The sequence below is a fragment of the Lates calcarifer genome, linkage group LG19, assembly GCF_001640805.2.
Source record: "Lates calcarifer isolate ASB-BC8 linkage group LG19, TLL_Latcal_v3, whole genome shotgun sequence".
NCBI classification, from domain to species: Eukaryota; Metazoa; Chordata; class Actinopteri; family Centropomidae; genus Lates; species Lates calcarifer.
Genome location: NC_066851.1, coordinates 11,275,239 through 11,419,417, shown reverse-complemented (window position 1 = coordinate 11,419,417; position 144,179 = coordinate 11,275,239). Strand labels below are relative to the sequence as shown.

Sequence of the window (144,179 nt, the reverse complement as noted above, 5' to 3'; positions counted from 1 at the left end):
CATCACCTCCAGTAAAGGTCATGGGCGACCATGATGGATGGGCACTGCTGTGGATTTAATTTAAAATAAAGAGCAATAAACACAGGGCTCATGCTAGTGGCACAGGGGATGATGAAGGATCCATTAGTTAAGCAAAGGTCGCAGGCTCCTCCCCTGACTGTGGTTGTCACCATGGCATCACAAACAGTGACATGGGACAAGAGGCCAATGAGGGTCACAGGGCGACATTGGCTCCACAGAGGCTCCTCTCTGTCAGAGCTGTCCTGTTCATCAGCCATGTCAGAGAGGTTCAAGCACATACCTATTGGGTGACAATAAGGGGATGACCTCAAGGAATCTGCAAGGTTGTCATGAATGTCAGACATTGTTGTTAAGATTCAGATATGCGTTTTAAATGACAGTTCTTTGGGGATGCACTGGGGGTAACCTGTTAGCACTGTATTAAAAGTAGGGCAGCAATCCTCTCTGTTTCGAAATAACTGAGCAATTAATAGCAGCAGGTGTCCCATGTGATTTCAAGTATACTACTAGGCATAACTTAAATTAGTCTATGCCAAAAGCAAAAGTTAAACAGTGCTCATAGTTCACAATTCATGTCAAAGCAAACATTTTGAAAATACTAATGCAGAAACCTGAGAAGCACACGTCTAATCGGCTACCTTCAAATGCTCCTCACTAATGGTATTTAATAGCTTCCGTGGGCCAAAACTGTGACAGCATGATGTATTTGGCTGATGAGCCAAGCTAATGACTGCCATCAAATGTGATTTGAGTTTTCAGCCATGGTTATCTCAGTGGAGCCCAATTTACTTAGTGTCACCTTTTAACTACAGCATTTGGCATAGATACATGGCCAATGAAAACATGAGTGAAGGCTATCTCCTATTAGCAGTGCTGATTGGCTAGTGATGGAATCATCTCAGGTTTGTTTCCAGTTTACAATATGGAGCCTGATGGTGCCATTTGCCGAAGGAGGCGGTGATGAATAGAGGAGGTGAGAGAGTCTAGACACAATGTGACAGATGAGATGAAAATTGTGAAAAGTTTAGATGTGATCGAGGAGCTCTCTGATGTAGACTTTAAATGGTTAGTGGAGAATTATGAGGTCTCAGTATAGATATTTATTTTTCTGCATATTCACAGAACGTCAATAATCATACTGGTTAATTAAAAGTTTAAATGTCTTTAAAAAAGAAAGAAAGAAAGAAAATTTACTTGCAGTGCAACAACCTATTTGACATATTTCAAATGTCCAATGCAGACTGTTAATAGAATTTCATATTTGACATAAAGGAAAAACATAAAAATAACTTGCATAATTACAACAAAAAACCACTCCACACATTGTTCACTATCTCTGCGAATGCCTGATATACACACTGATGTTCCACCACTTTTCATTCTAAAATTCATATATTGGCTTTCATGAGATGTGACTAATACAACCCCTTCTCTTCTTTTTGTAAACATCTGAGCGAACACACACTATTTTATTGTTGTGACACATTCCCAAACCACAACACATTCACTTTGCTCTTTTCCATTTGACTTTCACTTATCAGATGGCTTTTTAAAAGCAGACCATTTCTTTTCAGCACTCACACACTCACAAGCCTTTATCAGCTTACCATTCATTTACATGTATAATTATTACAGGCGCTTCAGGAGCCGTTTGCTAAAAAGCTTTATGCAAATTGTAATTAACGGTAATTAAAACCCAGGCTGCCTTGAATGGGAGCCACGGTACCAGTGCATCATTTACAAAACCAAATTGAATCTAATGACTTTATTGTGTGAAATCAGCAGGGGGTCTGAGATGGGGCTAAGAATGTCCTGTCTGACATTAAGACCAAAGAACACAACAGTGGAGTCACATTGCTACATATCTGGACATAAGCCAACTGTTGATGCTAATCTTTAAATGCTGTAACTATTTATTCAAACAAACAATTAAAGATCTATATACACAATATGCGAAGATATGAAACTGAAATGCCCTGGAGTCCTGGTTTAGGATTTTCCCTGTCAAATAAGCCCTTTAACTTTTAATTGATTGGGGTAAAAAATTATCTAAAGAGAAACATGCGACCATGACTGTGTGTTCATCTGGTAAATCCATGTGCTCACTGTCCTCACAATAAAGTGTTTTCCTTCCGATTTCACAATAAATAGGACTGAAGGACAAAACTACTGATGGTTCATTATAAATCACCAGGTTCTTTCCACTAACTGATTCACTGATAACACTTAAGTTTTAACACTTACTGTTTCTGACACAGCAGCAGATGAACTGTTCATTAATAAGAACTACACAGACATAAAGAGAGCACATAGAGCACAATTGCTGCTGTGTTGTCTCAGTGGACCAATCCTGGATCCTCTCACTGCATCTCATCCTACACAAATGACACATTAGTGTCAGAATAGTGGGGGAAATATTAACAAATATATGCACAAAACAATGCAGTTGGCTTGCCTTGCCATTCTTTCAAGATTGCTGCAAAAAGGAAAATATAAATGTCTGACAGATCTTACAGAACTCAAAGGTAGACTTCTGCCATTAAATAAAAAGAAACAAAACAACACGAACAACAGCTATAGGGAAGGCAGCTATGGTAGTTTGCCATTACAATAAAACTTACTGTACTTTCCCCCATAAGCGAGTAAAGAAATAGAGCCAGTTAAAAAGCTAATAAACTTCAAAGGGAATTCTTTATGTAAACAATATGGGCCTCCAGTAGTGCTTGTTAAAGAGGACATGCTTTTAAATTAGGTACAGGATTTCTGTAGATCAATTCCCTCAAAGGCAAAAACACACACTACATCATGGCATAATGGTTTTGTTACTCTTCAGTGCTGCAAACTCACACAAACATGATCACATACTGTATACAGTAAAAGTAACACAATGGCCACACATCTACACAAGATGGGGTGATTGATCTAGACTGTAAACGCCAAATGTTTGACTGGCATCAACAAACCACAGTCATCATTTGTTGGAGTAAGCAGATCTTATCTTGCGGTTATGTGCACATGCGGTTAGACGTATATGTTAGCCCAAAACTTTCATTCAGTATATGTTGAGCCAAAGCAAGATGCTGAGTAAAAATCTTTAAAACCAAACTCTGTAAATCAGTTTTAAACCCTGATGTGTCTGAGTGGTAAAAATCATATGTGGATTTCCATGTTAGTGTTATTCATTGATAGTTTGTGGAATTGTGGGGTCTGAATTACTACTGGAAGAAATATCACATCTTCGTCCAGCTTTCTTCATTGGCAAAAAGTAACGTTTAAAGGGAAGAGTTTGACAGTGTGGAGAAATATGCTTACTTAGTGTCTTGTCAAAAGTTAGATGAGAAGATTGATACCACTCTTGTGTTAACGGTAAATATGGAGCAATCCTTTAGCAGGCAATTAGCTTAGCCTAGCATAAAGACTAGAAACAGGGAGAATCAGCTAGCCAGGCTCTGAACAATGGTAACAAAATCCACCTACCAGCACTTCTTCTAAAACTCACTGGCTGACACTTTATATCTCATTTGTTTATGTGAGATATGTGTTTCTTTACAAATATCAAAATGAAAAAACAACAATTAACAATTTCAACAACAACAACAATTTCCAGGAAGGGTATTTGCCAGACTATTTCTTGGCATTTACCTTTTGACATAGCCATGTATGCAAAGCTAAGCTACATTTTTATGAGTAATATCAATTTTCATATCTAACTCTTGGCAAGAAACCTTTAATAAAAGTGAACATTTCTAAATAATTTAGATAAATATGTTGAATAACCACTGACAAACTATGACAGCAAGCATCCCTGCCACATTTTGAGGAAGGGTATTACTCTTCCTTATTCTCTTCTCTATTTTCTTTGCTGTGTCCTGAATTGAACTTGGCTGCAGGCTTGTAGAGGAGAATGACACACCTCACACATTTCAGACACATCTCCCATCTTTGCAACCCTTTTCCATTCCTCCTCTGTTGGTCAGCTGGGTACAGACATCAGCCCTCTCTCTATACCCACATGTCTTGGGGCTGTAAAACTGTCAGCCAGGATTGACTCAAGATGGGAGTAGAGAAAAGCCAAGAAATGATCTCCACCTGCACATGTAAGGGGACAAAGAGCAAAGAAAGGAAGCGAGATGGAGGTACGAGTGTGAAGAAAAATGCTTGAGAGTAAATAATGTGTATAGCACACCATGTGGCAAGTGCCTCTTGATGGCTGAGATCACTGCAGGGGATGATGATTACACAATGAAATTCAGCTACAAGTAGAATGAGGATTTTAGAAAAAGAAAATGAAGAAAGAGAGACGATGGCTTGTTATTGCTCTTGCCATTAGCACACATATCAGTGTCTTTTGCATTATATAAAGCAATGGTGCATGGGGACAGAGCCATTCTCGGGATTTTATTTTTACACCACATTAACTTTGGATTTCCTTTTCATTAAGACATTTATTAACATTCAGTTATGTCTCTTAAAAATTCACAATTTTTCATTTAATTGTAAATTGTAAAAGACCAAGAAAAAGAAATCAGCTTCATAAAATGATAAAAGCCAATCGGCAAATGATTTTGCATGTGTGTAAGTGTTCACGATTTGAGGTACTAACATACGTGTGTTTGTTAGTGGGTATCACAAGTCTCTCCAGTCCCTCTTAATGGCCACAATAGTGTGGGATGATGATGATATTCTGATAAAGAGGAGATGGGGCTTTGTGGGGCAGGGAAGCGTGGGGGCTCTAATGCATTGTCATCCATTTCCAGCAAAAAATACTCAAAGATTGCACACTCTGTCGATTTATTCATGAACCTCCCTCTCACCAGTACACACACAAGTAGTGGAACAAGGTGTGACGGACTGAATGAGGCCAAGGATGTGGATATTGATGGCTCTATCAGAACACTACTACTCATAAGGCATCATCTGCTCACTTATGTGTGTAATACTGACAGCTAGAATAATAATGGCTGTCACACATCAGTGAAGGAACTGTTGGACCTTCACAGCCCAGAATGTATTGCACTTGTTTACCTTGCATATTTTCTTAAAAATGGTGGGTCAGTAGAGCTTAAGGGGACACTCATCAAACCTAAATCTGCTCAGAAGGTGATATGGACTTCTTCTGACATGACAGATCCTAATGATTCCACACATTAGCACTGACTTGGTGGTGGAAGCTATCATGAGGCCTGGCACTGTGATCCCAGAGTTAGGACTGCATTAGCTTTTAGTACAACCTTTCTATACACTGTTGAATTTTAGAATTGCAAACGGCCCATTCTGCTTTCTACCCAGTCTCTCCTGTCAACCCCCACTCTCTACTTCACTTACAGATACTAAATAACCTTGCAAAAATCCTACCCAGTTCTCCAGAGCTTGAAATAGGACAAACAGACACACCTTTAGGCTCCTGATGTATTATGTGTTACAGTGTATTGTCAGCTTATCATAGGGATAGGTAGGAATAGGCAGATTTAAGAAGATCAGTCACTGAGGTGGTACACTCTTGCATGAAAGGAATTATGAAAGTCTGTAATTGTTATTCATGAAAAATACAAGCTGACAAAGTAGGAATTTCCCACCTACAATAGGCTCACCAAGAGGTGAAGAGAAGGAACATGTGCTGCTTTATTGACAGCTCAGGGGAATATGATTCCCTTCAATGAATATCATTTGGCATATCCCAATCCCACGCCTTCAATAATTTACAGTATTGATTTGAAACAAAGTCATACACTGTGAAGTGGATAGAGGAGTACAGTGCTTTCATTTAATGCTTTAGTGATCTGTGGCCTCTGACATTGTACACAACAACCAACAACAGTGAAACATACATCTGAATTTGGCCTGTAGGGAGTGGTGACACAGGCATCTGTCAAGGTGAGATAGAGACTAGAAGAAGAAAGATGATATTCAACACTGATACTTCACATGTGACATCCTGATACCACCAAGCAGCATGATGAAATGCATTATGGGCCAAATAAAACACAATATAAAAAGAAATCACTTAATCCACATTTTTTTTAAACATCCTTCAAGTTATTAATGTTATTGCCCCTCCTCTTTGACATTTCCAATCAATTACAGATTGTATCCAGGTGATTTAATTCGATTTCGTGTAGCAGCGGAGCGATTTTGGGATGCACGGCATTAATCAAAGAATTATGCGGAGTGAAACACAGGGGAGGCCTGTTGTCACTGTTACAGCCAAATCAATCAGACTCTGCTGAGCCCCCCTCTGAACACACAGGCCATTTTTATTCTCCTGATACCTAAGTATCTCTATGATGCACAAGTAACAAAAGGCTTTTCTGTTGACACTGACTTTTTGTTGTTTTTTTTTTTTAAACAAAGAGGATATATTTAAAAAACATTAAATGTGTTTTCAAGTGTTTTTAATTCAAACTGAACAAGTCATTTTCAGAGGTAAAATGAATGCACAGGACATTATTTTAGACCTGACATTTATGACCTCTTTTTTGTGAATACCTCAGTCTTAACAAAGTAGTACAGAGGACTTCTTGTATCATGTATTATATGAGTTATAGACAGTGCTGCTTCCTCTATCCCCTCTGGCTCTTCAGAGTAAAAGGCTTGTAGCATTTTTTCTCTTATTATTGGGAATATCAAACATGTTATATCCTTTTCCACAAGCCCACCAGTGAATTAAACTCATCGCTCTCATCTTGATGGCTCTCATTCTTCTTTTTCCAGAGAGATTGATGCTGCTGCACGCCAGGTGAAAGTCATATTCTACCACCCACTTGATGTGTGTATAGGTCTTTATTTGTGCGTGTTCTGCATGCAGGAGGCAGGGATCTGTTTAGCCAAAAATATAAGACAGTTATTTCCCAGATCCGACCGCCATGTGTTCAAAGTTACATCAGTGTGTAGATAGTAAAATCTGAGTGTGCTCATAATTCACAGGTCTGCTTTTCCAAGATGCTTATCTAACCGCAGAGCAATTAGCACAGCGCTCCCACTGTTTTCACTGTAAAGCTTATCTGATCCCACTGCTAATATAACTTAACAAATTTAAATAAAAGCAAAACAAAAGGTCACCAATGGGCAATTTCTTTCAGCTACTGCAGGTGATTATCTAATATAAATGCCACAGACCTTCACTTAACTACCACACAGTTGTATCATATGATACAAATCAGTGGAAGCAGAAGATTTCTGTGCTGTCTGAATCTGCTTCATGGCAAATCATGCAGAAAGCCTTTTCTTTCTTCTGGTCTAACAGCAGAAATCCAACTGCAATCCCCCTGAGATGTGACTCAATTCGCACCTCTGAATGACACACACTTCACCCAGACAGGGATGAAGAATATAAATTATTAAATCCAAGTACTGTCTTATCCTCTCCACTTCATGAAATGCTGCACTTGGTTCATGAGAAAAACCCTAGTGACAACAAGACACAATTACTGTCACCAAATGATCTTTGAATAAGTATTGTGTTGAGAGCGATAAGAGCGATAATACTCCGACAAACAGTCAGCTAATAACCCAAAGTGATCCTTTTTTAATTTGGCTGAATCGTATGGAGTCTCTCTTATCAACTGTGTCATATGTTCTGTGTGATGCCCCTCCAACAACAGGCTCCCGGCAGGGGAGCACAGGATTAGAAAAGGATTCCTCTGACATCTCTGGAAAGCACACTACACAGCCAGCTGTCTCTAGTCCATGGAAAGAGGCTGCAGCCCATTCAGACCCAAAGCAAGTCTCTGACTAAGGCACAGGGAGGCCACCAAACCAGCTGCCCAGTAATTAGCCTATTAAAATGGAGATCCAGGTACAAGTAGAGCAGCAATATGAAGATCAACCACATTCATATTTTAAGCCCTTGGCAATGTCAGAATGGATTTGTGAGGCAAGTCTTTCTTCTTTTCACCTCTAGACTGCAGTCGCATTGTCCAATCAGATCACTGTTCAGCAAGTAGTAGTACTTTTACTTTTTGTATTACACAGCTATGCTTTCTGAGGCAGACTGAGGCAGTAAATGTGACTTAAATAAAAACGATCTCAACAGAAGTTTCTGATGTCAGCTTTGAAAATGGATTTCACTAATGTAATTTTTGCATTTACATTTAATTGTATTTTTCAAATTAATGATCAATCATTTGGTCCCAATGTAATCTCTTCAAAATGTTTTGTCAGACCAATGGTCAGAAACGCCATATTTCATGTCCAATATTCTAAAAACAAAGGAAAGCAGCATATCCTCACTTTTGAGTTAAGCGAAGATGCAAATAACAATTGACCAACAATTTAACAAAAAACACAGTTTGAGCACTAGTTTCCCTGTGTACAATCTGAACCAGTTTTACATAGAAAATATAACCAAGAAGAACACAAAACAAAAGACCACCAGCATGACATCATTAACTCCAGCAGGAGAGACCATCCCTCTCCTTGAGGAATTGCTGCCTGTCTGCACATCAGTTATAGAGGAGACATCAGTCTCTGGTATAACAATGTTGAATCACTGGCCGTATCAACTGCCTGGAACGACAAAATTAAGCTCCTAAATTTCCCTAACAGTGTCTGATGAGTGATGAATCTCTCTGGCTCCCGGGCACACTCATCCTTTACCAAAGACATGTTGATTGTCTTCAGATGGTTCACCGTCTGACACAGAGACAGATGGACACATCTAAATACATGTACATATAGGGAGAGACAGACTAAGACTGCTGAAAGTTATAAAACTGAAATATTTGTCACAAAGTGTAATATAAAATAATTTACAGCATATCTTTATGTATGTTTCTTTGACTGGTCAGGGGAACATACACAGTGTAGTGGTGTCTGATCTGAATAAATGGGATCACTTAATGCTGCAGCTGTTCACATTTCTGAGCAAAAATAAGCCAGGTAGCTCTCATTAATGAGGAGCGCATTAGACTGAATTGGGAGGTGCAAATGACCACAACACATATATTAAGTATTGATTTACACAGACATGCATACTAAAAAGCACAGGGGAAACATACACATCTCTCCGATTGGACTGAGAAAGGAATAAACCACCACTTCCACCAAAAATGATTCAACTTTTCTAAAATGGCAGGACAGAGCTGGAATACAGCTAATGAGCATCGCAGAAAATTGTGGTGATAGTTGTGGAACTAAATGATTAGAGACAAAAATGTTGAGGTTAATTTTCTTCTGCCCTAATCTCCCCACGCTTCGGCTGGCAGTTGAGTGAGGAGCTGAGAGTAGAGCACTAATGATGAACATTTAACACATGACCTGCACAGACAAGCCAGCTATTCTGTTTGACTTCAGAACACTGGATGAAAAAGTTACATTCCAGATCACCTCAATCAATACTCCCATTAAGCCCTAATCAATTGACCATTAACAAGCTGTTTCTCAGCAAATCGCCAGCCAAAGATTGTCTCTGACTGGTTATGCAGAGCAAAGCGTACACACACTGTGAAACCATGAAGTCAATTTTATGAGATCCAAAGCCAAGCGTAGCACATGACCATTATGGCAGGCCTATTCAATTTGATTGTGAAAGGTCATCACATCAATTTTCTCTCTCTCACAAACATGTCAATTTTAACATGAATATTTAATGATCCTAAGAAGAGGTCTGAAAATGGCTGACAGAATAGACATCTTGTTATTACCTCTCAAACTCTTTCAAAGTGATGTACTAAATGCATAGAGACTTTTCCCCATGCAGTCAAGTGGAGAAGTGCAGAACATGTACTATATGAAGTCAAACTAAGTAGCTCCCTGACAGTAGCCCCCACTTGCATAAACAGTTTAGGAGAATTGGGAGACAGAAAGTAGACAACAGGGTTTAAAATCACAACTTTATCCAGTTATTTTGACATTCACTGTCAATTTAAGAATTGGTAGTTTTACTTTTATCCTGTCATGTTCAGCAGAGACAAGCCTTTCTCTGCTTAAGCTTTATGCTAAAGAACTGTACAAAAATGGTTTGAGAGAGAGGAGTGGGGGTCAGAAAGGGGGAGGATTTTCTGCATTAGATTAATGGCACCCAGTTAGAAAATTAGCACCACTAGCTGTTTGATGAACCAACTACTAATATTCCCTTAACAGCAGCAAATAAAAACGTGCATTAATTAGCATCTTCTTTTACAGATTTGCTAAAAATTAGTGAAAATAGTGTGCTAAATTCAGATGGAAATCCAGCTACTGTCACATTATTCTGACATGTTGTGGGAGGGTCTTGCAGTGTCTAATTCATGCAGAGGATTTAAAGAAAACCAAGAATAGCCATGTGGACAGCCTTTTTAAAAGGTAAAGCCCATGATTCAGCCTCCCTCATCAGTCCAAAAACCTTCACAGTCCCTATCTAAAACATACAGTAACTGTGGCATCAAAGCAGAATCTAGTGACACACTCTGTATGGTATTTAAATCGGCAGAGTGCCATAGATACACACTGTGTCTCTAATCTCCAGACAGAACACAAGCACACAAAGTGAACAGAGAAATGGTTTTATCCACGGATGCACTCTTCCACTGTCTGGGCTCCAGAGGTGTGGGTGCAGAGATAAACGAGGTGGAAGGGGGATTAAAATGTCCCAAACATTCGGGCTGTTTAATTGAAACCTCCCCTGGGACACCTCAGAGGGGACGAAGGGGGCGGGAAGGCTGTCTGGGGAGCGACCGCTGGAGACCCTCGTAGGTGAATCCATTCCCTCATCGCCTCTCAATAGGAGATGATGAATAGTGTGACATCAGTATCCCACAGGGGACAGGGGTGTGCCACTGTCCACTGGAAAACTGAGTGCTATGTAGCCTTTATGACAGAGATGGATCATGGGGGGCGGGGTTCTACTGTAATCAATAATTAATCAAAACATTAAACATTTCTTCTTTTTTTTTCTTCTTTGACAGGCCAGCATCTGTCTTATATGGAGGAAGGACAACAGAGTTCACTTCTACAGGGAATGTGTATGTATGCATGTTCCATTAAATAACTAATTCTGTAAAGTATATGCAATATATTAACTTTTAAAATGTATTGATTTTGCAGTTACTACACAAGAAAGCAACATACCTGTTTCATACAAACAGGAAATTGTACAGTACTTGTGCTGTCAGATGTCGTCAAACTGTGACTTTAACATGCTACAGCCAGTTAAATAGAAAGCTATACGTTTTTCCAAAAATTCAATACAGATTTTTGTTTTCTGAGGCTCTCGCGCAGTGTCCCCCCCCCGGCCACCCCATGACCCTCAAAAGGATAAGTGCTATAGCTAATGGATAGATAGACAGATGTTTTCTGGGGTGTTCCTGGAGCTTTTTCTACTTCAATCTACAATTTATAATTTACAATTTAATTTTCCTCCATTTCATCTGAGCACTGCATTGTGGGGGAACAGTGTCCATTAGTCTGCATTCTAAAAGTATATTGCATAGATTTGGGACAAACCTATAAACATTCACACTGTCCTATACACTATACTAGTGTAGGATCCGTCATTTCTGGAGCTTCCGAGGACTCAACATCTGCTACATTATTTTTGAGCATTATTTTGTCATAATGTCTCTTGCAAGTCCTTCAACTTCATGGAAGTGACAAACAAAATTTCACCATCTTATGTTTATGTCTTTGATATGAACAATGGACTGGTGAATGATGCAGTCTGCTAAGCTCATGGTATGAACGTTTATAAATATATAATCAATTACTACACAAAATAATAGAACGCCTCACAATATAATGCAAACCAACAGGTATGCAATAAATAATAATGATCAGTTTTTGTTGACTGTGTCTGAGTGGTGTGGATTCAACACTGGTTATTTTTCAGGCCATGATTTGTGCTTCTTTGTATTGGACTGCATCATTTTGTAATAATTACTGACTGTGGATATTTTTCCAAATACTACATGGACTTAATTTACAAGGGTAAATAGAAATGGTATGTTTTGAATCCAATCACAGATCTTTCATGCTGACCCATCCGTCCTATATTAGAGCAATGAACCATGTGACTGACACTGCTGAGTGATGGCTTTTGTCAAATCAATGAGATGTGAACAAGTGCTGTGATAATGTTGTTAGCAGCATCATTTTCTCTTGTTCTTGGTTGAACTGGTGATTGATAGAGGTGGTGGTCATTTTGTCCAAGGTCAAGGAATAGGAGTGTTAAGACATAAACTTGCTGTGCAGTGTGTGTCCTTGAGGGTGCAGCAAAAGAAAACTGTGAAAAAGACTACAGAGTAGTTAGAATTGCTGACACATCAGTTTGAAGTACCCTTGAAACACATATCATGAGATCTTTTTATCTTAAAAAAATCTATGGCATGAGTGGGTACACTTAGATTTAAGCCAGTATACAAAAATGAGCAAATCAGCCAGTGAGTTATTCCTGTGAGTTTAACATCTTGCACTGACACGAGTGCTATTAAATGAATCTAACTTTGACCTGTGGAAAGCACGGAGATGGATAAAGAAAAGCCTTGAAACAAAAAGCATAATGGTTTCCCAGATCTATGCTCATTAAATGCAGAGAAAATGGTGCTTTGATTCACAGTGGACGCCGTGTCCATCAAGGGTGAGAATCACAAAGACTCAATCCATTTAACAAAAAGACATCTCTTGTAAAGGTTTAGTTATTATTACTTCTCTTTCATGGTGAGCTAATGTGGTTCTAATGATTCCAGGTACAGGTGTCAGATGTTGCCTTTGTCTGACACCTGTACCTGAAATCATTAATTAAATGGCTTAAATTCTTAAATCTTTATATAACCCTTGGCAGTGTATATTATGGCTCCTGCTAACATCTTTGTGAGAGATATTTCCCATGGAAGTCTGGAAATGACTTTTAAACACAACCTTCAAATGATTTAAGCCTAGAAAATACAGAGCAACCCAGCAGTTCTCATTGTTACTTTCCTCATCACTGCGGGTGCTGTGATTATGAGGGTGCTAAACTCCTGTCAGTCTTACTTCACACTAAACTCACTGGTGTATACACTTGTTTGTATTTTCACTTAGCTAAACTGAGAATATTAATTAGCTGAGAAAATACAATATTTTGTTAAAACAGATTAGAGATGCTTACTTGATTCTCAATTAGCTGCTTAAATAAAGCTGTATGTGCTTGTTTGTGTGAAGCCCAGTTTGTTCCAAAGCTAATACCCAGTATGCAAATTATGTTGAATGCAGTAGCACAGGGTAATTCAACAAGAGAGACAGAAAACAAATCAGTCTGGGTTTAGTTCCTTTGATCAACAGAGAAGCAAAGCATGGCGGTCATTTTCAAAGAGAAAGTTTGATAAATCGTTACTGTAGCATCACAAAATCAGGGACTTGTTTTCCATGGGGAAATCTCTAGCTAAGCTACTGTATTATAACAACAACTGATTTGAAGGACTTTGAGTGAGGTGTGATGGCTAACTCAAAATTCCCTTGTTAAAACAACCTTTGACAACACAATTTAGACTGAATTTAAACAGTTTGCACCTGCAATAGAAAGTGGTCTGTCTTCAGTCACATATAGCCCTGAAACAGTAGTTTTTAAATCTGACTCTTCATCAGTTTTCTTTTGCTTGAATAATGTGTATTTACTGTAAGAGAGGGTGTTGTTTATATTATTGGCAGAATGAGACACAGAATATTATAATGAATCATTTAAGAAGATGCAGAGTGGAAAATGACATCTTCACTTCTGCTCTTAACCATCTGGTGGCACTCTTCCAGCTTTTAAAGACCCACGAGTGTGCTACATGAACAGTCCCATAATGGGACCAAAAGCTGCTGCGCCCACTGAACAAAGGCTTTTGTGATGGAGATCACATTCACTTTATCCTTACAGTAGTGTCACAATCAGATAAACCATGTACTGCATGTACAGGTGCTGTTTATGCTGCTCATCTTTCTTGGTTATCTGTTGAATCCTAGTTTGTGTTGTGATTCTGAAACCTGTTTAATCAAATTCAAACAACTAAATCCAAAACTGCATGATTTGCGACAATGGACAGATAATGATAAATGAGACACATCATCTAATGATCATGTCATTGAGTTAGACCCACGCTGTAAACCTCACTTCTGCATTTTAAATCATTAAGTGTAATTGGTGAATGATTTCATTACTGTCATATTGACAAATATATTACAATCACTCTTAATTTCATTCAAATAATATCTTTTTCTTAGGGTAATCATTAGAAGTGTATCATTTTTTTCCTCATATGGTATGAGCTGATTCGCTGTAGGTTCACAGGTTTTATTTATAAGACACAGCTGTGGCCAGGAAATCAGTTCAATCATTTATCTAGTCACTGCCAGTACATGAGTGTGCAAGAAATGATAAAATATTTGTAGGATGTGAGATTCAACTGTGGACAAAATTCAGTAAAAGATGAAAACAACACGATTCACCACACTACAAAGAAGCCGAATTGATGAGGCAATATTTTGGCTCTAGAGTTAATGCAGCCCTTATGGCAGCTGTCCTTTGTGTGACACGATGATTTAGCAGCAGTGGCTCGCACCATGAGCTAATGTCTTCCGCAGAATCAGAATGGCCCTTGTTGTGAAAGGACTTTAGCCGAGCCCCTCTTCTCCCTGAGTGGCAGCGACCCCCTCTCTCCCCGCCCACTGTTTTGACTGTCAGCAGCCCCTCCTCTCCTACCCTCCTCAGTCCTAATGAGCCATCTCCTGGGGCAGGGCTTTACCCCCGCTAGGGGTAAAGAGGCCATCATGTTGCTCATCTAAAGACGACACATAGCCATGACTTCCCTCTAATTGTGTGCCTGTGTTGGCTCATTTGTTTTCATCGTTAAAAATTCACCCCCATATTTTCCCCTCCCCACTGATAGACCGGCTGTAAGCAATTTGGGGGAGCAGATCATTTCTACTGGCTTGGGAGGGCTTTAAGGCCCCTCTCTCTGATGTATGGAAACGCCCACAGACACACAAACAAAGAGAGACTTGCAGAAGTATAATAAAAATATTAAACACATAAACACTCCTCATTATTCATACACACAGAAGTACACACACCAGTAAAACCCCTTGGGACTGTTTGCGTCTGTGGCAAATTTCAAAGTAGTAAACATCAAACCCAGACTGACTGCGACCTGTAGGAGACTGAGACCTTTAGCGGGCACATTAAATATTGATGCAGTAAAGTTATGCAGATTGTTTATTGACTGGCCTCACAGAAGAAATGGGGGAGGGAAAAAAAATCACGCCTGCCTGGTCAACTCCATTCCTAGTGTAATTAGTCTGATTTCTGAATACAGTTTAAAATGTACTTCCTCTTCATGACAGTCGTGTTGTAATTCCAGAAACAAACAAGCAATTGTGAAAATAATTTAAAAATACTCTGCTTTGCTTAAGTGTTTCTCTAGAGTAGCGCTCGAGTTGGAGACAGAATGGATCCCACGGCTGTAGACACAATTAGTCTGTAATACCTCAATCACACACAATTACAGCTGATTTAATGTAAACAAGGTCCTCCCCTCTGTCACTTGACTTGGCTGTGACATTTGCCAGGTGGTGTTTGCTTTCACCATGCTTAGGCTATTATTAGACTAATGCCCTAGAAGCATCCTGTTTCTGACTGGAGGCAATTAGGACACAAGTATGCTGCACTTTTGAACAGAATCTATAGTTAGACCCACAGTTTCCACAGATCTTGATTTTATTATTATTATTAACTTACTCACTGACACCCCTTATTTAAAGGGGTGTGATATAAGTGTAGCTTTAGCTCTCTTTCTTCTACATTCAAATCTTAATGAGTTCAAACATGGCCTGAAGTTGCACAGATCCACTATGTACATTTAAAGGGAAAACGTTTTGGTGATGCTGTCTGTGAGGCTACTCATATTGACAATGATTTGAGTATTCATGGATCATTATCACCATCAGTTTTAGAGGGTTTTGAGTGCATCATTAACTTTATCCACTAAGGGCGTTAACTGATGTGGGGCAGAGCTACCCTATCTTTCTTTTGTCTGATTGTCAGGGCTTTATCTCCCCTAATAAAGCAGTAATTGATTACCAATTTGTAAATATTAGATTACCCAACATATGTCAAGCCATAGGAAAATTGTGGGCAGAGGGAAAAGAAAGACAGTGCTGAGATATAAAAATGAGAAGTTGGAGAAAATTGTAATGGATGTCTGGCCTGCTGTGCCTGCCACTGTGATCTCAAAACCCTGACCTGAAAAAGAAGGTGATGAATGGATGTATGTATCCAGATATGTTGTATGTTCAGATCTTCAGTGGGGTAAAAATGTATGGAAAGGCTAAAAGGAATGACCTCTTAGTCAGTCCTTTGTTTTCTGTTTATGCTAAGATACATAACACAGAAATATGAACACAGAAAAAGTGCTCACTGAAATTACATGAGCATGAGGCTCTAGGAGTCAGATTCATAATGTCAGCTTCCTGTGAAAGACACAGCCTACTGTCAAACAGCACTGAGATGTAAATTAATCTCAGAGTGTTTAATCAAGAGAGTGAGACTCCTTTGTTTTACAGTCAGACTACCTGCTTCAGAGAGTGGGGATGTGGAGGAGGAAAGAGGGTTTCAAGGCGTAAAGGGACAGGCAGAAACACGACATGATGACTCATACAGTGCACAATGTAAACAGAGGAAGGAAGAGATGCATTTCTGTCACAATTTTCTTCAAAAATAATCCACGAGTCTGTTTCCTTGTCTTGTCCATCGTCTCATTTTCAACTTAATGTCACATTCCACAATGTAATTTGCAGTCACTGTGAAATCTCACCTCTACCATTACGCATGGTAGATGATATTACTGATAAAATCCAATTTGCAGTAAAGATTTACACTGTACCAGCTCACTATGTGATACCCTAATGAATAAAAATTTCCTAAAAATCACTAAACACACCCAGGTAAGTCGTCTAAATCAGATACGAGGCTGTTACTGGCAACTGATATGGTCTCCAGTGCCTGGCACTACCTGGATGCTGTTGCCAGCCCAGCATTACAAAGTGTTATGGCATGTCCTGACCTTCTGTTCATCCAGACTGCCCAGCATGGGTGCATTGCTGGGAAAGTGCCCAAGCCAGGCAGCACCATGTGGTTAATCCCTTGATGAAACTACAGCGCCAAAGATACCTACAAGGTTGGCACATTGGAGGAGCATGACAGAGACGCAGCCTGGGTACCAAATTCACTACAATGTTCCTGATTCATCCCAGAGTGCTGCAACAATAGATAAATACAGAGATAAATAGGAAGACAGTGATACAGTGTTTTTGCCTTAGGTGAGACACCTGTTACTGTCTTGACATGACAGGGAAAATAGAGATCACAGGAGATGCTCAGGAGAATGGGCTTGTGCTTTGTGTGTGCATAGCAGAGCTCCTATTGCTGACACAGTTGTTCATAACCCCCTTTTTCAAGCTTCTGTGATTTCACATACACACAAAAACAGTCATTCAGATGCATGCGAGCATGCCTGTATGATCACACAGATACACACACTTACTCCTCCAGCGAGTACACCTACACACCACACAGCACCACAGATGATCATAAGCTTGGGCAAAGGTCCCTTTCACATCTTGTATTGTATGTAAATCAATAGCACAGAACACTCATCATTTTCCCTCCTGTTCCTTTTATTGATACAGCGTTTCTATGGCTGTCAGCTGCTGTAAATAGCAAAAAAACAAAATCTTTCTAGACACACACCCAACACCTTGAGAGAGGGTAAATCAATGCTGGCAACCATGCTAGAGTGAGCAGACATTAAACAGCGTCAGTGTCAGTTTACCTCCATGTTTAGGTAAGACAATCCGGCTGACAAAAACACACTGATATCTGCAGTGCTCAGTGCAAAGTACACACAGAGAAAATTTAATTAGGGCCTGTTTTCAGGCGTTGTCAATGCATGAATGGATGATGGGCATATGTGTCCATACCTACAGGGGATCTGCTGTGAAAGAAACACTGGAGGAGAGAGTCAGGGAGTGAAAGCAAGCATTTGTGTATGAGTGTATGTAGGTAGAGGGGATTAGCCTGACAGCCTGATTGGCATGCAGGTGGAGTACTGCTTTCTCTGAATGCAGCAATATTTTGCAGCAACCCTCTGACAAGCAGGTGCCACTCAATCACGTGAGCCCCATTCAAACCCTATCCTCAAAGCACAGATGGTGTAGGACTGAATAACGATTCCACTGCTGTTATCCCTCCAAAATACACACACACATACTCACGGTGAACAAAATTTCATTTAATAAAGAATTCAGAACAGTAAACTGTTCCAGCTCAAGTTTATAATGATACTAAACAGAAAGTAAATGAACCCACATGACATTATGTGTGTGAGACTGTCTTATCAGCATTTCATGCAAACATGACAGCTTACGCTGCATTAAACTCAGCACCAGCAGCTGATCTCTACGCTGCTGTTGCATTGTGCCTTCAGGCGAGGTTTTCAAGAGGTAGCTTCCATTTCCACCCAGCACTCACACTCAATATGGTGACACAGAACGTGTCAAAGTCAGGCTCTGCTATCAAGCCCCAGATAATTGTGTGGCCGCATGGAGAGCTAGCACATAGGGTTTAAACTTGCCTTCAGCTATATTCACCCCACAGCACTGTCAAAACCAAACTGACAGAAAAGCAGAGAAAAAGAGTGAAGACACCAAGTTTTCTGCCTTGAGGGAATGATAGAACCGTTTTTAAACAGGTCCCTTGTTGAAAAGGTATTTGAGGGATTTTTGAAACTGCGCAGGTGTTTCATATTGTAGGTTACAGCAGGAAATATGGTGAACAAAATCACCTCTGCTTTGACAATCACTGATGTATTTTCTGGGTGCAGAGGTCCGTAATGCATTTTAGTAATGGGATAACACACAACAGAACATTTCACAGTGATTTGTGCTCAAGATTTCCACTTTGTATCTTAAACTGTCTCACATCTGAGTGGAAACCAATTCCAGTGACAATTGTATCAAAGGATTTTTTCAGCAAACTGTGACTGCTACGCAGATTGCTAACTGACACCTCTCCAGCCAGTCTGACACAATCTAACACCCTTTGATGTCCTTTAACTCAGTTTATCATTATCACTCCTTTCTCCTCTTTCTTCCTTTCTCATCTCTGCCCAGACCATGAAGTGACACCTGACCCTGTGGGTCCCTGAGGTTAACACAAAGCCTAATGACTTAGAAAACTGACAGTACAATTTCTGCCAATAAAGCACAGAGAAAAGGCGACAATAATTGAAATTTCTAAACCTGAACAGGATCAGCAAAACAGAGGAAAAGAAATTAAATGCAACTTTCCTTCACAATGTGATGGTTAGCTCCTATCAGTATTTCTTCAACCTGCTGTATAATAGTATTTACCAAAGAACCAAGTAAAAGAAGAGGCTATCAGAGCATCAGTCAGTGCATTGTAAGCCACCTTTACCTCTACTGTTAAATACACCTCACAAGCAATCAGGGTATAACAACACAATTTGCTTGTATTAAAAAGCATCCTGCACTGTGTATTGCTGTAGATAACTAGATGGCTTTGTGTTTTTATAGGCTTTTATGGTTGGATTACAGTTAACTGACTGTCTAACATGAGAAATTAGTGGTCATATTAGTCATCTTATCAGATTAGTCATTGCATTCGTGGTCTTTCTCAAATCTATCTAAATATCTTTTGAAAGGCCCAACAGTCATCAATCATTTAATTCATACATGTTGATACTGAGGTATTTGCTGAAAAGTAGAAAAAAAATACAATTCTTTGTCAAGGTTTCCCAGCCCTACTTTATTTTCAGATATTTTTTCAATTGCTACACCATTTCAAATGAAATCTTTCTTGATGGGAAAGGACTCAGTGTCTTGTCATGGAGTAACTGCTTTAGTTTATAGTCCTGCCAGTGTTTTGGATCCTGAGGGGCTCGCAGTAACACGCTGACACCATTTTATCCATTTAGTTGAAAATGAGAGGAGAGTGCCTTGCAGTTTTATGATCTTATCCCACTTGGCGAGATTTCTGTCGCTCCTGGTATGTCTAACGCCTAGGGCATGGAAAATAGAAAATATGCTCTTGTGCTCTCTGTCTCTCTCCATCTCTCAGTCTGTGTATATGTGTTACAGTTAAAAACACCTACACAAAAATACTTGTCTGCACACTAAAATACTTGTGTGTGGGTGTTTGTAACCCCTAAGTGCTTGCCCTTTGCTTAAAAAAATAGCAAAACTGCTGTACCTGTCATCTCCAAGCCTCTCAGCAACACTGTATCTCTCCCTCCTGGTCCGAAGAGTCCGCTATGTGCAGAGTGAGTCAGCAGATCAGAGGAGAAGCCAGACGTCAGGTTGACTAGCTGGCTGTGTTCAGAGTCAGAGCCAAAGCTTGGCTCTATGATGAGTGACCTGTAAAGAAGAACTGACAGTCAGACACATACCACTTACAGTGGTAAGCTACAGCCTGTCACAGTCAAGATCACGATGACACCAGTGGTATTAGAAGCAGAAATATTCCTGGATAAGTCACTCCAAAGCTTACCACATTCGTACATATACGTGTAGCTTCATGGAAAACCAAAAAAAAAAGGACAACAACAAAACTGTCAAACTGTCTCTGTCATTACACTAAAATCTCAATTCTGAAGACATTTCTGTGACCCTTCACACAGTGGATATTCAGTCTGTTGTCAGTGTTTAGGCTTTCTTTTTATATACTGAAAGCCACTACCATATCTAGATATTTAAATTCAGCTATTATGCAGGTTGTCTTTATTATAGGGGTTTGGTAGATAAAACAATGGTTGGGACTGCAAGCTGTTAAAATCCCTCCAGTTAACTGAAGTTAACTCTGGGTTTTACTGTAAAGATGCACAGCTGGATCCCCCTTGGGTTCCACTATACTGTCACACATATAACACCCACCATACAAATGGCATACAAACCAGTTCAGGCAAATTCACACAAAGCATGAAACAAAAGGCCTCAAAAAAAACAATTCAAATAAACATTTAGACGTGGGGGGTTTCAAGGCGAGGGACGGGGTGTACTGCTAAAAAATTTCAGACACAAAGAGAGGAGCAGCACCAAAAGACTATGTGTGATTACATGTCATAACACACCATGTTGAAGATTGCGGGTGTCCTGCCAGAGTGTAAATCATTGCCTGTGCTCCCTTGGGTTTTTCCAGTGGGTGATAGCTGCACACCTTGTCTCACCTACTCCCCACACCTCCTCCTATATACAGAAGTGGCCAAAAATATAAACACTCTGCATAATACACACAGACACAGGATGACAGTTAGTGTAATCTCATATCTGTGCTGGCAGTTAATCAGAATTTCCTTCATATAATCAGTGGAGGAGAGAAGGGTGTTTAAGGTGAACATACTGAACTTTTTTTTTTTTTGGGACAGGCTTTGTGCCTACAGTAATAAGATACCCATCAGGGGTAACAAACTATTTTGAGAGTAAAAAAACAGTAAAATAATATTTGAGATTGATTCAGTTAGTGATGTGACCATCTTTCAAATGGCCTTTCACACTATGTGCAAACTGCATTAGTACATCCAAGGTTACCAGTTATCCAAGTAGATAACTGCGAAATACAAGAACCAAAGCCGCACATTGCTGCAGTGGATTGTAAGATTGTACCACAGCTGGAGGACCCAAAGATTGATCCATATTGCTAAACAGCAAAAGGATTCAACAAGAACAAATCAGAGGCTCAATCAAAGGCTGTGGTGAAGTTTTTCTATTTTCCACAGTTAGACAGATGTACAGAACACACCCCATGAAACCCACAAGACAGCAGGCTCAGATTTTCTACCTCACCACAAACGTAATAATCACTTACTGCTGCGAGTGACAGTTCTGCTTTGTAACACAAATGTATGCGTCTGTTTATCCTCCATCTGTGGTGGCATCTGTTTCATATTGTGTTCTCCCTCCGTTTGCCAGTGTTTGGCATCAACACATTTCAAATGTTATTTTTATCTGAACACACAACGTGAGTGAGGGAGATAGCCCATTTCTGCATGTAAGGTTTGTTTGGTTCTATTTGCCAATTTTAGATGACAATTTTTAATTACTTTTATTACAACAGCATTTAAGGATGGCTGTCAAGTCCATGGCATGTATGCGTTAACTCCAAGAATAAATGACTACCGGTTTACTCTCATTAGTTTGTTTTTCTCAAAAGAAAAGGCAGCTGTTCATCTGTCAGTGTCAAGTGGAAGTGCATATAAAAATCACTTTGCTAAAAGCTGGGACAAGTGTGAACCTTATGTCTCCCATGTTCCATCTTCCACAAGGTCAGGATCCTGTCAAGTTCAATGATCCTGGTCAAGAGTCAAGATTATGGTCAAAGGACACAGTGTGTTTTGAATGGATCTCCATCTGTGAACTGGCCAAGGGTCATGGATGAGATTTAATCTGATAGCAACAGTGTGCTTCATTATGTGCAGCTTTCAAACAACAACATGCCTTGGATTGCGTTGCTGTAGTTCATGCAATCATCAATTTCAATTAAGACATAAAACTGTTCATTCAAGACTTTTAAATTCACCATAATTATATTTTAAATAAATACCCATTTTATTCAGAGCAAAAATTATTTTAACATTATTTTGCATATTTTTCCCTCAGTTAAAAGTCGCACACCATATTTCAGTCACTATATCAAAGGCACTATGCACTCAAATATAAACGCAGTAAAATATCATTTTCTCTGATGCATTGGCAGCTCTACACATACATTTTGCCTTTAAGCATGGTCCAGATTGAAGAGTAATGGAGCCTATGAAATCAAAAGGGGTGCTAGCCATGCTAAAAGAATAAGAAGTAGGATTCACCACACACCATTTCACACATACTGGTCTCAGAGCGGCAGGAGAATGTCAGAGGTATGTGCGGTTTAAGAAACCTATGCATTTATACAGGCTTAACCCTCACTCAATACAGTGGGGGATGGTGCACTGTGCCAACCATGAAATTAACTATTTCAGAGACATGTCAGCTTTAAGAAACCAGTGCAGCTCCACACATCTGTGAGGCTACAAATCCCAGTTGAGTTAAACCCCCCTGTAAACACATAGTACATGACAACAGAAATCTATACTATACAATAGATGAAGCAAAAAAGGCCACTAATTTCATTAGCTTTTTATCCGTCCTTGAATTCTGAAAAACAGTGCACCAGTCAACAATAAAGGATGATTTTGGGCTTGTAAACCAAACCAGGCAACCAACCAACCAACCCTAACAATGTACTTCTCCCACAGCAAACTAAGGAGCCTCAGCTCATGTACACTTATATGGCTTTAACAGGCCTATTTTGACACTCTCAACCTAAGACCAAAACATTTCATTTTTCAACTTCTCAGTCACAGAAATGCAAATGTCACATAAACCACTAATAATAAACATTCTGTGATCATAAACAACAATTTATTAATCAAGATTATGAAGAACACAATTATTTTGGGAAATCTACTCATTCGCTTTTTTACCAGGAGTCAGGTATGAGGCTGTTTCTTGGCCGAATCTTGCTCATCTTGTTCATCATTTGACAGAGCCTAGGCTGTTTCTCCGTTTCAAGTCTTTGTGCTAAGCCAACAGCTGGCACTAGCTTCATATTTACTGCAAAGACATGAATGGCATCAATTTTCTCATCTAACTCTAGAAAAGAAACCAAATCAACATATTTCCTAAATGTCAAACTGGTCCTTTAAAAGCACAACCCTATAGATATAATATGCTATTGCACATTTAGCTGCAGCAGTGGCCACTATATTCAACAGCTCCACTCCCATTTTTGGACAGAATCCATGATGGGTTGCTGGTAAAAATGAATTGTGACATATTGAAAATGAGTGTCTGAGAAAAGGATGGAAGTTTTTTTTTAATCTGTGCTGTGGGTCACACAAAGGTTACGTCATTGCAAACTCAATAATGAGTGCTCTAGAGTCACAGCACCAATTAACCAGAAAGTTTTCCTGTAAAACAGGGGAAGTGACAGGAATGAGTTAGACTTTAGTAACATCAGCCAGGCGGAGCTGCTTGGCTACTTTCATCAAATCCTGGTGTGTGTTGGTATTGTAGCACTTGATGTCATTACACTACAGACAGAGTTAAAAGATGTGAGGAGGTCAGTTTTACTATGCAAAGCTGTAAACCCTATTTTATGGTGACTTTCATGATGCTCTTGCCATTCTGTCACTCCTTATCCGCTTAGTAGCAGACAGACCACAGCTCCACCACGACCCCTGATCTCACTCATATTTGCTATTTGCAACCTAGTCTTTGAATGCTAAGTCCAGCGGGAGTCCAGGAAGTTGAAGGCTCAGCCTTTGAAGTTGGGTGTGATTAACACATAATAACACATTTCTACTTTCCTTTTAACTAATTAAGCTTAAAATGGCCCAATTTTTCAATAGCATAAAACAGCTGCACTATGGTCATATTCACACAGACTGAGCTGGCTTTATGTGACAGCGCTCTGAAAAAAGCTACTCATTTATGTGGCTATATTCCAGTGAATTTATAGGCCATGCTGCAATGGTGTTATTGCTTACAAAGGTGACTAATGAGCACGAGGTGAGAAGTGAAACTTGTCAGAGTGAAGAATATGAGAGGGGTAAGCTGAAAGGGTCAAGCCTTGTGTGAAAGGAAACACGGATGGTGATTGAAACTGCCGAGTAAAACTTGAGCTATGGGGCTGTGATTAAACTGAAAGGACAGACATTATGGCCCTCCTATCATTTAACACCTTGATTGCACGTCTGCCATGTCCCTGTCAGACTGACTGCTTCATCAAATGTCTTTGTCTGGTACGAATATCCCATTTGGTCCCAAGCCCTTCCCTGGAGACTTAAGAGGTCAGGAAAAAATGGTCAGTAAAAAATGACCAAAAAAAATAATATCTCTATGCAACCTTGCAAAGTATTCCTGAGCTGTGAAAGTGACAGTACTTAGTATGATTGAATTCCTTACAGATCCTTCATTACAAACTGCTTCCTTATGAACTACTTAATTTTCTGCTAGACTGTCAATGCATATTTCCAAATAGTTGTGAAAGTTAATGTGAAACTGAAGCACAAATGTTTCATTAACATTAATTATATTATTTTAAATATGGTAGCAGCATGGCCCAATGAATGGCAAAGTCAGTCCACCACCTTGATCAAATATTATAACAACTACTGGATGGATTACCATGAAATATTATTTAAATATTCACAATCCCCCGAGGATGAATCTAATTCTTTCACTTGCTGGTGGTGCTAAAAGGAAAAGTCAGAAAATCATTACATTTCTCTATGCTATTACTTTTCACTTTAGCAGTGCCAAAAGGTCCACCAGTTTGGCTGTAGACTTTTAGTCTTGCTGGAAAGTGCATACCTTAGTTTTGGATTCTGCAGTTTGGTAAGTTTATATTTCCAAATGTTGGAGGGTCCAGTCACCATTAAGGAGCAGGAGTAAAATGTTTTTCCACCAGTGTTATAGGCCTGAACAGAACCAGGGGTGAAAAGAAAAGACGTATCTCTATAAGATGGAGATTAAAAGCCCATTTTGAATCGAATCAGGAAGAAAATTATGTTCAAATCACTGCTTCTCTTAGTGCTTTCAATAAAATGCCTCACAAATTGGTAAAGGGTTATGGGGTGCCACATCAAAATGACAGAATAATTATGGCAAGGGCTATTTCATAAGAATAATAAAAAGAAATCTGAATACAGAGCAGCCACAGAGGTGGACACTCTGTAAACTAGCAGTTCTTATATTTTATACTGCATTCTGTCAAAATAATAAAGTAGATAACAGCTTGTTTGAACATTTGAAAAAAATTAGGGCAGAATTTATTGTACACTTTTGGTCTACATCTTCATCCACTTTATCGTCATAAAGCACCCCATTCTAGTCCCAACCCGGGAGGTCTGGCCCTTTCAGTGACCCCAGTGTACCCCGCCAGAATAAACAATGATGCTGGGTCACCTCCTCATGGCCCAAGACAGATGGCTGGCTCCTCTCTGTGGTCACCACCATGGCCAAGGTCACCTCCCCTGCTTTCTGTGCACCTGCACCCCAACACTCCCATCACCATCTTAATTCCTGCTATAGCTATAGCACACACCACTGGGCAAAGCCTTCCCTCAGCTCACCCCCTCCCATGTTAACAGAGGAGAGAAGGATTCTGCTGGTGTGTGTAACACCACATTGAGGACTACATCACATTTGGGAAGAAAATACTTGTAGTACAACAGTGCAAATACAAACCCGCTCTGGTTAAGTGAAAATTCACTGGAAGACATGAGCTGATCAGTTGATAGATGTATTTCAACAATCATTACTGAAGAGCTGTTCCATTTTCACTAATGAAGACATGATGCAAGCTTGTCAAAAAGACCACAACAGAATGGAAAAGCAATGAAAAAACAGTGGAATAATGTGTTAAATTACAACAAATGCCTCTCTTGTACTACCCTGAATCAATTGGCACCTGTGTCATTGCTCCACAGCAGACCACTGGAGAGGGGGAGTAGTATTGATGAAAGGCCGTGATCCGTGAGACAGGCTACCTGTCACCGTCACAGGGGTACCTCCCTCAATACAGCAAACCATCAGATCAATGTCCACAGACACAGTCCTCCCCCTGCAAAACTAATTATGTGAGCATTTTATACTGCCAAGTCCCCTCCACGCTTTGTTTATGCAGGCTGCAATTAGTGAAATAGTCAATAAAAGACTGGGGAAGGTACTGGAAAAGGAGGTACAATGGCAGGAGGTGAGTGGTGGAGTCTCAAGAAAGCTGCAACTGCACAGGCAGCACCAGCAGACGGAAGGCAATAAGGCAGGGCTGGGTGTTTTACAGCACAACTGTACACTGGGAATTTTTGACACGGCGAAGACTCGAGATGGACTGTTCCTGCGAGTTTCTCACAAGTCCAAGTGAGGTGCCAAAGTAGTCCGATCTGTGGCATCAATTCCCCAGAAATGTGATGCTGGTGGGTCTTTATATCACTTCAGCACGCACAATTAAGTTCCTGTGAATATTTATGATGGGTCTAAAGACATTATTCTCAGTCCCCCAGGTGTCACAAAGTGGCTGTAATCAGAATTCAGGAGTCTCCTGCTCTCTGTCAATAGCCTGCTTGTCTACTGAGAGCTGTAAAATCCAGAGCTCCACTCTGCATCTAAAGGTCTGGTTAAGTAGCACAAAGCTATGTTACAGCAGCAGCTCAGGGTCTCATTCTGCTAACCATCATTAATGCTGCATATAGGACTAACAAATGTCTTCACAGAGCAGTTCAGTGTAGTTTTTACATGTTTCACATAATGATAAGCTATCAAATAGAGAAGGATAAGAAATTATTTCTACAAGATTCATCGTTAGAGTTTTGATGAACACAATCTAAGGCTGTAAATTCTACCAAACATAATATAATTTAACAGACATTAACAGGAGCAAAACAGTCAATCCAAACACCAACATGACAATAAGTGTTGCCTCCTCTGTGTGTGTGTTTAATACATTTCTGCGCGAGTGCAACACAGCAGGAGGGAGAGAGCAAAAAGATTTAAATTAGACTTTTTCCACAGGGATGTAATGATTGTTTCTGTTCACGGCAGGTCTGAGGCCTACCATCTGTCAATAGAGCTATTTTGAGTCAGTCTGAAGCTCACCCATGTGGTTGAAATTCTGGAGGCAGATTAATGTAGGGGATACAGTTACTGTGACGATCTCACTCTAAATGCTGATTATTACAGTATGTTCATTTGATAATTTAAAGGCAGTTGGCTTGCCATTGAACACAATCATGCTCGTGAATGGTGACACTGTAACTCCACTATGGCACACCCCATAGATGTCCATGTTAACAGTAGAGCAGTCAGTGTTTCATTTCCCTCTAGAGAGGTGCCAAGCCTGGGCTACCAGCTTGTAAAACCTAAAGACCTACACAGTCCAATCCTACATGTGCAGTCTTATCTTTAATTAAATTAAAACCTTGATTTCCCTCAGCTGAGACTTGATTTCCTCCTGGTATAATTATAAATGTGTGCACATGTGTTTGGTCACTGGCAGATGATCTATTCAGAGAGCATTGATCCCTGACCATTGTAGCCAAGGGCAGTCATTACCTTGGTTTACAGCAGATCAGGGGATACCAAACTCTGCAATACACTTGTCATTCTGATGAAGCTTACAGATAGAGATATGGCTGAAAATGACTTGTATATTGGTATTAATGATAAGAGTTCCATCTATGACAATGAATAGTTTTACAGGATCAACTATTCACAGTTTCAACCACGTCATTAGATTTAATATTTAGGAATTAACATTACTGATGACCAGTGCCAGTCATCAATACCTGCCAAAATACCAAATACCTGCAAAGCTAATGCCATTCCCATAATCATCTTCATTAGCTATAGTTTGTGTAAATTCCTGCTATGAGTTGTTAACTACAATGTTTCTTCTTCATTGAGCCTCACTGATAACAGAGGCTTTTCTCCTATTGCAACAATATGCTTCAGTTGGGAAAGAGAATATATAATTTATTCAGGCTATGTACTTAATTGATCAAAATAAAATTCAGTCATGCTGCAGTCATGACATATTTGTCTTGCATACATTATGCTCTTCAAAACTGTAGCTATTCAAAGTGACAATTTTTACCTGTCTAATTGGCAAGCAGAAAGAATGAAGAATGAATATAGAATAAACAAAAAGAAGCCAGTGATTATTGAGCAGGTTGAACCCTACACCTAAAGAGCACCACAATAGCACAGTCTGATTAAATTCATATATTTTCTTTTGAAATGTTGCCGTTTCCCTTAAAATGTTCTGAGAATAGCTTTTTAAACTGGTTTCTTTAATACTCTTGTGGTCTTCCTACAAAATTCTAAATCACACAGCTTTCTACTTATTAGAAAAACAGAAAGCTACATGCCAATCTTTTATACTAAATTTCCAAACTAATTATTGATTTTTTTCCTTAATTGTTTCCCTTCATACACAGCGAGTAAACAGTGTGTGGCTAGCTGACGAACTTACACTGCCCTACAGGTATGCAGACAATTAGGAAGGCCTGTGTGTTTGGAACTATTCCCTGCAGCCATTCTGCTGAGGGCTGGAGAATGGTGGTGCCTTTTAATCAGAGCCAATGATAGAAGCTCCCATGTGTGACCAAAGCCCCCTAGACAATCTAAAATGAGTCAAGAAAAATAAGCGTTAGCCCCTTGCTTTCACCCATACTCTCTCACAATCATTCCTCCTATTGCTTTCTCCCATCTTAGCCTTTCCCCTATTGCTCTGTGGCAAGCCTTAGTGTTATCTCCAGATAGCAGCCTTGGCAGAAAGAGCCAAAGTGTATAAAACACAAGATCCTGTCTCAAACACATCCCTGGAATGGAGCCTTATCAAATGCCAGGTATGCCTCAGATGCCTCAAATAGGTTTAGAAACATCAGAAAACTGCCATACAAGTGCCTTAGACATCTGTGAGCATCTATCTTCTCATCTGTCCATCCATTTATCCCCAGGATCATTGAGGCTTGACTCTATCCCAGCATAAACTGAGCCATAGGCAGGAAAACAACCTGTACAGGTCACTAGACCATCAGAGGGACAACACATTTTATTTCCTTTAACTATTTTCTTTTCAGTCTTAAAAGAAACAGCTGTGTGACCTCCCATTTAGTTAGGATTCACTCGCTCATATTAGGTTCCCCAGAACAAATCACAATAATAGTCAGTTTTTTTCTATAATTTGTTTTGGAACCAAAACAAAGGTTTTCCAATTCAAACAGTTTCCTGACATCCGTGGCACAACAGAAGGAAGCGTCCTCCTCCCCTTATCTTAGAGGAAGATGCTCTTTGTTCTGAGCACAGTGGTGAGAATCTTTGACAACATCAAAGAGTTGCAGAGCATTTCTCCAACCAGAGTGCTAATGAGAGACGACCATCCTGCACGAGTGTGATTACAGCAGCTTCATTAAGGAGTGAACTGATATCGAAGGCTCGTCTCTGAAACAGCTGCCTTTGGGAGCTCGTTTCCTACACAGAACTCAAATTCAGTGAAGATCAGGTCTGTCAGTGATGAGTGACTGGGTTAAAGCTCCCTTGATGACTTTTGATCTTTTGAAATTAAAAAAAAAGGAAAAAAACAATGACTGGATGAGTAGTTTCTATTGTAAAATCTTAAGGAGATATGGAAAGCATGTTGAAAGAAGGTGACATGTAAAATAAGTATCGTGCTAAGGCTGACAGAAATGTCCCTACTGTGGTGCAAATTCTCCTCAGGGTGAAAAGATCCAGTGTTTGCAGCTGAGCTGTTTCACTGCCTTGAGAGCTATTCACTCAAAACAGAGAGGAAAGGGAAAAACAAAAGGGACTCAGTTAGCATTACATGTCACAAAACATAAACTCAACAAATCACCAGAAACCAACTGAGAGCAAGAAAGAGAGGGGAAAATAAGAACAACTTGACCCTGAATTTCATTCGCTCACTGGGGGACAACAGTAAGAGTTTATTTCTACCACAGTTCTCAGCAGCTATGCATCACAGCATCCAGCCTCCGTATTTACAGCCCAGCCACGCAGCACTGATATTGTTATGGATTATTCTGTAAAATTGGTCTCTGTAATTTATCGTGGTTTATGGTTAGATTAATTGCTTGACCTTTGTGGCCAAGTGTGTGTGGGAATGTGTGTGTGGAAGCCTGTGTGTGTGGAAGAGCAGGATATATTAACTTATAGAAATATGATCACAAAAGATTAGAAAATACCATATATACTGTATAATACACAGTTACTCAGTTATCTGATGAGTAATCAAAATAGATCTGACTACACCTTTGATATACAAACCACTATCTCCTCCCCCTTCTTTTCCTTTAAATGGGGTGAATGATTTAGGCCTTCCTCCACTTCTCCACCCTCATCCCATCTTGATATAATTATTTGAGTTGCATTAGGTCTCCCATTAAAATTAGCAATATTTTATGGTAATTCCTACTGAAAAAACCTTGTTGCTGAGGGAGATAATTATCTCGATTATTCAAGATCTGATACCCAAGATGCATAGGGCACAGCCTCCCATTTGCTTGGGGCCGTTCTTACCCACGAGTGGAAGTAATTGAAATGTGGCAGATGTTTAATTATTGCCATTTTAAACACAGTAGATCATAATGAAGAGTGTATCATTCTAACACTAAGTATGATAATCACACATTTTACACAGGCTGAGAGTAATTATTTTCTTAGTAATTTAAATGTTGAACTAGTGAAATGTTTATCAAGTTCATGATTCATCACACAGAGGAAAAACCTGAATCATTTCCAGCTTGCTGCAGAGCAAAAATACTGGTTCTAGTCTCCCTTTTATAAAGACAAATCCAGGACTAACTCTGAAATGGCAGTTCAAGACAGCAACATGGTACAGCAGTACAGAAAATGTCAAACTCCAATATCACAGCAGACAAGAGTAGAAAATACACAATATCATATATGATGATGTATGATACGTGCAATACCACGGCAACATGATGGATCAGTGGCCGGTTTTGAAAAAGACTTTCCAGCAGGACACCAAAGGAAGCATGCTGGCCTGATATGATCTGGAATTCTCTTAATAACAAGGGTAGGCACAAGGGCACTAGTCTCAAAGGACATCTATTATTCATCTGAAGAGCCCATGAATTAACAATGAGATAATCTCACCATATATGTTTTACATCATAAACAGGAAAAACACTATTATGACTTATACTGTTTTTTTTCCCTCACACAATTATAATTTTAAATGGACAAGTGTATGCTGCACATAAGCAATATTAATGTTTGTTTGAAGTGGAAATGAGGGGCAAACTCTGCTAAATTCTTGACAGATCCATCAAGTCAACTGTCTAAAATTAGAGATTAAGTTGCACGATTGACTGTAATTGAAAGCACAGTAAACCTGCTGCATCCCCGCAAGACACACACATCACTATTGTTACCACTTTAAAATGACACAAAGCTACAACATCCTCCAGTTCCCAGACACAGATTAATTTCAGAAACAAGTAACAAATAACTAACAAGCATCAAATACGTGAAGGATGAGTGTGGTCATATTTTATAATTTTCTTGTATCAAATCAACAGTAAAAGTATTGCCTATGCCTCTAGTGAGGCACTAAATGTGTACTAATCCACTGTTGAAAATAGTGCCCAACAATCTATTTAATCCAGTTTGAGTAGCATTTACTGAAAACTAGAGCGCCTGCCTTTTTTAGATATGAAATTAAATAGTATTGATCTGTTAAAGATTAATGTTGGAAGGAATAAAGGGTTTGGAGTCAGCTGGAAACTATTGGGAAGTACAAACACATTGTTGCTTTTCAGGGATTTGTTGACAGTAACAGAAAGATACCTCCAGCCTTTATGATCAGATAAGAAGTGACCATCATACACTCTCATACTTCAGGTCACTAATAAAACATTTTCATCTTCATTTTAATTAGCATTAAAGGACCCCACGAAGGTGTCCATCTGTCTCTGTGCTTGTGAGGGCAGATGTCTCTCACCCTATGGTCCACCTCTCACCCTCTGAGCCACCCTCCTCTGAAGCAGATCTTTTAATTAAAACATTGTACTAGGACTGTACTATGTGTGTAAATCCCCCTCCCTCCATTAGAGGAGCAGGTCGAGCCCAGCATCAAGCAGAAGTGCATGCACAGGGCCTGCCGGGACAGAGATGTGATAAGAGTAGACATGATACAAGTACTTCACTGCAGGGTGGAGGGAGGACATGGAGATACGGCTGTGGTCCAGCTGTCCCTCCCTTAATGCCAAAGAAAACAACTCAGTACATGGACAATCAGACAAGAAATTTGTCAAAGAGAGAAATAATCAAGATGCATGAAGTGATTTAGGGAAAAATCTAGATTATAGCAAGAAATTACAATTGACCTTAGTTCTCTCAACACAGCTTTTTGTAGACCTAGTAAGTGCTGTTCCTTTGACCAGCCGTGAACAGGTAGAAAAACTACAATATCCATCATGTTTTATGGACATTTCAAATGGACGACGACAGCCACATGTGGAGTCACACTGGCATGCCTGAGGCTCTCTGTTCCTCATGGAGAGAGAGAACAACCTGAAAGAGTCACAGAAACAGCTTTAGTGCACATCTGCATGCTTGTTGGTGTAAATGTTTCTAACATTTGTATCTATGTAGTTACATCACATAATTATTATAATGAAATACTGTTACTTGAGTCCTTATTAGACAAGGATGAGTGAGGTCCACAACCTGGTCTACTTGAAACTGTGTCAAGACCAGGACTAATGAATGGGGCCACAATAAAAACAGACATGATTCTTTGGGTAACTGAAGAGCTTATAGGGTTTTCTTTGTTTGCTATGGCAGTTTCACTCCAGGGTTGTAATAAACACATAAAAATGCTGTAGAACAACAGGTTCTCATTTTAAAAGACAACAGACAACACACCGTAAGAAAAGTAGCTGCCTCAAAATGCCATTAGGGCGTCAGAGAAATGTGGGAAGACACCAAATGAGTAAGCTGGATGACATCATCAGACCAGCATTGCTGTGCTTTAAGTCAGTTAAAGGCTTACATAGTAAGCATATCTGCAATCTCTGAACCAACCATTTTCAAATACAAAATGTCATTTTATTCTGCCAAATTAAACAAAGTTTAAGAGGTAACAAAGATGAACAGACATTTGCATAAAATTGCTCAAATGCAAATTGTGCAGATAACTTGCACATATGTGTAGGTGTAACACAGCAAGTGCACATGGAACAAGATTCGCATGCAGGTTTTTTCCCTGGAGAACGCAATTACGGACCAATTTACACCCCCTCATCTTTTCTATGCTGCATTTATCTTTAGCAAAGTGCACTTGGGTTGAAATGAAGCATGGCAATGGTCTCTGTTTATGAACGCTATCAAAACACAGCTGAATTGTCTGCCATATGCTCCACCATGCTCAGGTTGCCCATCAACATGACTTCAAATTAGAGAGAATTCATCCCTCGTGTTCCTATTTGATTTGGGCTTTCACTCTAAGTCCACTTAGCTTCAACAGATTACTGCTAATTGGTGTTTTTTTTCTTGCCAGGGTGGTTGCCACATAGCTGGAGCATCTCTCATGTCCTGTTTGAATGTCTACAAAACATGCCTCTGTTCAGTTGTTAACATTCACCCACAATACTACGTTTAACACCGTGGCCCATGGAATTGTTTTCCACTAATGCTTCTTTGGATGAGTAACTGAAGAGCAAGGGTAAATCTCCTGAAGTGGTAATATGTCTACAAACACCATTTAACAATGCCTGATGAATATTCAGAGTTCTCTTGCCCAGGCAGGAAATCCCTATCAGCCATTTTACAAAGTATCGCACATAATTATGCCACCTCTAAAATGGAGATCTAACGCCCAGTTTTGTCTGATGCCCCCCAGCTTTTAATTAACTAAATTACTGCATACTTCTCCTCCATTGATTACTGCTATGGGGATTGATTATTGCCGCACGCATGCACACACGCACACACAGAGCTGCTGCAGGTGTGAAAACTAGTTTTAATGAGGGGTAGTGTTTAAATTGTAAGAAATCATGAAACTTTTAACGAAACCTTTACTCTGACAAAATGAAAGTAAAATATAGACATTGTGCATCTTTGGATTTCATTCTACTGCTTGACCTCATTTTCAAATGAAACCTATTACAGTTTTTTCTAGTGGGGGTATAAATGTCCTCGAAGTGCAGATAGAGGACAGATGCCTGGCTATAACCATAGTCTTAGCCCTGTAGCCTGCACTTTGGGGTGACACCAAACCACAGTACATCTACAGATTACCAGTTTAGGACTACAACCGTGGTGAGGAAACCACATTTACCCCACCTAAGCAGTTATTTCACAAAGATGGACACTTGCATTATTGCAGAATGATACTGCAAGGTTAAATGGAGTCAGACTGGATGGAAAATTGCAGGCTTTGTTTTGCCTCCAGAGTGCAGAGGGAGTGTGCTTGGTAGCATGTGGTGTGAACATGATCATTCAGTGGCGCTTCCTCTGAATGTGGAGTTACTGAACAAACTGGTTTCAGCCTTACCTTGAGGTACTAAACAAATGTGAACTAGCATTATAATGAGGTGACTAATATCCCTTAGCCTTCAACCACACCTGAAAGGCTATAAATCAAATATTCAAACTCTGCAGAAACTATGTGCATTACCTGGTTGTAATTCCAAGCAGGGATTTACTTCCATTTACTGCTCAGTTTACAAGAATTCACATCATCATACAACATGAGAATATGCCTGAGGCATCCTTTGAGCGAGCTGCAGGGCTCATGCTCTCTGAATTACTGTAACCTCATCACCACACTGAAAGGCTGATTTTTAAGACAAGCCCAAATAACAATTCAAAACTTGTAGACCAATTTGAATACATGCACAAGTGCAGGCCCATACAGGTTTTTTCCAACTGTAAAACTCCCATGGCCTGTGAACCTACTGACTTTGCTTTCTGTCTTGTATTAGAGGACATATCAGCTGGTGACACATCTGTCTAGCAGCTTGCTGACCATTATTATTTTCATCCAAAGGAGCAAATGTTGCAGCTGTATGCATATGGCACCTTTAGTGACATTCAGAAGAAGAGGTGATTTGCAGTCTCTCCACCACACTGACATTCAACAACATGGGCTCCATGTTATGCTAGAATCTTTTTTCTCCCTCTCTGCCCCCCTTCTTCCCCCTCTTGGGCTCTCAGAGAAATGGTACAGGCTGCGGCTGCCACAGCCCTGCTGTCAGACTGCCATAGCAGCATCCCTCTCCCTCTCAGCCCATGGGGTACAGCTGACAACACATGATCCTCAGAGCCAGACAGCCAGCTCGAGCACAGCAAGAGAGCCTTCAGCTAGTGCTGACATATTCCAAGGCCCATTTCAACAGATGGAGTTTTTACAGGTACCGTTTGGGGTAAAATACCTTGCTTGAGGGTACAGCATCTGGTCCATCACATATTGGATGGTGTACCCCGCCTTCCACCTCACATCTTCAACCCCTATCACCTCACCCTTTGTTGCCTTCTCTTCCTCCATTATGTAGTAGATAGGTACTGTCCATCAGAACAACTACAACACCCTTGTAAGTAAAAAAAAAAAAAAAAAAAGCTGCTGCAGAGAATTCACAGTGCTGGCAAAGCATTACAATGCTGATTCATTTCAGATAAAGTTTCAGTCCATAACTCCTACCAATATAATCCACTAAAGATTTCAAGCATTGCATCAACAGATACAATTCAGTTCCACTCAGATTTTTTTTCTCCTTTGCCTGGGTAAGGTCTATGAGATGACACAGTGTTAAATCTCATTTCCGACAGCAACTTGAGCCTCATGGACCACTCCAAGTCTCCATCACTCAAGCTGTGCTCAATAACCTTGGACTCATATTTCTCTGGCAGTGATTTAACGACTTGCAAAATTACATTGCGGTTGGTTGAGCCTGTGTTGATGTTAATATCTCTACTCTTTACTGTCCTGTGTCCTGTCAGTCTACTCCTGTTATTTATCATGACTCATACCATGACATGTGACTGTGCCCAATCGGCCATTCATCTCCCCGTTAAATAATACGTGCCAGGCCGGGTCCAGATCAGAGGAGCAAGGTGAACTACGAGGTTTTGAAAACTGCATCAGATGAATTATAGCCATCAAGGAGTTCCTCTGAAGTTGTGCCACTGAGCGTCCTGCTGAAGCCTGACAGGCTGTAAAAATAAAATTTACACATGCAAGGCAGTAACTCTGGTTAGATTAGCAAGCTGCTTAATCCTGCTGGGTGGAATTTATGTCTTTTTATATTACAGAATGCCATGAAATTACCATCGTGTCGTAGAAACTGATGCAAATTCTGAGCTGAAGTATACAAAGGCACAGGAAGAGAACTTGACAAGAAACCGACTTACTATTGTAGCTTAACTGCCTTCTCACACTCCTTTGTTTCATATGTCACAGAAAGGGCTAAATTGGAGGTTCTCTGCATAAAAACACAATTGGAGAGAGAGAGAAAATCAATATTTGAAGAGTCTCAGTCTGTGCATCTTAAGTAGTATATGAGAGAAAAGGCATGCATATTCCACTATGTCTGAATTATTAACACTTTTAAGGTTTGTCTGTCTAAGATTGCTGGAGCATAATGTCAGGAATGTGAGTACAAAAGCAACATTTGTTATAAAATTAAAATAAACTTTATAACTAGGGGCTGTGACTGTATGTATGCTGTGACTGATATTTTACAAGTTTACAATGAATGAATGAACGCATTTAAATATATAAACACTCTTGTTTGTCTTGAGCCAACATCTCAGTTTACTATGAAAACCAGCTATTCTGGAAGCCAGTTACTATCCCCAGTGACTATTTATTTGCTCATACTAATCGTAATTCAATCCATGCCACTCCTCTATGGTAATTACTACATACTCCACATTGCCATTCATTAATTCAATGAAAATGTGGTGCAGCAGTCAGAACACATGAACATATACATTACATAAATACTATATGTATGCAATGATACGCATTTACACTGCAACATGCTGCGTATGGGCATTTTGATGAGCCCACCTTACTGCAGAGCTGAAAAGGCTTTTCAGTATAACACTGAGGTACATGTGAAGGAAAATCATTATACTATGATGAGACTTTCATTAGAGCCTGTGCAACTAGCATCACTTTTATTTATTCATTTTTCTTTTATAAAAATCAGATTTTACTTATCATTTTAAGAGAAACTTGTAGCAAAAAGCATTAAGAATATACATCTTTAAAAACCACAGAAGTTACAGAACTGGATTTCTATTTTAAAGAACATTTATAAATAGTGTTATTTTGAAGTTCGTACAGTCAGTGTGAATTAAATTTTGCAGACAGGATGAAAAGATGAAAGCAGACAGGGTAGGAAGATACATTCAAGTTTCTTATTAGAGGTCTGAATATGTCATAAAGATAGGAATTCAAATCAGACTTGATAAAAGGGATTTAATGGTATCATATAACAAAGAAAAATGTAATGTCACTGCAAAATGTTCTTTTATTCCTTTGTCACATCTGATGAAGATACAATAGACAGTGCCCACAACCAGATTAACACGGATATGACAGCAAGACAATCATGGCAGACAAATGGCCAGTAATTCAATCACTGGTCCAGGACATGTCATGTCAGCCAGTCTATTGACTCTGACAGGCTGCACGAGGTGCTGGCAGACTTATATTGACCCGGGGCACACAAAGTGCTGATGCATCATTGTGTAAATCAGGATGAGACTAGTCTCCCTCACCTCTGACCAAAAGCTTAGGAAAGGCACATCTAAAAATTCAAAAGAGAAGAGCTCAGTGCTCTGACTTATGTAAAATAGCAATAACTGGTGCCACATCAACATCCAGCTGTATACATTTGTCAGTGACAAACATGCTTTTTGTGGCAATAAACATTTCTTTCATAAAAATACATAGGAAAAAACATCTCACACACAATGAGTAACATTCTTCACCAAGATGAAAATTAAATTTGGAAATTAATATCAATTTTAGGTTTCCTAGGCAACCAGTGCTAGAGGTCTAATTTCCAAAACAATAGCTACTGCTACAATGGATATTGCAGAAGACAAATCCCTGTACATATTAAGAAGAAATATTGGCTTAAAAATATTAGGCATTTGGAGGCACTGATGCCAAGTAACATCCTATATCCCTTCACTTCCTATTCCAATCACAGCTTGGATGCGTGCACAGCCACACAAGATCCAGATGCCATTCATTAAATAATTAACGTCCGGCTGAGATGACTTTGATTTAATTGATCTGGGCAAGCCTGGTGGAGAAAAATTGATGGGCCACAATGTTTGGATTCGCTTCCAAACTGCAAGAGAATCAGTGTGTCTGGAGGATTTATTGAACACATTATAGCAGGAAGCAGAAACAAGCATCTCACCCCAGCATGACTAATACCATTACAAAACAAACAACCAAAAAAAAAACATAGTTTGTGTTTAGGCAGTTACCGTGTGGACAGAGTGATGGACAGAGTAAACAGAGTTGATTAACGCCTACGTTCACTCGCCATGATGTGGATAAAACACACAGCTTCATTCACGCCATTAATTTCACTGCTGTCTAAGCGCTGTTGGTAATTAAAACATGTTTTGTTCACATTCTCCTCTTTTCCTGGGGCACAGCTGAGTCTGATATGCATAGGTGCCCAAAAGGGATGCTCATCTGACACCAGTGTGTGACTGTATGTGGAGGGGTGGTGGAAGGGTGGCACTAAACCAAAAAGAACTCTTGATCCATTTTCTTTCCTTTGTTTCAAAGCACCTACAAAAGCCTTATCAGACTGAAGACAGAATGAAAACTAACAAAGAAAGGCAGAGGTGACAGACTGTACAATAAGTGGGGGCACATGAGGATGGCTGACGGTAGGTGGCAATACCTGTGTCGTGACACCTCAGCCGCACAGCTTGTATGAGACAGGTGTTGCCAGCCTCAGGGGTTGGACAGTCTTTCACCTTACTGTACTCGATATTATTCCACCGCCCAATGCATGCAGAATAATACAGACGCCATACACACAAACATGGGCAAACAAGCATACACACAAAGAACAGAGAGGTGGATGGGGGTGGAGGCACAGGCAAGGCGAGCAAAAGAAGGCACAGCACACTCACACACAAAAAAAACTGCTGCTGCTTGTGTAAATTGGCTGATGCTGCCTCCTCTTTGCCAGATTAACTCCACAGGGCAAGGAAGAAAAAGGAGGGAGGGAAAGAGTGTGAGTGGGGGGCTGGGTTCAGTCCTTTCATCAAAGGGCCTTTCTTTCCCCCTTCTCTTTCTTTCTCTGTGAGGGAGTGCCAACTCCAGAGTGGGCAATCCATTCTGTGATTGCATGTCAAGGAGTAAAAGCTATGTTGTCTATGCAGGAAATCACACCTGACAGAAATAACAAGCTTTATTCAAAGTCTTGAAAAACATCATGCATCAATCACACACTTCCACACTCACAATTTTACTGAAATTTAGCTCGGCTGCAGAATTTGTATGGAAGTCAACCCAGTGAATGCAGTAAAAGCAAAGGTAGACCACAGGAATAACAATGATTTATATGCATCATCCTGCTGTCTTATTATTCTAACTCTAGCTCCTGTGTCTTGTGTTTTGGGTGTGCTGGTTCCAGGCCCTACGGCCAGGATGTTTTAATCTCTTGTGGCTGGCCCGAGGCCATGAGGCCGACCCTCAACCCTGAGAGACAGGTCTGCTGACACTCCTCTGCTCTCTATTGTGAGGCTGTCACATCCCTCTCTCAAATCCCCAGCCCACTTCTGTCTCCTCCTCTCCCCTGAGTGGGTGTAATTACATTAAGGAGTCAATCCGTGCTCAACCTTCCCCTACCCACATCTCCATCTTGCTGAATATCTTAGCATTAGCTTTTCCATAATCCTGACCTAGGGCACTAATAATGACCTGTGTCCAAAGGGTGAACAGCCTTTAGCCCCAAAACAAGGCTTTGCTCACCTCCTCCTAAATTATGGCTCATTCCTGGAAAAAATGCAACAATTAGATATGTGTATTTAATTTATTATGTTTGTTTGTTTTTTCTTGTTTCAGTTAAGGGTCCAGTCATATATCTCCTGAAATCTGTGCCATGCAGTTATGGTGAAAAACATGGACCAGATCCACGTATTAGCAGGTGAAGAGGAGACATAAGTTACTGAACGAGAAGTTAATAAGCCTGTGAGCCAAAGTTATGACAAAAGGACATTTAACTGGATGTCAGTGAAAGATGTTTGAATTTTAATCTCACTGAAAGACAAGTCAAAGGCAAAGGGAGGCGTAGCCATGCTCTTTATAGACAAATTATGTCTTATTCAATCCAGAGGGGTTGAAGTTCACCATCCTAATGTGATTTGGGAATATTCACTCAGCCTGATAATTGCTTTAGCACCCAACCTGTAGTTGTAATTACATCACTTGGTTAATATCAGCATTCGGCTACTGTTAATCTCATTCTGTATGAAGTGGGTGAGCATTGCTCTAAAGTTCTCTTAACCAAGTTACAGGCTATCGTTTTCAGCAAATTCTCCCGGATTTCCATTGCTCTAAATGGATGATTTGCTGGTGTGTAAAGTCCCTGAGGAAATCAGAGCCTGATCAGACATGAAACTAAAGTGACAAAAGAATTGCTGCATCAAAATAAAACATTAATCATCATGGTTTTACAGCTGCTTTACAATAGAGCACATAGCATAAATAATGAGCTTTTCATCCTTGCTTCATTACAGTGTTGCAGCTAACAGAAATTTTAAAGAATGCACTTGTATTACAATATATTACAGTATGTAACAGGGTTTTGAATTCCAGTTTGAAGTTATTTGACAGTATAATGAATTTTACATTACAGCATCATTACTCATTTTACATGGGTTACAATAAAACATTTGGCATTAAAATTAGAATTCTGCTCAGTCTTTTCTATGTTTTTATGCACCTCCCTCTGATGTTTGGGGGCAGGTGGGAGGGTTGTTCTGTTTGAAATAATGTTTCAGTATGATAAAGAAAAAATAAAATTTAAATTTAAAAAGAAAGAAAAAAATGCCTATTTTTAAAGTAAAGCAAGGGTAGCTGAGGAAATACTGCTGTAACAGTTTCTACTTATAGGAATTCTCTCATGAAAGTGTTGCAGCCACATTTTCAGAGCTCATAAACAACCTTACTCCATAACTCCTCAATTGATCAGGAGGGAGAGATAAATACAATGTATCTGAATCATCTATAGTACCTTGCATTGATACTCCAGACAGACAGAAAGGAAATACAAAACATTCCTCTCCTTATACATATGCTTCAAAAAACTGTATCCATCCTGTGCCTTTGCAGGGTGAAAACAATGAATTTTGCATGGCTTCTCTCCAAAGAGAAAAGTGCCAGGTTTGTGGAAAAGACTGGTATTGTGGTGCCCCCCAGAATCCACTCCAGACCCCCTGCAAGGAACTTCGTCTGAAGTTACTCTGAGAGGAGAGGAGATGCCTGCCTGCCTCATCAAGGCCCCCCTTCTCCATATTCATGTGTGGATTTGGAGGAGGAGGGGAGACTCACTCATCAAACACAGCAAAAAGTCAAACTCAAAAACATCTCCTTTTTGGATATGGGGGGGCCGTTTGATGTTTTCAGGGATGCGTTGTCATGCGTCATCCAAAAAAAAAAAAAAAAAAAAACAATAATGGGAATGCCGCTGTGTTCTCTTTTGTGGTGCAGAGAATTACTCTCTCTATAGTTACATGTCCATAAAAAATAAAAATAAAAACACATCCAACACAGAGAAGAACAGTGCTAGGCTGCGCAAGTTTGTATAAAATTTAAACAAAATTATATTACTCCAAATTACAACAATAACCTAGCCCAAGATAACTGGACTATACTGTAGTCCTAGCCACACGCAGTGTAAGTAATAATCCATTCTTCAAAGTACAAAAGGGAGCTGATGCAGAGTCTGCATGTGGATTTACTTCACTTTAGGAATTTGGGGTACAATGTCATATTAATCTAAAGGATGTGTTCAGACCAGCACTGACATTAGGTGAAAATAAACACAGGGGTCTGTTTTGTTTAACTGTCCTGCTACAGGTACTGGTGAAAAAATAAAATATAAACCAAGAAGTCCTGTTCAAGGCCAATCAGATGCCAAGATACACTGCAGTAGTAGTACTATGCTCACCTAAGGCAGGCACTTATGAGAAAAAACACATCAAGTAAATTTTGTTTATATATAACTCAACAAAAAGGCTTTTACAATCTGTACACAATGCCACAATTAGGACAATGCTAGAAAGTTACAGTACATGCAGCAACTTTTGGATGGACAGCCCTGTGGTTTTTGATGGAGAGGCAGCAGCCCTGGATGCTTCGTCAGTGCAGTGGTCTCCTTGAAAGAGAACAAGCTTGTGTTTTTTGATGCAGTGCTATTGTTGGTCTGAATGTGGCCTAAGGAAACACATGGCATGTTCACGTGTATCACAAACCAAAGTCATAAAAGGTTCCCGTTCAAGAACAGTACAGATGGTTAGAAGGTCTTTTAAACAGGAAACAATTGGCACCAAACATTTGTGTGCCTTTCATGGCTGTGGACAACTGTGTCAGAAAGGAGAGAGGATGAGGCTGGCTGCCAACAGATTGTCAAAATGCCCTCAGTGCAGAGTCCAGCTGCTGACTGGGCCATTTAAATGTGTTTTCCTTTTACCCACCATTCTTTCCACGGAGAGTGAGAGCAGCTTTAATTAAAAAAAAAAAATTACATCTAATGAGCTAAAACCAGTACACACATTCGTACTCGCTCAGATCACTATTTCATTTTGAAACCAAAATTGAGAAACTAGCCATCATACTCAAACATCTTGGGGCGAACCCCTGCAAACCATGTAGGATAGAAGTTAAACAAAAGTGGGTACTGAGAGTAATATGTGCACTCATTTTTCAAAGTGAAAAGCTATCAGAGATTTTTCTTCCCCATGCTGTGAACAGAGTCTTCAGAGAGGGTTCAAGTCTATTGCAGCTGTGCATGAGTGCCTGTCAACATCTCAGCCAAGATAAACTGTGTCTGCGTGTAACTGCATCCAGCCTAGTCACATGAGCTGTCTGAGGGTGTTAACACAACTGCAGAGTAATATAGGACCCAATCAACGAGCAGAGCAAGCAACTAACCAACAATCCACAGTGTGTTTCTCCTCTCAAGAATTGTTTGTCTTCTTGACTTCTGCCGGTTGTTATCGTGTTACCTTCTTTATCGGAGCATTTGGAGGTTTTATGGTGATGTGATTTATATGGGCTTGTGGCATGTTAATGATGCCAGGGAGCCTTGCCTGTTATCCATATTCATGAACAACTGTGTTTGGGGAGCTGTGGAGATGGAAGGAGGAGGAGGGAACGCCACACGTCCGCCAAAGTCTCCCGAGCACAAAGCCTGGATGGTGGAACTGCTGAGGCCTCGAGTTCACATGCCTGTAGGCATGGGCCCACCTGTTCATCCAGACTAGTCACATTCCCAGAGAGAAGATCAATGATTATGGATGAACAAAGCAACTACACGCAGAGATCTGGATATTCAGTGTGCAACTGAAAACTTTAACCTTGCATACTGGCTACTTGCATAGGCTAAACAGCTTTCAGATAACAACAGGCTTGTTGTTTGGCTTGTTATCTTCACTTAATTTTTGGGGGGGGAAATCCAGGAATCTAGTTATTTTTAATTTTAAAAAATGGCTGAAAACCAGATGAAAAAAAAAACAACAAAAAACAAAAACAGTATCACCATTAATTTAGATGGACTCTGGCACATAACAAGCAGCTAATTTGCATTTTCACCCACACTTAGTATTACCAGCAACATTTTAAAGCCATCCTTGTCACAAGAGGATCTTATTTACTGTACACTGCAGAGAAGTCTCCTCTTGCAGCACAAAGAAAAATGCATCAAGATATATCTGTGTAATAAGCTATTTATTCCATTTTCACTTTCTCCTCTTAATCCAGTCACAACACATCCCTCCAAAATGCAAAATCAGAGTGAAAGACATAACACTGCAGATTTTAGAGTAACTGGTTTTGGAGGGTAAGACACAATATCAAGCCTGAAAGCTTTCTCCCAGCCAACTGGGAGGACATCACCCAACTGCATCTCATTGCAACAAACTGGCCAAAAAGAGACTAGTGTATAATTCCATGTTCAAATTCAGGGGTTCCCCAGATTACCAGATTTTTTAATTTATAGAAATTAATTAGTTAGGATCACCTACTTTACTCATTAAAGTATACAGCCAGTGGTTAGAATTCAGACAAGCTGGAGAAAAAAGATATGTACTAAAAATGTTCATAACTCCAATGTGACTGTAAAATACTTATTACATATTTGCCTATTCAAATAGTTAACTCTGAGGTCTGGCGTGGATTTAAAACCTCCATTCACTGTCATCTATATCAATAGAGAAGGCAGCAAGATTTCACGTCCTATTAGCGATCATGACCTGATCAATGAGCTGTGCCTTAAAACAGCTGACAGCTAATTACGAGGGCAGCTCTGTGTGTGCCATGCCATTCAGGTAACCAGTGATAATTAAAGAGGAGGAAGAAATATCTGTTGAAGGTTGCTCATAGTGCAGTGGAGGCAGCGCAGAGTGAAATGCATGGATACCTTAGGGTGAGGTCTAATTTCCTCCAGAGCAAATCAATAAAACCATTTCATCTTGGTTGCTATGGAACAACATATACTAAAACACAATGAACATTACCTTGGGGAAATTGGCACCAGAAATAATCTCACTGCTGCTATTTTGAACAATGTCTTTTTGCTTCATTTGGAAAAGAAAGAGGCTGAGCGTTGTCAAGGACATTATGTTTTGTTCTATTCTCTGAGGGGTTTCTATCCAGTTTCATTACTGTAACAATAAGGACCAAAGTCAAATTACTTTCTTGTTCCACAGTACAAAATTAAAAAAAACATGCACTTCGCACTATAGGACAACCAAACAGAATGATAGCAATCATAAAAAGAGTCTGATTATGAGTCTGATTTTAATACCTTTTGGCATCTGCATAACTGTACCATCTTCCATATGCAGCTCCCCAGAGAAATATAATCATAAAAAGAACATAATTAGCAGGTCCTCCTGTAGAATACAAGTCATTCATGAATCTTTTGATACCCACAGATCTTTGCATACTCACACACAAAATTGGTTATTCATTACTGCAGAACTAGATTTCAACATAGGGATAAGTGAGCCCTTGAGATATGGACTTCCACAATGACAAATTCTACTCTCCTCCTAGTTTGCTCATAATCTCTGTCACTCTCATTCAAAGGTCCATACTAGGTTTCAGCAGCCCTGCTCATTACCACAGTGGTGAGAGGTCCTACAGTGAGGGAATGAATGTGTGTGCCTGACAGGTCAGAGAGGTCATACTTTAAAGTGAACTAGATGAAAGCTTGAGTTGTGAGTTCATGCAGCGAGTGATGATGTTACTGACATGGAGCGACTGGTGGCAGCCATACACTGAGTTTTGGACGAGGGTGTTCATGTTGAAGTGTCAACACGAGGGGGGCCAGTCGAGAATGCCATATCTCATCGTGGATGTAGTCTACTTCAAAGTTTGTCACTCAAACTGTGTGTGCTTCATCTGTTTCTACTTTGCCTAATGCAGTGGTAAACACGCAAACAACACCAGTCGGCAAGTGGACTGTAAAACCAGAACTGAATGATTTAAGTTCGACTACATGTACACATTTTAATGTTTTGTACCCGTTTCTACAATTTTGTAAGAGGGGATTTAAATCAAATGTTTATTCATTTCATATAAAGCATTTGGAAAGCAACAGTATACTTTATGTAGCTCTGGGAATTAAAATAAAACCTAAATATTTTAAGTAACTCTGCTGTATTGTTTATTTGAACAGTAGACAAATGATTTCTATTTTTACATGATTGTCAGTTTTAATGAAGCACAAACCAGACAAGAAAGAATGATCCAATCCTTCAGTAATTCAGAGAACACATTTATTCTCCACCTTCTTTTGGCTATGAATGAATAGCAGCAAAAGAGGGGGAATTGTATCAGCCTGCCAACTAACTCAAATAGGCAAACAGCAGGACGCGCGCTCCCTGCCAGACAAGCCGCCATCACAGCAACTGTTGCCACAGCACAGAGCTGCCAGCCCACGTTTGATTAGCGAGTATCTTGGACGTGATTGGCTACAGTATGAATGGTGAGGCAAAGAAGGGTCTTAAATGTTGTGTAATTAACCTCTTCTCTTGTGCATATTCCACTTCAAACATCACAACTACTGACAGCCTCCTGTCAGCAACCTGCACAAATCAAGCTCTAATCTGGGAGATAGAGAGGGAATACAAAGACAGCGTTTGGGCTGTCACCACTGTGGTGCGCCTCAAAGTGTCTGATGAGACAATACACTGTATCTCATTGTTGACAATGAAGGGCCCCTCACTGCTGCAATGGAAACGTGTGAGGAAGGAAAAAAATCCCTTACAATTATAATCATCATCTACATGTGTAAATGAAAAGAGCACACATTATCAAAACGTGTGAGTAAGGGGCAGATGAAAGCATGATGGATAGAACAAGGCTCTGATTGGTGGATTAACCCAGAGGTTGGAGCGTGATTATAACTTTTCGTCACAATAAACATGTGAATTGAATGAGATATAAGATTGTATCACAATAAGGTAAACTACTACCACATGCAAAAGGCATGGGCAGATCAAAATATATACCAGCAATACTGATAAATACTCAGTACATTAAAGGTCTTGCATCTCTTTCTTTGAAAGAGGAGACTGTACTAATACAGTCCTTAAAAAAATTTCAGAGCATTTGATTCACAAAAGTAGTAACAAGTACAGACAGGTGGCAAATAAAAGGAAAAACCAACATAAAATATCTTAGCCAGGTGTAGGGTCACCATGAGCTGCCAGAACAGCTTCAATGAGCCTCAGCATTGATTTTACAGGTTTCTGAACTCCACTAGAGGAATGAAACAACATTCATCCAAAAGATATTCCCTCATGCGATGTTTTGATGATGGTGTTGGAGAGCGCTGTCTAACACAATAGTCCAAAATCTCCCACAGGTAGCTGAGTTCGAGTTCTGGTGACTGTGAAGGCCATAACATAAGATTCCCATAACTGTCATACTCAAATACTTCAGTGCCCTATGGATGGGGACATTGTCATCTGGTTTCTCCACTCCTTTTTGACATTTTTCCTTTAATTTGTCAGCTGTTTGATATGCGATTTAGAGTGCAACAAGGATACATTCTGTATCCATTTTAGGAGAGGACTTGGATCAAGTTGCTGTTTCTATCTGATTTCCTATTATCATACAGCTACAATTACAGTTATAGCTGCACCACTTATCTGCCACTTTGTTATACACATGTTCTGCTGTTTGAGGCCTGCAGACTACACTACCATTTGGTGTTGCCAATTCCAAGTAAGCAAACAAATCAAATATATTTTCTGAAGATATTCTACTTTAGAAGGACTTCTTACACTTGAAGGTTGTTTGTGTGCAGACAGAGAGTGAATTTTTGCAGAGGCAGACTGCGTGATCCAATGTTTAAAGGTTTCTGAGAAAGCAATCAAAGCTCTGAAAAATCAAACACCCTCTTCACCAAGACACAAAATGATTCCTTCTGGTAAAAAGAGAAAGAAACATAATTCTGTTTCCAATATGGAAAGGAAATTCAATTCATCTTATCAGTAGCCATAACAGAGACACCTGAAACCACATTAGCCTCTGCATTTTATGAGTTACAGTTCATCTGGGAAAAGATGGAAAGTGCAATGCTACAATTTAAGCATGCTGATCTGCCCACCAAAAAGGGACAGGATGGAAGATAATTAACTTGCCAATCATTGTGAAGTGAACATGAAATCAGCCCGGCAGAGAGAGGATGTTTAACAATCACCTTGTAAAATGTGTCCCGCAATCTACTGATGCAAGTATCTCTCACACAGCCTTTCAAAAAGTAATCCCAAGGTGGTAATCTTTGTGAAACCATATTCTGTCAAATTACACAGAGTATATGGTTTTACTAATACAGGGTCACAGGAGAAGATGGAGAAGAGGCGGTATTAAAGAGGGGTTGATAAAAGAATGAAGTTATAAATTTTCCCCTTGCAGATAAGATTTCATTTAAATATGAATGATTGCAATGAATAAGATATACTGCATACTTAACACATGTCAACCATAGCCTTCACCACATGTACAACCATCATTCGGTCTGACCTTCCACCAAAAGATTACATATCTTGGTGTGTAGTTTGATTGTTGACCTCTGATCCCCACACAGAGCACAAAGGTACGGGATTAAATCGAGTAAAGACCCAGCAACACAAGACTCTTGCCTGTGTCCTTGGGCTATGTGTCGGCTCAGTGGAGTGGGGAGCCACCCTGTAGCCCGGGTTCTGCTGTCCACCAGATGGTTGCTGCTGCGAGCCAGCTAAGAGCCTGTCTGGTGGCCACTGAAACTTAAGCGTGGAGGGGGCTGTCGGTTATGAAGAAACGTCTTCAGACAGACTAATTAAAAAGGTCTTTTTCATCACACATGCCCATCTGTTAAGAGAGCACTACCTGATGGAATGGCTGCCTATTCAGTTTCACTATGCAATTAACAGCAATATCTCAGTGAGCACTTTTTCTGGAATTAAATTATTTAGCCTCTACTATGGGAATAATGAATTTTTTTATGGTCAATGATCTCCTGAGTGCAATTTGCAGATCTTTAAAGGAGCTGAAACCTTTAAAAAAAAAAAGCCAAAGACCTGCAGAGAACACCCAGTCATTAACCTGACTACAGTATGCTGCTACCTACCTAACAATTGAAGTAATCAAGGACTTGACTGTTTTTTTCTGCTCAATTGTGTAGAACCTTTTTTAAAATCATGAATATTCATTGCACATTAACTTTTCGCATCAGTATTCTAAAAGCATTTTAAAACAGTATATCTAAACAAAGCCTTTATGTAAATCAGTGGTTATCTACAAGCAATCTGGACCAAGGGACTACAAGACCACAGATAAAACAAGGTCAGTGCATGTGGTGGAGAAAGTAGTTCTCATCATTCTTTGACAAGGTCAGTGCATCATGTACTGACCATACACAATACACCCCTGACTGTTGCATGAAAAAATAGCATTCTGAATGATATACTGGAGTCAAACCTGGTCAAGTACTGAGCAATGATGGGGAAAATGATATAAGCATAAAAAAACTCCAACACTTCCATCTTTGTAGAAATAATGAACATCCACCTCTTCTGTGACATATTCGTCTACCACCGTTTTAAGACTGCATAATTAAAAGGACGACGTTGCCAGCTCACTGACAGACAGCATCAGGAGATTGTGTGGGTGTGTGCGCATCTTTATCTCCTACATACTCATTACCTTGGCAGCTCGCAGGTCAACACACAACAGGCTGTTTGAACTCATGACCCACATCCCACTCCTCATTACCAAGCCATATAAGCTGAATGAATACTCAGGGAGATCAGTGATGGTAATACAAGGGAGATGATTCACATCACAATTTGTACCAATATGGTAAATTATTAGCCCTAAATCATCTGTATCATTAAAACTTCTAATGATAATTCTTGCTCGTTCCCTAGCCTCTCTTGCCTCTGATGCTTTGTTAAATTACACACAGTAAACAAGGTTAACTCTTCAGCGATAGATCATTTCAAGATGTCTCTAAAAGGCTAATTAATTCTCTTTCACATTATGGATTGCTTTGGTTTGATTTACTGCCTATAGTATTATCTCAGCTTAGTGACATGTTGTTAGACTTGTATGGCCACCCATCCTGAAAGAATTTACAGTACATACAGGGGAAAGCCTTCAGGACTGAAGCTCTTAAAAGGTTTCTGTCTTGGTGCAAAACTCCCTACACATGCAATCTGTTTTGAAGGTGGAGATGTCAATAGTTACGACCCCCCTGAAGCACAACCAGAGACTGTGTGCGAGGCTTACATCTTGCTCAGCGTCTGATAATTTAAGGACTTTTTCTCCACGCCAGCTTGTTTTAATTACTTAGAATAAGTGGCAGCATTTGGTCAGGTTTATAGGTCTTCTTCAAAGAGCAAGCTTGGTTTAGACAGACCAATCTGTGGGACTGTAGAGCTGTAAATCCAAAACTGAGCAACTGCTACCACTAACAATGCCCCAGGCAGATGCAAGCCGCCTAACAGGGGCAGAGAGGGGAGTGAGAGGGTTCATACAACCTACTTTCTTTTCCTTTGACATTCAGGCTAATTTGAAGACACAAGGTCATCTAAAGTGACAAACTATCAAAGAAATGAAGAAACAAATGCAATTGTATTTGTAGGATTTACAGAGGCTTTTAAAGTGTCTAACACAACAATATGAGAGGATAAAGAACTTACAGATGCTCTGATTCTGTTTGACAGCAGTACGCACTTTGAACAGTACTGACACTGGAATATAAAGAGACTATAATGGAAACAAAGACGTAAGACATGAAGAAAGGGAAAGACATCAAATGGACTGAGAATTGGACTAGGATTGGGTTTTGGATAAAAACCTCTCCCTGAGAGGAGTGAGGAGAGTTCTAGCAAAGGGTCAGTGCTGGGTTGGAGTGAAGGAGGGGAGGGGAGACTCCTGACTTTTCAGTGAACTCATTGCTATTCTCATACAACACCCCAACTCCCTGCTAATGATGAGAGCCCTGAGGCAAAGTGGGCTGGGATATATGGGGCTGACTGTGCTCAGCAGCCATCAGACGTCTGCAGCAGCCCTGGCCAACTGTTTCCACTCCACACACCAACTTCCTAACAGCAATAAGGTACAGGCTAAGCTGACAGGCTCTTGAGTGATTTGTCTGTCAAATCACTACAGGCTCAAGATTAGCGAAATAATTAATTGAAAAGGATACAGCATTGTATCCCTTTTAATTAGCTCCACATACCCAATTAACTATAATAGATATATCTATTGTGTATATTAACACGCAGAGTAGCACATTTGATTTGACTGTTCTGTACAGTGAACTCTGTCTAGATTGGCCTTCACAAGGTGTCAGAGTGCCAAAAACCACTGAGCCAAAAAGCAAAAATTACCCAAAGAATTTGATTTGAAACACAGTGACCAGCTGGTCTTGCCAGTCAGCCAAATTAACCTCTTATGCTTTTGATCAAAACAGAATTAACAGGGAGGAGGCAAGATGTTGTTGCACAGCAGGTTTCAGTTTCTAGCTGAACACATCCAAACACATACAGTATAATACTCAACAGGACTTCATGTATCACACTGACCAGAAGGCCCTCCTGATGCAGAGAGTGATTAATTTCTCTGGATTCACAGCTCTTTTTACTACTGTTGATTCAGGTTAGGGACAAGAGTATGTTCACTAAGCAAGTGGATGCCACAAATCTGACCTTCCATCATCATGTCTCAACAAAAAGATGGTTAAACTGCAAAGGCAATGTTGACAGACACGGTTCAAGAAATTGATACAGTTTTTTTCTCTCTCTCTCTCTTCTTAAAATGATGAGAACTATAAAATCTAAAATCTGTAATGGCCAGCATTTTGTACCTTGCACTCGCTGTGTGCTATAAACTTCTACACAACGTATCTTTAATTCAGAAAATACAATTATCATATGGAGGTGGCATTAAGCAGGTGTGACGACGCTAATAACAATCCCAGTTGTCTTCAACTGACAACTTTCACCTTATTTCCTCCGGATGATTAGACCTTTGTTTAGGTTCATGCTGGACAGAGCTATGCTATCTTAATCTCAGCTGGTATTGAGACTCAGTGTTTCGGTAGGAATAAAAACAGTGTATGACAACTACCTCGTCAGTTCAACCAAAATACAGGGGGGAAAAGCCATACTTGCTCACTTACCTCTTGTGGTGTAAGCCATGCAGGAGGTTCAGGTTTTATTTCGACATATTCATCCCTGAAGTTTCTGACGCCACACCCGGTGTAATGGCGGAGACTGGATGGCATTTTGTTTAACAGTGAAAAACGTTAAACTCCGACATTTTTACAATGGAATAATGTCAGAAGACATTATTTTACTCTTTTTTTCGGGGCTACATATTTGGAAGGAAAAGTCCTTATATTTTGTCCATAGTGTTTCTCGGGCGCACCAGGAGGCTCAACCCAGCACAGTCACACTCGATCAGTCCTGAGGAGAGGCCTAATCAACTGAGGTGAAAACACCTGTGGTGAAGAAACCTTTGGTGTCAAGGGCCTTAATTTTGGCAGTCCTTCAGATTGCCATGGATTTTGGGCGTTTTAAGGAGAATATAGGGTCTTGTTCATTAGTTACATTCATAGTTAGTACTTAACATAGACGAAAAAAAAACAAAATTGCTCAACTTTCTGTTGACCTGCAGTACATCTATACGGTATGTTTTCATTTAAACTTAATCTAATGAATTTATACATTTCAAACAACTAAAAAAATAATGCTGTAAAGTTACATAAGTTACAGCTCTTTTCATATGTTAAGGAAGATCTGTCTCTATTAGACAATTGCAACACTGAGGATATTGTGCATATGATTGTTAGGGAAGTGCTTTAGAGCTGAGTAATTACTTGGAAAAAATGTAAATGTTTATGTCTCTCAAGAATATCTATAAGCAACTGTAATAATATGAATGTTTCAGTTTTTCTCTTGGCTGCCTGCTGTTATAAACTACAACTACCATCTGCCTTTTCTTCTTTGCAATGGTGTGGAAACAAACAGTCCTATGAATATAAGAACTAGGGAAATCAGTCAACTCTGAATTATCAGTAAGAAGAACCATTTTATTCACAGGAACTGTAAAAGTAAAACACAAGCTGCCATATCATACATTTATACATAGGGTCTGAAAGTCCTATACAAAAACAAAGATATTCGAAAATATGGGTTTTGATATGAAATATGACCTTACATATAATAATTTCTTGGAAAAAGGTCTTGGTTTGGTAATAGTTATTTAATTTATGAGCCTAACCCCACATTAGTGAAAACTGAAGTTATTGTAAAAAATTAGAATGGTAAAAATGGAGTAGAAATCATTCTTAAAAATGATTTAAAAATCTCATGCAGCATCTTCAGAGAGGGCCTGAGAGAGTACATCTTTGTAAAAGAAAGAAAAACAAAGTCATATTTGTCATAGATATAGAAATCAAACACACCAAAATACAACAAAGCCAGTTTGTTTTTCTTAACAATCATTTTCACCGATCATCTCTCTGTGTCAGCCATTTGATTCATAACAAGCACATTCTGGCAGCTACAAGGAGCTGATACCATGATTGATTTTGCTAAACAATGTCACGATCATTTGCTCTTATTCACTGCATCATTTCACAGGAAACTAACAATTCTGGAGTCTTTGTTTCAGACACTGGGTCAACTTTGTTAATTTGCCTATTTAGAAAAAAAAGTAGTAGGGGACAAAAGAGGCCAAACTGTGTTGTTGCCCTTAAGTCAGTATTGAGGTTCTTACAGTAGTTGCAGTTAATGTATTGGAATGCATAGAGCCAAGGCTTGGCAGCGCTTAAAAAAGTACTGGATAAGAGGCCAGTAGACTTGTGCTATCTCATTTGTGCCCCTTTGTATTATAGTGTTTAGATAGCCCCCTGGTCCAAGCCCATTTGGAAAGAAATTAGGCTCACTGATGAGCACTGCTATCAGTGTAACCATTCATCATTCTATCCTCATCGGCTAATGTGGAGAAGGTTAAGTCTCTCAGGGTTGCATGACCACATACTGAGGCACCAGAGAGAATGGCTGAATCAAGAATAATCGCTCACTATCCATCACAGTGGCCCTTTGATTGATATGTTTTGGCTTAATCTCTCATTTTCAGTGAGATAAAAATGGACAAGCACAGCTTGAATAAGCCTTCCGTCCCCCAACATTACTGCTGCTCTACCTTAGTGCATCCACTGAGACCCATTTTGATCAAGGCAACTGTAGGGAAAAAAAAACATTCACTCAGCCCTGCGAGCTTCACAAGCCAGCTGGCAGGCGATGAGTGACAACAGCAAATGCAGTCCTTGATGAGATAACATAGTCCAGTTTGAAAATCTAGAAAACTACAGAACCAGAGAGTTAAAATAAGGCGCAAGAGGCTGAATGAACATGGATAAAATGCTGAGGTTTGAAACAAGAGAAAAGGCAAAGTCTGGGAGCGCAATAACATTAGCTTATTGCTTTTTCTTTTTTCGTCTTTATTTTTTCCCTTAAAAGGATATTTGTACACACCACATAATCATATAAATACACTATACAATGCAATATAAAATATTTTTCATAAAAGCAATATGTTCAGGGTTTGCTTGGGTATGCTAAAGATACCTGCACCATATGAAAAATAACGACTCAAAACAAAACAATTTTAAAGGCACTTCCAGGTGTTGTTGACTCTTGAGTAAGTGATAGCCACTGCCTTGCCATTCAGGCAACAGCACATTGTGCTCACGTTTCATTTCTCTGCCATTTAAACCATGTCCTGGACAACGAGGCACTGCAGCTAGGTGGTTAAGATTTCCTCCGTTTTCATGCAAAGATCCACTCTCATCTCATCTCTGTCTCTGGTTGTTCTTCATTCCAGTGATTACTATAAACTGGCTGCTACATTTCGTCATCCTTCTTCTTCTCACTTCCTCATTTCTCCACCTCGACTTTCTTTTGTCCTCAGACTTCAACTTCTCGCAGTCCCTCCTGAGTGCCAGACGTCGGCATGCTGATGTCAAAGCAGGTTACCATCATGACACGGGACTTGCATAGGTTCACGCAGAACTCCAACTCCTCTGTGACCTGTGCCAAGGCCTCCAGGTACTCCGGAGACTCTTTATCCAAATTTGGGTCCACCTCAACTGTTGTAAAGGGAAAATGATGTTTGATTAGATGGTTTGTCAACACAGATCTTCTAAAGATTTGACAGTATTACATTTACAGGTTTTCTGTAGTCACTTACACTCTCCTGTCCACTTGCTGGGGTCCATCATCAACCGGGCCTTGGTGTCCTCCAGCTCCTCTAACAACACCTCATGCTTTGCTCTTAGTTCCTTCACTTGCTGTTGCCTTCTCTCCAGCAATTTAAGCTTACTGTTGAAAATACAGCAGGCCCTGGGAGACAAGGAGAGATTATTAATGACAGAAAAAAGTCTTAAAACAGAAATGCAACAGAAATTGTGAAAAATGGCTGACATACACTTATACGTGCTAGTTTTTGTCATGTAAAAAAAATATGTTTCCTCCTGATTGTGGGCTGAATTATGATTGTGGTCATGCAACTACTGTAATACAGTCTGTGCCTCTTAAAATGAAACCCCAGTCACTATGAAAAATAGGCTCACCTTGTCAACATCCTGGAATGGTTGCTAAAGAGTGAGATCAGGGAAAACAGATAAAGCAAGTTAGCATGTTCGAACAAGATAATTATATGGATATCATATAGTCTCTGAACAGTATGCAAATATACACACGTACTGTAGACACAAGCTATTGATGCATCTGCACAAGATTTTAAAAGTAAAATAGTGAGGGGAAATCATGGAAAAGTAATTAATTACTTATCACTCAGGCAGTGATGGCTGGGAGAAAAAATTAAAGAGCGGTTTTTCCTAATTGAAAGTAAATCAAACTACCATCTAGCTGATTTAATATCTTCTCTTAACAAATCCCTGTCTGGCTGTGGCGAACTTGTGGGAGCAGTTAATGATCCACAGAAGAGGAGTCAGCTATAAAAAGCCATCAGGCAGCCAGTGAAGAGTGCTAGCGGTGAGCTGATTTGGGATGTTGTTGGGAGCAGCTTCATTCATCACACATTCCCTGACCAATCTTTTCATACCATCTTCTTTTTCATTCCTTCTTCCCCTCCACATCCCCACTGCTATCGTCAGCAGTAAGCTGAGTCATCACCCATATCCAAACCAATTAACCCTCATCAGTAATTGCCTCCTGAACTCTTGACATTCCTTAGGAACGCTGCCAAAATACCAAGCTCTGGGAATCTGGACACAGACATTTTAACTCCAGGATTGGCCACTGAGCTGACTGAAGGTCAGACGTCTGAGACATATTATTCCTGTCTTGTTCTTTAAAAAGAAACTGGGAAGATGTGAGCTAAGTCATTCCCACAACATAAGTCAACGTGGCACATCTTGAGCATGTGTGGCATCAGTGTTGCGCATGCAAAATATTGCGGCAGCTTAGCAAGTGGGATTGACAAGACGTTGACCCAGACATTGCATGATCTAAAACAAGCATAGCAAGATGAACCACCATGTAAAAACAAGTCAGGAGTGACCCTCTACTCACCTCTGTGGTTTCCTCCTGACGCCGCCTCTGGAGCCGTTCCACATCATCGATCTCATACACCTTGATCTCAAAGGGCTCCTTCAGCGGTCCAGACATAGGAGGCAAGTCCACCCACTGACCTGCTGTGCCCACCTTCTTCCCCAGGGAAGAGGTATCTGGCAGGGGTGCTGGGATCAGCCGTCTTCTCTGGAAGCCTGCAAAGCAATGTATATGGTCAGGCAGGTACCGGTTAACGCTGGTGACATACAGTAGTAGTATTTGCTAGGATCTATGAGTAAATATGTATGAGTCTCACTAAAGTAAATGTAAAATGATGCAAGGTTTTACACAGGTCACCTGAGTCGTGGTGATCACATATTTATAAGGGTTTCATGAGTAACTATTCTGTATGTCCATAACCCAAATAAATGCAAAAGGTTGGTTTGATGCACATGAATTCAAATGGCTATATAAACAAGGCTACAAAAACTTGAACCAGGTCACTGCTGCTCATGTTCTATTCATCTTAGCTGATCATCACACAGTTCAAAGTCATCTTGTTTTAAACATTCCTTATCATTTTGCTATGTATGTATGAATAATGTATGCTGCTGATTCAGGAGGAAAGAAAATCCAATGAAACACCAATTCATGAATGTAATAAGAATGGATTCATAAAGTTAGAACCCCTGCATGGATAATTTCCTAGGAGAGAGCATTCATTTCTGAATGCTATTTCAATGTGTGTAGTTTTACACACAAGCAGTGTCTGATAGATATCACATACCAGTGTGATATATTCATAATATTTGTGAATATTTCCTATAACAGCATTGCTACATGTGAAACCCAAATTACTTTCTCACCGTTTGCTCTCTTCTTGGGATACTTGGAGCTCCTCGTTCTGCCTGAGGATGACATGCCGCTCTCGCTCATTGAGTCGTGGGCAGAGGAAGCGCTGCCTGTGGCTTCACTGTCACGGATCATGCTTTCATATCCGCTGCTGCCTCCGCTGTGGTAGAACAGGGCCGTGCGGCCCATAGCTGGAGGCAGCTCCCCACTCAGCACACTGCTGTTGTCACTGCCATGGCCGCTGCTGTAGCGTTGAGGCCGCCTAGGTGCAGTAATTTTGCTGTATGGAGAGGGCAGCATAGCTATGGGAGATTTGTCATCACTCACGTTCACCCCGCTGTCATTGCCGCTGTCTGAATCCCCTGAACCTTTCATGTGTTTGCCTGATATGTTGCCTGTAGCCAGTTCGCTCACGCGGCTGTTGGCGGCCCGCATGGCCTGCTTTGTGCCCATGATAGTTCCTCTCCCGGGCTTACTGCTAACAGCAGCAGTGGTCCGAGGAGCCGACGTCCGTCCTGAGGGAGGGAGGTTGGCGTTGGTATTCCTGGTCACGGGAGTAGCCAAAGATTTGGTGGAGGAGCTAAGGCCCTTTGAGTTGTTGGCTGACAGTGAGCGTGCCTTACTACCATTGACTGCTCCTAATGCTCTGGGATTTACAGAAGCTTTTACCTGACCAGGTTTGCTAGTATTTCCTCCACTTGGGGATGATGGGCAGGTAGCTATAGGGGAGCTGGATGAATTAGGAACACCAAATCTCGGAATGGACCTGCTGGATTTGCTACTGCTGCTCCCTAAACTTGCCCCACTATTCTCCCTACTAAGTGCAGTTCTGGAACCAGATAAAGACAGGCTTTCACACCTTTCCAGTGACATTTGACTGCCATAATGCTGCCCAGCCTCTCCTCTTGGCCCTCTGGCCTTCAGACTGGAGGTAACTTTGGCTGTGTTGAGGCTGGAGGTTTTGAAACTGGTAGAGTCCACTCTGTGACGTACCTCAAGCTCATCCTCTGATACAGCTGCCCTCGCTCCAGAGGCCCTACCTGTCTCCCCATACGGTGACTTTAAGGCACTTTGGGGCAGCAGGGTCTTAGTCTTATGATCAAGACTGGACTTTCTCACTGGGGGGGGAGGGGGCGAGGTGCAACCAGGTTTAGGGAGATTACTCGCTTTCTGTGAGTTAGCCTTGTTGCTTTTCCCCAGAGAGGAGAATTTAAGGCTTGTAGTAGATGAAATAATATCTTGGGTTCCCTTGTAGTCAACTGAGGAATGGATAACGGGCACTGTTCCCAGGGTGGTGGCACCTCGTCTCAGCTGAGGCATTTTGCTGGGTGGGTTCTTACTGGCTGACTTCTCGCAGCCGTCGACCACCCTCTGGGATGAGGTAGACCCCTGCACCTTGGGTGGGCGAGGTACACTGTTGCTGTTGTTGGATGTTTTGCTGGATGGTATGCCACTGGGGGGGTTTCTGAGAAATTTGCTGGTGCTGCTGGAGTCAGAAAACTGAGGTTCTGAGTGGTTGTCAATGCGCTGCCAAGGATCCTCCTGCTTAGCCTCTTGCCTTGGTGGCTCTCTACTGCTGCTGCTGCTACTGCTACTACTATGAGAGATGGATGAGGTAGGTTTAATCTTCCTGGGAAGACTGGAGTGGACTATGGAGGGGCCCTGTGGAAGTTGAGAGGAACTAAGTGAGTGAGCTTTCGTTATTTTAGATGTGAATCGGAGGGAGCCTTTGGCTGATTCAGGAGATGGGGGGCACTTTGTCAAGGATAGTTTGCTTGAGGCAGCACTATCACTGTCTAGGTCAGAAAAACTAAATCCACTGTCATTTAAGGAGTTCTTGGCATCTCTAGGAGAGGATACACAATGGAACATATCAAGGGAATCGAAGTAAAAGGTGGCCTCTGGTCCCATGTGTTTGGCCTGAGGAAGGAAGACGTCTGTAGACTGAGCTCCTTCACTCTCCAAGGTGCAAACACTAACCTCACTAAGCCAAGAGCTGATAGAAGAACCCCTGCTGTCTATACACTCCATTGCTCCCTCCTGGAGGGGTGTGACCACTGCAATATTCACCTCTGATCCTCCCACAGCTGATGTGTAGGCATCAAATTCATCATTGATGCTGCTAATGATGCTGACAGGTCGGGAACCAGAGGCCAGGGCCTGAAGGGAGCAGTCGCTGTTGAAGCTGATAATGCTGGATGGCCGACCCTTATCTACAATGCTGCCTATAGACAGCTCCTCCACCACAGTGAACACCAGTTCATCTTCTCCATTCAGCTCCACGGGTTGCTGCAAGGTGACAGTAGCTCTAAGGATGTCCCGATCCAGACACCTCTCCCTCAAAGTAGAGCGCACCTGACACACCTCCATTGGAGCTCTGAGCAAAGGGGAGGTGCAAGGATCCCTCCTTTTTACAGCCTGGTGGCTCATTCCCACAGGTGGCATCCTGGTGCTGGATCTTTCTTCATTATCTGCATTTTCTCTCTGCTGTGAAGGAGGCAGGGCCGGCTTTGGCAAGGCTTTTTTGTTGAAGTAGACTTTCTCCCTCACCACAGGCTCAGAGTTTGGCGCTGTAGCGGTCACTAGTTTATTTGTGCTAATCCTGCTTTCAGAAACCAAGGCCTTCTCACCATCAGCGCTGGTTCTGCATACATTTTGGACACTCTCAGGTGGTGCCCTGTCTGCAGGTATGCATTGCCTCTTGGCACTGTCCAGTTTAGATTTAGTGGGACTACAGGATGGTTGTGTGGGGACAGATTTAGGAGATTGTTTGGGTGAGATGCCCTCTTGGTTGTGAGAAATATTTGCTACAGTCTTTGGTGAAACAGAGCCCTGGCTCTCCTTAGATTTGTCAGTCTTGGGGCTAGCCTGGCTTCTCTTGCCCTCTCCAACAAAGGCAGTGGGTTCTTCACTGCCATCTATACACTCTAGCCTCTCCTGCAGCTCAGCAAATGTGTTGCATTTGAAGAACTGGTCTCTGTCCAGAGGGCCCTCTTTTGAAGACTTCTTCTTGTTCAGGGAGGGGATGATTGGAACAAATGCAGGGGGGCCTTCATTGTCACTGAGCTCCCTGTCTGAGATTGCAGTTCCCCCAGGGCCCACGTAAATGACAGTATCACAGGACTGTTCACTACTGGAGGAGTAGTCTGGGTCACTGAGCAAAGAGGGCAGTTCTGGGTCCAGGGCCACTGTCCGAGGGTGGAAGGGCCTGAGGTGGGGTGGCCGGCGAATCCTCCCTTCCTCACAAGAACTCTCCCCTCCAGATGAACTGGATGCATACTGCAAAGCAGAGTTGAAGAACACATTAGTCTTTTTGGATTTAAATATGATCTCATTAAGTGATGACAGTAATGTGATTCTATCCTCTTAAAATATTAATGTAACAATTCCATCATCTTAAAAAACCATTTTAAACCTTATAATTCATAGCAAATTCATTTCTTAACAATTTCATAGTGAAATAAATCGCAGGGCTATGAAATTACAAGTCGATATTTATCTAAGGGTTAAAAGTGCACATCAATAGTCACACAGAAATTAACGTCAATAATATGAATTGCTGTATGTGGACTGCATTGTAATCATGCCTGTGACCAAATAAATACATGCTGTCATTCCACCTAATTATCAGAAGCATATATTTCCCTAATCCGAGGGAAGGCATTACACACTTCCTTAGGCAGTGGTATTGATTACATGATTATGTCTTGAGGAGCTGAGAAAAACTAGCTCTGAGTTACCGCACTAATAATCTTTCATTTGCAGAGGCATTCACACATTCATTTGCTTAATAGCTCCAAAATTACAGGAGGAAGAAAAATTCAAGGACTTAAGTCATGGCATGAAATATGACGAATGTAATCAAAGTTGCACATGCATATTAGGAGTGTAATTGCTATAAAAACACTTAAAAATAATGTTAAATAACAATTACACTGTATTCGTCATTTGAAAACAATAAACAACATTAAACGGAGCACATGGGAATCATTATTTAGAAGTATTTTAACCCAAATGACAAAATGCCTACGTTGTTAAATTGTACCATTTAGCTGTCACTGGATTTTTACACATTACTTGTTTATCAGTTCATTACTGCATATGTTAAAGCAGATTTATCAGTGCTCATTAGTTCATTAGTGTACCTTAGATTTCTTCTTCCTCATGCGGTGGATGCGGGACGCCAGCTGGATAGTGGTGAGTGAGTCAGCGTAGTTGGCAGGAGAATCTGAGATGTGGGCGATCATGGTGGTTCTGCAGTTGATGTTGCCAAGGGACTCCCTCAACAACATTGTCAGTTTGCTGTCCCTGCAGGGTGCAATTACATTGTTATCAACAAACAGCACAATAATACTTCAAAGTGACAAAAAGGTAGCTGACACAATTCCAGGAGGAGCCATTTTGAATTCTCTGAGCTGAAAAATACTCCCAAATGACAGGTCATTAATCTTTTCATACCTGAGCAACTACAATATAATCTTATGCAACGCCAGTGAAAGCTATTATATGAGGCTAACTAAACAAGCTAAATAAATAGTCACACAGCAAACTTGAAAGACTGATGACATGCAGCGACTTGCCTGAAACAATTACTTATATTTCACAAAAGCTAAAACACAGTAAAAGAGATCATAAAACTAATGGTGGTTGTCTTACCTGTAAGGTACGTGCTTTGCTCCATTTGCTAAAGCCATGATGACATTTCCCAGCGCATTCAGAGAGAGACACAAGCCTCCACCTCCTTCTCTGCTCTTACTCAGGACCTTTTCACAACTTCCCAGGTCGATGAGGTGCAGCCTGCTCCGTCCGCCTGACACTGTGCCAATGACAGAGGAAGAACCAGGTGAGCACGGCGCAGTCACTCCCTCTCCAACGTCAGCTCCTCACGCACAGCGCCATTGATGACAGGAGTGGCAACAGGGTTCAGCCCAGACTAGACCGGTGATTGTCAGAGCTGTCTGATTTTATATATGAGTAACACTCCCACACTGAAATGATTCAAATTGCAGCCAGACTGGTAAACTCCCACCAGATGTGTAACTCATGGTAACGAGGAGGCTCCATTGGTTAGACACATAAAAATGAAAGAATCCACTGACAATAAGAAACACACATGCAGTCCCTCTATAATGATTTAAAACGCAGCTAGAGTGAATTGGCTGTCACAGGGAAAATGATAGGGCTTCACATTGTTATGTGGGTGACTGATGGAACTGCTACAGCAGCAGAAAAACATTTAATTCTTGTCAGGAAGGCTTCAAATATTCATTCGCTCTTGACCAAAGCATACAAACTAATTTCTGTCTTGCAGAGGCCAAAACCCGGTTCATCCATAAACATTGCAAATATGGGACTTGGCTGATGTTCTGTTCATTCTTATAGTGCAATGTTGTCATGTAGCTCACAACAAAACCATCTTGTGATTATTCAGTGTGAAAGACAGGTCACCTTTGCATAGATATAATTAGGAGAGGAAATCATATACTGTTCTGGTTGCACATAAATCACTCTATAACTCTGTACTGCAAATGTGTGGTGGCAACTTGCAGGTTGTAGTAATATAATAGTACTAACTTCCTCCCTTGCCACTCTTCTCCATGCGGTACTGGTAAATGTGCAGTGTGAACAGCATGTGGGAGTTGCGTCGTTCCTCCTCATCTGCATTGGGTCTGCTGGTGCTGCGTGCAGCGATGGCTGCATCCAGGAAGAAGGCGGCTTTCTCAGCTGTCGGAGCACGGAGCTCGCTCTGATTCTGGAGCTGCAGGGGTGGGTGGGCGGGGAGAGAAGAGATAGAGAGCAGGGTTAGGGTGAGCAAAGGAGACCACATAGGGCTTGAGAAAGAGGTGAGGTGATAGATGTGAAAAGGATACCCGGGGTAGAGAGGAAAAGAGAAAGAGAGAGGGGGGCCGGTTAATTGGACCCCAGCACACATTCCTGGCCCATTAGATTGGGTCTCGGGGGCAATTAAAACGGCAGATATGCACACTGAGGGAGGAGGATTAGGAGAGGTAATGGTGGAGCAGAAGGCAGGGGCACTTCTCTTACCACTGCATGTGATGATGGCAGTGGTGAGATACAGAAAGAGAGGAGGGGAAAGGAGGAGGTAGAAGAGAGAGAGAAGGCGGGGGGTATCATGAAGGTAGCCCACGCGTGGCTGCTGAGAGGAAGAGCATGAAGGAACCTCACAGAACTGCATGGGCTTTGAAGTCAGAGTCCATACATATCCCCAAAAAACAACATCTGACAGTAACACCTGTGAGTGCCTTCAAACCTACAGTCTTCCACCATCCCCCAATAATACCTCTATTGTGCTATAGAGGGCTGGCACTAACACACAGGTAATAGATGCTGATGGATGCTGACGGAGAGTCAATACAAAGGTAAGAAAAAAGCCATCAATACCACAGATGGGTTTGGTGGAAATATAAAGCAAGGATTTCAGAGGCAGGTAGGATAGAGCGAGACTGACTAGGAAGTCCTGGGAGATAAAAACACACACGTACACACACATGCACTCACAAGAAGAAAGTCAAACATCTCTGGGAGAGGAAGAGGTAGATCATATACAGAAAAAAGATCAATACTGAGAGAGACTAATACTTTAAAACCTGCAGGGAGAATGAAAGGATCAGCAAACAAAGAGAAAGTGGAGAGAGAGTGGAGTGCTTCTAACCTGAGTGCCACAGATGGGATCCTCCCTTAGGTGGATACCCGGGGACTGGCCTTCTTGCAGGCTGCCTGTTGACACCTCAGACAGCAGGTCTTTGAGCTCCTCGTCCTTCCCAAAAATTTCCACCGCGGACACTCGGACAGAGAAGCGCGTGCCCGTCTTCTCCTTGCGCTCGTTGATGAGCTTGAAGAGCCAGGAAATGGCACAGGGCACAATGCCTAGACTCTGAGTGGAGCTGTCTTTGCCAATCATGGTGTATGTCTTGCCTGAGGATGTGTGAAAGAGAGAGGGGGGGTGGGGTGGAAATGAGAATATTGCCTTACTCAACAACACTGGCTCACTATATGTTCAAACTAAAATTACTTCTGTCATCAAGCTGTCTGGAATGGGCAGGACAAAGGAATAGACACTGACACTGGATATTTTCTGAGGGTTATTGTGTTTAACAACTGCTGATGAAAAAAATTAATAATGGTTGATGTGGGGGTTCGGAGGTAATATCCAGTACATGCCAAATAAAAATCAAACACTAATCCAAGGACCCATTCCAGAAGCAGTCATTCTGTGGAGAATTATAGCTGGTGGAAACAGCAGTGTGAGGAGAGCAAGCCCTTCAGCCTAAGAGCACTGGCCAGGCCAATTACTAAGATTTTAATTACAGACTGAGCCCTGAAGCCTGGATACAGCACTTTACCCCACTCACCCCCCACCCGATCCCTTTTCCTCCAATCTCCCATTCCTTGACTCACCCCAGTGCACTGCTAAGCCAATTGTGGACATCAAGTGTAGCTAACAAAGAGCAATGAGAGTTTTCTTTGGCTAACAAAGGCTCTCGTCTAATCTCTTGCCAGTGGAGGAGCTTACCGAGCTTGACTTGTCCAAAGCAGAAGATGCAGCCGTCTGCACCGTTCACCACAGACTGGATGACCTCGGCTACTGTCCCTGAGCACACCTCAGCCTGTGAAAGACACACATAAACAGCCCCCTCACAGTCAATTTACAATTCAGCCACATCCAAGAAATACTGTAAAACAGGCCTACATGACAACAATGCATCCAAAACAATAACATATAAACCCAAACAGCTATTTGGTATTGGTTACACCAAATCACATTAATGGTTTCTGTATTTTTCATCACCCAGGACCATGTGTGTTTATGTGTGTTTGTGTGTGCTGCTGCAACGTGTGGCTCATTTTTGCAATCTGTTTCAGCATGGGTCCTCTGGGGCAAGGCTTCTGAAGCAGAGGCCCATTCCCATACATCACATAGCAAACAAGGCCTCCAACAGCAGAACAGCTTGCTGTTACTGTTAGCCACCAGCAGTGCCGTCCCAGCGGCACAATCTAGCAGCCTGGCCTCAGCTCTGTTTCAGCTTTAGCCATCAGCAGATAACTTAGGGAAAATACTTTCTGGAAATGTGTGGCATGTTAAAAGATCTGAGGCTCTGACCACACTGTGAACACCGCCCCACACAGTGATGACAATCTCCTCTGCTTTCAGTTATTTAGAGCTTACTCCGCCAACGGGGATATACACAAAATATTTGACCTCAGGTTTTTCTGACATTTTGCAGTGACTGACACAGAGCTGATCATTCCATTGAAAAAGTGTTGTTTGTGTTAAGCTGTGGAGAGAGTAAGACTGGTGTACTCCTAAGTTACCACAGAGTAAACATGTATCTGACCTTTGTGTTTGATCTCTGTGGGTATGCCTGCTGTGTGCTGCAGAAGGCTGAGGTTAGATATAGCTGTTCTATGAAAGGAGAGGTTAGATATAACTGGAGTGGATTCAAATCATTCCCCAGAGGGCTTAAAAGGCCCAGCTGTTAGGCCCACGTTGGTATGAATGCCCTCTGACCCAAGACAGGCATTTTTCTCTTAAGCCCCTGGCCACACCCTGCCAGCATAAAGACGTCCCTTTTGCCCTTGAGAATCTGAAACAGCCCCCCCCCCCGACTCAGCAGCACAAGACATACACACATATTGGCCCTTACTTGTGAGGCATCCTGGGTAAAAACAGCATCGAAGGCGAATATCTTTGGGACGGCCACAGTGGCAGATCTCCTGTGTCCGGAACCGGAGTGTGGGCTGGAGGCGGGGTCGTAGAGGGTCAGCTGCTTCTTCCTACTGTCCACTTTTAAGAAAGACTGAGACTCTGAGGAGTCGGCAGCCTCCAGAGACGGACAGATACGCATCATCACTTTCACCTAAATCAAAAAAAAAGAGAAAGATAAGCAGAAAGGAAAAAAATGAAAGGGTGGATTAGAAAGTGAGATAGCGGAAAACATGAAAAATGGGCAGAAGGCGTCAGCAGAGAGATGTAAGAATGCATTTTTCAGGTTTAGCACAGAGAAAGAAAAATACAGGCTAAGCTAAACATCTTCTACTTAGAGTGCACTAACAGCAGAATGAGGAGAAATGTACCATAGGCATGCTGAATATAGGTTAGATCCAAGCTGAGAGCATGGCTCAGCATTGTGCATTAACATCACGTCCACTATGTCAGAGTTGATGGACATTGAAGGTTGCCATGGAAACACTAAGTCTCACATTGACTGGTGAACTCGATGGGTCAACACATCGTCTAATGGTGTCAGTGAAAGGCAGCAAGGTGCGTATTGAAAGTCATAGCAGAAAATGGTGGAAATTAATGTGTGTGAAGCACCACGCTGGGGGATTATCCCACTGGTGGGTTGTTTTTCTGGACCAGAAGCAGTTCACCAGCATGGGAGTGCAGGAGCATATGGCCCCCCCTCTTATCCCACCTACTCACTCTTCCCTCCTTCCCCTCTCCCTTCCCCGCTATTGCTATTGGAAACTGGCAGCTCCACATTAAGGAGCTCGAAACTTATCCTGTTGCATTCTGGGGCTTGACATTCATAAAGTAAAGCTTTCGATCTTAACACATTCCACAGGTCATGGTACAGTTCATCATGCCCACATGGCACGCTAAATAGGTTGACAGCTTATATCTAAAGGTGTTGATTTGGTACCGCTCTGACAAGCCTGTACATGTCTAACATTATTGCCGTGGTTACAGGAGTGAAGTCATTCTGCCAGTTGTGTGTGGTGGCACCTTGTACAAACAATAGCAATTTCACCATTTCCAGCCTCTGCCCTGCTGCGCAGATGCACTGTGTGTGGTTTTTGTGGGTGTGGTCGTGCTTGTGCATGTCAGACTATGTGACACCCACCCCGTTTACAATCGTCTTCTTTTGAAATTCTGACAACTCTATATTGCTTTACAATGTGATGGTCAGATATCACCCACCACTGTTCTCTGTGAAGGCACCGGGGATATATATCGGTGATTGACAGGAGACATAAACGGCTCTTGGGATATGTATAGCGATCTTTAGAGTCCCTGTCAACTCCCTGAGTGTTTAGTGTTATGCCTTGCATTACATCAACCGAACAGTTTCTATATCCAACAGCATATGTGATAGGAAACCCTATCCTGAGCCATTTCAAAGCCTCTTGAAAAAGTACCTGTGATGCCTCTCAGGCATTGAAATAAAACCCTTAAAACATAGTTAACTCCCTTCCCTTTTTGACAGATGACTGTTTTGCTCTGCCTGGGACTCTCCACTGTCCCCACCCCCACACAAAAGGTCCATTCTTCCCCTGACTAGTATATAAATATTGCTACAGATCCAGGCTCCAGCTCTCTCAAACAATGTCACTGGAAATTCCTTTCTTTCATTGAATGAATTCATCTCGGGTTCCTTAGGCCAAGTGCAAACTCTCTTTATACTCCGCAGGGGGGCTGTTATCCTGACTGACGTGTGCATATGTTGAGTAAATTACATTTGCTATGACATTTAAACTGGGCTTCCATGTTTGACTGCTGAGTCTCCATCTACCAGACAGAGGCTACCAGGCGAGCTAATGTCTCAGTTTTATTTATGTTGGCGGAGATCAGATACTGGAGGCCACAGAGGATTGGCCACAGTATTTTCACACCTCAGGCTCCGTGCTAATGGCCCCTGTTTCTATGTCCCTTGATCCCCCACAAAATCCATTAGTGTGGCTTGGCATTCCTCCATCCACTCAACTGTCTGTGCCTGAAAGATCCAGGTCTAGGTCAAAAGTGGAGAGGTGGAAGTGACCCACATACGGGTTGATGGAAACAAGACATTCACCCAAGTCTTGTTGAATTGAATAAGGTGAATTAATATGAAACAGACACAGGCAAAGTCAAAACCATGCAGGCTACTGGAGCTGTTATTGACAATGTGATTCCACAAGTGAGAGACGGGGATAAAGCAGACTAATGTTTGCTGTTTGATAAGAAAACCTAAAAATCTGGCCCGATAGGCTTGGAACAATATCATAAATCTTGATTTCCCCTTTAAAGCCAGCCAACGTAGCTTCACAGATGTACAACATACCTCAGGTGTGGGCTTGAGGAGGCTTGTTAATAACACAGGTTTTTTATGAAGTCCGTGTGTCAATGGGAGATTTACAATATGTGGCAAAATCTCAACCGTCTGGATACCTGGCAACAGAAGCGAGCACTTCCTATCCAGGTGGGATCTAATCTTGTTAGGGGACTTCTTCTGCTTTATAAATACAGGACGCCAGCTCTGACAAACAATACCCAATAAACCACAGAGGAAGAGCGACGTGTTTATACAGCTTTGCTTAATGACCGTCCTATTGCTGCCAGCCTGACTTTCATCATCGCACGCGGTACCTAAAATGGAATTAGAAATCCTGCTGTTAACTTGACCACAGATTTGTGAATTACAGTTTTTAACTGTCTTTCTGTGTTCAGAGAGAGGAATGCTGGTCTCACAAACTGAGTGAATTCATGACATTCCAGCAGGCTTATCTGACTGCATCTGCATAGACTGGACCAGACGGCACGCTGCCCCTGGACCAGTGTGTCGCCACTCTGCATTCTACTCTTTAAATAAAGGTCTGTCTGTATATTGTGTGTGTGTGTGTGTGTGTGAGGCTGTGTATGGATGTGTGTGGGGGGTTATGGAGGCTTACATGAACATGTAAGCATGTATGCTTTGAATCTTTTGTGTATATGCTGCTATGTGTCTGCACTCACCTTTCCCATCCCTGGGTTTTCTTTCACTTTGGACACGGCTCGGAGCAGGCATGGCGGAGCCGGGGGCGGCGAGACCTGCAGGATGCCGCTGAAGTTGGTGGGGTAGATGGAGGGCTCCTGTGGGTGGAGCAGTGAAGGCTGGTGCTTCTTCCGCTTGGAGGACAGGTTCAGCTTCTGAGCTGCCCTGAAAGATGGAAAAAAAACACCCGGAGGATGAAGCTAAACTTAGAAAATCACCATGCCAGAGAGTTCATATATAAGCAAATCACTTTTTGCTAAGGTGATGTTTTCCTCCAGTGAGGCGTCCAACCAAAAGCTTATTGATTTTAAATGTCTACCGTGACATTTTTTAGAGGTGTGCTGCAAAGCCTTTTAGAAATCACTCACTGAAACTGTAACATAAAGGTCACCATGCTCCTTTTAGTCTGCCATGGTAAACAAAGCCAGCAGGAGAGCTACACTATAGCACCAATCCCACCCTTTCTCCACTCTAAAAATGATTTTCTCCCAACTCCCAACTCATGCTCCCCTACCAAGAAAGATAATGCTTCAGCCTTCCACTTCGTCTAGAACCAGCAGAGTTCTCTCACATGATTTTTTTATGCAGAAACTGCAAACCCATAAGATAAAAAAAATTACTAGGGACCACATTTATGCTGTCATTAACAGGAAGGCATGAATTTATCTTGATCAAACACAAAAAACTGTCATGGACATGACAAGCGAGGACCGCTGAAACACAGCCCTATGGGATGTATTCATGTCCATCTCTGCCACTAAAGCGAAGCAGTTATGACAGAATTTGTTCACCCATCATTTGAGTCAAAGCTGGGGCATGTACCATATGCTGGGAGTTTTGATCATTTCTGTTAGCCGAGCTGGCCAGTACCAGCAGATGAGAGGCAGGTAGGTAAACCCAGCTCTCTCCTCTACTTTAGTGGTATCTTAATACTGCTCAGATAGCTGTCTGAGCAGTTCTGCTGTGTTGGCACCTAACAGAACCCTATGTTGTAACTAAATCCAGCTTTTTGACAGTCCTCTAATTAAAATCCACTGTCATCTTGGCCTCATGTCTCCCAGAGACAGCGCAAAGGAGACATACTAGATTGACCACGGGGGCCACTAAGTCAGGCACAGGCACTCTCTTTCTGTCTAAACTCCTGCGACTAAAAGGGCAGTACCAATATCTCTGCCTGGCCTGCAGGGAATCCAGCCAGACGTAGAGTGGTTCCAGGTATGGCATCGCCCTGGATCAGCTAACACCGCACCTCAGCTGGAAATTCAAGGTCAGGGGAGGAAAGTAATACCCAGAGGAAATTCAAAAGCACTCAAATGGTTTTCACTCAAGCACCGGGATTTCAGAAAAATGCAGGCGAGACAAAGAGGTGGTTGTCAACATGAGGGAAAGAGTGGCATAGACAATGAAAGAAAATTGGAGTGAGAGATTAAAAGATGAGAAATCTGCAGAGCAAGGGGTTTTTAGGAGATGTAAAAAAAGCAGAGCATGTGAGAAAGAGAAAGAGGGAGAGAGAGCAAAAGCAAAAAAGAACAGATCCATGTGTGTCCTGGTGAGAGGTAGTTTCCTAAGAGGCCAGACTGAGCTCATTAGTCCTTCAACTGGGCTCCTCTGGACAGGACTGGGTGGGCTACTGCCAAAAAACACTACCCCCCTCCCCTGTCCCTGCATCCTGGAGTGACAACCCCCCCCCCTTCACCCCCACCCCCAACTCCCCCTTCCTCTCCTAAGCAGTCCCCTCTCCACTGTACGCCCCCTGCGGCGACAGCCCAAGAGCACAATCAGGGAACACACTGCCGGCTGATGGAATAATTATTGCATCCAAGAAGGCGACAGGAGAAGGTTCTCCCCAGGGAGCTGCCTATGTGTGATAGCATGCGAGACGGATCGTGCTGACTGGGGAGGAAAAAAAAAATGAGATGGAATAGACGAATGTGAGATGGAGGGAAAGAAAGGGGAAACTACACCAGAGTACACGTGGCTGCGTGCGACTACATGTGTGCGTGCGTGTATGCGCATTTATGAGAGGTATCCGCAGCACATCCATTTCAAGATAAATGCAGCCTGTCTCTCACTCCCTCTCTTCCACCTCATTCTGTCTCTTCCTCTCTCACCAAAGAGATAAATCAAGCATCAAGAGTCATCATAAGACACCACATAGGAAAAAAAGGCAGGTAAGGGCACAGGTACTGATTTATAATTGTCTTGACCAGGGAGTGCTCACAACCCAAAGCTGAGCTGGTAACCTTGAGATTTAATTCATTCTGTACAATGACGACCAGTGCACATGTGTGCTTCAATAGAAGGCGAGAAAAAAGGATGATATTGCTTTTTTTTTCCCACCACGGCCACATGTACACAGGGAAATTAATTGCTTGTCACCTGCTCTCCCTGCTTCACCCTCCCTCCTCTTCTCCTCCTGTCTCTGCTTTTCTCAACTATATGATCAGTCAATGGAAAATAGGCGGCAAGGAGAGGCTCAGATTTCTTCAACAACAGCTCGTCCACCTGTTCACTCCTCATATCCAGGCTAATGAAGCTGTTTACCTACACAACTTGGTCTAAATGCTCATAAGGAGGAACTGTGCATCTAGTGAAGCAGAGGCTCTGATATCAGTCAGTTAAGTTTGAGCAAAAACATTCACACACTGTGTCTGCTCTGTGGAGTGGATATATGAACTGTTTAACATGCACCAGTAAGAAAACGCTGCAACAGTGTACTTACAGCTCTTTCCAATCCATTATCTAGTTTATGGTCATAGTCAAAAAAGAGACAACTGATAGAGTTCAACTTTGCGGTCCATGTCTGTGTTGTCACTGTTCTCCATTACTTGCACGATTTGATATGCCGGCACAGTCGCCGAGAACGCAGCGAGGCGGGGCCGCTCACTAGTTGGGGCACAGGGGTCCTCTTTGCTCTGATCGCAATCATCGAGGTTCCACTTGATTTCACAGAGGTTTGTAAGGAGCTGGAGGGGCGGAGGGAGGACGGGGAGGAGGAGGCGTGGGCGCCATAGTAACCAAATGGAACAAGCGCCAGGTGGGGCAGGGTGGAGGGTGGGCAAGACAGGATGAGTACCCCGCAGGAAAAAGCAGTAGGTTCACAGTGAGGGGGTGAGTGGGTGGGCAGAGGAGGGTGCAGTTAGTCCAGAGAGCTTCTTAGGAGGAGGCGAAGAGGAGGTCAGGATGAGAAAGAGCACCTCCTCTGTTCATACGCCACTAAAGCACCTCTAACTCTTTCCATGCTTCTCCACCAACAAAAGTTCAGGCGTCAGTTCAGAGATGCAAAAACCCGGCAACAGCTCCCTCTCCAACTCAGTTTTCCAAACCTTCTTTCACAACCAATTCTGCATTCATCCCACAGGCTGCATGGTTTTCTCTCATTCAGTTAATCCACTGTGGTGTGTCTGCGGTGAGTGGCTGCAGGTCCTGATGCCCAGGTCCTTCCCAGAGTCTCTGCTCCTCGCAGGCAGCAGGAGGGGGGGGAGAATCAGCACGCCTGGCTAGGCTGGAAGATTTCCTTGGGTGGCTGAGAATGAGGAGAATTCCTGCTCCTGTTCCGCCTCTCTGTCCTTCTCCCGCTATCGGAGAAATGCTGGCAGCTGTCCTGCCGTGTTTCTCTCTCTCTCTCTCTCTCCCTGCCTCTCTCTCTCTCTCTCCCTCACACGCACACACAGACATGCACTCCCTCCTCTCCCTCTCTCTCTTTCTTTCCTCAGCCCAGCCCCTTTTTCCTCCGACTGCCAGACGAGGTGTCAGCGCTCGATTGCTGGCTGCTCGCGGCGCAATTTGCAAGTACTCTCTTTCTCTCTCTACCCACACACACACACACTCTTACTGTCTCATACAAACCCCAGCATACACACACACACACACACACACACACACACACACACACACAGACGTATGCACCCCACCACACGTCACATGAATACTTAATGCATACAGGAGCCCTCTCTTCTTTTAGGGTCCCACACTTCAAACAGATTTGGTTAGTATGCCTACAGTGCATGCATGCGTGAGCATGAGTGTGTATGTGTGCTTGTGTGGGTAGCGAGTGTACACTTGTGCACATTTGTAATGTTTTTTTTTTTTTTGGCTTTGTTGAAGGATGTAATTAGCCAAATGAATGAGAGTGTTATTAATCATCAAGGAGTGACACACAGATAAGGAAGGATATACTTAAGAGCAGAGAGATGAATTGCCTGAATGAGCAATGGTCTGACTCAATTGAAAAGCTACGAGAGGTTTAAAAAAAAAAAGAGTGTAAGCAAGAGGAGAAAGAGAGAGAGAGAGAAGACAGACAATGAACAGATGACATCTGAGAAAGGCAGATTTATGCTGGCCAGTGAGAAAGAGTGCAGTCAGTCAATGGTCAAGGGTAAAAAGGGGAATGAAAGCATGTGAGTGGGCGAGCGCCAGTGCGAGAGTACCCCTGTATTCCCTGGGCTGCCAATTTACCAGTAAGCCCTCTCACAGCCCCCGACTAGCCAGTCTTGTTTGAAAGGGCTGCTGCTTTGGCTGCAGAGCGCCTACTACTACATATCGGCAGACAGAGTGGGTGTGAGACTTGCCAGATGAAAGTGCATTCAGCACAAACACACACCAAGCTCTCTCTGCCTCTCCCCTTCTGACACAGTGCCCCTTCTATGAACTCTGCTGGATTAAATTTGGAGGCAAAAAAAACAGACAAATAAAAGCCACCACTGCCTATCTATTTGGAGGAGCAGAGTATAGTAATGAAGCAGTTTGATATATCACATAACCTTTAACTTCCTCCTTGCCACAGCGCGCTTACCTCTGCTTTTCTGCTGTGTGTCTGAATTAATTCGCCTGAGGTGGGCTTATTTTAAAGAGCAAGAAGCGTCTCCTGAAGAGAACCACGTGTTTCACTCAAACTGAATTCCCTTTGAATCATGACTGGCAACAGTCAGTGAGTAGAAGACAATACTAATGTGGACATTGGTCACCCTGACAGTGCAACCAGCCATTAGTCTTGTGCCTATTGCTGCTAGCCTCGATGTGGTTTCAAGTGTTATATATCAAAATGACGTAATAATAGGGAACAGCCACAGTTGGAACTGTCCTGATAGCCTTTCAGCTCCATCACTGTCTCCTTATGAACAGACCTTAGAGACAGATAATGACCGTAATATATATAAATGAGCCAGAGCAAGACAGATGTAAAATCAAGGATCGTTTGGAATAAAAGGTCTCCTGGCGCCTTTGTTCGAGAAAGGACATCTAGATTTTGTTCTCACCTATGGAGGGAGTGATGGTGAGGGAGGAGGAGAGGAGGTCAATGACTGGAGAACACAGAGCGTGTGGAAGCTGTGTTTGCCTGCTGCTTTCAAAGCTTCACTTTGGCCTGCTGTCAATAATCGCTCCATCCCTCTTTTCAAGCTTTGTCAAATTACCAAGAGAAATTCCTGTGCCCCAGAGAATCATTAGCTGGTGTAGCCATTAGCTTGTTTGTGCAAATTTGTCTCTGTTCTTCAAGCCAGCTATACAGATCTTTAGGTAGCCCCTTTCTGTCGCTAATTACCATGTTGGCCACATTTACTATCCTTGACATTTTCTTTCTCTGATTTTCCTTTTTTCCCTCTGCAGACAAGATAAGGCTGCTCTGCCCATTCATGCAGGGATCAGATCTCTGGGTCTGATATCAGACTTGCTTTATCCCCCCCTCAGTGAGTCTGCCTCACACTGCTGCTGATTAGTGGGCCTGGCATAGCTCTTCATGAATGGAGACAGGAATACTGTGCTCCAGCCAGCCTCGACACCGATAATGACTGCAGTACAATGAGTCAGGCTCACTCGCTGCTGGAGACATTCAGAATTTATCCTGGACTCAGAAGTAAAGGTATTTGTGAGATTTTTTTTTAAGGGGATGTATGTGCACAAAGCCATGTTGCTGTGTGCTGGAGACACTAACAAACCCAGAATGCCATATCAGCAGATGGTCGGAATTGATTGGGCTGGATGTGAGTTGGTCTATCAGGTGAGGTGCTATGTTTTTGAGTGAAAAGATAATCAATGGGAAACCTCCCCAGAGCTAAAACCAGAACACACTGTCTTATTGATGGGCTGCCCTTGACACGATCAAACAGAGCTCTGCCCCAAAGGTGTGGGGGAATAACATAAATCTACTAACGGTGCTTTACTATAGGAAAAATACAGACATAGATCAGTTAAAGCAGGAGCACCAGACTGATGTCCAGACTAGGCAAAGCATGGTTTGCTCTTTGCCAAATTTGGGTTGGATTATAAAACAAATCTTCATTTCGGCGCTGGCCTCCATGGCGGCCGGCCCAGGTCACTCACAGCCCGACCCAGCCGCTGCTAAGCTTCAACGGTGATTAAGCGCCCATGACATCAGCCCCTGCGAACGCACACATTCATATGGTGCACAGACAAGAGGAGATGATGTCATACTCTGCCAACCAGCCCTGGCAGTGAGAAGGCCCACCCAGATGAGATTTACTAGCGAGGTCAGGATGCTGATCATTAAATACGAGCCCACTGCCTCCACGCCATAAAATGCTTTTTCAACCACTGTAGCTGTACCTCAATGGGTCAAGGAATACTGTTTTCTGTGGCTGTCAGCATTTCCCCCAGATGTATGGCCTTTCATGTATAAATATATGCATTACCCAAACACTAAAAGCTGAGGGGGTCACATAGGATGGGCTCTTAAAATAACTAAAGAAATAAATGGATTCAGGTTACCTGAGACGCACCATTAGGCACATGGGGACAATAATGGAGGAACAGGCATGACAAAGCTGATCCAAGCCTCCTGTGTGGCGCTGAGGTTTAGTCTGGTAATGAGTCTGTCTCCTCTCAAAAGTCTCCCTGCAATCAAGGGACCACTGGTATAAACATTAATTTAGTTTTTCTCACTTCCTCTCCCTTAGCCTAAGTCACTCAAAACAACTAATGCCTGAGGCCACAACATCCTGAATACAGTGATTAATCTTGGAATGTGGTTTAACAAATGTTAATTGTAGGAAAAAAAAGTGCAATTTTACTTCACAGAAGCTGCCAAAAAAGGTTCCCACCTGGAGACAGAGAAACAGACATTCCCCTCCACGCAGTCTGGTTATCTTATCATTCAGATTAGCATCAACCAAAAGCCAGATATTTCCAGTCATTTTGAAAAATGTGTTTCCTCTCTCCCTCTGCAGCACAAGATATATTAAAATGGAAGAGAGAACTAACAGGCTTATCTGGCTGTCAGTTGAATCTTATCAATCCAAAGCTCTGAAGCTTTCAGCTGGCTGCCAGCTTGCTTCCTCCTGCTTGGCTGTTTTTAATGGTAGTCTGAAGGCAGAACTCCTCTCTCCTGTGTCAGTTTACACAGCAGCAGTTTACAGGAAGTGGCCAAACACCCTCAGGCTAGGATTTATAGACTTTCTATAAATCCTCAGAAATAGATAAACGGATCCCAAGCTAAACCAGACAGCAATGAATGCGATGTCCAGTTAGCTGAGCAATATCCTGCCTAGCACGTTCCAAACACATTCAACCAAGGCTTTTTCAAAATAGCTCTTTGTTCCAACAAGGTGTTCAACAAGCCTTTTGTTCCTGCGGTGTCTGGCCTTGGACACAGAATACCAAATGGGGCATCATTTGTGCACTGACTGCTGACAGCCCAAGGCTGCACACACATCTTCACTGCACCAATCCCCGGCCAATTAGCTAAGGCCAAATGCATTCATGTAACATCTGTGAATACAATGTGTAATCACAGAAAAGAAAAGATTCAAAAACTGATGTCGCTTCATGCAACTTTCTTGCCATAGTCGTGTCGTAATGTGGATTCAAAGAGCTCTTCGTTCAGAGCAAGAGAGAAACATGCAGCTTTCAGTAAATTAATCCTAAATTCTACTCGGGGTTTGTAAACCTGTTCTGTCACCATCTCCTCAGAACTCTTTTGAAACAGCATGTGGACTGAGGTGGAAAACGAGGGATTAGGGCATCCTCTGGAGAATAGCTTGAATAACGGGGGATCATTTCAAACACAGGGGGAGAAAGAGTGTAAACTGGGAACAGGGGAAAAAGCAGTCCAGAGGTAAGGATGGAGCTGAAAACATAATAAATTAGAGACCACTGAGATGGAATAGGAGAAAGAATCTAAAAACAGAAGTCAGTATGAGGAAGATGCAGGTGAAAGAGAAAGAAAGAGGCAGTGAGTGAGGGAGCAGCAGGGTGTACAGCCAAGTCCTCTGTTCGATCAGTGGGCCTGGCTCTGCGCCAGCAAGGCGATGTCCATGAGGAGGTAAATCATTTTCTGCCTGAGAAAGAAACAGGAAAAAATGATCGCTGGGGCTATGCCACAGCCAGCTTGGAATTGCTTTATTCCCAAAGATGGGAATCCCCAGTCGGCCAAGAATAAATGGAACAGTTGGCGCCACAAAGTGAAAAAACTCATCAATATTCAAGAAAGCCTGGTTCGGTGCTACAGCACATCAGGGTAAGCAACAGTAGATTTAAGCACTGGCTTGTATCAACACAGAGGTAAAAGCAACTTCTTTGTTCCTTTTACTCTGCCTATCAAGGCAACTGCGCTAAGCAGGTTTATCTCCTGTGCCTTTGGACATCAGATCAAGAAGAACAGACTCATGCCAACAGACCCTCGCTTCCCAGAGGACTTTGCAAAGAAGGTGCTCTGTGTCTATGCCAAGGTTAACCCCTTAATGATGGAGGAGGGAATATTTTTGGCACCGTAATGATCCACAGCGTGTGACAAACCCTTCTTGCGGTAAAACTGCCTTCCTCTGTTTTTGTGTTTAATGCCCTACCCATAAAGCATTCCATCTCCAGACACCCAACATCCATCGTCACAGTCACATCCCCACCAATTCCCCCATACCCACAGTGAAAGACCACAAAACTCTCTTGCCAAGTTAGGGGCTTAAAGAGGGCTTAAGACAGGCAAAGGAGGGGCATTTAGGATAAAAGTCAGGGGCTATAATTCTATTTACAGTTCACTTTATTGTCCTTCCTAGCATTCAGGATCACATCTTGCTAATATGGCCTTAACTAGCTCAAACATTAGGCCATGTGGAGGTGAACAAAGCACAGGCCTTTAGCTCTGCAGGACCCATTTGTCAGTCAATGAGATAAAGGGGCCAATTTAAGGCCCCTGGAGGAAAGAATTGAAAATACCTGCAATGAGAGTCAAAAGGTCCTCAAAGGAAAATCTCTAGCAATTGACCCTAACTTGTTTACAAGACACTTCCTGAAAACTGCAGCTTTGCATACGAGCAGGAGGAAAATGCTTAGCTATTACGTCAAAAAATGATTCAGGCAGCAAAAATAAAAGTCTTGGAAGAAAATTCACTTTTCAGCTGATGGGTGACAGATGATAATGAAGACATGTTTTTTCTCCCCCTGCTCTGCAGACTGCAGCCTTCCCCACCCCTGGCACTGCTGACAAAGATTAACAGCTGCTTTCATCTCTTCCGGTGTATTTTCACTCTGCTCCTCAGACACTGCTCCAGGTATTTCTGCTACACTGTGCTCTGAGGCTGCTGAGAATCTGGAATAACTTCACACTCTCAATACACATGTTGAACTCTGATTCACCCACCATCCCACCCACATCTTCCCTTAAAAAAAAAAAAAAAAACCTCAGGAAGGCTGTTCTGCTCAGGGCATGCAGGGAAGAAGTCTTGGCACTGACATCAAGTCGTCACCGACTGACTGACGTTTCCTGTCTAAGAAATGGGCTCAGCACACAGCAGAGGCAGGTTCTTGGATATACAAGAGACAAATGAGGACTGTTACTAACACACGATGCCTCCCTGATCAACTGTAATGTCCTCTTAGATTAACACATAGCACCCTTTCAGAATAGAGAATAACTTCAGAATGTGATGAGTGTGGGAGAGACAGACAGAGGGGAAGAAAGCCAGCATACTTCTGCTCCACTTCTCTGCTTCATTAATCACTTGCTGCCAGGGTAAGACACCTAGCGATTATTTATTTGCACTTCTCCACACAGAGGCTATCACAACAAACAGGCCCGCAGGCTGCTGAGAACATTTGGGGGTGATTAATCAGTGGGCTGTCCAGAGAGACAGAACACAAGGGGGAGGGGAGTTCTGACACGTGTTTCTTAATCTTTCATCTATATTCAAGTCAATAGGCAACCCAACAAAAACTAGAGGGGGTCCAAGTCAGGTGAAATGAGCTGTAATGTCAGCAAGATGGCCATGATTGCAGACGTAGGAGTAGTGGATGAAGCGAAAAATGATCATTTGGATCAGGCGAATCAATAAGCACATCATGGACGTATATAGAAAAATACTGATCCAAGCACATGGGGGAAATGTGTCCCTGGGAACAGCCGTTAAGACGTTAGTGACTACAACCGCATTATTCAAGCTAAGCAGTTTATCCTGTATCACATACTCATAAAGTCAACCACAGAAATACACACACACACGCTGCAACACTCGCCTGGGCCACATAGAGCGTATGGGGATAATGGGATTTTTAGCGTGCCGCAGCTGGCTCTCACGTGCTGGGTCGCGAACCGATTACAGACCATAATCCGCTCCATTCAAGGCGAAGTGCATGCAAAAAGAGGCGACAGAAACACAGAGGAGATAAATCCTCCTTGCTACTTCTAGTTTGACAACAGAGGTTTTTTCCACGTGTCCCATGCAAGCTGCTGGCTTGTTTCATGTGTAATTGGACAAGTGGAGGTCGTCGAGGGCATAACATCCAACATAAAAACCTTTTAATCTTTTCTAACTCTCCGCTAAGAGGCACGTTGTGGTGCAAACATCATGTGGAACATGTGCTAAAGTATTATTATGTTTCCCCTGTGTCTTCATGCAGCTGATTATGCATTTATTACACCAATCTACAGTGAAGCCAAAGGTCAATGAACATTTGCAGAAAATAAACTGTCACAGTATGTTTCATCAGTCTCATTACTCAAAGCTAAGCTATCATTCGATAAAGATTTGAAAAAGAGGACAGCGTGATAACAGTGAAATGGTTCAGTTACTGAGGCTGTGGGTGATGAGGTAAACACTAAACCACCTGCCCTGACAATGGCCTTATCCTCAGTGGTAATCTGAACTCCAACCGTTAAAAAGCTGGGCCCTCCCCATCGCTTCCCCAAGCATGGGGGTGCTGTATGTGCTTGTTTCTGGAAAAAAAAATAAAGCACTGGCGTTCGGGGAAATCAACCTACTAGCACTGATTAGGCAGCTATTAGTTATTCATGTTGAATAGAAGGCCATAGCGTGGCTGAGCACTGAGGTGCAGTGATGCCTGTGAAGCCCCACCAGAAGCCATCTTTGTTTCTCCGAATTGTTTGACATAAAGGCAGCTCACGGGAGCAGAGGCCACGGGCTCTATTCTGGAATCTGCGCACAATAGGTCATAAAATTCCTCAATGCATATTCCCTGCCACCAGCTATTGCAATTCACTCTTTCTTATTCTGCCACACTCCTCACACTGTGTCTCAGACCTCAATGCAGAAGTGACTGCGGTTGTAATGACAGAGATAATAGAGTCCATTTGCATGACTTTCACTAAGGAGCACTAAAGAGGTTTAGATGGCATCCCTCAGCCCCCACAGGCGTGATGTATAATATCCATTCAACAGGCTAGAAGTTAGAGAATTTGCAGAGTCGGCCATGATAACTAAACACTAATGTACTGATCATGGAGCCGTGTGGGCAACTATCAGAGTCGTTATACAGTTGAATGGGGAATGCTCGACTGTGGGCAGGCAAGCAGAGTTGGGAGACAGATTGATGCTGAGGGCACGATCTCTCCTTCCCACATGGAACTGTTCCCACACAAACTGGCCCTTTTGATCATCCCTACCAACATACTGATAGCAGAAGGCAGCACTATGTTAGGGGACAAGCCTACAGGACAGAGGTCTACGCTCCACATCCTCTCTTTTCTCCATGTGTGAAAGGAATCTGTCAGGGGTGGATGGCCGTGCTTTCCCCTCTCCCCTCAGAGCTTAGTACACGTGGACCCAGGGTGAGTACACAGGCTTGAGTCAGCGCTTCAGCTCTTTGTTTGTAAGAACCCCCTCCCTCCCTCCCCCCGCTGCTCCCCCCTGCAGGCTATGTGAGTGGGCCAGACAGACTTCCTGACTCAGGGATTCATTGGGGGTAGGGGGGAAAAGGGCAACGGGTTATCCCTCACGACAAACCGTCTGCTTTTTTTTCCCCCCATCACTGGAACGGTTTGCCATTCATGATGACAGACACAAGTGACTCTACGCTGCCCATCACAGCAGTGCCCATCACCCTGGTGCTGCAGGGGGCACAACACTATCACATGGTGTTATCACATCCCAGGAAAGAGACAGACACCCAGAGAGAGGCGAGGGAATCTGCCACAGTGAGATCAGCACTTCAGCTGTGCAGGAAATTCTTCTGAGCACAGATTATGTGAATGTGTGAGTAACACACAGAATCCAAATCAGAATTTCTAATGCAATATTCAGTTTATACTCCTAGTAGTGACTAAGTCACTCAGGCTGTCAGACTCTGAACATTGCCCCTCCATGATAAATGTTTGATACAGTGGAGATTAAATCTGTAATTTCTATCAGAAAACAATGACGTTTGTTACCTTAGAATCATGGAGGATTATGAGTCAGTGAAAGGCAACCTATCGCTGTTTTGAGGGTGGATGAGAAGGCACATGAGGGTAGCGGGATGTATCTACCTGCTGTAGATCCCTGAGGCTGCAAGGCTGGGCTGGATCTCCATCAACACCTCAGCCTTGACGGCACCTGACAGGCATTGGATAGATTCACACCTGGGCTTATCTACAGGCTGCAGTTCCTCCATGGCCTCAGCTGGTGCTGCCACTGAGTCTGCCACTGCACAGAGGCAGCCATTAGTCCCATCGGTCTGATTATGGCAGGAAAATACCAGCTGGTGTTTAATCCAACAATAAACAAAGACAAATACCAGAGAGCAGCTCAACCATCCCAGCTACCACCCACTCAATACTTCTGATGAGCCATTCACTGCCCTGGGCATGTGTTGCTCAGATTCAACAGATTGATATGAATCAATTGCCATTCGTCAGGCTCTGGAGGTAGAGGTAGCATTAGCATTTCAGCTCCACTGTGGTTGTTTCATCAAAATGGAGCCAGCATTTCAGCAGTATGTTTCTTGCCGTGCTATACATTCTCCTCACATTCTCACCTTGGAGGAGGAATCCATCTCGCTGTGGCTTCACAACAAAACCATTACCCTCTCACCTCCAGGGAGCAGACCAGTCCAACTCAGACTGCACAAAACTGCACATTCCACAGAGCGGAAAAAGAGAGAGTGACATAGAGAGAAAGATGCAGCGAGCGAGAAAGAGGAAAGAGAGAATAGAAAAACAATAGCTCACCAGGCACAATCAAAAAACCAACACACAGAGGCATGCATTTTTGCCACGCATTACTACACAAACACACACAAGGAGAGAATCACACATCCAGGTGAGCCCGGTGTTGTCTGTCGAACAGCATAACTTACTTAACTCCCATGGTAGTGAATTCGATATTCTCCTCCACAGGCGCAGACCTCCTGCTCCTGATGCTGTCAGAATGGAGCATCAGCCCGAGCACACCCTCTGAATGACAACATTTACAAACACATCCGTCCCAGGAAGCCACTGCCCTGCTCTGTATCTTTATCCCACTGCCATGTGGGCCAGGATCCAGTGTGCTCAGTAGACCCCTCTGCTTCACATAATCTGCCCTTGCCTATTTGCCTGTTACAGAGATCCCTGCTGTCAATCACAGCGCAGCCGACCAAACACATGACTGTCCTGCTCTTTCTGCCTGGAGCCTCTCTGTATGGATCACCCTTGTCATGAAAGAAGTTGCAGCATTTCCCCTAGCAACACACATGCACGTGATTTGAGAGTGGACTTCAGCAAGTCACCCAGCATGTTATTCACAACTAAAACAAACACTTGTGATCCTGCAGTGCTCTCACTCTGCAACACACAGGATTCAGCACTGAATAGATGCTTGTCCCTCCCTCTGACTATATTATAGTCCAGTGGAGTAGAAGGGTACCTTATTTCAACTTCCTGATTTCCAATCTACACTTTTGAAAGAAAAATCAGTCACATTTTATTTCCGCAAACTAATGAGTTGTTTCTATGTTTCTATGCCTGGGGGATAAAGGGCAGAGTGAGTGTTGCTGACACAGAAAGGCAGGGTCTTTGCAGGGAGAACCTGGGCTGAATGGCCCTGCTGCCACAATTACAGGAGGATTCCTTCTGCACAATCACAGTCATTACTGCACAAACACTCACCTGGGCAGCAGCTGCGGGGCGGACGATGGACGACTATAAAACCACTTCCTCCTGACATCCCTTCAAGGGCGCATTCCACCAAACAGCTGTCCGCCCTGCCCCTGCAACAGCCTGCCCGCCAGCTTGTGTGCCACCTCTGAAGTCTTTAACGTCCCTGAATCTTCTACTGACTTGTTGTGTCTCCGAGGTCTTCTATACCCTTCTATTCATTACCTGCCTGTGTCTTTAGAGTGAGTAAATCATCCCTCTCCTGAGTACGATTAGTGTAAGGTTGCAAAGCGACAAATAGACTAGCCCCCCTCCAAACAAACATAAACAAGGGACCAACAATAGGCCATGGAAAATGCCTCATGCGGTTATACAGAGATGAGCACACTGAGCAGTAGAATCCTCTCAGCTAGTGTGCACGAGAAATCCCATGAGCCTGAACACACCGTCACAATCAGCAGGTGTTAATGGAACAGAAAGATGGGCAGAGGGATCCACGAGGCAGCAGTTAGCCACATCGCCTGGCCCCTGCTGTGAGCTCCGCCTGGTTTCATTACACAACGCTGTGTCAATACACTAATCATATGCTCTGTCACAAGGCAATCAGTGCTTAACGTGCTAGTCAGCTGAACACATGGCTCTAAATTCATTACCCCCCACTCCCTGTAATGCACTGCTGTACACACACACACACACACACACACATAATGATATGCACACATGCACACACCATTCGGTCAGAGTTTGACCCTTGACTCTTCCTGTCTCTTTGTGACTGTATAGTCAGTCTAATTACCAACGGGTCATTATTGACCCCAGGGTCATCTTTGTTTCAGGCTGTTCTCCACAATTACCAGAGACAGGAAGCTAGATGAAAGAAAAAATGCTTTAAAAGATTCATTCATCGTGTGACTGGACATTTTCTTTCTTCTGAAAAAAGAAGCATCACAAGATAATATTCATGGCTGCCGGACATCTGTGGGAAAATTCTCCCACAGGCAGCAACACAGAGACTGAAAGCACCTTCAGTATACACCGAAATGAATGCATTAATTTAATGCTGAGGAAAAGGATTTGGAATTTGTTGCTTTTACCACCTTAACAAAACAACCTGTAAGTTCAGTTGTTCTAACTTGACATTATTAGCCTGTTTTCAAAGAAAAAAAGTCATTTAAATGCACAATTGAGTAGTTCAGGAGCACAAATAATTAATATGAGGGGACACGTTACTGATTACAGGCATTGTCAAAAATGTGGCTCTAACCTGCTGGGCTCTGTGGTTATCAAATTGACATTTCTACCGAAATGATTTTTCAACTCAGTACACATCTTAAATGAAACAAATTAAATGCTTTTTTTCTAACAAGCTGAATGGTTGACTTATTTTTCCAATAAAAAAAAATTAAACAATGAATCGCTTTTGTTCATCACCCTATTCTTTCCTCTCAGCAGCAAACTAGCTGGAGCAGCTAGACTCAAGCTAATCGCGTTCTAATTAAAATTTCATCTTTGAGTGGAACAGTGTTAGTGAATGTCAGACAAGTGTCTAAGGAGCCTTCTCCACTCCATTGGGGTAGAAACTGCTGTTTGGTTATTCTGCTCCTACATCCTGGGCTCTCAGGATTTCCACATGCATCCCACTAATTGTATCTTTTGAGAACAAAAAGGAATACTAATCAGATAAGAGTTTTCAATCAAGTCTGAAACAGGAAGGACACACATTTTTTTTCAACTGGAGTGCTACCAGAGGAGAGAGAAAAAAAAGAAAATCTGTTGATTGATTTGATTCTTTTTAACTTTCGGGGACTTACATTTTAATCAGCAGTATCATACAAAAAAGAAACAAACACAACAACAATATAAGGGTGATGATGATGATGATGATATTCCTGTTGCAAGCAACAGCTGCAGACGGTCCGGAAGTGGGTGTGCTTCAAATCATGCACGGTGCATCTCCACCACCCTTTTCTATATCTGCAAAATGTGATGCTGTGCGAAGCTGGGCCAAGAAAAACACCAAATTCTTGGCAGCAAATTATCTTTGGGATGGAATGAAAAGGTGGAACCCTTTACTGTACTTCCACCTACACCCCTTCTGCCCAACCAGGACCTGCTACAAGGGAAAAAACAAGTCCACCTCCCTCTTTTTCCCTGTGATTATAGCTCACACTGGTTAGCGAGACAAGGCTCTTTAAGCTGCTTTTTTGCAGCTCAGATCCAAAGAAAACATGAGAACTAATAAATCAGTGTCAGGAATTAACCCTGGCCACACCTTGGTGTTATTCAGACCCTCTGCTCTTGTGACAGGAAGCGAGATGCACAGGAAGTTGCATATTTAGTGGAATGTCCCCTCAGCCAAAGGAGAGGTCTCATGGTCCCACTCATATACTCTGACCCTGCGAAAACTGGCAAGACAAACTCCATTTGGGGGTGCTTGGAGAAAACCTAAGCTCCACACGGATCCCCCATGGGTTTCCTGTCACACTCCACAAGTCCCCCTCACCTCCTGTGGTGCAGAGCTTCAATGGCCCCCATGCATCATTCTTAGCCAGCTTCCCTTCCGCCAACATTCATTATGGCATAGCACTCCTCGGAGAGCAGAGGCAGGGAATGTATGCAGTGACCAGGCTGCCAGGGAATCTATCAATGACAATATAGCACATTGCACCAGCCATCCACCAGCCTGGAGAGGGTGAAGTATTCTCCAGGGCAACAGCAACACTGGAGCCAAGCAGTGCTGAAAAAGCCTGAGATACACCAGGGCCAAATGGTTTCACCGTAATTCCAAAGTAAGAGCCCTGCACAGCAGCTGCAGGAGGCTCTAACATGCGGCTGTCTGAGGCTGAAAAACTTACAGGAGCTGTTTTAAGTTGAAGAAGCAAAACAAAGAAAAAAATAACTAAACATGAAATACCTCAGGACAATACACAGCTTTAACCCTAAGCCCCTTCGTGAGACACTCCTTCTTCATATCTTCAATTATGTAATTCTATTATCTATTCATGGGCACTGGTGCCTATAACCAAAGGTTCATTTAGCCCCATGATGGTGCATATCCCAAGGCACGCTATAATTCAACCATGGCAAGAACAACATCTCCATGGAATAGGTGCCCCACATGGATCTGAGCACCATGAACCATGACCACCGGCAGACATGAAGGCGAGTCTGTGCATATCTCCTCTCCAGCTCTCCTCACGTACTGTACACCTACACACACACGTTGGCTTTAACGCATGCAGGTGTGTATATCAACACAAGCTCACACAAACACTAAACACTCCATTTAGCACCACAACAGCTCAATCTAATCTCTCTACGCTTTGACAGACCCAACCGCGGAGCGATTTTAAGGAGGGGGCGGTGCTTACCTAATGAAGAAGGAGGCCGCCGCAGATGAAGAAGGAGAGGGGGAGGCAGTGGAGGTACTGGCGATGGGTGCCGGGAGTCCCGGTTGGCTGGAGCTCCTAAGTCGGCAGGGCGTCAGGGCGCTGCTGCTGCTGCTGGTGGTAGTGGTGGTAGTCATGGTGGTGAGCATGGCCTCTGAGGCTGTGACATCCCTGTCTGTATCCCCCATCAAGCCCTGGGCCTGTTGACACACAGATAGAGAGATAAGACCACAACCAACACTTACAGGTTTTATCGCTCCTGCCCACCTTCCTTCCACTCCATTTACTTCCCCCCTCTGCCACAGATGGACGGGCAGCTGCTGCAGCCAGCTCCAGTTAGCGGGAGTCAGCAGTATCCACAGCAGAGAGCTCCCCACTGAACAGCGAGGATGCTGCACCATTCATTGATTCTGGCAACACTCTTGAGGTTGCTCCGGTTATAGCCTACTGTAATTAAGTGATAACCCACATTTAATTAGTAATTAAATCACTTGCGATTCACTTCACTCTGCTCCCGATAATATCTATACCTCCATGGCTAATTTGGCACTTTACTCATCAGGAATGAGGAACGTGTCATCCTGCAGCTTGAGTCAGACTATCTCAGAGAGAGATTCAAAGGAAGTAAACAACCAACAATCATGTGAGAAGTGATATTTGTACCATAGCTAAAATGTTTATGAGGTATCTGTATTGTGCTTGCACAGGCACACCCTGCTCTGGAAGCTCGGTAACTGAACATAAGTAAAATGAGGTGAGATGCTTTGTCTCAGCCCTTGGGCTCTGGGAACTAATGCCAAAGCTACAATGAGCATACCACCCTGTGTGTTTACGTATTTGTCACGTATGTGCTGTATCTATAAAGAGCTAAACCAGTTTCATCAACATAATAGGTTTAGAGCAAGATAAAGACAAACAAGTATCACCCAGATTTTTATAGGCTTCTTGTTTCCTGTGGCTGTTGTCTTAACAGTATAAAAGTTGAATACTAGAGGAAATAGCATGCAAATAAGGTCTTTTGTCCACTCAATCTACTGCAACAATACGCACTGGCAGTAAATAATAAAGTCATCTTGATAGCAGGTGATAGCTGTTGCACAAATGTATGAGTGTTTATTATCATGTATGTGATTATAACAAAGCACAGAGAAGGTTTAAAGTATCAGTATGGAAAGGTTTTACCATGGAGCTACAGATGCATAGTCCAGACAAAACAGAGGCTGTTCATACACTGATTCTGTTTAAGGTTGAAGCAAATAGTGGTGTAGCTAAAGATGGAGCACTGAGGTTCAGCTGGAGCTCTGGAGCCCACAGTGCGTTACTGATTGCTTACAGAGTACAGAGAGCTAATTATACAAGCCAAAAAGTCAACTCTGAGACTACACTTAAGCTGGAGTCACCACACTGACAAAAGGTTAATCCCCACCGGAGCCGCTAGTTTATCCTACGGGACAATGATCAATAGCAGCTGACAAGAACCGGTTCTGTGGGTTTTCAGCATCGGAAATTAAATAAATAAAGGCCAGAGTTTTCCTAAAAATATTTATAACACTGACACGTGAACATTGTGCAATCAGCAACGACCTTGAATTGAGCACACGCAGCCCTGCAGCCTCAGTGCCACTTTGACTTCTGCATCATATGTATTATAAATACAGTTCAGGCCCTCTGCATAGTTACCACCTCAGTGTTTGCCCTAGATTCATGTTTGGCAACTAAAATAACATCCTTTACAATATTTTTTATAAAGTGTGTGGCCTTCCACTATCTGCCATTTGTCAACATGGGCTGACAGCAGTACTATTTATATGCCAAGCCTGACATGAGAATGCAATACATCAGGACATGAGGGCACACTTACATTCTGACATTCACATGAGAGGCTTGGTTGTTGCTCTGCAGTGTGCCATGTTAACTTTACATGCAGTACAATGTGTTGCTATATTAAAACTTGGGGTGCATTATCTTCTCCAAGAAAAGCTTTGCTGACCATTTGTCAAACAGCAGACCGGGCGATGGTGCAAGTGCACATCATGAATTCCCATTCCTTTCCTCTGAGCTTGTTATCAGAGTTAAAAATCGACATTCTTGCTTTGGAGGTCTGGTTTTGCTCTCTTGAGACGTCATCATGGAGGTTAAGTCAGATAGAAGCTGCTGTGTGTGAAGTTATGACATGAGAAGAACACCATGGAAAAACTGGCTGCAAATTGAAATGAGCCAAATACAGATCCTAATGCCAGCTGCCAGAGTGGAAAGCCTTGCACCATGCTGGTGTGGGTGACAGGTTAGGAACTTGGCGCATACCAGGGAAGTAGACCCATTACACTCTGGCATGAAAGACTAGAGCACTTCACACGCAGCCGTACAGGAAGCTGATGTGTGTAGCTCATCAAATCTGTCACTGATTGAGCCGGTGTAGTGTCGCTTTTAAAATCAAGTGGCAGCGGATTTTCAGGAGCATACGGGGACAGCTGGTCACATGTGGGGCTAAGCTAGTGGTAAAAATGGGTAAACTAGAGACTCAAACACACAGGTGTACACACACACACTTGAGCTGATCACAGTGGCCATCAAAGAGTATTCCCTTTGGTATTTAGACTGGGGACTTAAACCCCTCGGCCAAGCTGCTCCCTGTAGCCTTGGACGTGGGCTGGCCCTGATTCTGGCTGAATAGTACAATCTATCCCCTGGTCAGGTAATTAGGAGGTGTCAGTGGAGCCATGTGTGCTCGGCCGTTTGCTCTGAGAGTCAGTAATGAGCTGGCCTTCCACCCTTTAACCCCCCCACCAGCCTTCCCTGATCCCTTTGCCTTGGTTTGCCACTGGAAAGAAAAGACAGAAAAGGGAGGGGAAGAGACAAAAGGAGAGAGATCTGAACATAATGGAAAGAGCTTAGAGGAGAGTGGAGAGAGAAAAGACATCGGGGATAGTCTTTCCTGTCTAAAGTCTGAAGTAAGCAGAGCAGGCCAGCATCCTATCAGCTGACCATCTCCCCACCCACCAGACTACCAGGGCTCCCCTGCGACCTTTGATCCCAGCGGTCAACAGACGATTACTGCTGAGGTGAAATAGGCCCTGTGTTAATCTGCCTGTCAGGCTTGGCTGGCCTCTGTAACCAACAGAAACCAACTGAGGTGAGGATCGACTTCTAACAACTGCTGGAGTCCTAGCATGAGAGAAAAGGACTAACACATAATACACCTTCATGTTTGGCTCTCTTGACAGAAAACATCCACTGTCTTTAAGTAAATACCAAGGCATAATTGCAATTTTTTTTATTGTTTCCCAATTTGGTATGAGCTGGAATTGTCCTTCCCTTTCCTTCCTGTATCGTTTTCTTGTCTTGTCATCGCCGTTTTCTGTGGCAAGTTGCCACGCGAGCCCAGCTGCACCAAAGCAGCAGCAGCCAAGATCATCTGCCAGGCTTCAGATTGGTGGCAAAGAAGCAGGCCATGGCACCAGGCAACTAGCAGGGCCAATAACAGAAACTCTCATGGGTTAAGAGCACTTGGTCTTTGTAGATTAGCACACATGTGGTTGTGGATTTTGTGGGGTAAAGGGAGAACTGCAGATTTGGGTCAATTAATTTCTTGTTTTGAATTGTAGCATACTACTGCCTGTAATGGATTACTTTAACTTCTTGAAAGTGTTCATTTAAACAGACAGTAACAACAGGAACTACTTAAGCAGCTGTAACAAAGTTGGGGTTGACTGTCTCAGACAACAGACTGTCTCAGAAAAGTGTCTGTGTGCAGTTTGCTCAACTCAAGGCAGCTCCACTCATATGAAACCGTGTCAGCCAATTACAAAGGGGGAGTCAGATAGTTTCAATTCCAACGACCGCAAACATCATTCCAGATGTTAACCAGAGCCTTTTCCCAAATGGGAGATTCAAGGTGCCCTATAATGGGCTGTGTGTGGGAGCGCCCCAGGCTCCTTGGTTGACACACTCTGAAGGATTTCTATTTTACACACACACACACACACACACACAGAGTCCAGAGTTTCTTTGTCTGCGCAACACTGCATGCCTTCCCTACAAAGAAACCAAGAGGGAATCATGAATTAAACTTGTGCCTTTCGGCGCAGTGTAACTCCCAATCCTCGAGAGCTGGTGTGGGTTTTTGTCATTCTGAAGGATCTGGTTTTAATGAAAGAAACAAGCTTGAGAAAGTAACACCCATTTCTGCTGTGTTTGTAACTTTGTGTCCTGAAGGGACATTTCTCTCTGTCCAAGGAGGGCCCCAGCCTCAGCTATGTGGCATTGAGCAACTCATCCCAGCTCCAAGGGCCACTAATTGCTTTTAGACACATAGATGGAGAACACAAGTCAGCCGCTCCCTTCTGTGCCAGGCCGTTTGATTTGCCCTAGATTGCGTACATGCAGTTAAAAGCTTTTGATGGCCTCCCATAAACCATCTCCACAGGCACTTGTTGACATTAAAGGGAGGAGTGAAAATCTGTCTTCAATTTCCAAGCAGAAAGCAGGGACTAACACTGCCAAGACCCGTAACAGACTGCAGTTATCAACACAGTTAGAACAGAAATGGCTAAATTTACAGCTTATGAATCTGATGGAAAATATTAAAATGAAATTATGTTAGCATAATGCTGTTTGGTCTGTACACCGAGACTGCCTGGTGTAGAATGTCACAGAGGTTTGTCAATCAGGTCTGACACCACCACTCATCAGTTTAGGAAGAGACAGATCAGTAAAAATAACACCTTAATATTAGCAGCCAGGAATAGAGCATGAGATACTAGGAATCTGTGTAAAAGAACTGCATAAATGTGCAACTAAATTGTGAAAGGTCGTAAACAGGGTACAGCGAGACTAATCATTAGCTATCATGACACCAAGGGCAAAACTCAGGACCTTTCCAAGCCTCTTAGACATCAAACAAAGCACAGACTAATGCTTATCCAACATGAGAGAAGAGTTATGGTTGACGCTGTGGGGTGGTCATTTGAAATGCCCTTGAGGAGGAGGTCAGCAGATTAGTGTTGCGATGACCTCTGACCTCAGATCACTCAGGCTCCTTGACTACTGAGGAATGAGAGGTCAGCACTCCTGCAGAGCTCTGACTCACAGATTTCTCTGCAGGGCTTCATCTTTTCTAAAAGGTCTCAAATGTTACATTTGTATTGACTTGTAAGACTTGACCTGATGAGCACTGCAGCATGGTGGGTAGCAATAAGCCTGTTATGCAAATAGTTTAAATTAATTTATGTTGATTCAGGTTAAAAGGGCGATCGTGTAGCCAGGCTTACATTACAAAATATTGTTTTTGTTTTGGTTCTCTAGGAATTTAAAGTCGTTCTACTAAAGTTTCTCTAAAAGGATATCACCTCTAAATGCGTTAAATGTAATACAAATGTGAAAATAGTAACATTAAAGATATACCGGTTTAGGCTGAGGGAGGAAGTTGTTGACCCTGGAGATGCTCCACATGCCCTCCAGGTACTGCTGTGCCTGGATGGTGACAGAGTTCACGGTTCCAGTGAGCTGCCCTCCTGCCACCGTCACCTGGACACTGGTCTTAGGCCCTGAAGAGACTGCGTTGCTCCCGGGAGACCAGCCCGGCACCCTGTGGCGCTCCCCCAGCGGCAGGACGCTATGGGTGATAGTTTGGCCTTTAGACAGCTGTTTTGAATGGAAGCTTGAGGACGACAGAGGGACTCTAGAAGGCTGTGGTAGAAAGGATGCGGCGGGCAGGGCTGCCATGTCTGAGCTGAGGGCAAGGACGGGAGCATGGAGCGTCTGCAGGGCCTCCTGCCTCAGTTGGTGCAGAGGCGTAGAGCACACTTGGCAACAGCTGACACCAGCCTCATGGCTCCCAGGTGTTTGAAGCTGCTCAAACAGAAAAGTTGCGTATCCAGGGTCCTGCAGAGAAAACACAGACAAACGAAACAAACAAACAAAAAAACAAACAAAAAAGGCATTAGCTCCATGCGTGATATTCCCATACACACACTTAACGCATGTAACATGTTCATCTTATGCATATCTCATTATCTGTACTTTTGAAAGGATTTCCTGTGTGTTGTTCACATTTTCCACGTGCGTCAGTGGTCTGCAACTAGTGTGGTCTCCGACTGCCCTCTGGGACCATCACTCCCTGCCTTAACCACTTCCTTTTTTTGAGATGGTTGTTTGTTTAGACTGTGATGCTTCGCCTGCATGCAACTTAAGACCACTGATCAGGTTCACCACGCATGTGCCCATTTCACAGTGTCTGCTAGGGACCAAACAAGCCAAATGTGAGGAGCCAGCTCTAAAATAACGCTCAGTGGGATTAGTAAAAGATCCCACTGTGGCATTCTTCACATAAATACCAAGTCACAAGTGTCTTTTTTTTAAATCTATTTTGGGAGTCTTTAGAGAGAAAAAGACAAAGAAAATTTCAGCTTGTCACTGCTTTTACAGATGGTGTCCAGTAGAGTTTTGTCCTTCTACTTCATCTCTAAGAGGGATCCCTAGGGTGTCCATCTCTGCTTGGGAGCAATGACAAAAGAAAACAACAGCTGAGGGGACTCTAGTGCCCAAAGCTATGCAATTTACATACGATAAGTGTCCCAGCATGAAAACATATGATGAGCCACCAAATGTGAAAATAAATACCTCCTCCTGGAAGCCAAAGGCACACAGAGCCATCAGTGAACTATTCAAATCCTAAGTGAGAGGTGGAACATAACTTTCTCTGCTTTAGGGAAACAAACAAACCAACACACACACACACACACACACACACACACACACACACACACAGTGTCAAGACAGTCTCTTAAGAGGCATAAAGGGGCACTAGGCTTCTGCCCAGTGGAGTCGTGGCCTAAGACAGGAGCTCACAGCCCATACATAAATGTTTATGAGGCCTTTGCTCCGTGGAACCTCCGAGGTGATCAGGAGGAGTGAGGCAGCAGGGAAACAACAATCCACTGCCCTAATGCAGTGCCACTTAATACAGCTAACCCAACAGACCCAGAGACCACAGAGGCAGGTCGAGGGACTCTAAATCTCCTCCCCATGAAAGCAGCTCAATACAAAGATTTTTAGAGGACCTTTCTCTGCTCACACTAACAGTATGAACATGTAACCTTCCTACAACCTCACAGACAATGATGCACAGCTATTGTCTGTGCATTTCCCTTATTCTCAAAAATGAACAGAAACCAGTACCCAATGAGGTATACTTAATATACCCTCAGGGATCAGTGTAATCACCATATCATCACTTTACTTTAAGGACAATCATGCGCTGGACTGTGACTGGACTGGTCTGATGTGTAACTGAGCGGCTCTGGTTAATGATCTACTATACTGGCTACTTACTTTTCACACGGTCAGGCACGGACAGGACGCAGGCACAACTAAGAAATACACTCAGAATGTAGAAAATCTTTTAAATCTCACTGGGAATGAGAGCTGTGATGGGCTGATGACGGGCTAATGGTGGATCAAGTGCAGTATGGTATCAAGTGAATGCTGATACTGGGGTATATCCAAACGAGGAATGGATTTAAATGTAAGAAGCTTATAATAGAAATATGATAGCGCTACGATAGAGCTTTAAAAAATGATATCTAATGCTGCCTGATCCTGACATGTGAATGGTTTTTACAGTCACACTCCAACAGGATATTTATGCACAAGAAATAAGATGAAACAGTCTGTGACAAATTGGAGTGAAATGTGAAACAGATCTAAAGAAAACACCTCTGGCTGATATTTTCTGTATACTGTCTAGTCTGGCTTCATGTGCGTAGACAGGAAATTGAGGCAAAGTCATAACTAATCAACCACGCCCCCCCATCACCCCTCACCCTTTACCCTCTGACCACCTCGTACCCACCTTAGGGCACTGGTAGATGGAGGAAATCAATTCCCCTCTCCCTCTCCGTGCATTGTTAGGTGTTGATTTAAGAGAGCTAATAAAAAGACACACAAAGCTGAGCCCATCTGCTATTCAGTTAGGATTCTGGAGGTTAGAGAGCGGGCTTCTCCTGTAAAGCTGTCCGTAAGCTTTATGCCCAGCGGAGTGAATAAAGGGTCACGGCCACAAGGCTTGTGAAGATGATGGGGCTGATGATGAGGACAATGATGATGTTGGGCATGCGGAGGAGACAGATGTGGGTATGATGAAACTGAAGGCCACGGAAACCATCTTTATACGATGCATAAGAGGGGGAGAGGAGATAGCAATAGCGGACATCGAAATTGGTAGATATTTCACACATGGCTCAGAGAATGCAGGTTTGGATATATACATAAATAAATTTAACACAATAAAGCTGGCTGAGAAGTCACCACACAGTTACGAGCTTTAACAGTTTACTCTCATGTTTGTGCTGTCGCATTTAACCTAACTACTTGAGAGCTCGTGCATAAGCACAAAGTGGAAAACATGTAAGATATGATGCATGAGTGCACCCAGCCCCAAAGCCATATTGTTTTTTTTATTATCCATATGATCTATTACTGACAGGTGCAAGTGGGTGTGAAGAGTAGCACTGCTTCAGAGAAGTATGTAATGCGCGGCATCAACACAATTCAAACATTCCTGTCAGCGGAGAAGCGTGGAGCTACTTCAGGGCTCTGACTCCTAGGCCATTGTTCTACACAAGTGGGAGACGGTTTTGGTTTCCAAACCTGAGGTCGATCCACAGAGAGAATCAAACTGCACAAGAGAGGATAAGAGGACAGAGAGAGAAAGAGAGGTGGGAGGAGGTAGGCCGGGGTTGTGGCCCTTGCCTGGAGGCTTGTGGGTGGTTGTGTTGGTTTACTGCCTGTCAGCACTGATCTTTATTAAACTCTGGGGACAAATGTAGTCAGATGCTATGCCCTTATTATGGAAAGGAGGTGTTCATAGTGAGCGCACTGGGGAGAGAAAGCCCTGCCTGTGGAATGAGCCCTTCACAGCCCTTAGAGACCTAAGTTTGTCTCTGTCCCTCACACTAACTGTGATGAAAACCAGGGCAGCAGCAGCGGGAGAGAGAGCCACCCGGCTAACTGACTGTCTCTTTGGCTTGATGGAGAGTGTCATCACAGACAGCCCATGCCCAGAGGCTGATGGAAACAAGCTCAGCCGTAACCACTTATGGATGAGGGGACAGGGAGAAAAATGTGTATGATTTGTCTCCCATGCCTCCTTAGGGTGCAGACGGAACCGGAGCAAAGTCACACATAGGATTTTTTTCTCAAATCACATCTCATTTACCTCATCTCGTCAGCGCACCTTCTCTCTAACCAGACAAAGCAAAACTGCCATCTGACTGTTTCCACATTCAGCTTCTGATGTACCCCTGATGTGGAGCACCAGCAGGCCAGACATAGCAAGCTGACTTAAATCAAGGGAAGGTCATAGTCATTTGAAATGCATGAGGCCCCTCGCTAGTCGAGAGACTTTTAGGCACGCTCCATTGAAAGTAAAATACTCTGGGAAACCATATTTTCTATTCCAGTTGAGCCCAACAGATATTTCCCAGACATAAAAGCTCCCCATGACCCACTGCAGCAGTGGCAGAAAGAGAAATGAAGCAAAATTGTATCAATGTGCATCCATGATGAGAATAGTGAAAAGTTCTGACATACTGCAGCCTGCAGCTTGTCAGCTCATATCCAAACTGTATATGAGAGCTGCCAGCGCTCTGTGGCATTCTGCCGGATATGATTTACTTTCTTATTTCTAACATCAGCCACTGTGCATTTTGCCTAGAACCAGTCCAGAACTGGCAATGTAGTAATAAGACCTTTACTATATATTCTCTGTGCTCATTCTAACTGTTCAGTAAACAGAAACATAAACCAGTTGAACTCATGAAAGTTGACTTTAAGATTAAATTGCTCAGTCAGTCTTCCTTTCCTTCCTTCCCCTTCTAGGTTTCTCTTTTATTATTCTACCACCATGGAAACATTCCTCAAAATGAGTCAGTATAACACCACGCTGCTTTATATCTGTCCTCGCTACACTTTGTTCTCACCAGCACCGGTCCTGTTTACACATCACCATTCTTGAGTACTTCCTATGACTGCATTTCTTGTAAAAATCAAGACCACACAGCAGCTGCCAAATCTAATAGCCTTTCAACTGACTTTCCCTTCCTCTTTTCCCTGTAAGGATGCGGCCGAGCCATCTCTGTTTACTTGGCCTGAGACGGTGTTGACCCTAACCACACACTGTCTCCCGTTAAGTCTCAAAGGGATTGCCCATACCGCAGCCCATCCATCCCTACGAGAGCTCCAGCAGGCCTGCTTTCCCACAGGTAGACCCGGCTCACTCTGACAGCCAAGTCGGAGAAAAACGAGCACAGCTGCTGGCCTTGCCCCGGGTGAGCACAGGGCATTAAGGCAGATTACATTCCCAGGATAAAAGCAACACATCCAGTGGTGTAATCCCTCTCTGCCCCCTGCTCCTTCTCGACTATCCTGCACCAACTCCAACTCTCTGACCCTCTCTCCCAGCAGGCCGAGTCGACTCAGATCCCCCTGAAGGAGCAGGGAGCTGGAGGGCCTGCGACGCTGATTAGATATCAGGTAGAGCTTTTAGTGCCACTGCAGATCTGGGATACAGACCATTAAATTTAACCACTGCCTGCTCGGAGGCAGAGAAGACAATGACTCAGGATGTCACACCAGCATGCTATTTAACTCTGTGGGAACGTTTTAGTAGAACACAAAATGGGACGGCTCACCAAATCACATCAAACAGATGTTTGGCCCCCATCTGCTGACTTGACAAGATTAAACAAACCTGTAATAAGACTTTTCCCCAAACAAAGCGACAGTATCTGCAGCAACACAAGCACACTGTCATTACCTAGCCGATAATACCGCCTCAGACAAAAACCACACACCACCACGGTAATGAATTCATTCATCCTCTGTGTGAAAAACTCTGGCTGCTTAATTTTTCTGTCACACTTTTGTGGGGTTTATTGGAGCACAATGAGATTCCATCGAATAATGATGAAAGATTTCTGCCACTTCTCCAGCATTTCTAATGTGAAATTTGGCTTTTATCTAAGTGAGGCTACATTTAGACTCTTATCCTGCCATCTGAATTTAAGCTTTTGTGAGAGATATGGTTACAAAATCGATTCTGCTTCTGCTTTTCCTGGGGCTGCTGTCTTGCTGCTCCTCTTACTCTGTGACCCTCTTTGTGATTTTGTGTATTTTAAACTCACCAGCTTTTGTAATTTGCAAGAAACCTGATGGTTAAATAAAGGCAAAACACCAATGACCAATTAAGATACACCGAATATCCAATGTAACGTGTTTTTAACTCTGCAAAAAATTGTTTGTAATATTACATTTTTCCCAGAGTGATAAGATAGCATAACTCAATTCTGCAACTATCCTGAAGACAAACTGCTTACTTAAAATGTCAACAGCACATTTCAGTAAACAAACTTCTCTTTATTTAGATCAAACAGATGATTACCTTGTTTAAAGAAGTGCATCAGATTTTTCCATCAGTATTCCCTTAAATGAACAGCCAAGCCTCCCTGCATCGAGCATCTGGTCACGAGGAGCTTACAGAGACAGATGTCAGTCTGTCTGCCCTGTGTGATTTAGCCCTTTCCTCCCTTTAACTGGGTGAACTGCTGACAGAAAATGCAAATAGGCTTTACCTCTCAGTGACACTCTCAACACATGATAGCACCACCTGTCCAGAGTATCACTGTGACACATCCTCTGATAAATGATTACGAGGTCGAGCAAAAAGAATCTGCAAACGGGATTTACTTCAAAATACAGTTCCAACCTTTTTTGTGATAAAATCTGGTGTGACATATCTTTGTTTTGGGCTTATGCCAGCACTGTGATACAGCTCATTCTGCGCTACACTGCAGCCCACTGCTCCCTCTTGTCATCCATAAAAACAGATGTCACTGTCCATCAAAAATAAAAAGGCCATAGATCCAGCTGACCCTTAGGTTAAACATAGATAGAGTCAGATGTGATCACTCATGAGTCTTTGCCAAACCACCCTGAAACCACTGATGACCTCATATAATGATGTGTCACCACTCCATATGGTCGACCCATTTATCAGCATGTGAGTGCTTGTAGTTGCTCTCACTGAAGGCAGAATGAGACTCAAATACATGTTTTTGTAAAAGTGTAATTGCATAAAAAGGTTCAATAAACCAGGCTTGACATGAAAGGGAGAAATGGGTGAAGCATGGGCATGTTTGTGTGTGCGTGTGTGTGCATTTGTGTGTGTGTGTGTGTGTGTGTATTGCTCCTTGTGTGGCTGTCTTTTTACACCACACCCATCCATCACTCCAGCCTTTCGCCACTTGGCCAGTTAATTACCTTTTCCTGTTCACTCACGCACATAAAAAAAACAAGCCCCTTTCAGACTGTTTGGACAGACTTCATTCTCCCCCCCCCCCCTTTTCAACATCTCTCTCTCTCTCTCTCTCTTGTCTCTCTGTCTCTCCTCTGTGGGAAAAAGCAGCCTTCACTGTCTCAGCCCCTGATCCGTTAAGTTTTCATCGGCTTTGGCCGAGGTCAGAGTGTTGGGAGGTCCAGGCTGGACTCACCAGTGGGAGAGTGAGAGACTTAGACAAGTGCCAAAAAGACATCTTCATTAAGTGTCTGCTGGAGCTGGTGGAACGATCATTACTTCAACTCAGTAACAAACTGATTTGAGAGACAGAACAATGCTCTGCGCAGACAGAGCAACATGAACGACCCCTCCAAACTTTTCTCATTAGTGAGAAAAGTAATGCTCAACCGCATCACTACATAAACTAGGGGGATGAAACTATTTTTTTCTCCACTTCAAATATTTTCCATTTCCCCGCCCATGGCTGCTGTGGAGCAAGTCAGGCAGCAGCAGGGCTGCTTGCTATGCTGTCCTCATCAGGGACATGGTGGATTGTGTTGTTGTATGTACACTTGCACCAGCAATTGTGCTACTTTTAATTAGAATGGCTGATTTTTGGCTGTGAGATGCTCTCAAGGTAGTTTCTCTCTTCCTCTCCGACCAGGCTCGGCTGTGGAAACGAACCAAAATGAGTACATAATGAAAAATTCAACAGGCAAGCTGGAAAGGCAGGAGCCAGGTGTTGCTGTAAACTGCAGGTGAAAGCAAGGACAGAAGGAGGGAGGAAAGGGGGGAGGAGGGGGCTGGGGTGGGGGTGGGTTGTTGAAGGGTGGAGAAGAGGGTTAAAAATCGTCTGGCACATTTTCAGGGCGCACGGCTAATGAAAAGAGAAAATTTGCTTCCTCTGAATCTACTCTGTTGCAAAAAAAAAAAAACTCTTTAAAAAATACAGCAACTTACATTTGAAAGCTAAAACTGAGTATTTTAGGTCAGAATTATAATGTTATCTCTATTCTGTGCATTTGCAAAGTCCTCATTAGTGTGCAGCGTATTCAGAGTATTCAGTATTCCTGACTATCCACTGGAGCTCGTTGAGAGATTTATTTTTGTCCAAGAGCCCACTCTAAAACACTCACTGCACAGCAGCGAATCCTGATACAATAGTTCCTTCCAACAGCCCAAACCACTTCTTCACTTGTATTCAGACCCTCTTTTTTCAGTCTATAGGCAGTGATGACAGCCACCTGCTTCTCCTCTGTCTGAACTGTCACACCGAGAGAGATGCATTCACTGTAGTTTGTTCTGCAAGAGGATTTTTCGTTTCGACTGAGAAACAAAGCGCTCCCAGGTCCCTGAAATTTATTTAGAGAGAAAAACAAACTGCTGCCATAGCTTACAGCAACTAATCTCCATGGCAGGACTCCCTCAGCCACACGGAAAGTAAAGTGTGACATGAAAGTGTACACACACCAACGGTTAATTATCACAGAAAAATGCAAAGGGAGTTACTCATGCTCAAACAGAAGTAATTGCATATGGTGTCTTCATCAGCATCCTCCAGATCCCATAGTGGAAAATAATCTCAGTCTACACATCAACAACATGATTAAAATTCATCATTTTTAGATCAACATTTAAATAGTTTTTCATGTCACGCAGCAGAGTTATAGAGCACATACGCTGAAACATATGGCTCTACAAGGTCCATTTTATGTGCTTATTGCATTACCTGACACCTTGTGCAAAAATGCAAAGCTACACATACTCCCAGTCATGAAAATAAAGTGGTATGAAAGTGATGACAAGGTGAAATGTTGAGTATCCTACAACAATTATTCTCTCCACTTTCCCCTTGGAATGGACAGGACAGTAATTATGCTGGCAAGCTGCCATATGGATAAATATTCTAGTTTTCTGTTGCTGCTTGAGAGACTCACTCTGTCACTCTCTCTCTCTCTCTCTCTCTCTCTCTCTCTCTCTCTCCACATGGAGTGACTCCATAGATTCAGTGAGTGAGGAGAAGGAGGCACATAATGAGGCACACTAAGTGGTTATTGTTGAGCATGGCACTTTTTTATTTGACATATATCTCAATCTTCACTTATCAGCCCATGTGCCAGTGCACATATGTGAGCAACAGGCTAACTGATTAGCATCACAAAACTGAAGGGACTATAGAACGAGCTAAAGGTTAGTCCACCCTATTCTAGTTTCTTAACTGAGTTCATATGCTAAAGCACAAATCGTCCTGAGCCAAGGTGAGCTGTGCAGAGCGTCCCTGTCCCATCCACTCCCAGTCTGCACAGCATTATCTCAGAGACTGACACGCTTTGTGTCTCACAAAGCTGCTGCGTGTCGGCAGAACAATGGAGCAGCAGAGTTGCGAGCGGCGGAATCAGTCTGGTGCAACAGCCTAGTGTAGGTAGAGCAGAGAAGGGGGGTGTACTAATTTATCATGAAAGATGTCATTACCATGCCAATGACTTCTCAGAGAACACAATTATCACTAATAATAGAAATTTAAACATCAGCCCAGGGCTTTCAGCCAGGGAGGGTTGTATTAATGGAAAACTGTTGTCTGTTTATGAGAACTAGAGAGTGAAAGCTGGTGAGAGTGCTAAAAGAAAAACACACTGAGATAAGCACTAACCAGTATCCAGTATATTTTTGTTTTTTTTCCTACTAATTGAGACGTCTAGACACATTCTATTGAATCTGGGTGAGATAAGAAAGTAGGCTGAACTATCTCGGTGGAGAATAGCACACGCTAATCCACTTACTGAGTCTGAAGGATTTTCATTCACTATCCTAGAAAATGCTTGGCTTATCAAAATTTTTTCACATGCACATTTTGCCACTTTGTCTTTTAGGAACAATAGCATCCTGCAAATGGCCTTGTGGCCCACAATACAAAGCTACTCCAACCATTTCACTTAATATTCAAATGAGCTGTTGAGGACTGGATGGGGCTGAAAGCCAGATGTTTTTTTTTCCCCCAAGTAATATTCACTTTTCACTTTGATAGTTCATGTGAAAAATATGGTTTTAACATAGTGTTTATTTTGCTTTATTTCATAATGTTTTAAGTTGCATTAAAGGAAACACATCCCTATTATAATACTATACAAACTGAAACAAAACTAAGAGTTTGCAGCCATACTAGCAGTTCTGTGAGTCGGTTTTCAGGCACAGCAGTACTAATAGTAGATGCTAATATCGACATGCTAACATGTTCACAATGTCAGTGTTAACATGTTGATCTTAAGCAGGTATAATGTTTACCAAGTTTGCCATTTTAGCATGTTAGCATGCTAATATTTGTTATTTACAAAAAGTACAGCTAAGGCTGACGGGAATATCATTAGTTTTGCAGGTCTGTGGTCATAAAGAAAATACTTGCCAAAATTTGACCTGCTAGTGGTCAGGTGGTCACCAAAGTCAACAGGATATTTCACTAAAAGCCAAAAATTTCAACCTGCTGGTGACACTATTGGAAGAGTCAGGGCATCATCAAAGCCAGAAGGATTTATCATGTGGGACTATCTGTACAAAACTGAATCCATCCAATATTTGTTGAGATAATTCACTACGGACCAAAGTGGTGGACCAACAGACCGACCAACCACCAGATGGACAGACTGATGTTGTTTCCCTACAGCCATGCTGCTAGAAGTAATGCTCAGACACATTCCAGCAGACACAGGAGAAAGCAGACTAATTTGGAAAGGCTTTGGAAGTTATCCATCTGTTTGAACGAGCCTCTACATGACTAAGAAGCTGGACAAATCAGTGTCTAAAAAGACGGGAGCTAAGTGTAGGCGACTGTCATTCTAGCCTCCTTTCTGCACAACCAATCACAAAACAGGAAACAAGTGACAAAACCGTCTCTATTCTCATGCCAGGGACGCCAACATGGGCGGACAAGGACACCACCGCTGTCACTTCACTCCGTGTAGTGAAGAGATAACCTTGGAGTTGTTGGCAGTTTTGTTGAGCTCGGAGTTCTCGTCTCGTCTTGAATCGTGCTTTTCACATTCTTCGGGGGGTGGGGGGGGCTTTCTGTCTGCTCATATGAAATGTCACAACACAGCAGAGCTCAGTTAGAGCTGAGGGATTCAGCTTGATGGAGAAACTTGCAATCGTGAGAGAAATAGAGGGAAGCTGCAGGTCTCGCAGCTGAATTGCGTGTTCGCTGAGAACACGTCAAAGAAAGTGAAAATAGAAAGGTTGAGTCTGCAATGAGATTTATACTTTTGGCTCAAGGATATGATGGCATTCATCTGTACGCATAAGCCCTGAGTGATGTGCTTTGACTGCACTTAAGAGCATGAGAAACACGCAGTTAAGAGCAGTTAAATAACAATAGTCACTTAAGAAGAGAAGAGCTGTGCAGTCTGCAGCAAAGGGACGCAGACTAATGGATCTTTTATATATTTATGAGTGGAGAATGGAAAGTCAGATATATCATTAAGCTGGGGGTGTAAATTTGTATGCATCGCTCCCATCTCTTTGTTTTGTTAATTTGAAACAAGACGAAGGACTTCAGAGCTATTACATCATGTCAGAATGAATCACATGCCACATCAGTGCCTTTTCAAGCTGCAACAACACACACGTACACACATACATACAGAGCCGTGTGTAAAGTGGGTCTAGGGATGCAGAAGCATGCCCGGTCCGTGCTCATGGTTTTATTGTGGGACTATGGGGGTCAAAGGGCAACTAATTGCGCGACTCATGGAGGTCAGCGTCGGTGTGGCCTCCTGCCAGAGCACTGGAACACCACCTGAAGGTCTGTCAGAAAAGACAAATGAACTCCAACCTCCCAGCTGATGACATCGACCCCGGTCGCCAAGCACATGCCGCATCTTAATCTGGGTCACAGAGAAAAGGAGCGGACCGCTGCTGCCGGTCCAGACGTTACGTGCTGAGGGAGCTATCGCTGATATTTACCTGTCTGGTCTCATGTTCTGGTTACTCATCAAATATCACAAATAAAACAAATGTCAGTCCCCGTGAGGTCAAACTTTGCATGGTGGCGGTCTGTTGCTCCTTGTGCAACATAAATAAAGGTTGTGGTTACTCAGGCCTCAGTGTGAACACAAATTGCTGGGAAAACAAAAACAGAAAAGCCTGCTTGGTGCAATCTAACAATAGCATTCTTGTGCAAGCAGCCCTTTCTTTTTTAGAGACCCCATAAAGAGCCAAACTTAGCTCTGCCTTCAAACTCCTGGAATTCCACAAGAGCAACTCTCAGTTTTACAGAGTGAGTCCCTGAGCGGAGCAGGGCAAGAGATGCTTATCATTTTTCACCAGTCAATAATTAGCTGACTCCCTAATCAGCTGTTTGTGCAGTGCTGCCTGTAGGTGCCTTCTCATTTAGCCGTATCGCAGCAGACACCGGGGCTTTTACCTGCCATGCCATCAGCAGTAATCCACCGCCTGAACCACGCCAATAGCTGACTCCACTGTCTGGAATGTACTCATAGGTGCACTGCCATAAAAGAACATTCACCAGATTTACTGTGTATGTGTGTGTGGGAGGGTGTGCGCGCGTGTGTGTGTGTGTGTGTGTGCCATCCTGTTGCAAAGAGTTAAGAAATGTGGGTGATGGATGGATAAACCCACATGACAACTCCAGCCTGACGGAAAAGGTATTGTGATGGAGGTCTAGGGATCATCCAAAGAAAAGGAGTGTCTCGCTTTCATGATTAACAAAATGTCAAAAAGGATTTCCCTTCCTAAACAGAGACTACAATCATGCGAGGCTGACAGCCAAAGGGACACGGGCAGATGGGACGTCTCCCTCTCTCCTCTGCTGCGCTGTTATGGAGACCAAAATGACCCAGACCTGTGTCAACAGCTGGGAAAAGCATCCCTCGCTGCGCTTTGTGAAAGTGATAAAAATAACACCATGAAGTATCCCGCTGTGGGTTACGCCCTGAACGGGTCTGTTTTTCCTGGCCAGGAGGGTCACTGTCAGGCAGAGCTGGACCTCCAGCCAACACACATCAAGGCAGCACTTTCCTAGCCTCCATTTTCGCCCCTGTCTTTTTCCTGTTTTGACAGGAAACAGGAGATGATAACACAGTCGCACAAACAAGCAGAGATTGCCTCTGACCTGCTGCCGAGCTGTCCTCGTGTGGCAGTCTGTTTTCTTTAGAGGGCCTCGTGGCCAAACATACAAAGAATAACACACTGACTGCCTAGTACAAACATGGACACCAAGTCACCGTGACGCACGGGTATGCACGCAGACACACCTGGCACACTGGCGCACTGCATACACACCTGTTCTTCTTGCCAAGCTTCAATAACCTTTCCAGAGCCTGGCACAGTCTTCTATGTGTGTGTGTGTGTGTGTGTGTGTGTGTGTGTGTGTGTGCGTGTGGAGCATTTCCTCATGGTGCTCCCAGCAGCGTGCCAGCACAGTGTCGCACAAAAGAACGCAATAAAACAGACCACGAAAGTCACGGACACAAGACTGAAAGAGAGAAGATGAAAGCGACAGCGGTCGCCACGGGGACCCAAACATACGTTAGCGGAGGAGCAATGTCAATATCTGGCAGAGAGGGGAGGGGTGGGGTGGGGGTGGGTGGTATTGGAAATGGAGGGCTGCTTTGAAGGCCAAGGGAGGTGGAAGAGGACGGGCAGCGTCTCTCGTCCGAGGCTCTTTTAGGAATGTGAGCCTTTTATGTTGTCAGGAAGCACACTGCGGTGAGACACAACAAGTGGAGTGACGGGGCCATTAGAAAGGCTTTGTTGATGGTGAGAGAAGCTCAAAGGAATGGGACACTTTGATTGCCCCTTCTGATCCCCCACTAGCCTTTGTTTATGAGCTAATTAAGCATTGTTCTGCTGCTGCAGGAGCCTCGAGCCCTCCATCCCCATAGCGCCACCATGACTTTCAATGGCTGCTGTAGGGCTTTTACAGCACCCTCTATAACTTAACAACTTGAGCAAGAATCACTTTCTGAACTGCTTCCTGGTATGGGAACCAAGCTCTGGCAAAAACAGGCCGCAAAATACCTGTGTTGTCCGCAGGCATGCTTGTGAGAGTGTTAAAGTGGCAGACAAAATGCATAAAAGAGATGGAATCGCACAAGTCAGGTGCAGACTGAACAGGTCAAATCCAGTTCAAATGTGGTCTCCAATGACTGCTTCTGTGGGAGTTCAAGTGTGCCCGTTTCACCCCTCCACTGGACACTGCAGCCAAAACAGCCTCTCGCTCACAAAGAGATGAAGACATAAACACCCAGCGTGGGATGAGGGTCAGTGGACGGACAGAACGGGGAGGAGGGGGTAACGTCTCGCTGGATGGATGTGGTAATGACCGTGCGACAATGGGAGAGATGCTTGGAAAAAGAAAGAACATTTACAGATCTTGGGTACATATGTGCATAAATGTGCTTACCTGTGTTTAGGGTCAGGCGCAGAGAGGTCAGGAGCAGCACATGAAAAGGAAAAAAGAGAAGAGAAAATATAAGTTTGTGCATTTATGTAGAGTTAAACTAGTGTTTGACTGTCAAAGTAAATATACAGGAAGAGGCTGATTAAATCATATGAATAGTTTCTGAACAGCTGAACTCAAGTCAGAGGTCATATGACAAAGGCCTCCACCTGGAAACTAACACATTGCTCGAACGTCAAACCAAAACTGACACAACCTGTAAAACCACGTGTGTAAATAAAACCACACATTTAAGCTTGACTACATAATAGTTTTACAGCTCAGTGGCTGTCTGGACTTGCAGTGGACATTAGAGAATGACCCTGGTTTTGTAAGTTTTGGCTCTTATGAGCTGCTGCCCTTGGAGGATGTAAAGGAGAGGGGGAGGTGAGCTGGACACAGCAGAGGGTCAGGGGACTGAACAGTAGCATCCTGCTCTGAACAGTAAAGCTGTGCAGGAATTCACCAAGGCCAAAGACACAGGTGTTGCTCCCTGAGAGCTTCCCTCTTTTTCACCAGGCATGCTGAATGAGGTGAGCATTTCCGTGTCGCACAGACACGTTCAAAGGCATTCCAGCAATGTTTTTGTTTGATGCATAAATTTTGAGCAGTAAACAACAGCTACCATCTGAGAGAAGCACCAGGGATGAACTGCTGCCAAACAGCAGAGCAGTTGAGTACCTAAAACACACCACATTAACGATGACAATTTCAGAAAAAAAAACATCAGCATGTAGGAGAAAAATATCAACTGAAAGCGGCTCCAAATGAAGGGGAAATGGCAAGGCAATTTAACCACATTCAATTAGGCCAGAGAGTAGCAATTATGATGTGAGGCTGCTGTCAGCATCACAGAAAACTAAAAAGTTTAACTGAGAATGCAGCAGAGAGACAATGCCACATATAAACCTGCGCACATATACACACACACGTCTACACACACTCTCGCAGGCTTGTTCCCACACCCAGCATGGGAGTCAGGCTCTTAGCTGGGGGTCCACACTGTGATGCCCAACAGCAAGTTTCCCAGAAACAGCGAGGATGGCTCGGCTTTTATAGGCGATGCTGAACTGATACTGAGCAGCAAACGCAGAGGATGGGGAGGCAGTTTGGGACTCGTAAACAGAGAGGTTTAAGTTTAAGTGCCCGACACACACGAAGGAGATAAAACAGCCCAGAGCTCTTCAGCAGAGAGAGTGACATCATAAAATAGAGCGGCAGTAACAAGAGGGGAAGCATAAAGGACGGATCTATTAATGGGAGTCGGTTCATGGGAGAGAGGCAGGGGAAGGTTTACTCCATCCACTGGGAATAATGACAAGCTCAAGATGGCATCATTTCTCACGACAGTAAATTTCTGCTGATCCGAGTATAAATCTAATTATCCTAATTTGACTTCTTCTTAACACTTGTGACCTCTAAAGTACATGTGTTTACTGTAATAGTGCACATGTGGACATGAATGTCATCCAAGTTCATCACTGTACAAATAACAGTGTTTTTTCTTTACTACTGTCAAAGTTCAAGGATGAGGCACTTTTTATCAACTTTTTGGAGATCTTAAAAGTGTAAGGCGATGTAAGCAGTTTGTTGCCTCTTTCTCTCTGTGTCGCTTATCTGTACAAATCATGTGATGAGACAGAAAATATAGAAGGGAGGCTGTCAAGCATCAGTGCTTGGAAGCTTCTCTAACAATAATGTTGCCAAGACCAGATGAAAATATATCCACATTTTTATGATACAGTCATTTCAAGCACCACAAAGGCAACAAAAAATAAATTTTATGTTGGCTTTTGATGCTTTGGAATCTACTCACACATTTTCCCAAAAGTGCAAAAGTATACCAGTTTGATAAAAAAAAAAAAAAAAAGGACTTCACCAGTCACAGACAACCAACACAGCTGCTGTATCTTGATTGACTTTTTCTGGTGAAAATCCATTATGAAAATCCATACAGCTGAGGCTGACCTTTTCAGTGTTCCACCTACTGAGAAATTCAGATACACAGTTTTCCATGGGAATAAAAGCAACTTTGCTGCCACTTTGCAGAATGCATTGGTACGCTATTTCCTTTAAAATGTCAGCAGGCAAATTGCTAAGTCAAATTATTCAGTAATGAAAGAAAAATGCACTTCTTTCCTGGTACTCTCTCTGTCACAGGGGGATACATGCTTTGGTGCAAATATCAGATTTTTCAGATATTTATTTGACGTGCTAATGATATAGGGACGTAATTAAGCTAATATCTGAGTGTAGTGTAGTATAGTAGTATGATCAGTGGCACATTAGACCCTCATATGAGCACATGACCAGCAGCAAGTCAGCCAGCAGGGCTAAAATCAGAGTTAAAGAGAGCATGTATTTTCATTATATTCACCCTAAAGCTAAGCCCACCAAGTACCATAGTAATGGCACTAGCCAGTCACCTTCTCCATCACCTTCTCCATTAACCAGACCACCACCAAGCCCGTGTGCTGGAATGAAGATAAAACACTGACTGTAATAATGCAATCATAAATTGGTAGCAGTTAAGTTCAGAAAGATGGATGACTTCTGCAGCAAAGTGGAGAGGATGGAGGGACTCTGAATGTGCTTCATCTCTTTCTTTTCCTCTAGTACTTATACGCACATTCACACATCATCAATACACACACTCATCCTCACTCACGGACCTGGACACTCAAGCATGAAATGAACATGAGCAGCGTGAACTTTGACTGGCATTTTCACACTGCGCCAGGATTTATGGAGCACTATATACGTATCTGAATGAGCTCCTGACAATAAAGAATAGCCCCAACGCATAGCTGGGGAGCCCAGTAAGAGGAGTTAACACAACCCATCTACCAATCACAACACAACCCATCACAATCCATCTACTATTACACAAACACAAATAGAATCACACAGAGATGCATGCACATTGTCGCCAAGACACATATATAGATATATGACATGAAAGCACAGCGGTGCACTCACACAGCAACTGTGCACCCCAACCACAGTTTACTTGGCCACTGAGATGCTTCCAATGCTGGAAACATCTCTTGGTGAGTAAATGAATGAATTTTGATAATAAACTCGCAACCTTTCTTCTAGACTGGTAAGTAGACAGCTGTTAATGCTAATGTTGGCTATGGAGTGATAGCAAAAACTCACATATAGCACCTTTAAACTAACAAAATGTGTTGTAAAAGCTGCTCTATGCTACCTGCTCAGCAACACCAAATGGCACACGTTAGCAGCTAGCTAGTGAAGGTAAAGGAGCATTTAGCCGCTTTAGTATGTTTCCCTCAGGAGTTGGTTGAGGGCAATAACAGACCTATAAGAAGAGTGAAAATTTGACATACATTCATTAGGTGGGAAAAAACTTTTTGTCTTCAGACTGCATGTACAAATACTGTATATAATCCGTCACCTTGTAATTTATTTCACTTTGTGTAAAATTACCATTCCTGCAAAAACAAACTTGTTAAGTGCCTGGCTCCTGGCACTTTGACAAAAGTTGTTCAGAAAAGGCACTGCTCATTCCATGTAAACATTTAACACAGATTTTATAAACCTGCTTTTTTAACATCTAGGCCATACTCAGTGCACTCTCTGAGGGTAAATATTGCCAAAGAGGCCTAACACTGGCAGCCGTCTGAACTGGCAGGTGAGAAGTAGAAGCTCCATTTACATCTGCCAAAGAGGAAAACAAACGAGGCAATGTCAAGTCCAACTTAGGGACCATACTCCCCTGATCCACTGTTTGCTATGCACAAGAGAGCCACGCCCAAGCAGCCCAGAGTTTGCTGTCTGCATATCCATCTTGGCAAGGATACACAGTGCTGGCATTCTCTTTCAGCACATTGCTATAAGCCAGGCGATTTGTCTGCTACCACAAGGCCTGCTGTCAATTGAGTGCGTTTTATGGAGCCAGCAGGAGATTACCTCCAGCTCAGTGCTTCTCAGTGTCTGTGTACCGTCTTGAAAATTTATCTCAACAACTATGTTTTTCCAATACTCTGAATCAGACTCAATAATGGACTGCAGTCTGCTCGGATCGTGCATGTCTCACTTCACCATGACATATGGAGCCAAGAAGTAGGAGCCCCAAGAAAGCATAAAACAAACATACACATACAATCACACACAGACAGCTCACCCTAAATTAACAAGTCAAACTGATTAATTCCCACTGGTTACACTTCTTGTTGAATTTGTGTTTTTTGCACACTGACATTTCTGCCTTTGTTGCTCTGTTCTCATGCACTGCAGACCTATGCTGTGCTGTAACACATCGTCCTGTCAACTCAGACTGCAGATCCATTGTTTCATTTCAGTCTGGCTCAATGTAACACATGATCCTTCACCAAACAGCAGCAAACCCATTCAGACAAGTACTATTATGCATGGCAATCATTCGTCAAATACAAAAACAATGAGAAACAGCTAAAGAATATAGGTGCTGTCAAAACCTCAGCATTACCTGGTGCTTTAATTCAAAGAGTTCTGTCAAAATGATCTGTAAAAAAAAACAAAACCAGAGCCAGACCTCAGTTTTGATTGCCTGACAGTCACGCCTGAATTAATATACTCAGTAAATATACACCTGTACTTTAAATGTTATTTCACTAAAGCTCGAAATGACCACTCATAGCAAACTTGTGCAACACTAGCTAGCATATGGCAAACGAAATAGTTTGATGTATTGGGAAATACATATTTTCTTTCTTGCTAAGTGTTAGTGCAGATGAGAATATCAATGCCAATCAACACCACACACAATATCTGTCCATTATATGTGAAGGTATGGCCAAGAGACAGTTTAGCTTGGCATAAAGACTGGAAACAAGGAGAAACAACTAGCTTTACTCTAGTAATCTGCCTGCTAACACCTCTAAAGCTAACCCATTAAAATCTTCAAGTTTTAGCTAGTTGTTTTTATACAGATTAAACAAATGAGATTCACATTCATTTGTGAGCTTAAGAGGTTTTGGTACACACCTTTGGACGACGTCTGGCCGGCCGTTTTACCTGCTTCTTCATGTTATACTAAGAAGCAACTGTAGCAAGTTGCTGTAGCAACTGTAGTTGTTGCTAACAGACAGGCACAACTGGTATCAATCTTCTCCTCTCAGTCTTGAATAAGAGTATTTCCCAAAAGGGGAGAGTGAGATTTTATTACTCTTTATGAAAAAAGAAAGACTTCTACCACTTAATATTTTTTTTATCATAATTTTGTTGTACAATTGTATTTGTCAAACTGTGTTCAGAATACATCTCATTTAAATGCATCAGGCCACTTCAGGCCAACATTTACAGAGATCAAAAGGAAAGCTAAAACACTCTATTAAGCATGAAGCCTCACAGCCTCTGGTAACTTGAAATGGCTTTCTCATCAGGTAATGGTGCAGTTGGTCTTTAAAGTCACACAGTTTGATTGAACGTCTTTAATGAATAGCTGTTATTAGGGACAATAGGGTGACTTTACAGATTTGACTTGTTTGAATGAGAGAGGCGCTATAGTCTCACCAATAACTCATAGCAGGAGAGTAAATTCCCAGATCTAAGTGACTCTAAATAGCTCTGCTCACCTTGACAGGAAACTTAGGGAACATCTGGATGGCTCTCTGTAGACATTACAGTGGCACGCTGCTGTACCAGAACGGGCCAGATGGCCAGAAGAGGACACATTCAGGTAAACCCTGTGCATATGTGTGTGTCTGAGCTGCACATGCATGTGTATGTACAGTGTGTGTTTGTGTGTATGAATGGGCATCTGCTTGGGAGCCTATGTCAGCTCCTGTTTTATCTTGCCTGCTGTGGATCCACTCCTCTGAGCGGTCAGGAACGCAGTGCAGACGTAAGGAATGGCAGTTATTCCAGGTGGAGAATTCCTTAACCTCCTCCAACAGATTCCTTCACTCTCCTCCCGATGAAAGGCGATGAGCATCAGCCTTACTGCGGCTCAGTTTCCATCAGCCCTCGCATCTGTGCACCCTGAACCCATTTCCTGCACTCTGCCACGTAGCAATTTACTCTTGCAATTGTGATAAGTAGCGGACTGGGAAGCAACAATTGGGGTCAATTCACTTTCAGCTCACCAAATTAAAGATGTAAAATGAAACTGCAGCAGACATTGTGAAGATGTTGCCTTCATTCCAGAGTTGCCTGAAGGTTGGGAAAAAGGGTTTCTGGCCAGTGAAAGTGCTTTGAAAAGCAGGACCAGCTGTGAAAATCTGGAAGAAGGAAAGTGAATGAGAAACTATTTACGTGCCCTTAACTACTGACGGGGTTGTTCCACTGCCCACATTTTAAGGACTATGGCTGCACTGTGCAGCTAACAGGTGGATGTAAAAGCTGGATATATAAATAAAGGAAATAAAGGACAAATCTTTTATGTCGCTGTACAATAACAACATGATTCAAATCAGAAACTCTCTGATTTAAGAAAAGATGGGATAAAATTTTGACATGTCATTCAATGCCAGCTTTCAATACTTGGTCCTACATGGTAGACGCATTTCATTGCGCACTAAGAAAGTATTTACATTCAAAACCCAGCCCTAACAGTAATTGTAAAAGAAGTGAACATAATGCAGGCAAACACAAAACAATTTGTCACATAAAGATGTGGCTGACAGCTGCTGAAAGAGTGACTGAATGAAGCTGTGGAGACTTGAGGTAAAGTGGCAGTGAACAGCTGCATACTGCTAAGGCTCACAGATACAGTGCAGCACGGTAGCTCCATGACTGATGTCTGCTGGTCGCTGCACCACTTGACACCAGATTATTGCTCTGTGGTTTAATACAGCCACATGCCATAAAGCAGAAGTCACACTGCACGCAGGGATGAAAAGAGGGGACAGCTCAGCCTGGAGTCTCCTGTATTCTCCTGTCTCGTCTCTCATCTCCCCCCAGCCTCTCTGGAGTGCATGCACCGCTGAGCAGGCGCACAGGCATGCGATACACACACACACACACACACACACCACACACATCACACAGAGCCCCAGGGGCTCAGGTGCTTAGAGGTGAATAGAATAATACAGTCATGCTCTGTTTTAACTCTAAGTTAGCTCAAGTTTCACAACCGGAGGGGTTTTTCACACAGTCTTTTTTCTGTCCTTCCCTTCATCCGTCTGCCACTCACTCTGTGCTGTCGTCCCGCCCTCCTGCAGCGAACCTGGCAGCGTGCACCTGTTCCTGCCCAGGTCGGCCCCCTGAAACTCTAACCCACCATAAAGACTGGGAGAGCTGACAGAAAGTTCAGAGGTCAGTCAACAAAGAAGAGGTAGCACACCCCCCGAATGGCCTGAGAAACAGTGACCAGGTAGGCAGAACTGCATTCACTCACCAGCACCCACTTCTTCCCTATCTCTCCTGAGCCATTTGTCTTACACTGACTTGTAAACACACACACATCCATGCACAGTACTACTATCAACAAAACAATGTTCCCACTGGCTCCTCGGCCATGGCAACCAAACACTTTGCCCTAGTTTTTCTATGACAGTTATACAAATCCATAAGTGGGCAAGGAGGTGCAGAATGAATAAGGAAAATGGGCAGAAAGCAAACAACATACAGTTAGTACATGGGATTACACGGATATATACATACAAATGCCTGTATATATAGAGGTGTTTATAGAATACAAAACAAAGTCAAACAAAATCAGAGGTTTTAGGCCCAGAAACATTATTTGTAGGGTTGATTAATTTCCTTTCTTCGGGGCTATGGGAAACAAAACCTGATTTGAAACACTTAAATAGATTCGCTAACAACTCTGCAGTTTGAGTGGATCAAGGGTCAAATGAGGAACAAAGCAGAAACAAATCAAACATGAATTCAAATGAGCCATTTGAGAAAATTACTGTTCCCATAATTTATGAATTCAACATGAAAAAACTGGCAAAAAGCCTCATGGTACAAACTAATTCCTGCAGCCACATTCACAGTCACACTCATACACGCCATCCATAATAGGCTTGGACACACTGTGCATATATTAGCTGTGCACTGTATTCATGATTAGCTGGTGGTTTGCTCATTCTCTATAAACCAAAATTATACCTGGATGCCTGTTGTGACCTGATTAGCTTGTGGTACTTAATTCAGTTTCCCCATATCCAGAGGGCAAAGGTCATCTCAAAGGTGAGGTCTGGCTGTAACTGACCTCAACCTCCAATAGCTCAGCTTAATCCAGGTCTGCAAGCCCTCACAGCCCTGCAGGACATTCTCTGTTAATCAGTCAGTGTACTAGTGGACCTCAAGGACCAAAAGTGCTTTTATATTCATGGGTCTCAGTATTTATGAGCAGTTGTGTTCCAAACTTTCACTTTACATTTTACCATTTGAGAGCAAGAAACACCAAGTATTCTCAGCTGCAATCTTAAAAGAACAGTTATTCATTTCCTTGCCCAGAGTTAGCAAGAGTCATACCCGTATGCTAATGAGGATGCCATCATTGGTTAGATTAGCTTAGCACAGGCCTGGAGACAGCTAGCCTTGTAGGAGACTAAACAAGAAACAGCCTGGTGACCCATTTTTTAAAATAATTTTCTTTGACACCTAGCTAGTTGACAGGCTAAACGGCCACTGGCTCCAGCTGCACATGCAAACATGAGTGTGGTGTCAAAGTAGTATATTTCCCAAAATAGTTGTGCACACTTCCAACTTGTTCTTCAAGGATTCCTTAAACCTGAGCACTGATGCACCTCCATGCATATTTCATCAACATAATCCAGTCTTTTTGCCTCTCATTCTCCCTGAATGTCAACTCTCTCATGGTTCAGTGAATACAATTAAGGTTAGCCTCTTCAAAAAAAAAAAAAAAGAAAAAAAAATGTATCAAATGACAGGGCTTCTGTCTAAATTGTGACTAAGGGGTCTAAGCTGCTCAGGCCTGGCCATGGGTGAGGAATTATAGTCCTTGCAGGTCACAATAACTCCAGGCCACTGGCTCTATACAAACCTAATCACCTATTGTTGTCACTGACACGCTCTTAACTTTTGCATGAGATGGTTGACGGCACAGGCACAAAAAACATGTTTCATCTCATCAACACACATGACTAAAATATGAGGTATCCCTTAGAGACTTACAAAAAGAGGATGAGAGCTAGCATTTATGATCTGAGGGTGGATCTAATCCAGCTGCATGGCCCTATCTGTCTGTGTTGACAGAGCCTCTGATTACAGTAAGGAGCTAATTGGTTACTTTGAAGCTGAGATTTAAGCGATGGTCTTTCTTTATATCAAACCTCACCTAGCCGCTGTGTCCAGCCACAATAAGCACAGTCTACAATTATTGAATCCAGACTGTCTCCTATTCACTACTGAAGTCATTCTTTACTGTAGGTTTTAATTATGCAAATTAAGTAGGTGAATTCCCTTGATTAGATCAAGTCTGGAGGTTGTCAGTGTCTCTGTTGTGTCTGTCTGTCTTTTTAGCAAAGGGCATTTTTTCCCAGGGTTTTTCTTTCATCTGCTGTCTGTATAATATAAAATGTGCCAAAGCAGCTGAAACTTAAGGATGTTAGCTCAAGGACATCATTTCGGGAAAGTTAATTTGCGGTTGAGCCCTTCAACACGATGTCATAAAATATTTATAATTAGAACCACTGCAAATTATGTGCATAAAGGGCAATGTAGTTGTATGTGCAGTTTAAATAGTTTTTAAAAGTTGTCAAACACCACTGCTGCTCTTGAAATGAGGGAGGCATCTGAGAGCAGAAAGCATGAAAAATATTTAATTGCTGCCAGTGGACGTGGATGCGTAAAGAAAACGTTTAATTTCAGTTTTTTAATGCTGACCCAGTGGTTTCGGTAACTCTCTGGACTCCTTCCCACAGAGCTATACTGGGCTTTACTTCCCTCACTTTTTTTTGCAGGACACACTGTAAGCAGGTTCCTTTAGACCCAAACAGGAAAACACAAAAGCTTTCCCTCTAGTAGGCTTCATGTATGAAAGCACATTCACTCTACCCAAACAGTCTTCCTTGAATTTTTATCTACTCACTACTACTACTGTATGCAAACAATAAGTCGACAGGCTGGGTGAGGAGGGTGGGGGGATGTCTGGGGACCAAGCCGACTTCCTCTCCACAAAAGGGAGGGAGGGGAAGTGCGACCTCGGGTAAACAGTCTCCGCTCTTTTTTTTTTTTTCCCATGACAACTTCAGACACAACACTGGTCCAAACCCTTGCAAGGTAGTGCGATCCAAGACACGCCAGGCGGGCCCACCTGAGTCGCCCCGCTGACCTTATTCCCTCCGCGGAGGAAGCAATTTGGAAAGCGATCATCCGCGACCACGTCCATCCTATGAAACAGGTGAGCGGCTCAAAAGTCACAAAGACAATGGGTTTATTATCCTTCAGCTGGAGTAGCCCATACCACAACCCTGGTACAATAAGAGCACCCTGCCATCACTGTTTGCCACCCCGGAATTAAGGCCCAATTTAGCCATCAACAAGTGCAAAATAGGGGGGAAAGAGGGGAGGCAACTCTCATCTCTTTCTACAACACTGAGCACCTGGTGAAGGCCACAAAGTACTGCTGGAGGGTCCCACACTAAAAAGGGGAGGTGCATTCCCATGGCAGATAATGGCAGTTAGGGGGAGGCTTAATGTGTTTACGGGGTGGACTTACCTGATACCTGAATATAGATCTGATATGCTCAGAACAAAGATTAGACCACACATACAGATGTCTCAAACAGGGAGCCCAGGTGCTTCAGAAATGCCCCTTGTATACCTGCTCCCGTATGAACATCAGGTGCTGTGGGATTTGGGGGTGAACCTTGAAGAGCTGTAATACAATCTGACGTTGAGACTCTCTCTCTCTCTCTCTCTCTCTTTCTCTTTCTCTCTCTAAAATGGGACAACAAAGGAGAACCGACCCGAGGGCAAACCCAGCCCGCCACAACAACAGCTAGTGGTCTCAGGGCCTATATTTAAACAGTGGTGGGAATTGTGGGAGCAGCCGTACAGGAACACTTTCAATGCGCAGCGAAGGTCGACTGGGACTTAACTTCCTCCTCAGTCTCCAACGTGAGCAGCTCGCTCATTTCAAACCCCTCGACCCCCCACACCCAACAGCAAAATAAAGAGATAAGCATTGTTTAGCTAAACAATGGGCCACTTTCAAAGTCTCAAAAGCTTCCATTTTCACATCCAAGGCCAGCATTTGAAGTCAAGTATGGCAATAAACAACTTTAACAAGTGCATGGTGAGAGCTTTCTTGGTAGAATTAGAAACTATCAAGTGGATCCAATTTCATTCCCCACAGATCATATATAAAAAGATGAGTGCAAAGAGCAGGTGCAGGTGGGCAAGAAAAGACAAAAGACACAGCAGCTCTACAAAAATATTACAGCAGCTCAGACTGAGAGGCTGCTGCCAAAGCTGATACCAGAGTTCTCCTGTTCTCTGTTTACAACACTGACTCTCTGAACCTAATTTGCAAAATAAGAAATACAACAAAATGGCAAGGCATTCCAAACTTTAGGGTGTTAATAAATGGAAAAGCTAGAGAGTGGCCCCTAACGACGATGAAAACGTATTTCACCAACCTTCAATGAATTCTGATCAGCCAAGGCCAGGGCTTGCTTCTTCATCTCTGAGACTTTCTGCTGACATTGCTGGCAGATGCCTCCCTTCTCCTCCGACTCGGAGATGGAAACCGACCCGGCGCCCTCAGGAGCAGGCCGGCTGCTGCACCGCGCGTCCTCCGCAGAATGAAGTCTTTTCCTGGGAGTCACCGGAGACTCCCCACTCGGACATCCCTCCACCTTCAGCATAAGGGGAAAAATAAAGTTTGGTTAACTGCTCGGTTATAAGACGGGAAAAAAGGGGTCGCAGCGGTGCATACAGGTGTGAGGGTGAAATTGTTTGTGCCTTAACAACCCGTGTGAATACAGAACACCTGTCTAAGCACGCGCCACAGGTAGAAAAACGCTACAACCAGCACGAAGTAAAAGCAAATCACTCTTTCACACTCAATCACGCGCAGTGAGACACTTACAGTGAACATGCGGTTGCTAGCGTCCCTTTCATCAGGGGCTGAACTGCCCCCAAATGAGCTCATTCTCCCAGATCAAGGTTACACCTTCAGGAGAACGTCTTCTTCGTGAAACACCAAACTCACAGGTTTTGCCGCTGAAAAACGCGGAGCAGAGCCATAGGCTGGACTGAAGACCCCACTGAGGGTTACCAGTCATCTGTCAGACCTGTGCTGGACCTGTAGCTGCTGATCGAAGGCGTCTGGTGAGTGTGTCCCATAAGTTTAAAGGCAGCGGAGGAGTTTTGGTACAGGAGACTACTCAGGGGTGCGCAGGAGGCGGTGTTACTACATGAGTGGGAGGGCTGAAGAAAACTTTCCTGCGCAGGGTGGCGGGACTATATGAGGGTTCAGAGCTGTAATTATACCATGGACCAGTCTGAATTCTTCGTGTAGTGGACAGTAATAGAGTGCTCTACTCATTTATACCCTTGAAATACTCATTCTTTCTCTCAAGTAGCTGGGAAATCATCTTATTTCACATTGTCTGACAATAACATATGACTACATATTAACCTGTGTATCAGCTTTTACCCAGCTCTTCTTGCTTACACTGCAAGAAATATCAAATGGAGACATCCCAGATGACTTGTGCATCATGTTATGCACATTCTCCAAAATTCAACCTCAAACATTTGACTTTGGGATCCCCCAATAGAAATGAAAGTTCCGTGGGTTTGAATCAAGTTTGGTTGCACAGCATGAGTTTGTATTTTGGTTTCAGGGGTTAAAAAGGGGGGTTCATCTCTGCATAGTGACCATTAAACAAATGCCACTATAAGAAAGCTCAATTAACTCCATGACATTTTCAGAAAACGGTTAATTTATGTACTCTCCATCAAGATCATAAGAGTGACATCGTTTTGCTACTCCTCATTTTGTTGTCTGAATTCCACATATCACGCCATTCTTTAGAGGACAGGGCTGATTTTGCTCTTAGATGCAGGGCACATCAGCAACTGTTGCCTCTCCTCCCATGGCGCTCGCTTGACTGCCTCTGTGTGTTGTTAGTGTAACTCTGGCGCCATCCTCTGGCACAAACATGGAGCAGCATCTCCCAAACTGGAAGGACGGTGGTGATGGGTGTACTGAGCTTAAATATTTAATTCGTAAACTTTGAATATTTCATGCGGGTGATGTAAGCGACAGTGGCCACATGTGTTGCTGCCCTCGGCACCAGAAACGGGTTCTCTCTCTCTTTTCCTGCCCTCAAACGACCTATTTAGTGGAACGCACAGTCTTTTGTCCTTTGGTTGTACAACTCATATCATACTGTACGGGATGTTAACCGAGTGACTTGCAAAGTATGCACCGTTGAATACATGTTTATTGTGTTTTAAAGCAGTTTTCAATTTGGGTTGCAAACATTTTTTGAGGTTGCAAAAGAATAGTCTCAACACAAATATCTGCGTTAAAGTGAAAAAAGATTTCATTATTAGATTAGTTGTTCTAAATCTTCAAATAGTCTACACATTTTTCCACAGCATTTTTCACTTATATTTAAATCTGCTACAGTTTAATTGATTGTAGGTTATAATTCAATCACCTAATTTCTGTCAAACCCAGATGAAGTAGCTTATTTTGGCCATTTGCTCCGAGCCCATTTAAGAAAAAAAATAAAAGTTAAGATACTTTATTTATTGCAAAATGTTGCAGAAGTGTTGAATAAGACAAACTCTTCATGAGTGAAATCCAAGGATTAAGTTTTGGATCAGATGAGGGACCGAGGATGCTGCACGGTGCTGTTCAAGGTCCTGAATACCGGGCAGGAGCCGTCAAAACGCGCATCATTTGTCTGAGTCTTCACTGTTTCTCATTTTAGATGCAGTAACATCACTCAAACACAAAACCATCCTCGAGATTACACGCGTTTCAATCATATCCTCTGCATACTCTTACCTTTGTTTTTCTCTTCAGCAGGTGACTTGTAAATCCAAATATGATGTCGGAGTCAACGAAGATTGTCCCCAGGTCTATGACACCGGGGTTGGGCTTCCCAGCTCCGGGAGACCCCGGTGAGTTTGGTAAAGCCATGTGGGCTGCAAGTGTAGCCTAGAAAATATTCCACTCCGCAGGAAACCTATTTGATGTGTACATCCATCTAATTCATATCTCTCATACCCTCCGAAAAGATCCGCAAGGTTTTTTAAGCCGGACATCCAGTGATTCCCGGTGAGCGCTCGCACGTGTGCGTAAAACAACCTCTCAGATTTCCAGTAGTCCGAGGAGACAATAAAGCAATACAATCCATCCAGCATGCAAAGAAAAAAAAGGGGGTTTACATCCACTGAAATACTTCTGAAGCCATCCTGGGGCAGGTCATGCCTGATGTTTGAGCGCTGCTGCAGGTCTGAGAGAGAAGGAGCACCTTGTGCATCTGCTGCTCTCTGTTCTCCAGCTTCTCAGTCTCCCCCCTGTCTCTCTCCCCCCCCCCCCCTCTCTCTCTCAGTCACTCACTTAGTCATCCTCTCTCTCTCCCTTCCTCTCTCTCTCTCGCAGTCCCCCTGTCAGACAGTGATGACCTGCTCTCCCACCCGATTTGCTGGCGCATCGCTGTCAGCCCCCCTCACACACACACACACACCCACACACACACACACGAAGATGTAAAACACAATGACAATCCTGGCAATAACCCCTAACGACAGCTTCCCTGTGATATCCCTATAATATTCACATAGAGACGAACAGTGTGTCTGCGCACACAGTAATGACCTCATCATAGCTTACTTTATGGTATCTCCTATATGATATTCCTACAGGATGTATTTATAACACTGTATTTTTCACAAGGGAATCAAATATGACACACTTGATGTCTTAGTTACTTTCTGTGATGATGAAGATCAACTGTAGGGATAGGCCTTTTCTGGTTCTATTTTGATTGAGTTTAATATACTTTATTGCAGGCTATATCAAAATCCAATCATTTACTTGGAAATAATCACTGAGTAAATCCCCTGTGTGACATCTAAACAGCTTGATAATTTAAGGTGTTTGTAGCTCTTGCTGCTGAATGATGCATCTGATGTCTAAAATTCAGTAAGATCTCAAGAGTGCTTATCGCCATCCAGTGAATGGCCTTCACCATTTCTAGCAGGCTGAGGCTAATTATCCCATAGATTGAATGGTTGAGAGCAGTAGGTAGTTGCATGTGGTTCCATTAGGTTGATGTAATTAGGCTGACTGAGCAGTATTAAAGGAGAATATGAGGCTGTGTTTCAGTGGGAAAAGTTGGTCCACGACAGAATCGGCAGAGCATTTTGTCAGCTCAGTTTTAATTTATGAATTTGAACCAGTTTCTGCTGAAGCTGAACAGCAGAGAGAGACAGACTGTAGTGATGATGTCATCCACATGGAGCTGCTCCACAGACTGTGAGCAGAGGGACAGTGTGTGTGTGTGTGTGTGTGTGTGTGTGTGTGTGTGTGTGTGTGTGTGTGTGTGTGTGTGTGCGTGCATGTGTGTGTGTGTGTGTGATGGAACCCATTGTGATTTTACTGAGATATGGGCAATTTTTCTGTTTCACAGCTGGAAAACTGCATTCAAATACATCTGATTTTAATGTGACAGCTCAAACAAAGACTGTATGAATGAGAGACTGGTTCAGTGTTTTTGGATTAAAGGGACGTTCCTGCTGTGTAGTTTTGCATGCCCTTAAAGATGGAAGACTCCAAACAGAAAGCAGACTAGAAAAACATGTGAAGATCTGTGCAGCAGAGTCTGACATATCCTGATTTTTAGTCCCTGGTGTGGATCAAGCACCAAAAAATGCTGGATCCTACATTTCCCATAATGCAAGAGAATAGAATGCACAAGTCCTTCCCACATCTTTCAAACTCCCTGTCAGTTTAGAGAACAGGTTTCCTGCTGAGTCCAATCTGAGATAACCCCGATGACAACACTGTGGCATCATTAGAGATATTATTATTAGGTTGTAGAAAGCTGTCTCCAGAGACATTATACAACTGTTTTCACGGCTTGACCTGTGCTATTAATGTGGGTGGTAAGGTGTAAAATCGGTGGAGTGCCCCTTTAACTGAACAAACAGTGGAATAGCTGCAGGGTGGATTTTCATTTTATTCATTTGACACTGGTTTAGTCCACTGGTTCCTCCCAGATGGCTGACAGAAAAGATTTATTTGAACTTTAAATCGTATTAAGTCGGAGATTGGGGTTTTCTAAAATTTAAAGTTGGAGAAAAAAAGTTTGGATGCAGGTTTTTATTTTTCAGCAGGTCAGAGATTTGGACTCTCATGCAACAATGATGCTTCGACAGCTGAACAGAGGGGGGTAAATAATAAATATTCTAAGCATGAATAAATTATTTTTGATCCCACAAACACCTCGCAAACCACTCAACTCGTCACCACTCCCCCACCCCATCTCATTCACACACTCACGCGCGCGCATACTTTTTTGAGACGGGGTGGAGGCAGGGGTTTGTCAGCGGGCCGATAATTACAATCCATAATAAAGATGATTTACCACGTCCGTCACCCAGCACTCCAGAGGTCTGGGTTGGGTGTCCCCCCCCCCGGTCACTGATGAAAACTCAGAGGACGGGATCCTCCGGCCTCCTGGGACCGCGTGTGCTGCTACATCTGCTGCCCTCGCGCACGTACAGGGAAATCGCTCTGGGCATCTCATTAACGCTTCTCCTATGTCTTATCCCCTGCCTGTGAGACCTCTGCGGCTTCTACCCGGTGCACGGACAGGCTTTGTGAGAAACGTTTAGCAAATATTGATAGTTCTTGGCGCATGGAGGAGATCAAAGAGGAGAGGGAGAAGGGGGCCGTCTGAAAAGGAGAAGGGGGAATAATCGGTGCACAGTGCTTTCATGAATGATTCATGCAACACAAAGTAGCCCCATTCCTTGGGAAAAAGGCATCTGGATTTTCTTGCCAGAGTTGTGTCAGATTCTGAGTCCTCAGGTCAGGATTTCCCATCAAACTAGTCCCAAAAACAAAGGATCTGATTGCAAACTTGTGTGTTTAGAATTTAATTAAAGCATTTGAAGTTTAACTGAGACATCTTAACGGTTTACTCAATGTAACAGAGATCAAAAGTCCAGGAAACTTGTCTAACATCAAGTTAAAAACAGAAATAGGAGACCCATGTCTGATTAATTAAATACATTTACCAGAAAATAGTCATCCCTCTTCTCTGGTTTGGATGTAAAATGAAGCAGATCCAGCAAATTAAAAAAAAAAAAAAATACCTTAACAGCAAATTTCAGTACTTTGGACAGCAACCATGTCCGCAGACTCGAGGTCCATCAGCCCACACAGACTCAACAGAGACAAATGATTCTTTATTGACTTGTTTTAATCAGTACCTCTGAATAGTAGCAACAGTAAAACAGGGAAAAAAAGATGATGTTACTGCATCAGCAGGGCTGTTAAAAATTTGCGTCTGTGCCAGCAGGCTGAAATTACTGAAGCCTGATGATTTTTACAGCCCCCACAATTCCTGGACTGCAGTTGTCATTGTAACACAAGGGGGCACAATGAGAGAGGAAGACAGAGAGGGACATAAAGGAAGCAGAAAGGCAGAGGAAATCACAGAGTTGCTCTAAAATCACCAAAAGTCAGGTCTTCTGAGATGTTTTTACAGGTCCATTCAAATGCAGCATTTTCCAAAGGCGGCAGCATTCATCTTACTGGTCAAGTGGTCCTAAACATTTCACAATTTTCTCTAAGAACTGTTGAACTGTTGAGAACCACTTAATCAGAGAGACTACACACTTCTTCAGGGTAAAGTCCGTCCTTTAAACTGCTGATTCAGTTAATGGAAGAAAAACAGTAGCTTGGTTTAGACTCTGAGATCATCTGTTGGTAATGAAACATATACACACATCACGACAACAGGTTTCAGACCCTATTTGCTACAGAATAAATCCACAAAAAAAACCAAGCAGAGGCTTCAGCCACAAAGCTGTGTCCCAGTGCTCACCTGGAGAAGGTGACTTCTTTCCTTGTGGTGGTGTTTCCTTGGTGTCATCTCTGCCCAGACTGAGAGACTGCAGTGTTAACAGCTCTTTATATAGTGTTTTAGGGCTAGGTTCATACAAGTCTCTCATTCAGGCAGGAATGAGGCCCTTGCTGGTTGGACCGGATGAGCTGGGTTCCACCAGCGAGGAGCACGACGGGGCAGCCGCCCTCAAGACATAGATAGCAAATACCAGCCACTGCAGCCAGAGAAGTCACATGGTCAGAAGGAATTTTATGCCTTCTTTGTCTTTGTCTACTTTTGTCTGATTTCTGGTTTTAACTCTGATTTATCTCAGTCAGATAATAGGAGCTCACACAGAATGGTGTTAGACAAGCTCCAGTTTAGGTCTGAAGTATTTCTCCTAAAGGCCTAGCACAGTAACAATGAATCCAATTATTATTCAGAACACATTTCTGTAGAGAACACAAAAGAACTCTGCACACTAACAGAAATGACCTCCAACAACTGGGTAGACGTGCACTAATTCATACAGAGAACCATGGCAAATCGGAAATTGCTCAAGAGTCTTTAGCCAGGAGCTGTACATGTACAGTTTCATGTGAGTTTCAGGGTTTGGTGCAACACAGCAGCAATCACAGGACACAGTGCTTTGAAACAAGAGATTTATTTCTGTTGCTTTTTCCATAGGAGAAACACACCTTTGAATCACTTTGACACACACCCATCTCACACTTCTTTTTAATACAGCAGTGAGACAATAACAGCACTGGAAACAACAGGATACGTTTCAAGTAATTAAGGTGTATTTGCAATTTAAAGTCACATGTAATTCCCTTACAGGTGATAAAATTAAAGTGTGAAAACACTTAACCTGGATTGGTTTTAAGAGTAAATTATATCAAACCAGAGTAACAGTTTTAACACAATTTACAACAAAGATAAGGAGAGCACAGTGAGTCATTTGTCTGTGGACACAAAGAATATAGAGGACAAAATACACGATTGAACACAGAAACTGTGACAGTTTCAAGTTTTTCATTTGGCTCACGGACTGAATTTCCCCTTTACATTTCAAAGTGAGATATGCAACCCTTCCAGCTCGACAATCAGCACAAGAAACAGGCTGGATGAGTCTGTAAGGTAAGTGCAGGTTTTTGTACTACCTGCTTGAACAGGAGGAAATGAAAATCTCTGCTTCAGGGGCAGAGGTATACTTTAGACCTGAAGTGGACAAGCGCAACAGTTGGGCAACATTCCAGATAGTAAAACAGACAACCTTATTTTCAGCAGTTTACTTTCCAGCATCTCACTATAAAAATAAGCATAAAAATAAAATCTGTGAATGTACCCTGTATGTCCATATATCATGTATATTGCTATAGAAAGAGACAATATGACTTAAAAGTTGTTACACTATCAGAGTTTAACAACTCTTTTGCTATAATGAAAGAAAAATGAATCATCATCCTTCAGTGTTCAAAGAGTAATGGGAGGTTTCAGCCCTCTCCATGTTAAAACAACTCAGGTGAAGTTCACCCATAATTCCCTGACTGGACATCACAATAACTGAGTCTGTTGTACATACATAGCAACAAAAGCCTATGACTGAAACATTCATCATTCCAAGTTACAGAATGTTGTGCTGTTTGTGGGTTTGGCAGGAAAAGTGATATCTGTAAACAATATGCAAAAAGAGGCTTTGTGTAGACGTTCAAAGTGAGAGTAACTCTGTGAAATTCAACTGGACGGTGTGTGGAGGACGGCTAGGGAGGAAGCGGACACAAACAGAGGACGATTCCTGTCAGCTGAGGGAGCGTCAGCTCACGCTCTTGATGGAGTGGCGGTGAACTCGATCACTCCGCTCTGCCACAGAGACAAAAGGGAGATGGGATTAATATAGAGCACTGGGGAGGTGGGAAGTGGGAGGCATTTCAGTGGTCTTCACTACCAGTGTGCACACACAAGCACAAATACACACACACACACACACACACACACATACACAACCTAGAGTAAAGCCAGCTGCACAGGTTTAGCATTTACAGGTATTTGCTTAGCTCAAATTCAAAAGATAGTGGTTGCTTCTCAAAACGAGGGCTGCAACTAACAATTACTTTCATTATAAATGAATCTATTGGTTGTTTTCTCAAGTAATCTTTTAATCTATGCAACATCAGTGAGTACTGACAATTGCCTGGCACAATTTCCTACAGCCCGGGGTGGTATTTTAAAACAGCTTGTTTTGTTTGCTCCACAGTCTAACCCCCAAAGATATTCAGTTTATGAAGCTATATAAACAAAAGAAAGCAGCAAATCCTCACATTTGAGAAGCTGGACCCTGAGAATGTTTGGCATTTGAGCAAGGACTGAGCAATTCTCAAAAGTGTACATTATATTTATAAAACTCACATGTCAATATGTACCTTGAAAGAGTTCTTGGTTGTGTGAATGAAACATGAACCTATTTTGAGTGCATTTTGCTGTGTGCTGTTTATGTTTTACGTGGAATATAGAATGGACAAGGTGACTCAGGGGTTCATGGGTCTACCCTGCTACTTGTGCAGTGCATGCTGGGATACACACAACTCACAAACAAACAACTGAGACCAGGATAAGCGGTTTATAAAATGAATGAAAGGATGGATCATAGGCACAAGGCGACAGTACACAAAGAAAAAGGCCAAAGCAGGCATGCCACAGAGGATCTCATGCTCACTATGGGAAATGCGCAAATTGGGACACACGCACACACACACATGCACTATATCTCATTTACCTCATCATCATCATCATCATATTCATCACACGTATTAAATTCACCAAATACTTTCTGAAATTAAACAAGACAAACATGTAATTTATTGGGAATTACAGACAGAGAATTATACCATTCTGAGTGTTAAACTAGCATGCATACTAAGTTGAAGCTGTTGTTTGGCACAAAAGAAATAGAGATATGTAAAATAGCTGGAGGGGAAAATAGTGGTTACCTTGGGGTTTTTACTCATGAGCTGGACTAAAAATGCCACAGTTTCCTTTTTGCCTACAGCCTGGGCCTGAGACGGGTGAAGAATGAATAAGAAGAAGTTTTACTTTATGAAGTTGAGAGTGTTATTAAGGTGGAGTATGTCTCCCCACAACCCACCACTTCAATTGCTGTCTGTCCGTCATAGCCTGGTCTATTCAGGTCTGCTCCGGCAAGGCTCCAGATCTCCAGACCCTCCAGGTCACCGCTGGCTGCCAGGCTTGCACAGGAAATGACAGAGTTATTACAGAGAAGGGCTCTGCTTCCTAAAATCAGTATTATTACTATTATTAACATAATCAAACAGACACTGGGTGAAAGACAGGTTGTGTAATACGACTCTTCTGAAACTGGGCCAGCACGGAGGGGGGGGGGGATCAATGATGTTGGACTTTATGACTCCCTGATGTTTGGGTTTTATTTTCAAAGTGACACAAGCTATACTTATCGTACCATACATGAGGCGTGTTTCTGAAACTGTTAATTCGATCATTCGATCAGCCTCGACAAAACCTGTTGAGTGTCTTGGGGAGATAAACAACAGGGGCCAGCCAGTGATGTGTACTTGCCGACGCTAGAGATGCAGAGCAGATCCAAAACTATGCTGCCAGGGAGCATTCCTACAGTTTGTGTAACAGTGGGACAACTGGTTGTACTTGTGTCAGCTATGTAGGATGGGTCACTGTGGATGGCTGAGTGCCTGAGAAATTTGTGACTGTATCTCTGCGATTGTTTTAAGATGTGCGTTTTGTGTTTCACCTGCACAGTTCTGTTCCTGCTTCCTCCAACTTGTCTCTGGAGAAGTGGGCACCAGTCTTTCTCAGAAGCTTCACAACTTCCTTGTGCCTAAGTTATTTAGGTAAGACATGCAATGAGGGGGTATAATTACTGCTGTATATTTAACTTATAAATAATATTAGCATATCACTCAGTTACAATCACCCAAAAAAAAAAAAAAAAAAAGTTAAAAGATCTGTTAAGTATAACTTGGATATAATGTGTTTTTCAAACATTTTAAATTTCATGCCATCAATTCTGAAGCTTTCAATTTTCGACTTTCATTGAAAGAGACAGTTTAGTAGTGGCTGTTGTTTGACAGGTCAGGACAAGTTCCTTATCGCCCACAATGAACCGCCCACGCAGGAGTCACCTGCGGTGACATTTGCAATGACAGGAATAAACAATAAAACTAAAACTAAAGGCCTAAACTTGTTCACCACTGAGCTGCTGAGTTTATAATTAAGAGCGGAGCCTGCCATAAGATAAAGTTACCCAAGAGGTCAATTTGATGCTTCATTGTTAAAAGGTATGTTGAGCTACAGCCAAAGAAACTATTAAAAGGACTTAGAAGACTTCCTGTAGAGGGTTAAGAAGTCAGTATCTCTCATCTATGAAACTGGGAGCAGGCTGGTAGGACTGGTTCAGAGAACACTCCCCACATTTGTTCCTTTAACACTCTTTCTCTCTGCTCTCTGCCACTCCTTATATGGGCATTAGATTGTCGTGCACTGAAATGTCGGTGATTCAAAGTGCGTCACACATACTGACATCCTGGTAGCAACTCAAAACTCCAGTTCTATTACTCAGTGTCATTTCTTTAAATACATTTAGGAAGGTTTAGGAAGGTTTAGTGTAGGAAGTGTAACGACAGGTGTTCGCGCTCCAGTGCATCCCTCTCCCATCACAAGGGAGACAAGTCCACACTTGCTGTGCCAACCGTTAAAATAGGACAACAGCCATTTGGCAAGACACTCACAACGTTTTCACCCTGAGGCTCAACATAGCACTACTGTATAACAGAAACATTAAATGTGGCTTTTCCCATTTAGAGCAAAGTCAATGAATGACACAAATTAAGAAATCATCTTCGGTAAAAATAAACACTGTCTAAATTGTTAGATGACAATTAGCCTAATTAGTTTATAATTATTGCCTGGCCCCTAAACTCCATTATGAGTTGCTCCCCTAGCTTCAACCCCCCTCTGACAGCCGCTGCTCCTTTCCTGTCATTTAAGCCGAGCCAGATTCCCTACCTTGCAGCTCATTTAATGAAGTCCTCTATAGCAGCTATTAACAACATGTTTTCAAGAAGCACTTAGATGACTATGAGGAACAACAATGGCTACTAATGACGAAAAGGGGGATTTTGAATGTTGTGTTTGCAGCTTTGTAAATGACATTATTATCATAATAGACAGACAAAAAACAAAACAGACCAACCCTTATTGTTTCAAATAAGTCGAGGTTTACCTGAAGCGTACAGCATTGCATAAGGGTGTATCCCCATAACGATCTTTAGCATAGACTGTGGCTCCATGACTTAGTAGATACTGCACCAGTTTTAGGTGGCCCTCGCAGGCGGCAATATGCAGGGGTGTGCGTCCATCATAGTCACCCAGACATAAGTTACTGCCCTGTGACAAAGGAGAACACGAGACCATCAGTGTATTTCACCTGGTGGGTAAAGGATAGGTCTGGTGATATTTTATATTATTTATTATTATTATTAACAAATCTGAAATGAAATGAAAAGACCAAAACAAACCATCAATTGACCCTACTAATAAATGTTATCTGTGAAGCTGAAGCCTGACATAGCTTTAGCTTCTGTGTCACAGACCTCCATTATTGTCTGAACACATATCGAGCCAAACCACTGCACTGGGTGCCATGTTCCCTCTTGAACACGGCCAACGTAGTTTACAACAAGACCATTCCACAGTATAGTGCCCAACTGTTGTTCAAATTACTGGAAATTAAACTATAAACTGACAACCAAACAACTGAGGAGTAGGTCCACAAAGTTCATTACAAGCAGGGAAAATGTATTTAATTGTGACTGTAGGTGTGAATAAGAATAAGAATGATAATAATAAGGTGTCAAGCCTTTAACTAAGTGCAAAGATACGAGGATAAACCTTTAAATTTGTCCTTCAAAACTGTGTAAGCAGTGACCAGATACCAGACAAGTCATAAAAATGTGTACATGTGAGTGCTGGGACAACGCTGGGCCTGCCTTACCAGTCCTGCCTCATGTTTTGTTTGGCTGTGTGCCTGTACATTTCCTACACCCCCCTAATACAGAGACAGTGACCCTGGAAATTTGTTAGTGAACCAAACATGATCAAGATAAGACTGGTCAAATGCTGCTCTACTTGCATAAAAGTTTAGCACTAAGCTGTGTTTTTGTCACAGCATGTTGAGCTTCAGAAGGCTGATACATCTGTTTTTGATGAGAATACAGAAAGATTGACAGGTTATAGGATATTTTCCCTGAAACAAACCATAATAATCCCATGGTGTGTGTATAAAAGGGTTATTACTGTCTTGACAATCAAAAACTGGACATGTGTGTGGAAGAGGCCATAGTGTTGCTTACCATATCTTTTAGGGCTTCTAAAGCTTCTATGTCTCCGATCTTAGCAGCAGCACACGCCAGTGGAGGAGTCAGAGCATCACGAATGGCTTCTAGCTCCTGGAGACAATAAAGACTTTAATAAAAACAACAACAACAAAATGCTACTTGTCTGAATATGAAATGACTGAACCTCAATTTTAAAATCACAACTAACTTTGCAGAAATGGTGGACTTCTATGTGAGTTGAGTGCTTTGGCAGCAGTTGAGGCTAAACTGACAAGAAGTGAACTGTGAAAATTTATAAATAGCGGTTTGGTAGTCGCAGTGTGTTGCTGCTGGTGCCCTCACCTCCTTGCAGCTGATGCTCAGAGACTTGGCGATGACCTGGATAAAACGGCTGTCGCTCAGACACAGCTTGGCTCCAGCTAGGTCGGCGCTCATTTCACCGCGTAGGTTCTGACTCATCAGCTAGACAGAGTCACATACACAAACACACCATGGCTTCACTTTTCTTTTCTTCTCTGTAAATATTCTGTCACTCTAAAAACTGTATTTTGTTTCAGCTCTACAGGGAAGACAGAGATCATAGAAGTGATGTCATCTACGCATGGAGACACCAACCTTTTTTTTGGCCTCAAGATCGAGCTCCTTCTTGGCCAACACATAGGACAGCTTTGACAGGGCGGCCTCTGGGGTCATGTCACCACCAGCTATCAGCCCTGCATCAATCAACACCTGAGGAGTCATGGGAATATGTCATCCGATTGTTTCCTTATTTCTAAACTGATTTGAGTCTCCTCTTGCTCATGTTTGACTAAAAGATGACATGAACTACCTTGCCAGTGGCGTAAGATGTAGACACAGTCCCCCTCAGACACTGGGTGCAGTTGATGATGATGACGCCAGAGTCAGTAGCCTTCTTCAGCTCCTCCAGCAGGTCTGGACGGTTATCGGGGGCATTACCACTGCCGTAGGTCTCAAGGACCACGCCCTCCATGGGCGGCTGCAGGAAAGCCCTCACCTGGACATGGATATGACCACAGTTTCAGATTATAAACACTCACAATTTATGGCTAACTGGACTGGCTGCTCATCTGTGTAGAATCAAATTGAGGAATTAGTATTCCATGTTATTTTTCCTGCAGCCCCTTTCACTCCAATGCATGCAACCATCCACTCTCCTAAAAGCCATCTGGTGCCGTCGACGCAACCAGTATCTGAGTCACTGGTTGGCTGGCACTGGGAGGCCCTATACCACATCATTAGCCATGGCATATGACTGGAATGGCAGATGACTGGAATGGCAGGAAGGAGAGCAATTAATCTGAAGGTGTTAGCAAGCATAAAGTCACTTGGCAAGACCACGGCAGTTACCGTAAAATGTGTGGAGAAGGTGACATTAAAAGTGCCAGGTTCAGTCAGTATTTTTTGATGCGATAAGCAGTTTGACAAGAAATGTTTGACGCAGATTACCAATGAAGCTCTCATACAGCCAGAGACAGTGGGCACACGAGAGTCTGGTGCCTAATCAAAACGGTGCCTCATAAAGGCAGTTAAAGGCTGTAAGGAAGTCTTGATAGCCGAGCTGGGCAGCAGGAGCAGATTGAGACAGTAAAGTCACTCTACCAGCAGCCTCTGCAGGGGGAGGTGCAGCTAAATGTTACAGTATATATGCCAGTCCTCCCTCTTTACAGGGTGATTGGTCATGGCCCATAACTCCCTCTCATCTTTCTCTAGGCTGAGCTTTGATGGCAGTTTACATGACTGGGAAAGTAATGGAAGACAGGTAATAGCACAATTAAATTAAAGTTAACTATATTTTATTGCAGTTTGACAAAACAACCTGAGTCTTTGAGCAATCTGTTATATTTGAGGAACACATCTGTAATTACTAAGAGAGAAAAACAGACACCTATTAATTATTCTGTTGGGTGTCACATCAACCAAGACCAAAGACAAGAGACCTCTACACATTTGGTGAATATGACAAAGACAGAATAAACGTCTGTGCTCCAGTCGAGTGGCGCCTGCATTACAGCAACTATATTTCCAATAGTAACTTACAGTAGCAGCAGTTATTCCCGGGAACAGCCTGAGCAGGCCTACGTTCCGGTTCAGCTCTGTGCTGACTTGAAACTTCGCTGTAGTGTTTGCCCTCCAAACGGTATCCCAGTTGACTGTGGGGAAAAGGGAGAAAACAGATCAAAAAACTATTTACAATCTACGGTTTATTTGCTACATGAAGACAGTATCCATTATGCCACTGGCATACTTGTAACATCCACTTCAGCAGTGGCTAGTGGAGCCAAGTTAGGAGAGGAGAACGCGTTGAAACTCCCAGCATCCACCTTGGTCACGCGATTCCCTCTGTAGAGTTTGTTGTAGAAATACAAGCACACCTGAACAGAGAAGAAGAAACATTTAATGACAACATTTGCTCTTCTACAATAACAAAATCCCTTTTACACAGCATAACTGTGTACATTCACTGATTCATTTTGTATTTGTGTTTCTCATGGTAATGCACAAACCAGAAGAAAATTTAATTTATAATAACATTTGTATTAAATTACAACTTAATACAATTTACACATTGCATGACTGACAAATGCGAAGGGAGAGGATGAATCTTTGCCTGTCCCTGACTCAGACCATAAATAAACAACAGAAACAGGTGATCTGTCAACTACATTGATCTAAGGATGACAATGTTTTATCAACACTCATTAAGAAATACCTGTCAATTAAAAAATATCAGTTTGTCTTAGCGTTCTCCTCTAATGCAGTAAAATACATTTTTACTGCACTTCAGTGACACACAGATAGACACTGATAACACTTTTCAGTGTTCTTCCTGTTCTGGTAATTGTTCTTCGGTATTGCGAAACACATCTCACTGTCGTTAGAAAGAATTCTCATCAGACAAGTCATTTAAGAGACCTTTTGTTACCTTTTGCATTCCAAAAGTGCTCACACCTCTTTGTAGATCATGTCAGCCTATTAATGAATATATATTTATATATATATATATATATCATGAGATTACGTTCATTATTTCATTTATGATTCTTTCATAATTTATTCATCAACTCCACAGAAAAAATATAGGAGATAATAGATTTAAAAAATAAAGCCAAAAGTAATCACATTTATTCTGTCTCTCTCACAAATACATCCGCTCATCTCTTAAATTTTCTTCTTTGGGGCAGCTAAATTAAGTATATCTTATTTAATAATTGAAAACCATGTGTGTGAGCATTTAGGTGCCATCTCTATTTCCTCACCTCAGGAATGACAAACTGTCCAGCGATCAGCAGTGCCCCCAGCAGGTTGCCTCTGCCATCATTCCTCATCTCATAGATAGGCACCTAAAGACAGAAAGTGTCCCATCTTTAGAATACGGCACAGTCTTAAAATGCTGCAGACACATTTTTGTTTGTTAGTCTCCAATAGCTCTTACCTGTGCACCTGTGAGAATGATTGGTTTTCCCAAGTGTTCACACATGAAGGACAAGGCAGAGGCTGTGTAAGCCATAGTGTCTGTGCCATGAAGGATCACAAAGCCATCATAGTTTTCATAGTTTTTCTGGAGTCAGACAAGAGGTTAAAAAAAAAAATTAATTTACAACAGCACTGTCACTAGTATTTCTCCTCCTCATTATATGCTCTATTTTATGAGCAGTTGTGACTATTGTAGGATCATGTGAAGCCTAGCTTTTAAAAGCATAAATTATATGGTGTTTGTTTAGCAATGGAACCAATAAAAAAAAAAAAAAAAAAAAACTAACAATGAAATAAATCCAGCAGCAAATACCTCAATGTCCTTTCCAATTCGACCCCAGTCATCTGTGGTCATATTAGATGAGTCCAGCAAAGGGCTGTACTCTAAGATTGTGTAGACTATCCTCTTATTGTTTTTACTCATCCTGGAAGATAGAGAAGTTTATTTATGACTTTCAGTAATTGCATTCAAAAAAGAAATCATCATATTTACAAACCTAAACACAGACAGAACAAACAGCCCATAATAAATTTGTGGTTTTAGTCATTGCAAGTGCAGTTGTTCACTTCAAAACACATAAAAGACTCATGGTTAAACAAATGATTATTATCTTCACAGTGACAAACGATCATTTGCTTTCACTGTGCTCATTTAACAAAGTTGGATCAAGTTCTGGTTAAATCTGAAAAGTGAGTTTAAAGAAGGGTAGGGGAATGCTAAAAACCAAGCTGACTTTATGAAGCGACACAAAGTCTATTTAGTCGGGCCTTCTGTCTAAGCAGCGGGGTGCCAAAACCTGTTTCAGAGACAGACATTTTTGGAAGCGTAACAGGGAGGGGCATGGCAGGGATACTGTTCGAGAGAGCAGCACTTTAAAATACTGAATTTTATTTCCACGGCAAAGTACTGATGTTCTGTGGGGCTTTTTATTTGTTTATTGTAAATTCAGGCAGGGCTGAGGGACATAAAACGGCCCATCTGATATTTTTGAAGGTTATTTGATGAGTCACTTCAGGTTAGGGAAAAACCCTGAGTTTCTTTTTCATTCCAATTACAAGGGAGGGAGCCTTACACATATGCATATTTATGTTGCCTCTAAATGGAGTTTAACTCAGGAGTCCCACAGCCCCACCTGCGACACGCCGTATAAAGCAGCATGACTGGCTCAACAGCCATGGAGAGATTTTCTTTTTAATCTCCCTTTTAAAGAAAAAGGGTAGGACACCCCCCACATTACCATAGGGCAGTCTCATAACTGAATGGAACAGCAGGGGGAAGAGCGGGCGAGCCCCAGTCCATCCAACCAGGGGTCCTCTAATTAGCCTTAAGTCCACGCTCGACCCTAGAACATATGTTGTTGATAATCTTGAAGCCAAAGTGCCACAAGAAAACACTATTCAAATCACCAGTCATTTGTCTATCTAGCAGTGTACCCGAAGGTATAGCAAAGCTAAACATTAGCATACTCATGTGAAGATGCCTCATAGCTTAAGGATAATGAGTGTGTGTGTACGTGTGTGTGTGTATATATGTGTGACTGGGGACTCAAGACATGGAAGAAGGTGGGTGGAGGTAGGGGGAAAACGACCTTGTGGCATTGCCTCCTAACATAGCATGAATAAAGCTCTTCAATAAATCAATAAACTAATTCCCTCTGCAGAAGTAAGTATTCAACATAGGCTAGGCAACTGCATACTATCATCAGTATGCCCATTAGACTTGCATATGAGACTAACTCAGTTGATAATTATACTGTATAAACTCAAGGATGAGCAAATATTAGGTCATGCTGAACCATAAAATTTAATAAAAACATGCTCACACAGTCATGCTAAAATAAATATTAATATTATGTTAGCAAAGGTTTGATATTAATCAAAATATACTGATTGCACCTAATAAAATAACAGTGAGTTCTTGTGTAATTGCTGAAGTTGTGGACATGGTGTGAGGCTGAGGACAGTCAGATTGAACAGTCCTTACAACAGATCTAAAACTGCTAACTCAATTACAACTTCTAGGTTATCGATAAACAGTTCACTAACATCTGCTTATCTTGAACAAACACCCTGCTGCTCAGCTGCCTTTAACAGCAGCAGTCAACATGAAGGGAAGTAGGGAAGTCTGTGAGCCGAGGTACGTCTCTGTCAGACCCCACCATTGCTAATGAAGACCCTATAGAGACTGCTGATCAGCTGGGAGCTCAGTCACAGGGGGCTCTACTTTCACTACTCCATGGCACATGCATCAGACAATAAGACTGTGTAAAATCCAACATGCAATAGAGCAGATTAACCTTGTGTTTACCAGCAGGCCAACAGCAGCTTTTCACCAACTAAACCTCCAAAAAACATTTAAATACCCTAGCTGAGCTAACCCCTGTTAGACTATATTAAATGAGCTGGCTTGTTGGTGACAGAGATGACATTATCAAGTGCAGAGTCAGACACACACAAATATTTGAGATGATACACATCTCTGAGCTCCTGTATCCTTCCTGGTTTTTTTTCCCTATTGCCAAAGGCCACGTCAGCATGCATTTCCCGTCAGGCAAGCACACCCTAACATTTGGTCTTAAGGGCAGTGGAGGCATCAAACCACTCTCAAGCACAGTGTAGGCACACGCAGTGCTACCAGTACTACAGCACCCGTGAGATAGATGGTCACAATGGGACGTTGGCTTCCTGTCAAAGCAACAAAAGCAGTTTAGAGTCATTAAAACCATTGCTATTCTTAGGAGTGGACAGTGAGTCACTTCCATTCACTCTCCACCTCTTCAGTTATGAAATGGATCTTCCACTGTATGATGACCAAAACACCAACCATACTCTTGAGTATAAACTAATATTCATGATGATAAGGAGCAGTACTCATCAATTCTAACATCACTTAGCCTATATCACCAACCTGAATTGCAAAAAACCCAGACAAGTACATCTATGATTTCATTTTTCTTTGCAATGGTCGGCACATACCTATATCAATATGATTAGACCTGTTAAGCTCCTCTCAAACACAGTATTAGCTGTCTAGGACAACAACATTAAAATACATGAATTGCAATTTTTTTCTCATTATGAAGACAGATAATCTTATAAGTCCTATGCAGAGTGTGCTAGGCCCTCTTAATTACTTGTTTTTCCTTACTTTATGTATGCAATAAAATAGGAATAAGAAAAATAAAGAATACACCACTGCATAATTGTAAAAATGTTTTGCATTTACAAGTGATAATTTTACTCCTTAGCATAGCCACCGACGCCTGTTGTCTCTGTGATTACTAGTGACCTTAGATGATGATGACCAGCTCCAGAGTATTTGAAACACTGCAGTGAAACAGTTAGTAAATTTTCATTCTTTGTTTAAAAAAAGAAGGGTTTTATTAAATATAAGGGGTTGTGTGCATCTATAAGAGCATATGTAATACAAAATTATGTGCTACGCATACAGTCAAAACATGATACCTTACACTCTACCGTACAAAAAGGAGAAAAGCATAATGTGAGTTATAGCAGTTCTTTAAAATACTGTCTACGCAGGGAGGGATTCTGGGTGCACTTACGGCAGGACCAGGGTGTTCTCAGATCCATAGTAGTTATACAGGCAGGTCTGCTGGGCATATGTCTCATCATGGAGGATGGGCAGCTTGCGCAGGCTCTGAACAAACGCATTGGCTTTTGGCGCCAGCACTGTGGGTTACAGAGACAGAAAAAAGTGGATTATTGTAGTAATTCATAGCTTGCTCACTGTGTGATTGCTGTTAATCAGTGATGACTTAGGAAAACAGCACAGAGAATTTACCATCATCACAACACCACCACAGATCAGTCTCATACTGAACCCTAGTGGTAAATGTAAGAAATGCCATATTACAGATGCTGAAAAATCCATTTAAGTTATCACATACACTTAACATACACTTAACATACACTGCGTTAATAGTTTTTCAGCTAATACTGAAATTTATGATAAAATAGAAGAACTGTTAGTACTGTGGGTACCACTGCTGCTGCAGAGGAGCAGTGGTTCTGTGCACTCTGAATGAAAGCCAGCAGAAATTCTTCACTACAGCTTAAATGAGAGACGACACGTGGCGGCTGACAGGCACATGAGCATAAGCCCTGAAGACATCAGGAGAGCTACCTCTGGAAATCATGACAGAAAGACTGAAAGACTTTGTTAAGTAAGAGTAAAGTGGATGTGGTCATGCAGTCTTTACCCTTGAACACATGTTACCATTATCATAAGGAGAATGGTCTAGACGTGCTCTATATGAAAAGTGCACTGAGGTAATGTCTGTTATCATATGGCACTACATAAAGAAAACTGCCTTGACTTGACTTGACAAAGCAAACATATATCCAAGATCCAAAGTATACTCAACTGTTTCAATAACTGGATAAAGCTAAGGTTTGGTCACATAATCTTACTCATTGAAGAGAGTGTCACCTCCAGGGCCTTTAATCATATTTAGAGAAACGCCTGCAATAACAAAAACATTTTGTCATATAGCACTTGGCAAAACAATGTTGCTCTATGAGGTCAGCTAGTAGGAGCAGGACCTTTGAATATTATTTTCCCTCACTACATGCTCCAGATGTTGCCCAATTCCTAGTGTAAACACCTAGTTATTCATTGAGAGGATCTGTGATGTTACTTCAAACTGCATCAAGAGGGACAGCTCCTACAACTGTGTCTACCTCAGAGATTCTCCCACTGTGATTGGTTGTCACCTGTGTGGGTGGTAGGTGTAGCTTATGATCACAATAGCCTAACTTTTTTTTTATTAATTATTATTATTAAATAAAGCTAACTGTGCTGGCTCTGGTCATCACTGAAATAATGGTCCTTACATTTACTCTCAGAAGAAGTGGAGGACAGTTTGCTCTTTAGCACACCATATAGCTTCTCCTTTAGTTCGCTAACTGTGGTAACATTGCTTCAGCTGTGTAGGTAAGCTGTTGGTAGGACTATTTTAAGATACACTCTCATGTTGTTGACACGCACGGGCTTACTCCAAGCCTCTTGCTCTCAGCAACATGCACCCAACCTGCTAAAGGCAAGCTATGTGCTGTGCTAGCTAACTGCCACATCGCAGCTGCCACAGAGCACAGGATAAACACATAACGGTCCATTGAGCTCAATTAGACGCAATTACCGTTATCGTGAAGCGTCATTCCTATGGTTCCTCCGGTGTTGATGACCAGGACTCGTGCCTCGGCAGCAGGTGGTGTCAACGTTTCAAGAGACTCCACTGAGTTACAGCTCGATAACTTTCTCCTCCGACACGGATACACCTGAGCAGCACGTGTAGTAAACACATCGTTCGGCTCTATCAGGTCTAGCTTCGGTTGTGACAATGCCCGGGCAAGGGATGTCATGTTGTTGAAGCTGGTGTCCGCCATGATGACTTACAAGTTAGCCGGTGCTACCCCTTTAAAAGCGTCTGCTCAAAGTGTTCAAATCCCGCTGGGTCTTCGAGTGCTGTCAGCGGCCTGAGGCAAGGGACGGTTTCCCCTTCTTTATGTACAGAAAAGCAGCTTCCATGGTAATCATGTGGTGCAGCAAACTGAGGGCGGAACCATCGTTTAATTATATTTCAATGTAACCAACGGCGCTTGGCTCTTTCCCGGTTCTCCGTAGTTTTGCCCTTGAAAGACTGATGGACAGTATCCACTCTGACGTCAGTGATGTGGGCGTGTCCTCAAATGCAACAAACTTCATTCAGACCATTACAGCACTTGAATGTATTCTGGTACCACAGTGAAAAGCTCTACTACACTGAATGTGGTTCAGTGTAAACCCAAAACGGCAAAGTAGATTTTAAAAGATTCGTTTTGAAAAATATTCTGTAAGGATAATAATAACCACACAAAAATAATTTTGTATACAACAGCTTTGTGGAGGGGATATGTATTATTACTCTGAAAGATTGTGGCCTGGGACATTTATGTTTTTGCATCTCTTAACTCTTTTTATTGCATACACGACTGGATAAGAGCATTATTTGCATTTTGGAGTTTGTACCCACAGAGAATATTTACACCTGTGCTCTCAATTTGAACACACACAAAAATTTACAAGAATGAATGATTTTTTTGATTGAAATTTGATTTTTTTTTTTTTTTTTAAAGAATTCAAGTAAACTAAACTTTGATTGATCCAATATTGTGTTAAAAATCTTATTCTGACACAAACTTGATAAAACACAGTACACAGGGAAATTTGTGAATCAAGAAAAAACTGTTTAAGTAGCTCTTTGTTTGGTAAGTCAACATGACATGTAAAACCTAACAGCACACGGATTTCACTGTCTGCATATCAAAATGTCTGCCACTGAAGTGACTCTACCTTCTTCTGCCAGAGTGCATTCCATGGATCTGAAAATGTATAATTGGAGAGTAATGATTGGTTATATGATTACCAATGCTAATCTGACACATATCTGATATGACCAATGACTCAGTAATTATCTTTCTTGAATTATGTTTTTGGCATGAAGTAGCTACAGTGTGTGTATTCCATGCCAGCTGATTAGTAACAGTAGTAAGAATCTGAAACATCACACAAATGTATAGCCATGAGACTAAAGGAAGAAGTGAAAATTCTCTTTACATTTTGGTAAACAGAAAAGAAATCTGTAGTTTGGTAAAGGTGGGTACAAATTGTTATAAAACATCTGCATGAGTCAACAGATGAGAAATGTATCACAGATTGCCAAAAGGCTTGGATGAGATCACTTTCTCTTATTCAGAATGACTCAGTTACCGTAAAGATACAGCATGAGTCAGCAGAATCTGATATTGCAAGTGGTGCAGTGGCAAAACAGATTGTCTAACACTCATCTGGAGTGGCACTCAAACACAACTGGATCTTGTTTTCATCACTGCACTAACAACTTTTAGCAGGTCAAAGCAGCTGTTTGTAGTGAGTTGGGATCGGGTGGGACATTGTGAGCATACATGTAAGTTTCTTATTAAGCTCCTTACTGGCATGTGAAAGAAGCGTCTGGTGACTCTTTGTGTTAGAAGACATAGTTGTCTAGACTTTCCTCAAAAAGTGAGCATATGCAGAAAAGTATAGAAGTTGAAAAGTGGGGGAGCCCAGTGCATGTTCTGACAGTAAAGTAAACAAATCAACTGATAATATCAAGCTTAGTTTTAAGTTGGCATGGTGAGTTTGTTAACAAACAGTTTACTTATTTACACAGCCGACAGTTAGAAAGCAACATTATCATTCATTGGAGCAAGACCAACGGCAACTCTAAGTCCAATATTTACTCTCTTTTAGCCCTGCTTTTGTTCTCTGCCGACTTCCGGGAACTATTGACTGCGATTTGCTCCAGTATGTTCATCAGTTAATGTCTAACTGTGTCTGGTGTTCAGTGTTAAGCAGGTAATGTACAGTGATGAGAGTCATGGTTATTAGTCCTGAATGTGATAATCAGACCTGATTTTGAACAAAAAGATGAACCTTTTCTAAACCTCATATGAGTCTCATATGATTATGGAACAGAGATTAATATCTTACTTTGAAACAACTCTCTCATGTACCAATGCAATAGACTAGCTTGGTTTGTTTTTCTTTAAACCCTTGTAACTAATTTCTAATAACTTGTAATCCTTACTTGTGTTAAAGAATGTCCGCTTGTGTTTTTACAGTGCGTCTTTGGACAAAAGAAAGACTGATGAACTTGCTGCCTCAGCAGAAATCTGCTTAGTTGCTATATTGCTTAGTGCTAGATTTTGAGTGGACAATGGCTGCATAATTGATAATCAGCCAGTGAGCAGTTTTTCTCATTAGAAAAAAGTTGGAAAAAAACAGCATTCATCAACATTTTGACAACAAGAGACATAAAATAAAAGATATACCTCCTAGAGTATGGTGAGCAAATGTACAAATGTCTCAATAATGTAACTTTATACATTTTTTAAAGCAATTTTTAAGAAAGAGACAAATGTGCTTTCAATCATAGTTACTACAGCAAATACAGTTGCTTCAGAAAGTAAATAAAGTATAAAGTATTTTGCACACTTTATTGTGTTGTAGATTTAATTTTAAAAGGATAACATTTTTGCTTAGTACACCATAATGAAGTAAAAACATGTTTGCAACCATTTCTAAAGATTTGAGTGTTTCCAGGAGCACAGCTGCCACTGTAATGCTGAAAAGGAAGAGGTCTGGAACCACCAGGCCTATTCCTAGAGTTGGCCATCCAGACAAACTGAGTAATTGGGCAAGAAGGGCCTTGGTCAGGGAAGTAACCAACATCCCAACAGTAAGTCTAACAGAGCCTAAAAAGTCCTCTGCAGAGATGGGAGAGCTTGCCAGAGGGACGACAGCAGCACTCCATCAATCAGGCCTTTATGCTAGAGTGGATAGATGGAAGCCACTTTGAGTAAAATGCAAATGACAGCTTGCTTAGAGTTTGCCAAATAGCGTTTAAAGGACTCTGAGGGCATGAAGTAAAAGATTTTCTGGTCTGATGGGACAAAATTTGAACCATTTGGGCAGAGCACCAGGCACTGCTCATCACCTGACTAATACCATCTCTATGGTGAAGCATGATAGTAGCAGCATCATGCTAAAGGGGAGCTTCTCTGCAGCGGGGACAGGGAGACTGATCAAGATTGAGGGAAGGATAAATGCAGACAAACACACAGAGAGGTCCTTGAAGAATTTTTCATTGCAACTTCATGATGAGAGGATACCAAGAAAAACCCGGGATAATACCCATGTAGCCTGTGATTGACAGGTTTGATGTGTATAGAATAATGGTACAGAAGCAAAAACTTTTATGCACTACTTTGTAGAAGCCTGGTGTAACAAGTACATGATTTAATCAATGTAACCACACTGAATCATCGTGCCGGTGTGGCAGGTTTCAAATTAGGAGGTGCACATGGTGGTAAACACCTATCTGCCATATGACATCAAATGGCCATAAGGGTTTCATCAAATAAAAGAAAAGGGTGTGTACAGGCCAATAAACATTCAGTTCACATTATTAAACCTTCTTGTTAATCGCTGCATTATTGACATCAGTATCTTAGTAACTGTAAAACATACACTGCAGTTAAATAGATAGTAACATTTAAATATAAAATATATTTTAACAGTTACCTAGATGAATAAAACATGTTATGTTTGTTCTTAGGAAACTCTATGCTTGTAACTTGTCTACATTCATATGGAAATATTGTAGCCTTCTTACTCTACATTTTGGTAAAACTAAACTTATTGTTAATGTAGTTAGAATTGGTTTAATCTAAACATGTTAGAAATTTTAAATACTGAATACAGATTGTCAAACATTA

General features: G+C 42.4%; 2 protein-coding genes and 1 long non-coding RNA gene across 6 annotated transcripts; all 3 read right to left on the bottom strand.

Annotated features, from left to right (window-relative positions):
* Positions 1–53,387: 53,387 nt before the first annotated feature.
* kif26ab (kinesin family member 26Ab) lies at positions 53,388–119,314 on the bottom strand. The gene is given in 17 exon segments (XM_018690230.2): positions 53,388–55,472; positions 55,574–55,712; positions 55,714–55,725; positions 55,956–55,979; positions 56,920–57,113; positions 57,765–61,029; positions 61,896–62,058; positions 62,407–62,566; positions 63,325–63,508; positions 64,424–64,686; positions 65,285–65,378; positions 66,417–66,629; positions 69,485–69,668; positions 87,174–87,391; positions 92,595–93,074; positions 118,537–118,755; positions 118,989–119,314. Coding segments are annotated over 17 exon segments (6,057 nt in total). The 5' UTR covers positions 119,052–119,314; the 3' UTR covers positions 53,388–55,290.
* A 5,018-nt stretch (positions 119,315–124,332) lies between these two features.
* On the bottom strand, positions 124,333–125,030 carry LOC127143606 (uncharacterized). The gene is made up of 2 exons (XR_007815170.1): positions 124,978–125,030; positions 124,333–124,800 (listed from the first exon to the last, which is right to left on the bottom strand). It is a non-coding gene; the product is annotated as an uncharacterized LOC127143606 (long non-coding RNA).
* Positions 125,031–126,383: 1,353 nt separating this feature from the next.
* aspg (asparaginase homolog (S. cerevisiae)) lies at positions 126,384–140,893 on the bottom strand. 4 transcript variants are annotated; one of them, XM_018690244.2, is made up of 18 exons: positions 140,021–140,893; positions 138,425–138,551; positions 137,511–137,546; positions 135,175–135,286; positions 134,821–134,946; positions 134,645–134,728; positions 133,633–133,759; positions 133,425–133,537; positions 132,196–132,381; positions 131,982–132,095; positions 131,709–131,828; positions 131,382–131,477; positions 130,253–130,416; positions 128,762–128,848; positions 128,123–128,222; positions 127,968–128,033; positions 127,754–127,807; positions 126,384–126,840 (listed from the first exon to the last, which is right to left on the bottom strand). In XM_018690244.2, exons 1-18 carry the CDS (start codon positions 140,265–140,267, stop codon positions 126,799–126,801), a joined length of 2,001 nt encoding a protein of 666 aa, XP_018545760.1. In that variant the 5' UTR covers positions 140,268–140,893; the 3' UTR covers positions 126,384–126,798. The 4 variants fall into 4 exon arrangements, with proteins under 4 accessions (XP_018545760.1, XP_018545761.1, XP_018545763.1 ...); XM_018690245.2 differs by having other exon boundaries at positions 126,384–126,842; positions 127,759–127,807; positions 140,021–140,890; XM_018690247.2 differs by lacking the exon at positions 127,754–127,807 and having other exon boundaries at positions 140,021–140,890.
* Positions 140,894–144,179: the final 3,286 nt, after the last annotated feature.

What these genes read in the sequence shown, in the direction of transcription:
- aspg (XM_018690244.2), bottom strand. Translation starts at nt 140,267, where the DNA reads ATGGCGGACACCAGCTTCAACAACATGACATCCCTTGCCCGGGCATTG. An exon ending in TGCAATGCTGTACGCTTCAG is followed by an intron (nt 128,849 to 130,252) that starts GTAAACCTCGAC and finishes TAAATAACTTAG; the next exon opens with GCACAAGGAAGTTGTGAAGC. An exon ending in GCAGGAACAGAACTGTGCAG is followed by an intron (nt 128,223 to 128,761) that starts GTGAAACACAAA and finishes TTCCTGTGCAAG; the next exon opens with CCTGGCAGCCAGCGGTGACC.